At 40.0% G+C, this 115,719-nt stretch overlaps 1 protein-coding gene across 5 annotated transcripts; it reads right to left on the bottom strand.

The window, feature by feature from the left end:
- Nucleotides 1–816: 816 nt before the first annotated feature.
- On the bottom strand, nt 817–105,104 carry MYH10 (myosin heavy chain 10). Of its 5 annotated transcripts, none has more exons than XM_068913441.1 (42): nt 104,969–105,062; nt 101,908–102,285; nt 89,573–89,729; nt 67,413–67,440; nt 57,651–57,753; nt 51,628–51,657; nt 47,536–47,628; nt 43,386–43,449; nt 41,523–41,621; nt 40,446–40,589; nt 40,031–40,126; nt 36,420–36,538; nt 35,835–35,987; nt 35,219–35,392; nt 32,855–33,028; nt 30,931–31,045; nt 27,099–27,292; nt 26,699–26,820; nt 25,819–25,888; nt 25,565–25,725; nt 24,859–24,967; nt 24,646–24,777; nt 23,457–23,663; nt 21,984–22,121; nt 21,231–21,354; nt 18,882–19,053; nt 17,828–18,040; nt 17,584–17,728; nt 15,893–16,099; nt 14,714–14,818; nt 12,582–12,734; nt 12,003–12,251; nt 11,233–11,445; nt 10,887–11,099; nt 9,162–9,323; nt 7,618–7,746; nt 6,200–6,288; nt 5,831–5,954; nt 5,518–5,726; nt 4,534–4,642; nt 3,478–3,650; nt 817–2,601 (listed from the first exon to the last, which is right to left on the bottom strand). In XM_068913441.1, the coding sequence occupies exons 2-42, from the start codon at nt 102,250–102,252 to the stop codon at nt 2,457–2,459; spliced, it is 5,961 nt and encodes a 1,986-aa protein (XP_068769542.1). In that variant the 5' UTR covers nt 102,253–102,285; nt 104,969–105,062; the 3' UTR covers nt 817–2,456. The 5 variants fall into 5 exon arrangements, with proteins under 5 accessions (XP_068769542.1, XP_068769543.1, XP_068769544.1 ...); XM_068913442.1 differs by lacking the exon at nt 104,969–105,062 and adding an exon at nt 103,194–103,305; XM_068913443.1 differs by lacking the exon at nt 51,628–51,657 and having other exon boundaries at nt 104,969–105,104.
- Between the last annotated feature and the right edge of the window lie 10,615 nt (nt 105,105–115,719).

Raw genomic sequence — 115,719 nt, 5'->3', positions numbered from 1 at the left:
CTAATACAGGCAACAGTGCTTCAGCCCCCCCGAACCAACCTCACAGAGGGCCACCACACAGGGCTTGGTTACCCCAGAGGAGAGCTCTCAGCTCAGTGATGCCAAAGAGGTGTGAGGGGTGCTGGGGCTCCCACTGCACCCAATTTAGCCATCAGGGGAGCAACTGACCCTGCACAGCTGAACCCAGCTGCACTCACCCTGCCTCTCATCTGAGCCAGGCTGGAGCAGCAGGCTTAGGCTCTCACTCCCAGCTTGAACAGAGGCCCGGGTCCCACCCATCCCCCAAAAGGAGTCATGCACAGCACTTAGGGCCAGCTCCAAATTTTGGGGTAACCATACCCACCTACAGTCTTCTGGGGAAGGCAGGGTCACCCTGAGAGCTTCACTCAGCTGGGGAGCAGGAGCAGAGACCAGGCCACAACAGTGCTGGCTGTAAAAGGTAGCTCCAGCCGAGCCTCAGACTTAACCTGATGCTATCAGTAACCAGGGCTGTAGCTCTACTTCACAACTGATAGAAGTGAACAGATAAAGTTTCTATTCCAGGTGTCTGCTGTATCTGCTCAAAAAAAAAGACAACTGCTTGTTAAAGGCAGAAACGGAGGCCAAAGAAGGGGGCTGTGCATGTACAACAGTACAGAATTTCAGCATTTGGTTTCCGAGCTCCCTTCAATGGCAACATGTATGTGGAGCACAAAGTTGGGCAAAGGCTTAGCGCCGTGGTCAGGCCACTTACGCTGTATGTAGGTCAAAAGAAAAGCAAAAAAATCTCAAACAAAAATACAACCAAAACAAACCAGTAAGAAGGGAAAAGGCAGCTTCCAGTCATATTGTTTATTGAGTTCTATGCCAGCCTCAGGAGATAGCTCTTCCTGTAAGTAAACAGAGCAGGCGGCCACATCTATAATGAATAAATTTATTGTCTTACAAAAATCATTGTCTAGAAATATGGGTATACAAGAAAACAAGATATTTGCAGTCAGATGCCTGGTGGTCAACAGCCAGTTTGATTAAAAATATCCAAACACACACAACAAAACCTTTGCGACAGATGTTAAAGCTTTTAACCAAAAAAGGAAATCCGTGTTTTTTGAGCATGTGGCAGAGGAAGGAAGTTTCCTAGTTAACACTGATTCATTGTCACTAATATCAATAATACCACTTGGACTAGAGAGGTACATGATATGAAGCACAGTCAAAATTAATACATTAAATCATTGTTATATAGGCAAATTATATATGTAACATTGTCTTAGTACTGTAGTGTCTAAGGCACTTTCTGTAATGTCAGTTTTTCAGCTATTTAAACAAAAAGAATGCTAACTACTTGCTTTAATACTGTTCAAAATAAAAAAAAAAAACCAACAAAAAAACAAAAAAGGATTCACATCCACTGGCATGTTAACTCGTAGGCAGGCAACATCCATCTCTGAACCCCTGTAAACCACACAGACTCCAAACAAGCCACACACACTGTACAGTACAGATGGCCCTGCTGCTCTCGGCTCACTGCTGGCCAGTGGACCAGCTCTGTTAGTAACACTAGGCTGGCTAAGGTATCACGTAAGCCTTATGTCACGGTGCAGCTACTTGGCTCCATGTCCTGAAGACTACTCAGCCATAAATTAATAAATTAATTTTGCCTGTGTTGCATGTTTATTTTCCACTGGTGTTCACATTATACTAGCCTTAATATATATATACACAGATCTGTGGGGTGTGGTAATAGCAGGTCTCTACAAATGCAAAAGTACTGTACAGATTAAGAACGGTGATGCTATTTCAATTTGCCTGTACTGCATGAACACTAACAGATGAAGCAGGTGCTGAGAACACTTCAAAATGATATTTCAGGTTAAAAATGGACACTTACTCATTCATCCCTACATTTTCCTCCTAGCACTTCCCAAGGCCTTTTCACAGTTCACTCGCTGATTGTGTGCTGATCACAACAATTAGGAGAAAAGAAAGATACAGGTGCAGTTTGGTCTTCAATGATCCAATAGACTCAATACAGCCAAGGGCTGTCTGAGCACAGAAGAAATGGAAGGATGTTGTCTGTACAACAAAGCATGCATAGTCATGACAATGGGTCTGTACCAACCATCTACCCTCTGGGAATGAAGTTTCTGTATCGATAAAAAAAAGTTTTATCCTTCACATGATGCTTTATAAAATGGCTTTACAATGAGTGTCTGGAAAATAGATGCACTGAACAGAGACGATCCCATTTTGTTTACTATATATAAAAAAGCAGTTGTACCTATATCTGAAGCAGGGTACTGAATGTTGAGGCTGGAGAGCCTTAAGACATAGTTGACCTATGATAAGTAACCTTGTAGCATGCCAACTTTTCATAAGGCAGATTTAGGCCACAAGGCAGTTTGGTGGTCAGGTAAGTCCTTGTTCTGCTGACTGTTGCGTAAAAGGTCTCTGCATGCAAATGGTGCGATGGGGCTCTACTCTGCAGGGGCTGGCTGCGCTTCGTTCACATCGCTGCCTTTGCTCTCCGCGTCATCGTCGGAGAGCTCTAGGGAGGCCCCTTCGATATGCAGCTGGCGTCTCCCAGATCGACTCGAAGAGAAGGTGATGGGCCCTCCCCTCCTGCAAACAACAGGCAGACAGCAATTACTGAAGTGTTGCATCTCGGTCAGCCTGAATCATGGTGTTAGCAGTTGCCCCTGAAAAAGCTCCCTATTGAACAGCAAGGGGAATCCAGCAGCTCAGCTCCGGGCCATCCACAGGGCAAATTTCATCATCTCTTAACAACCAAAGGGTCACGCGGTGACCAAACATGTTCTAGTACTCCAGTATTTTTGCTTAATTCATACCATCACTCTACGTTCGGGAAGTCTCAGGTAACCCAATGTTACCTCTGTACGAGCACCAAGCACAGCCCAAGTACTTAGAGTGGGTTTTCTGAAAGATACTGACCGCTCATTTGTGAAGTGGTGCTGCAGCCTCCTGCCATTCCTACAAGTCAGTTAGCTCAGCTGCTCTCTGCCCCTCAGGATGGTTTGTTCTGCACCAGCCTCACTTCCTTCGACTCCCCTCTGTACTTGATACAAACCTTGATCTCCAAAAGAACTGGTCTCAAGAAGGTGCTGAACATACTCCCACCAGGGTGAGCTATGAAAAAAGGGATCAGTACTTGCCACTGAAAGAGCAAGAGTGAGCTGCTGTCTCCTCTCTGCCATCTTTACCTATGGTTGCCTTGGATGATCAGCCCCAGGGAACCTGTGAGTTTAGGCTCCAAGAGTTGCTAGGAATTTCCTTGTGCTCTGGCATCTTGCTTCTTATCATTGGGCTGATTCAACAGTTCTCAGCAGACTTCAGCTTGACGCACTCCCTAACATTAGGGGCTCTGCTTCTGCAGTCGCACAGGCAGATGCTCCCCAAAGATGCCGGCATTATGAAGGCAGTTTATGGAAACAGAAGGCCTAGATAAAACCCTCTCCAATTTCCGTTAGTCCCTCTTACCTTAGCCTGTTTTTGAGCGTGCTGACCTCCCGGCTCAGGCCTTCGTTGGCCTCTGTGGCATCATCCAGCTCACGCTGAAGTTTACGTCGGGAAGCATTTGCACGTGTCGCTTCCTCTTCAGCCTCCTCCAGTTGGCGTTTGAGCTGCTTCATTCTGGCGTTTGCCTTTTCCATCTAGAAGATAAAGTCAGACTGTCAGAATCAAACTCAGCAGCTGCAACCCTGTGGTCTGGGAGGTCAGAGAGGTTAGCTAACACTGCCCTCCCCAAACATCCCTGCTGGAGATAAAGGGGTGAAGTACACGCAGACAACAGTTGTGTGTTGCAACTGCCTATCCAGACTCAGTGGCTCCACCACAAGTGAAGTTCCTCATGAGCTACTTGTGGATCGCAGCTTTTAAGGGGTTATGTTACAGAGTGGTTCATGCTACACAAAGCCCAACTGAAGGCACTGTTTGCTCTGAAAGACCAGACTTACCCCGTCTTACCCCGTTAAGGCCTTGAATACAAAGCTCTCTGGGCTTGAGTAGGACAAAACAGCTGCTGCATTTGCCCTAGCTGACCAGGGCAAAACAATTCCTTCCTGTCACCACTGTCTGGTCCAAGCACTCACTGTAGACTCCAAGCTGGATTCCTGGAAATACTGCAGAACTTCTGAGTCCAGGCAAGACCAGGGTGCATAACAGACCACCACACCAAAGCAAACATGGGGAAATTTTGACTGCTGGGATCTAGCAAGAAACTGTTCTAACGGCTTAGCCCTTTAAAATGCTCAGCAACTCCTGTCTGGGAACACTAGTGAGTCTGCAAGTCATTTATAACTTCAGCTCTTTCCTTTCCATGGTGGCAATGGGAAAAAACGTAGCAGCAGCACGGCAGGAGGCTAGAAGCCTTGCAACCAAAATAGTGACTTGCAGCATCGAACCCTGGACATCAGGACAGGGATTCCCTTAGATCTTTTAATAAAAATCCTCTTAACAGTCCTTTCTACTGGAAGTTGGGCTTAATCTGCCTTTTTTCTGAGAAACAGGCCTCAAAAGCCAGGCCCTTCTACCTACCTGCTCTTTGTACTGGTCTGCATGTCGACGCTCATCTTCCACCTGCATGAAGACTTCTTTTAGTTTCTTCTCTGTACGACGCACCAATTTGTTAGCAGCTGCTCTTTCCCTAGAATAATCAAAAGCCATAAAGAAAAAAAAAAGCTCCCGTATTCAAAGGCTGGGAAAACAAGATCTGTTCTTTCGAGAAAGGCTCCTGCTCCACTGCTCAACTGATGTTTGAATTTTCCTGACATGCCTGCTAACCATCAACAGCACAGCCTTAGTTTCCAGTGTGCCGGAGGTTAGTTGAGATGCAATTTTGATAGCAGACAACATTGGCACTGGTGGAATATCAGGATGGTATTGAGGCTAAAAAGAAAGGGAGGGAAAGTGCTTCTTTACAAAGAGATTCCACTGGGCAGCTTTAACGATATTGCTAACCAATAATGTGGTCCTCTCCCAGAGCCAAAAGCACTAAAGGAATGGAGATGGTGACAAGACCGTGCACCCTAGAGCTTTCTGGGAGGAACTAGTTTAAAAACAGAGCTGAGGACTGAGGGGGAAGGACGGACACGAAGCAGCTGAGATGAAGCCTGTGCTCTGCAGACGTCTGCTTTCTCCACTAACTTGAGCCATCAGGCCTAAGCTGTTCACCTTGCTTCCTCTAACCAGAAAGACAAATGTCTTGAGGGGAAGTTTCAAGTTGTCTCAAGAACTTCTGCCACACCCTGTAGGTCCTGGAACCACTATACATAGCATTTACCTGATTAACTTCAGGAATTAATCCAGCACTTTCAGTTAACGGAACAAACCGATTCTGCAGCTTTTAACCTCAATCACTTTTCAACAATCCAGTCATACAATGTCCCTTCAACAGTAGGTTTCTAGATAATACAACCTAACGTCTGCTTTGTAAGCTCACATCTCTGCACTGCGAAAACGTAGGGTATTGAAGTTTCAGGCATTTAGTACTGACAGACAGAGCAAACAGATGGTCCTTACTTGGCTTCTTGCTCCAGCTGTTCTTCTAGCTGTACAATCTTGGCTTCTAGAGTAGAAATTGTTGCCTTGAACTTAGACTTCACAGATCCCTCCAATTCTTGCAGCTTGGCTTTCAGCTCTTTGTTCTGCCTTTCCAGCTGCTGCCGTGCATTTTCACTCTTCTGGGCAGCGCTCCGCTCACCAGCTAGCTCAGAATTAAGTGTATCAACCTTTCAGAGGAGAAGAATGGATTATTCGGGGTTGCTCAAAGTCTCCACTTAATCACACACTGAAATACAATCTGCCCTAAAAGCGTTGCCAAGAACCGGTTTACCTGCAGCGTGGTCTTTCGGAACCGCTCATTGAGGAGCTCCATATTGCTCTGTTCTTCCTCAAGCTCTTCTTCCAATTGTGCGATACGAGCTTCCAGTCGGCGCTTCTCATCCAGCAGTGCCGACCTAGAAAAGCAATATTTGGGCAAGATGTATTCTGACCTGGTACAAAATAGCTGGCTAGTTTGCTTTTGAAAACTTAAGCACTGCAAATTGTCAGAGGTTGCTATGTTGGCAGTTCTCTTCATGACAGCAAAGAATTACCACCATAAAGGTAGGTCAACAGGGAATTTGTAAGATGACTACTGAGAACTACAGCTATTGCAGCCTGAAGTACTTCAGATGCACAGTTAATACATTTGATGACTCACTTTCCTGAAGCACTGTTTGCAATCTCATCAGCCAGCTCATCCCTTTCTTGCTCAGCATGGCGACGGGCTCTTTCAGATGCAGCAAACTCCTGCAAAGGTTTAAGAATAGGTTTGTTGAGGTTTAAGAACAAGTTTGTTACAGCATTAGGGATCTCAAATTTTTCAAATAATTTAGCTTTCAAATATTTCTAGGAGATGCTATAAAATGTGATAACCCTGAAGTCTTCTAAAGGATAAGCAAAAGTAACAGCTGCAGAACCCAGCAGGTAATGACTGGTCACATCACCTTGAAACTTGCCTTTAACTCATATGTGGCTGCAATGGAACTCCTTTTCCCTGTCCCTGAATGGTAAACACTCAAAATATTTAAGACAATCCCTTACTCATCCTTTCTAGAATCATTTCAGTATTATTTACACTACAGCCCAAGTCTCCTTCTTACAGAAAATTAAGAAAAAAACTCTTTAAAATCAGTAACATACAAGCCCTAAACAGCAGGAAAAAAACATTCAGCATATTTATTCAACATAAAATGGGCAGTAAGTTAATCAAATTATTTAGGCTTTTACACCTCTGGAGTGCATAGTATAAATGTAGAAAAAGTACAAAAATAAAGCTATAGAGCAATAGTATAAATAGCATTGAATCCCACATTAAAAACTGTATTATGTGGTGTAGACACTCGGGCACTTGCTAAGAAAAACCTTTAAATACATTGCAAGTGCGATGCTGAGAAGTCTGAGGACCACAGAAGAGTGATACATGAAGAAACTCTAGTAACTTGTAGGTTATCTGTAAAGGCTCAAGTTTAGTAATTGTAGTGAAGTCTCAGTGACTGCTTCAAACGCTGATGTGCAGTTAATGCAGCACAAAGTGTCACCAAGTCTCTTGCCTACAGCAATTCTTCTTATGTTTGATTTTGTGGCACACCAAGGAGATAATGATGGATAAGTGATACACAGCAAAACTTGGAGCTCTTACATGAATTGTCAACAATGAGGGAAAACAGGCCTGTAAGAGAAAGGGATGAGGACCAAAGATGACAGAGTGAGAAATCTCTGCAGACTTAAATGATCCACTGAGGTACTGGCGAGATTCTTTTTTTTTTTTTTTTTTTTTTTAATATATATATTTCTAGTAATCTATTTTAGTGCTGACACTGTGCACCACATCTTTTAGAGATTCTCTAGCCATCTTGCAAGTTTTAATGAGGCTTTGTATCTGTTCAAGTAGTAGTAAAGCCTTCCTTCTACCCAAACAGAGAAACCAAGTACAGACTACTTGAATGATTCCTGAAAGCCATAAAAAAACTTGCAGAAGAGCTGGGGTGAGGGAACGCGTGTGTGTATGGGGGGGAAGTGTCTTCTGAATTTGCCCCTACTCGAGCAAGAAAAATATTTTCTTGGATTTAACATCACCTCTTGGAGCTGCAATATTTCTGCTTCAAGACCTTTGAGCTTCTTTTCGCTCTCTTTGGACTGCGCAAAAATCTCATCTCTGGATGCACGTGCTTCTTCCAGCTCCCGCTGGTAGTCTTTCATTTGAGCCTGTAGTTGAGGAGGAAGACAAAAAACATAGCCATGCTGCATTAGGGCAGCCACAAGTTTTTATCAGCAGCACTGAAGCCCTTTTTGGCTCTTACAGGGTCTTTGCCCAAAGAAGCTTCACTCCACTTAAATGTATTTTCAGTTCTTTCATTTTCTCCATAACTCAACTCCTGGTCAAAAACACACAGTTATAGGGCTTGATCTAATTTAACTTGTGCATTTTTGGTAGCAAAAAAAAACCTCTGAAGAGCTGCTCAATTACATTGGAGTAGCAAACTTGTGGAGAGATAATGCTCTTGGAATGACGTGGAAAAAAGGTATGCACTTGAACTGCCTAAAAAACTTCACAAGTACACAATGCAAGAAAACCATTTTCTGTGTAGAAGTAATTATCCACCATTTTTTAGAACACACATTATTTAGAAGCAGATACTTATCTTTTGTTTAAGATGCATTGTTTTCATAGACTGAGATCTTTGACTTAAGACACTAGAACACTAAGGTAAAGAGGACTGAAGAGAAACTGCATTTGAGTTGTACCTGTTTCTTTAGAATATCACCACTTATGACACCACTTACTTTAGGTGCTTGTATAAAGATATACATAGACCATGTTGACCTGTCCTCTTGAAATAGAGTATTAGGATACTGCGAGATAAGAGCATTTCTTGCTTCAGTCTATCTTCCTTCCTCACCCAGAGTCTGGATTAAGTTCCACAACTCTCTTCATTCAGTTGATGTAAGATCACCAAGCAATACAGAAGGCAGGGCAGAAAGATAATGTGCTTTCCCATATACTTTACATAGTTTTGTTATGGCCTATTCCTCCTGCAGCTTCAGGCCATAGCACTGAAAAACTCAGGCAAAACTGCAACTCTGCCAATGTTGACTATTTTTCTGGGAATAGGAAACAAATGCTTGATACGAGGACTGGGCTTGCTTGCCAAACTAAAAAGAACGGGCTTCCTGGAGCTTCTTAAAAGCAACTAAAGTTTACTCTTCCTTTTTCTCTGAAGTTTTTTTGGCTAGAAACACCTTAAAAAGTTTAACGGGAGTAAGAAAGAGTCAGGAAGAGCTGAAGCTAAATCAATAAATTCAAAGATAAAAACAACTGTAAATTTAAAATATGCAGCTCATAAAGCAATATTCAGTCAATCATTACAGAAAGGGCTGAAATAAAGAAAAAGATGCCAATTGAATAGAAATATTTTTGGGGAAAATCCTACCTCCTTGCTGATATAAGGATGAGAGATTTGAACAGGAATGGTTCAGGCCAGATACACTATGACATATATCAGCATAGTTGAGTCTGATTCCCTTCTCGCCTTCAAATTACAAGCATATTTAACACAAGCAACACACTTCGCAGACTGTCACCATGAGACAAAGCAGTTTGATTCATTAGTTGTGCTTACCTGAAGTTTACGTAGCTGTTTGATTGCTTCATCTCGAGCCTTGTTTGCAGCTTCTATCTGACCTTCCAGGTCTTTCAGATCCATTTCCATTTTCTTCTTGGCTGCCACAGCAAGAGCCCTCTGTTTGCGCTCATCTTCCAGTTCCGCCTCCAGCTCTCGCACCTGTGATATCAAGACATTTAACAGGCTCAGTCCCAGGAACAGAATAAAAAAGAGATCCTAACAAACAAGAGCTCCTAACAAATGGTTAGTGAATCTCAAAGGCCTTTGAAGAGCAGAATTGACATTAGTTGATTGGAAGCTACTACCGAACGCAAGCTACAGGGAAAGACACTGCAAATTGCAAAAAATTTTACAAATGGGAAGCAGAGATCTGTGTGAATTAACAAAAACAAAACAAAAAACAAAACAAAAAACCCAACCCTCACACAAAGACAAAAATTCAGTGTCTGAAGCATTTCTGAAAAAAATAACCATTTCACTTAGTCAGCTACTTAGTGATCAGCTTTTTGCCCGGTGCATCTATCTATACGTAGGTATCATTCTGGGACACACATTAGTAATTCTGACTGAACAGCTAAGAGGAAAATGAAAAGTAGAATCACCTCAATTTATAAAGAAAAAAAAAAAGATAGAAATTCTTCTTTTAGAAATACATATGCTACCAGCACTCTATGCCCAACAACACAAAATTAAAAAACAGTGGAAGTATACTACAGCATCTAATTAGCCAACCAACACGAACCTAAGCCAAACTTATGCAAAAATAAAATGGAGTCAGAAATACCATTGTCACACAGGCAAATGACACAAAAAGACAATTTATTCTGGTTTGAATCAAGCTTCCCTCTTCATGTTAAGTCAAGAGCTCTTGTCCAACGCAAGATAATAGCTTGCACTTTTGCCTAGTAATGAACTTGAAAAGCCGTCCAAATCCATTGTTTGTGTTTTTGTCCAGGAGGTTTTTATAAAGGTGATTCTCAATATTTGAAAATTTTACAGTTTTCTCATGATAAATCTTGAAATATTTGGTGTTTTTTCCCCTCGAAGTTTTAGAATCATTTCCAACAAAAAAAAAAAAAAAGAAATCACACTTGTTCAGAGTTTTTAGTCCACACACAAATGGAGTAAAAAAGACATAAAAAGGAACTCAAAAGTCAGACTCAAAGGTAAGTCAAAGGCTGAAGTCTTTTCTTAAAAGCATAAATTTTTAAAGGTATCGCTTGAGTCTTTTTGGATCTGCTTTTTATTTCTAGAGTTCTTGCATCTGGAAAATCTGAGGTCTTTTCCACAACTTTCTTTTAGGAAACAGTTCACTTAACTGACAGTCTTTCAATCTATCTCAACACCCATGGATTTGTTCCTGTAGAACAAACAGCATGGGCTTGGAGGTCCAAATAACATACCACTGTCCTTGAAATATACCCATGCAATGATAGCAGAATCTCAGCTTGCCTACTGAGTGTTTTTTGACAGGAAGCCGAAACACAGTTGAAGTGGAGGACTAGCAGTAGTAGATGCCCCGACACTAACAGTTCACAGTGCCCAGCACTCAACAAGACATATTCTACTGCTTGTAAATAACAGTGTTTACCATTTCTATAGGATGGGAAGCTTTAAGTAAATAGTTTTAATTTTGGGTACTAAGTTACTACCAAAGCTACAAAGTTTTGGCAAAAGAGCCGCATGCCCTTCCCACTGTGAAGTATCGTACATTAGACATACCTGTTTAACCAGCATCCTCTTTTTCTCTTCATTCTGCTCATCTCTGGCTTGCAGATCTCTCTCAAACTGGGCTTTCATGGCTTGCATGTTCACCTCCAGACGAAGCTTAGCATCTTCTGTGGCCTGCAGTTCATCTTCCAGTTCCTCAAGCTGAGTCCTCATCTCTTCAACTTGTTGCTCTAAAGTTCGTTTTGATTTCTCCAGCTCATGGACCTAAACCACAAACATTAGTCACGCCCTCTCTTTCAGCTGTCTCAACAACAATTACTAACAGCAAAATAAGGTATTATACAAAGACAGCATATAGCATTTTGTATAACAAAATAAGGTGTGGAAAAATACTTACATTTTTGCCCACGTCATCTTTAGAGCTCATTAAGTCCTCCATATCTGTACGCAACTGTTTGTTCTGTCTCTCAAATTCTTCTTTAGCTTCCAGTGCTTCTTCCAAAGCCCGAGCCAGAGAAAGTGCTTTGGTTTCCTTTTCCCTTGCTTCAGCCTCAGCACGATCTCTCTCCTCTGCATATCTGGCAGAAATGTTCTTCTCTTCGGCCAGCATCTGAACACAAAAATTAATTAATATATCTTGCAAGTTCCATGACCAAGTCTTTCCTGTCAAAGCTCTTTCAGTCAAAGAAGTAGTTAATACTCTAAGCCTAATTGGCTTTCAGAAGTTCTGTCTGGCCTCTCAAATCTTGATCAAAGTCCTGGTGAGAAAACAGCTATAGCTGTTTTGGGATGAGATGAGGAAAGAAATTCACTACTTTATTACAGAGGTATTGTGTTATTTTCATCTTTCAGTCTTCACATCCTCTCTCAGACTATCTTGAGGGATTAAGATAATGCTTTTTAAGACAAGTTCTTGTTCCAATATAATTTCTGTCTTACGTATGAAGAGTTTATTACTTTATCTAACAAGCTAAGTAGAGCTAGCATTTAGCTCACTGAAATCTTAAGCAGCTACTTGTAATGAAGGCCAAGCTGCTCACAACAGATTTATCAGCAACCACAGTACTCCAGTCAGGCCCTTCTTTTTATGAGACTCCAAAAGTAGTTACTACATAACCTAAACTTGTCATTTAAAAATCACAGAAAGATAGCAGGAAACTAGACTACCTGATCAAACTTCTTCTGCTTTTTCTCCAAGTTAGAAACAATCTGGCGCTGATGGTCTAGATCTACCATCAGGTCATCCAGCTCTTGCTGCAAGCGATTCTTCGTCTTTTCCAGTTTGTCATAAGCCATTGCCTTCTCCTCTAGACGTTGGCTCAAAGACTCCATATCCTTCAGTAGTTTCTTCTTATTTTCCTCCAAACCTTCAATGGTTCCCAAGTCATCATCTACCTTTTTCTTAGCATCAGCCAACTGAAATTTTACAAAAGAAAATAAAGTTGCTTAGTACATGACAATAAGTAAACAAAGGCATCACATCTAGAATGCAAAACCAGAAATGGACACTATTATGAGCTAAGGCAATGAGCTAGCAGCATACTAAACGGTAGAAAGTTCTGTCCATTTACAGTTACTTCGACCAATCACTACTGCTACAGAGAAAGAACACAGGAAATTTTATTCAGCAATTCAGACCAGTATTCATGCCAATCACATGAAATTCTTCAAGAGGTTCCTGGTACCAATTCATCTCACCCGGAATTTGTAGGCCTCATAGAAGTCCTGCCATTTACAACAACTTACCTGTGACTGCAAGGCTAGCATTTGTTTCTCCAAGTTCTTTCTAGCCTCTTCCTCTTCTTCCTGCTGCTCTTGCAGGTTGTTCTTCTCCTCTTCCAGCTGCCTAATCCTACTGCTAAGATTGAGTTTCTGGCGGGTTTCTTCTTGAAGCAGCTCCTGTTATACGAACATACAAATTCAAAGTTCATTTTGGTTGACAGCACGTTAAGTTTGGCCTTGGGTTACCACCCTCCATTATGGAGGGTTTACAGACATGAGAGGATTATAGATACCTCTTGGGTGCCTATAGCAGAAATGGGTTTGAAGGAAACAAAGCTGTCTAAAACTCTGACACCAGCAGCCAATGTAAAAGCAATGATCACTGCTTGTCTCTATTTGCAAAAGTATTCTCTCTGTTCAGACTTGACCAAGCCAAAGCATCCATTACAAGGGTATAGCTTATCAGCTTACTACTCTTCAGCATAGAGAAGCCATTTCTCTAACAGTGAGAGCCATATATAGGATTAGATAATTGTTTTCAAACTGCAGCATCTCTAAGGACCAGTGTGAAATCTGAAGAAGGGGCAGATATACTGGTAGTTGACATTAGCTATAAGAGATTGTCAGAGTCCACTTATTTTCCTCTCCTAGAAAAACATCTACGTCTCCAGAAATATAATTCGGAAATTACACTCAAGTCTGAAAACCAGAGAGACCATTCAGAACCAGAGATGATGATATTTAGGAATTAATATATTAAGTAATGAAAAATGCCCCGTAATGGTCCAAGCACAGACAGCTGTGTTTTACGGGACAGTTGCATTTTTCTTCTTAGCCTGAGGCAGGACTCCAGAGTTAGCCGTAAGAACACAAGAAATTCTAATCTTGATGGACATCACTAGCCTGAATCTATAAGCAGCAGCTGATCGGGTTTTAGAGCTGCTCTTGCATTATATCAGCTGCTTCAGAGGGAGACACAAGATCCTCCTCAATGAAGAGGAAGGAAGCAGTTTACCTACAAGGAACTTTTCTTATAAAGTCCACAAACGGAACCTATATTGGAGTGACAACAGTGCATGCTCTTTGCTATATAGGGGGGTGTGGGGGAGGGGTGTGTGTATTAAAAAACAAACAAATATTTCTCACTTAAGTCCTGGTGAAGACAATATACATCATCTGGTTTATCCTTCAGATCTTGAGGCTTTTGTGGCATTGGTTTATTTTCAACATCTGCAGGTTCTCTTTTCTCTCTTCAGAGCCATTCTCGACTTTTAATATTCTATACTGTTTTGTAATAAGGCACGACATCCCATTCAGTTTTGCCACAATGAAGACTGACCAGCTCTTTCCTTTCCAGATTTTATCTGAAGTGATTTTTGATCTGAGGCTACATCTCCTTAGCAAGTTGTACAGCCCACCAGGAGCTGACCTGTAGAGCACAGCAACTGATGCAGAGGACATAATGTCCACATTTTGTGCTTCACGGGGTCTCACTTTAAATTAGCTTTAGCTTGGGTCTGTCGGGTGAAAACCACTTAGCAATTTAAGCACATTAAGCATACACTCTGGAACACATCTTCAGTTAGGCTTCATTCAAAGGAAATCCAAGTTACATGCTTTAAGACTGCTCCCAACGTGAACCAAAGGACAACGCGGGGAGTTGCTTCAGATTCTCACTCCACATTTATACAGGCAAAAGAGCACATTTAAGTGCTGAATACATAAGTATAGTGGCATTATTGAACTCAAAAAACAAACACTGGCAGTTTCAGGAACTTAAGCTGTCACTAAAAGATGCAGTACTCTCCCTTGTGCCTTTCTTATATCCCAAGGATCTTTTTTACATTAATATTTTACTTGGAAAATCTTTTCTGACTTATTTCTTAGTCTCTGTGGGAGATAAGTATTAAAAGAGAAACGGGAGTGTATAGTCCATCAAGTAATGAAGCTTAGATAACCATAAACTGGCTCCATATGTAACGAAACCATCATTAGACAGCACATTTCATTAGACTTCAATAGGAAGTCAAGGAACCAGTGTCTACCCAAGGGACTTTCAAAATCATGAACCAAAAAAAAGTATTTTCGGTTTGCAGTTAGCATTTCAACGTGGAACAAAGCTACAGTGCAAAGTTCAAGCTCTGCTGCACACACACCTGTGTATCCTGAAGCTGAGATTCCAAACTAGCCGCATCCTTGGCAAACTTAATGCCTTTCTTCTCCGCTTCCTCCAGGAGACTTGAGACATTATCCAGCTCGTTCTGCAAAGCAAACGGCCTAAAGGTAACACCGTGCAGCTGACTCATGACAGCCCAGCCCCAGTGGGGGCTGGAGGCGCAGAGCACAAAACCTCAGCAAATTCCAGGCATGGCAACTAAGACAACAACAGCTCCCAGTACAGAGATGCCACAAGCTAAAAATATAAAAGTTTGGCTAGAAATTTGATGTTGAATGTCAATCTTCAATTTAAGCAGTGTAACATCACAAGAGTCAGGCAAGCTATTTAGCGAGCATGTCATTTCAGTGTCTGCATTCACACTTAAATGCTATTTTTAATTACAGGGCCATCTTATGGGACCCATTAACTCTGGGACTATCAGGGTGACAAGCTGGGTTTCGAGCATTAGTGCAATAGAAAAGGTTACTGCCAGGTGCAAACTCTTGCTATTTCAGGCTATGCTACTGGCAGATACTGTAAGAGACTGCCTGAAGGCTTCCTCTGAAAAGAACTGGGCCATTCTCTTTCTGAGGTATTTTAGGTTGATTTAAAGTACTTGGTGCTGTGGTTAGAAAGGCAGTCCTGGTTCCCATTTGCTCCATTTCCTGGAAGAACGTGGCCTTTGCTTGTTAGTCCCATCCATCAAGCTCCCAACTTTGAGGGGGAACAGAAACCAATGGCTATCGTGAGTACCTTTTGCTCACATATACAAATGAGCTCAGTTACCTCTACTCAATCCCATATCCAAGCCAAAACCCAGAATTCCAGTTGTCACAAGCTAAACTATGCAGAGCCTTCACAGAGTTTGGTCTCCAGGATAGGGAGTCATGCCCTTAGGAGCCACTATAATTCTTGCACAACTGGGCAGGCATGACATTAATCCTAGGTTTCTTGAACTACCTCCTTCCAAGGCACGCCACAAATTTGAGACCCCTCAAGTACTCATGCAGGCAAGACTGAGATCACCTCCCATGTCCACTACAGGAATCATTCCTGAAGAACTAATCTTTGAAAAGTATTTCTCCCAGTTGCTTCTGTATATGTTTAAAGCTTTATTTTCTTGCCTATTTTTCAGGAGTTCAGGACTTTGGAAGAGTTCAGGTCCATACAGCCTTACCTGCAGCTTGTTAGCTTTCTCTGCCAGCTCCACCCTCAGTCTTTCTCCTTCTGCGACCTTAGCAGTTAGCTCTTGTACCTGAGCATCAAGCTTCTTCCTCTTATGTTCAGACTCCGCTTTGACCTGCTGCAATACCTTCACCTCACAGGCTAATTCCTTGTTGTCAGACTCTAGACCTTGCTTGTTCTTTTCAAGGTTTGCTTTGAACTAGGAAAGACATAAAAGGATAGAAATTTAACACTTCACTACATATCAATAAAGTTTTCTGCTAAAAAACATTCACTCGAGCAAACCAGGCTTTAAAGTTCAAACATAAAACAAGTGCTTGGCAAGTTGTAAGCTGGGATTGTTTAAAACATTTCCATGTAACATTCTGCGTGCATTAGTCAAAGACTAATAAATTAACGCAAGATCCACTTTCAGACATCACAGGCAGCAGTGAGCACCAGAAGACATTCTATGACTTGAACAAGATCTGGGACATCAGTGCTGTAAAAATGACTGTTTGAGCAGCACTGTAAGCAGGAAGGAATGTGCCCATTAACAGATCAGCATGGCTCATCTCACAGAAATAAAAGGAAAGATATCAACTAAAGCTGCCCTGATTTTAGTAGGCATAGCAGCTTGGAAGTGCATAACAAAGCATTTTTCACCACTGCGCTCACATTTCCTCCACCTCCCCAAAATGTTTTCAAAAAGTAATAATCAGCATAAGTGACGTTTAAGTCCCATTCTCTCTTACTATATCACCTAAACCGACATCATCTTATTATGAACAGGAGCTTTAAGACTGCAGGGTACTTTTCCAGACTTTTTATATTTTTATTGATAGTATTTAATAACTAAGAAGCAGAAGACAGGTATAAGATATTTAGGTGAATAAACTATAATTTTCCACCAGCTTTAATTGCCACATTTCTCACTTAGTATTTTTATTTAAGGAAGTTTGTAAAATATTCTCTACAGGCAACATAAAAATGTTACTACAATATATTAACTGTCCACAAAATGCATTTGTGAATGATCAAGACTAGTTTCACAAACTAAGGACACTTAGGGGGGTGGAGGGGAGTGTTGGAATAATTCTGCTTTTGAGCAAGACACTCAAGCTATACTAGAAGGAATATTACTACCTAGATGTAATAACAAGGGTGTGCTTCCTCCTACCTGTTCTGGTGATGTTGATCACAGAACCCAATACAGCTGTCCAAACTGGCAACATGTTCCACAAATATCTAAGCACTGGAGTTCATAGTACAAGTGTGAAGTTAAGAGTGGCTGGAAGAACTTTTACACTACTTGCTCTTAACTTAGTTCTTTTCAAGTGCCTACATTATAATTACCTTATTTGGAAGCATTTTGCAGTTCACCCATGAGAACTGCTTTTCTCCAAACGAGTGTGTGGACTACTGAAGAACTCACATAAAAGCATTACATGATTTATCTCTAGGTGCATCGTTTCCAAGTCTAATGAAGACTTTTTGGATAGATGCCAAGAATGTCTAATAGTTACAACAGGTTCAACAAATCAGTATGATGTATTTGAGTCAATCTCAACTGTTATGCATGCATAAAGGAGGGCAATTTAGCTCTGCACGCAGATGTCAGTGGAAGGCACCACAACAGTTATTTTACTTCACATAAAACCCTGAAGCAGGAAAATATATTTCTGCAGCTCATTTTCTGCTTACCCTTTTGGCCTGTTCAAGTTGTTCAGAGAGCTCTTCCAGGGCAGTAGCATGCCTCTGCCTGATTTCCTGGATCTGTGCTTCATGGTTCTTGGTTTCTTCTTCAATTGCTTTCTTCAGTTCAGCCACCTCCTGTTCACGTTTCGTCCTAGAGAAAGCATCAAGGGTTATCAAAATCAACATTTTAGCCTTTTGTAAATTAAACAGGATTTTAATAGCGCCTTCTTATAAAGACGCGTGACCGTACCTCAGCTCTTGCTGTGCTGCAGTGGTATCCAAGGTATCTTCCAGTTCAGTTTTTAAAGCCTCCAACTCCTCACTTAAATCTCTTTTCTGTTTTTCTGCCTTGTTGCGTGATGCCTTCTCAGATTCAAGATCCTCCTGGAGTTCAGCAATTTGAGCTTGCAACTCTCTTATCACCTTCAGTGCATTGTTTTTCTGAACTGCTTCTTCATCACCTCTATTAAACAGGAACATAGCAGTTAATATAATTATATTTTATAGCTTCAAATGCTATTCTCATAATAGTCTAGTATTACTAAAATTAGGTATATAAGTGATATCTCGTAGAAAAAAGCTAATAGCTTTCCTACTACAATAAAACAGACTTCCCAAAACTTTATAGAATATAAAAACAAAACAAAATACTACTAAACCCTTATTCTTAATATCTTGACAGGCACAGTGCCTCAGGTACTACAGATATACTATTAGGATGATCGAGTTTTCAAGTTTACATTCAAGTATTCAGAATTTGCAGATCTCATTAGATATTGCCCCACAATTTTCTCCACCTACAAAATTACAAATTACTCAAAAAATACAAAAAGCGTTTAAAGTACTGCACAAAGCCTAAAAACGCATATGCTACCCAATAACTGAAAATACTCTGACTGGTAAGAAGGTTGATTGACAGTTGTATTTTCTTCCCTTTTGAAGCCGAACTTTGGAGAGTAAAAAAAGCTTCCAGAGCCTAAACAGTTTTATACACTGGTGAAACTTCTTTTTAGTGGCTTTATGGAGCAAGGACACTGATAAAACACTGAACTTTTTTGCCAAGTCTACTTCACAGCACACACATCTAGAGTATACGATTACCCTAAAGTAAGTATACGATTACCCTAAAAAGGAAGCAACTTCCCGAGACAGAAGGCACCAAAAGTTTCAGGGTAATGCAAGTAGCTGTTTTCTACTTTAACGTTACCAACTCTAATTAATATAATGTCTTCAGTCAACTGAAATTCAGTCTGGGAAAAGTTTCTACCACAGTTATGCAGTCATAACCTCCATCATGCTCTGACCTAGCAAGAGCAGCCTGTAGCTCTTCCTCTTTCTTGGCCAGCTGGATCTTCAGTTCTTCAATCTGGGCTTGCAGCTCAGCTATTTGGTCCTGTAGGTCTGTTGTTTCACCATCAAGTTTTCTCTTAGCTTTTTCTAACTCTTGACGGGTCTTTTCTTCCTTTTTCAATCGCTCTAGGCAAGTGACAAAACATTTTATTTATCAGTAATTTCTTGTCTAGTCATCCTCAGAAGATTTGGGGGTAGGGGAGTAGGGTGGGAAGAAGGGTAGGAAGTTTATACTGAATCTATTCTTTCTCCAGCCTGCAGCTGGAAGGTCAACTGCAAAAGATGAAACAGAACTACAGGATTTAGATGAAGTCAAGAAAAAGTAGCAGACCCTGGAGAAAAGCAGTCTGAAATGAGATATCAGAAAGATAACCTCATCTTGGTAGAAAACAAGGAAGGGGATCAAACAGAAGAGCAATTTTTGAGCTGCTGGGGCAGATGATCACACACCAGGATTTAGACATTAAGACCAGCTAAAGACTGGAAAAAGTGATCGTTTGCATAGTTTTTGAAGGACTAGGCTAGGCTCCAAGGGTCTACTGGAAATAATACCGCTTTAAAAAACCTTGGATGAAATGTTTTTGCAAGTATCTGTGCAACTTCAGAACTCACAACCCACTGAAATTTGGGAAAATTTCGCAACCTCAATAGCTTCTAGTAATTTAATTTTGTAGCTGAGATACTCCTGCCCTGAAGCATTTCTTTGTGTGAAAAGCATCCAGGTATCAGTGCCACAGCAGTAAAATACATTTACTTCATCAGACTGTTGTCTGATTCAGATAGCTACTAACTGCATTGTTTAGCAGTTAGCTAATGGCCAGGTGCATAGTCACAGAAAGGTTTTGCCAAACCACTAGCGCTTAGCATAGCATTACCACTATGCTAATTCTATGCATCAGCATAAATTTAAGATATCAGATTTGTCATTCAATATTTTGTGGGTGATCTATGCACAGATTTCTCTCACACCCTTTTTGAGCCTGCTATTCGATCAGGATCTCATCTTCTATATGGGGAAAGAGGGGCACACTCCAGAATCACCTCTTAGAGCCACTAAGGACAATTTGGAATTTTCCAGGCAGTCTACACTAACAATGGTTTTCTTCTCTGAACAGTTCCTCACTCAAAAAAAGTAATTTTTCTCTGTGCTTTTACATTACATTTCTGGGGAGTTTAAGTTAGAAGATTGTCATAAGAGCCTATCTTGCAACTGAGAAAGCTAAGAGTAAACTGAACTAGATTATTGTTCAAATTTCAGTAACTAACAGTGCCAAGACCCTAGGGGAGAGAGCTTAAAGGTGTCTTGAACCATCTCCAAGAGTAAATACCACTCTACCGTGCTTTACTAGCCAAAAAATGGCATGTCTTATATTTAAGCTTTAATTTCCATTTCTAAGGTCATCATATAGTCTCAGAACGGCAGCATAACCAAATACATCTGACAAATACCTTCAAAAACACTAATGCTGATTTAAGCACACAGCTGCTCAAGCATTATTTTCCAATGAGTGAAGCTTACTTATGCCCATCTTAAGGTCTCTGAATATGACTTTGAAAGGAAAGGTACAGAAGATTAAAACAAAGAAGATTAAACTTTGGTATTCTTCCATAAGCATGTCAGTTTTGAAATATGAAGCAAGACCGGCGATAATACAGTCCATGAAAAACTATTTCCAAATTAGGGTTCAGAGAGCAACTTAGTCTTACATTTGTGCAACTCTGACATGGCAATTTATTAGTGTTGTGCAATAGCTATTTTACAGCCATAAGTAATTTTTTAAATAAATCTAGAAGGGTTTTATATAGGGCTGATTTAGTCTGTCACTATACAGCAAAACAGCCTGAAATAAAGGCCCAAAGAAACTGAACTATTTTAGACAAACAAAGCATCAAGAAAAGCAAAATGATTCAGATTTGCTTATTCAAAAAATTTTAGAAGCTTAATGGCTAATAACATTCTTTCAGAATTATGCCATTCTAATGTGTTACATTAGCAAAGTGTAGCAACTTCCCTCAAGAGACAGATGTTTTGCCTTGTTACTAAGGGATTTATGCCACATCATGAATTTTTGAGCGCGTCTGTAAATGAAATGGATTCTCAAAACTGAAAAACTAACAAGTTAGAGAAGAGTAAGATGGAGCAACCAGATGCAACAAAGCCATGCAAGTGAAGTAAATTTCTTATAAAATCTAGATAAACAACAAACAATAACTATTAAGGTTTGCATTCATTGCAATGAGTGACCCATTTCTTTCTAGCATGATTTGCAAGCTGTTAATAGGCAGATTTAGTAAGATCAAACCTTCCAAATCGGTGATCATCATTTCTTGCTTGTTCTTGAGTTTGGCCAAGTTTTTGGCCTTTTCTTCTTCTTCAGCCAGCTGAGAGGTACATTCAGCAATTCGATCCTCCATCAGCTTCTTTTCCTAGTTAGGTGAAAATGGGGGGAAGAGTAACAGTTAAAATACAATTCAAAGATTTTCTAAGCACCATAAATAACTAAGCATACGAAATCCATATAGAGGCCTCATGCAGCATATTAATACAGATTTTATTTCAAGTGACCATCAGTATTAGGGATCTATTTGAATAGGACAGAAGAACGAACTTTTTTTTTTTTCCCCTATAACTGTGAGATTTGGAATTTAACACGTGAGTGTTTAATCCAAAACCACTTATGGAGATCTGATTTTCAGACAGTATTTGCTCCACACTTTTTGAAAATCAGGTCACATTTCATTACCATCTAAGACCAAAAACATCTTTATAGTTTGAAAAGAACAGGGATAGTTATGATAAACACCATCACCATCTCTTAGATTTGGAAGACTCATGAAATTGGTCAGAATATATGGGAAAACCCTCCCTTTTAAAGGCTGGTTCTAAGGAAGTTTTAAGTGCCTCAGCTTCAATACATTTACAAACTCCAAAAGTCAGAAATCTTCAGTTATAAACTCTGAAGATAAGATAGCTGTAGTCTTAAATGGTTTGAGAGCTGTCGCTGGATAATACTATTCCTTGCGAGCAGAATCTCCACCACACATACTGGTCTCACCTTCAAAAATTTGGAATTTTGGTCCTCCAACAGTAGGATCTCTTCTTCCATCTTCTTGATCTTTGCTTCAGCTGTCACTTTTTCAAGTTGCAACTTCTGCCGAGCTCCCTCCTCCTCATCAAGCTGTTCCTCTAGGTCCTAGGAAAAAAGATAGTTGCATATGTGCGTTCTCCATGTTACCCACTTGTTAAGTTTTTTCTTTCACTTACTAAAAGGAAAAAAAAAAGTATTATTTTGAAGAGTCAGTTTTCCTGAATGACACTAAAAATGCTTTTACTTTATTAGACTCATTTATAGTATCAATGATCTGGTAATGAAATTTACAGCCATGTGAGAGACAAGGATTTTTTTATACTGTATTTCAGCTTTGTCAAGCATATACAATATGCCATCTAGGAAACATACACTCACTCCACTACAATCTTTCACCTTCCTAATTTTGAACATGAAATAAAAATACACTACAGGGAGAAAAACGGCCCAACTGTACTTAACCACAGTGACATTAGATTGGGCTTCCTAGCATACTGCATCTGAGCAGGGCACCAGGTGTTAAAGCACTAGCATCGTGGACAAAGGAGGAAGCTGTTCCAAATAGATAATTCAATATGTGAATAAAGCATGTCATAGATGCTGGGAACTGGGAAGAGATGCCATTGGATGCAGGTCCCCTGATTTCAGTATGAATCTAGATCGCAATATTACTGCTGGAATGGTTTGGAGGTTGACGCAATTAGTCAGATACTAGTAGAAAAGTAATAACATATTGTGCTTCTATTCATTCGTAGTCTTAAATAAGATTCTCAGCCATGCATTATTAACAGACACTTATTAAAAGGCATCAGGAACTGTGGAATATGGGCTTTTTCCTCCTTCAAGTACTTCAAGTATTTTGAAAGACATTTCAAAAGTTATCTGGTATTCCCTCAAACAATAAGGATTTATGAATTTGTGAAGACGCCCATGTATTCAAAAGGAAACATCTAAATCCTAATTTTCACAAAAATAAGTAACTTGGAGCAGTTTCTGTTCCGTTTCATAAAACGGCAAAGAAGGGACATTCTTCAAGATGTTCTCACTGGATTTAAGTGAAAATGAAACATTTCTCTCTCAGAAATGAGATCATCTCATTAATCTGTTTCTTCAGGAAAGCAGGTAAGCCACGTGCAATAATTTCCATTTCCTGCCTCGTCAAAAGCACTTGCTGACATCAAGCCTCTGCCTACATATGCTATAGCTCACAACAGGCCATTTTGACTTCTCTGTTTTTTTCTTTCTTCATTCTCATATCCCTGAAGACCACAGAGCGCTAACCACACTGAACACGAGAAGCAAAGAGTTCAAGCTGATTTTATTCCATATATGACGCTATGGAACTAACTTCCTCCATGCTCTGGAGATGTCGAGTCAGCTTTCAATCCTTAACAGTTCTGTTTGCATACTTCTCCATTTCTAGTGTACCAAGAGATGTACCTGAATATGGCCCTGCATTTTCTTTTTCTCATTCTGCAGTATTTGGTTTCTTTCCTCTTCCTCCTCCACCCTGGACTCCAGATCATGAAGAATTTCTTCCAGCTCTTGTTTTTTGGCAGCCAGACGAGCTCTCATCTCCTCAGCTTCTGCAAAGAGCTCTGTCTCAGCCTGTAGTTGCTCTGCAAGAATGTTCTTTTCTTCTAAGAGCTGTAAACATTACATAAAAAGTAGAAAAACAGCAAAAACTTTACTTTTCAAAGCCTCTCAGAGATTGCACATATGTCAACTATAAAGGCACTTAGAGGCCAAGTTCTGCTTCAGTTTGAGACTCTGTGGTCAAGGTCCAAAAATGAAAACTTTTATCAGAGAGCTTTATCAGCAGTCCAAAAGATACCAACTCTAAGAGGAGGGTTACAGTGACATTTACTCACTTGTCCTTGCAATTAAAGAAAAGATCCCACTGTGCCTACCCTACCTCCTCAGCTCTCCCAGCAGCAAAAGGATGAGGGACCTGTCCGTTTCACAGACTGTCCCTCACGCGCTCATCCCTGCAGAGTGACTGAGCGCTGCCACCTGTAACTGGGTAGAAGCTGGCACTCAGAACCACTGGAACAGCAACCACGGAGATATTGCACTAAAACAGACTACTGCTTGCTTTGTAAATTTGACAATAGGAATTAATGTTTTCCCATTCTAGATCTGCATTCCCGTTCCATCGTATCTCATAATTACCATAGTGACAAATACACATCTATCTTTATTGACACTCCATCAGCTATTCTTGAAATTGACATCAATTCCTCTATCAGCATAAACGCATTTCCAGTTTTGTCCACTAACTGTCATAACTGTGTTTCCTCACATTTCTTAAACGCAGCACAGGCATGCCACAGAAGCATTCCAACCTGAAAACACACCTGAAAAGCAAAACAATGCTTTGACTGATATTTTCCTGAAAACAGGAAAGGACAACAGAATCAAACCTATTTTTTCAGTATAAGGCTTTGGTGATCCTGGAGGAAGGCTCACGTTGCAGCTTCCTATTTCAGCTTTCAGAGAAGTGCAAAAGGAGTTAATTCACTTGATTCATAGTGCTTTTGCTCACGGGGGCCTCCCCAGGATGATTTCCTCACACAGAATGATGTGCAATACATGTTCTACATATTAAAAGTTGATCTTAGGTACTAACCTGTTGATGTTTCCTTTCCATTTCCTCGAGTTCTGCCTCCACTTTTGTCTGTTTTTCCTTCACCTTCATTAGCTCCTCATCCTTGGCCTGAAGTTCCTCTTCCTGGCGAGTGACCTGAAGAAGAGGCTTCACCTGCAGAGTTGAGACAGACAAATAAGAAACCACGTTCCACCTACTTACAATAGTCACAGAAAGTAACAGAACATAACAAACCTTTGTGAAGACTCTCCACCACTGCCAGTGCCTAAGCTTTAAATATGCAGCACAGTTCCGCTGCAGGATTTTCAGTGCGCTCAGTTGCTGTTGTTTCTTTGCAAAGGCCCTGAAGACACAGCAAAAAACGTTTCTGCATATTAAACACAGCTGAACGTACACATATTTGTGTTTTTAATTTTTAGACTAGAACACTTGCAGAGCATAAACAGGTGCATTTTTAAGTTTTAGTGGCTAGAATGATTTATGAGTGCTCACTCCTTATATGGGGAAACAAGGCAAGAGCTGGATTCACCATTTTCATTGCAATAATTACAAATGCTATTTACTTTTACTATCGACAGTCTTTTTTCTCAAACAGATAAAACCAGGATGGATCACAGACACTGAACTCTCCTTTAATTTCAGGAAAGCAGTTTTCCAGAGTACCGTCAAGAACCTCTGGTGGAGCAGGAGAGATTTTTTGCTTCCAGAAGCTATACTCTAAATAGCTGCATGTGTCAAAGGCAAGATTAAGAAAAGGAAATACTGTTATGAAATAAAGGTGCAAATTTACCTCTTGATGATGGATGACACATTTACAGTTTATCATACAACATTCATTCTTAAGAAAAAATTCTTCCCAAATGGAAGTTTTGAAGCATAGCTCCCTATTAAAGACACTTAAGACAAGCATGAGAAGATCCAATCATAAAAGCACACATACTTTCTAGCCAGGTATCCTCTACAGACTGCCTGGAAGAATATAATAATGTCTGTAATCTTCAGATCTCGTTCTTCTTCCAAGTGTGCCAGGACACCAGCTCGGAAAAAGATCTTGCTCTGTCCAATTCTGTATAAGTTGGGGTCAAGCTCTAAGGCTCTGATCTAAATGGGAGGTAAGCATATTGTTTTCACACATAGAAAGGACAACATTGCTTCTGCTTCATGTTTCAAAAAAAATTAGAGGTAAACACTTACCATTCGCTCACAGGCTTGTTTACCATCCATAAAGCCTTTTGGAATGGCATTGGGAGTAAGGATCTCATACCTTTAAGTAAAAAAAAAAGATTTTAGATTGTTTCCCTTCTTCCTTCTTCAGGAAGAACAAAATAAAAAAAAAAAAAACACCCATTTTGTTAGAGCAACCAAGCTGTAATATTTTCATAAAAGGCTAGGATGTTTCCTAAACTAAGGAACCTGCAAGATTAGACTCCTTAAATAAAAATATGTGAATGGGGGGCTTCTGACTTAAACTTTTAAAGCAAAGCAGTAAAAAAAGATGTCTTGGTATTTACTTGGTAGTTACTATGTCTATGTAGTTACTATGTCCTGAGGTTAAGGAGAACTCTACACAATGCATTGATCACATAGCATGCAGATAAAGCGAAAGTTTCAGGACACAAAGTGAAAGGAAAAACAAAAAACAACAAATAAATAAAAAACAAAACTCAAGAGCAGTCATTCAAAAAAGACCGGAGTCAATTCACTTTTTTCTCCTGGACTCAAAAAGGAATAAGGGGAGGAAAAAGAAAAATTCACTTTGGTGGCTTTTACTGTCATGTCTTATTACAAACCTATGCACCTTTAAAGGGCTTTTGGCAAAACCTGTGCTTTCTGATTATCACTTTTGAAAGTCCGGATTCTGTAGGCCTAAATGAAGGATGCTCATTAGCACTAAGCAAGAAAGAGAAAGGGAAAATGACTTGTAGCGTTTTACTGCTTCAATTTCAAGCTACTTCAAGAAACTCGTATTATTTTGGATTTTGTTGTAGTGAGTTGTTGTTTTTTTTGGTCTTAAACCATTTAACAAAGAATTTCATCTCAGAATAAAAATTCAAAAGACTCTTCTTGCTGTTACCTCTGTCTAAATTCCTGGAACACTATCCTGTTTGGAAATCCTTGTCGACAAATCCTAATTCCTTCCAAAACACCATTGCAACGAAGCTGATCTAGAACCAGATGTGGATCCAGTTTTCCAGCCTGAACAAACGAAACAAGCGTTATTTTCGTATCCTCAATTTGTATGCATGGAAAATTGCAGTTTAATTTTTTATTATTTTTCAGGCTGCCCTCTCCAAAGTCAACTGTCTAAATAAGGGGATGCATGTGGAATGCTGAGAAGATATCTGGTCAGCGTGAAAGCTTTTCAAAAATTTGACTTCCAATTTCGAACGGACACAAAAAGCACGCCTGATTTAACATTCATGTAGAAATTCTTTTAAAGAAAAAGAATTAGAAAAGTGGTCTATAACACATACCCTCTTTTCATGATTTGGAATGATGCAGCGAACAAAATTGGGATTAGTGTTTCGGAGCGTTGCCATCAGCTTGGTGAGAGATTCCTTGTACAGCTGCCCAACAGTACGAAACATGCCCTTCTTAGTCTTGTAGGCAGAGCCAAAAGCGGTCTCTGTTATTCCAGTAACCTGATCCAGACCCACAATACGATCCACTGGGAAGGATGAGAAAAAAATAGTTAAGTGGACCTTAATATTTGTTAGGTATAAAGATATACAGAAAGAGGAGCAATAGTGCAGCAGCAAAAGCTTTGTGGAACAAATGACAGAAGATGCCATCAGTAGGCAAGGCAGTCAGCATGTACTAGGGACACTGTGCAGAAGCAGTGGAACCAAAAGCCACAAACTTATACAGCAGAACAGTGTAGCTTTAGTAGATACGTACTAAAATATCCAGCTCTTTACTTGCAGTTCTACATGACCAGTAAAGCCATTTTCTTTATTTTAAGTACAATTGAAAAGACAGAAAATTGCCTGGAAACCAGCAATTATTTGAATTCTTACAATGACAAATATTTCCAGGTTGAAAGTTGGGAATTAGATATCTGCACATATTTGCTTAAAATGAAGAGTCAATTGATGACTATAGAGATTAAATGTAAGTTTCGTTGAATGTTCAAAATTGTTTGAGAGCATGGCTATTTATAGAACAGTTAGAAATAGTGACAGTTGTTTCAGTGACAACTAAAAAAAAAAGTATTTGCCAGAGTTTTGCTAGTCTACTATTTTGAAAAACTCTTTCAAATTGTGCATATACCTGTAAAGCCTCTTTGGCAAAAAGAACAGTTTCAAAATAGGAAAACTGCAGACCAAAACTGTCATAGAGCATCAGAATAGAGACGAAGGTGGGGTTTTTTTTTTCTTTTTTTTTCCTTCATTTTTAGAACACAGCAAACATTTTGGGTAAGGATCTCTATGGTTTCCTCTTCACAAGCACAGAATAGAAAATCTGACTGCCATCAATATGACCGTTAGGGCAAAAAAGTGATTGTGACTCAATGTACATTTCAGCAATTAAACAGCTCTCAAAAGGCAGGAGAAAAAAACCCACTTAACAACCTAATCATAAGAGCTGCTATTTCTTAGTACTGAGCAGATACACAGCGTGTATTGGCTCTCTGTGAACTTCAAGCTTGCCAGCCAGAAACAAGCAACTATACGTAGGCTAAAATTGAAACTCGTAAAGTTTAATTTCAGTCTTCGAGTTCACTCAAACCAAAGCAAAGGGAATTACACTTTGCTGCCAGAATTAGTTTTGTGCTTAAGAGTTAAGTTTTTATTATTTTATTATTTTCATTTTATTTTATTTCATACTCGCACCCAACTGTCTTTCATAGGTCTATACAAAAAGGAAAATTAAAACCAGAAGAATACAGGGCAGCAACTTTGAATAACCATTTGGAACCGTCTTTCATGCAGTTCAGAACACAGCCCAGATCCTACACACACACAGCTTTAAGTGCCAGAGTCTAAGCTGCTTACTAAAATTAGAGCAACAGGGAGGTAGTAAAACTTCATAAGATCATATCCCACATATTTAGTTTGAAGCAGAAAATAGGATAAAAATGATTTGAAATTTTACAGAGGATGAGCAAAACATTTTATAAGTATTAGAAACATGCATCTATCAGATACCACCACTGACTGGACATCATTCAACTATCTCTAAGATCACATACTTTTAAAAATTTTGTGACAATATTGAAATTAATTGCACATCTTTTGTTTTTCTCCCATCTGTCCTCCAACTTACAATAACGTTACTAACATTTAAGCGAGGAATATGAAAGTGAAGCGTGACCTTTCCCTACAGGCTAAGGGCAGCCATTGAACAGTATGACTGGACTATAACCCACTGGCTAAAGTCTTTGAACTCAAGCCCTCTAGTAACTCTCTCAGGAAACACCACTAGTTTCCACAAATATGCAGTATATCAGGACTACTGCAGGATAAACCCAAGTAAAAATGGGAAAGTTTGAAGGCATAAGCTCCATGTGGTCAAAAAAAACATATTTTAAAACTTGAGGAGAGGAAAAAGGGAGGGAGGAGGAAGGGGTTGGATAAAATAGCTAAAGCGTCTTCAAAATAAATATTTCAAACAAGAAATGGTTTTGCTGATTTCTTAATTCCTTTAAAAAAAATAGTGCAACTTCTAAAAAGGGAAATATAAATGTTGAAAAGAGTTTTTTAAATAAAAACAATTCCAGGAAGTCTGGAAGAAATGTATTTCATTCAGTACTCCACCGCAACTGCAGCACTCATTCTAATTTTTAATACATTCCTCACCTCTTCTCCCCCAAAAGACATCCACATTCTAAAACATTTCAAAGTTTTGTCAATGTTGGACTGCAGAAAGAGGCTTGATAATACTAAAAATGCCTATACGCTGTCTCGAATACTTGGAGCTACAAGGGTTATTATTTAAGAAGCGATTCTGCATCTCAACATGGAACTAGGAAGCAACAGACCTTTTCATTTGCAATGCTTAAATGCAATGCATAAAATATAAATGCTATATGTATGCAGCAGCAACTGAATAGGTATGCGCTCAAAAACATTTGCCTTGTGGAGGTATACCTAAATTTAGCATGAAATGAAAAGTTCATGCAAGCCTACGAGCAAAAACGGTTTTCCTGTAGATACAACGGCCCTGCCTTTAGGAGACCTATGATTTTTATATCCATTCACCTGGTGGATCATGAAGACCAGTAATATTGTCATAGAAACAGGCTCTCTGAATATTCTGAATCTCTAAAGCAGAGAAACAGTGAAAACAGAAAGACAGAAGAGCAGATACACAAGACACTTCAGTTAGTATACAGAACAGATTTATCAATTGCAAGCAGACTTTATATTGTGCTACAAAAGCAATCAGGCCACAACATATTCCATGCACATTTCAATAATCACTGGAAGCAGGTTTTGAGTATTTGTACTGAAACTCTTTTGCTTCTATGCCTGTACCCAAAAGGAAAGGAGAAGATTCCCGACCAAAACATTGTGTATATTTATTGTGCATATTTAATAAAACTGCTCTCTGTAGCTGAACCAAGTAAGTGACTATTGCTTAGAATAGAAGGGAAACTCTTGTTAACTCAGTATTAACCTACAGCATCATCTAGATCATAAACTTGATTTCTTCCTGGAGTAAAAAACTACAGGATTAATATACTGTAGTTACGTCTGTAATTAATATACTTTAACGAAAAAAAAATCTATGGTTGAGAAGTCCCTATTAAGTATTTATTAGGTAATTTCTGCTTGGAGTATTTGGGTAAAAATGGTGAGAGAAACCTTAAGTTGATGTGCAGGGAAACTGGCAGTGTGATATTGAATAGAAGTAATATTGGATTTCGTTTTAACATGCAACATCTGTAAGCACTAGTATGGCTGTTTATGAGAAATAATTGTGCTACTGCTCACATAAGATGATGTTTTATTAACAGCAGCACCACTACAACTATTTACGCTCAGGACTTCACTGCAACAAGTCAAATTAAGAGTTTTGGATATGATTCTACAGATAAAATTTGACACAGCGTAACAAGTCGTAAGTGAACATTAGTTCAAATAATGAACACGAAAAGCAGCTAATCAGAAATGGTACATGTGCAGGGGACCATAGGAGCAACCCAGCTCCCCTGGTGGTACTTTCAATGCTAAACAATAGAGAAAATGCTGTAGATATTTACAACTCAGAGGTGGATGGTGGGGAACATGCACAAAAAAAACATAACTCATCCAAAAAGGTTAAATCCGTAACAGCCTGGGTACTCAGCGCATGATCTCTTACCATCCTTCCAAAGCTCTGCAACAAATTTGTCAGAAGACTGGTGCAAGAGCGTAGCCACATTGTCATTCAGAGGGTCCATGTTCTTCATCAACCACTCATCTGCTTTGTAGTCTACCTGCAGAGTAGCAAAGTTGCACATGATTAAAGAGACTACCATTTTTAGTTTTAGATTTACTAGCTAAAAAAGTTTCAAAATAGTATTTTAACTTTCCTCCTATTCTCTTTGCGATAATTCTTTGCTCTTAATTGTCTCCTCAGAACAGCTCAGAGTACCACTAAGGTAATTAATCTTTTGTAAACGTAAATGAAATGTTATTATTATTATCATCACTTTTTTAAAATTAGCAATCTGACTTTCTTCTTACTAATAGCTAGCATGCATTTACAATCTAGTGTTACTGCCAGAAACGAGGCATCACTGGGGAGATGTAAAAATAACTCCAAGTACCAAGACCCTAATTACATTATCTAAATTACAGGACAGTAAATTAAGAATGTGCTGCAACATGAATATTTTTAATTTGACTCTACCAGTTATATTTAAACAATTCATTTCATAGGGAAAACAAACAAAGCTCTTATCTTGACAGAACCAATACTGTGGTTTGCAAATAAAGTAGAGCTCAGCAGTTGAAAATACAAGTCAGAACACCAACATGGATTTCATCCCAGCCCAAATCCTAGAACCTCTCAAGTCCAACAAAACTTCTGCTATGTAGACTAATACGTTTTTGCTTCAACCAGAAAGTTAACTATTTCTTTTTAAATAATGTCTTGGGAAGGAAAGCCAAATTTAAACATTTCCAACACCCAAAAATAGTTCAGATCATCTTAGTATTTCCACAGGAAAAACTATTTTAAAAAGCATTTCAGTTTTGAAGAGAATATACTTTCTGATGGAAAACTGAAAAGTGTCTTCTGTCAGGAAGATACACAATACAGTGCCAGTATCAAAAAACACCCATCCAGTGTGTTTACATCCCAGCAGTAAGGCACCAAGTCATTTCACTCCATGTTGTTTACCTAAAAGTTTTAATAAGCCTTTGTTTCACAACTAACCTATTATTAATTGCAATAACAGTGATGAGTTTACCATTTCTAAGTTACCGTTTTAAAAATTGCTATAACAAAATATTTACTTCACTTTTTGCTACAATTCTCCTATCTAGTTGCCACCACCGACATTAATGAACAGACAATAATGGACCATTAATACTTTAAATCAAAATGAATGGATAGTTCTTAACCATTAGCAGAGTCACCTACTTCTAAATATCAGGGCAAAAAATTGGTTCTACGATTAAGTTTAAGCAACTATGAAACTCATTATAGCACGGCCTTATGGAATAGAATAGACTTAATGATCACAAAGGTCCCATCCATTCCTACATTTCCACAAAACGTGGACAAAAATTTCAGTTACTTCATGGGCTTGTCCAACGCTACATCTGAGCTCAACCCCTCAGCAAGAAAAAGATCAAATTAACAGTAAACACAAAAAGATACCATCTGTAGCTACGAAAGGGGGTATATAGAAAGTCATTAGTGAACTGGTGGGATGAAAGTAAAGATGGTGGTATTGACTCAGCACATCTTCAAGTAGCCAGTTATGCTATCAACTTGAAAACACACAAATTCACAACAGATTTCTTTCACTACAAGTCCTGAAAAAACTTACCTGCAAGGCACACAGAAGATCTGACAACAAAACTAAACGAAACTGAAAGGAAATATTTGCTTAGTGTCCAATTAAGATTTTTTCAGCTTTGCTTTTTATGTAGGAAAAAAAGTTCCATCATAGCACTCCTGAATATGCCCAAAGGCCCCCTTCCTGCCCAACTATTTCTAAATTTTGTAGCTAATACTTCATAACACTTTCCCAAAAGCAACATTTCTAACCAAGCATTCAACATTTAACCCTTACCTTCCCTGCATAGTGAATAATGCAGAAATCTGCTTTATCCTTTAGTTGCCTTGGCTTTTGGAATTTGGAGTGGGTTCCTTGCTCTTGGACCAGTTTTTCCACAAATGTCTTATCAGTAGCTTTAGGGAACCAGCACTCTTCATCCAGTAAAGCTAACACACCAGGAGGATTTGCCTGAAATGCAATTGGATTAAATCTGTGTTAATATTTAAAACACAGTATTTCAATATTTAATATTTAAAGAACACCACTGCACTCAAAACACCACTGAAGCCAATGTAAAAAGCATCTAGATTGATTTCAATCTGATCCAATTTAAAACAAGCTTTAGGTGAGTCCAGTTAAAAGACAGACATAATAACTGTTCAAACAAATTAATGCCAGTATATATGGACTCAGCCATGGCTGACCTGATCTACTGCTGGTAGTAGCCCTGCTTTGAGCAGAGATTGGAATAGGTGACCTCCGGAGTTCCCTATCAAACAACACTTCTATGACATATACGTATACAGCAACTCATCTACATTTCCACAGTAGCTAATGTTATGCTTTAATGAGGGCTAAATTGAAGGCAATTATCCCTCCCGGCCACTCATTACTGCTGTGGCAGCCACTAAGCCTCCCCTGGTCAACCCCTGGCGTTGATATCCAGAAGCAGCATCCAGAGAGACTGAGCAGGCTCAACTTGAGCAGTCAACAAAGTTTTTACATGCTACCTCTCTCTCTCCATATAATTTAAGCACTCCATTAGAAGGTTTGTTTATTCTTAAAAAGAAGCAGAGAATAAACGTCTGCATTTTACAGCTGCAGAACTGTATGACAGGATCATTTTTCTCGAGGGAGACAGACCGAAGTACACAGTAAAGCAATGGAAAAATCGTTTATAATGATTTATATTTCAGAAGTTTCTTGTGAATGTGAAGTTTACACATTTGAAGAGAGATGATTATATGTGCCTACTACATGGTATCACATACTCTTATGACTTTGTTTATAGAACAATTAAGAGAGTACTGCCATTTGCTTTTCAAAAAAGCTGAAGTAATTTGAATACTTTATACTTTAGGATATGCATCTGAATATCTGCATATTGAAAACATCCACACTTCTCCCCTCAGGCTTTTTGGCAGAGATTTTACCTTCAAAGGAGGCAGAACTTACTGAAGTTCCGCACAAAGTGCGGAACTTCGATAACTGAAACAAGATTTCCTTTTTCCTGCTCTAAAGAAGAAGAAAAAAGCCTCATTGGCTTTTCCTGCTCTTCAGGATGTATAGCACCATAGGCAGCAAAGACACTTTACGTACTTTACGTGTATTCTGGAGTAAACGCAAGCTGAACGTACAACTGCAGTAACCGTAACACCCTAGGTTTAATAAAACAGGTCACAAAATAATTTTGACTACGGCATACTTTTGATGCAAGAGTCACCTTTCAGGAATGACTGGGCACTGAAACAGATTGCCCAGAGAGGCTGTGGAGTCTTCTTCTCTGGAGATATTCAAAACCCGCCTGGACATGATCCTGTGCATTGTGCTCTAGATGACCCTGCTTGAGCAGGGGGGAGGTTGGACTAGATGATGTCCAGAGTTCCCTTCCAACCTTGGCCATTCTGTGATTCTGTGAGACCCCCCCCAACCCTCAAGAAACTGACTGCCCCTCCTGCTCCTTGAAACCATCTTCAGCTTCCACATATTGAGCAACCAGAAGAATGTATTAAGTAGTACAGTGATAACACAACTTTTAACACAAGGCAGATTTTATGGGAAAAATTCTACTCTAAATTAAGTTTCAAGAATTTTGCTATTTTTTTCAAATGAAAAATTTTACTCAAAGCCTTGAAAATCTTTCTAAGTGAGCCACCACGCTAAAGCTCCTATAAAGCAATGTCATGGTTTAATGTGACAGTGACAGGACTAAAGTCTTATTAATTCTAGGTTTTAAAATATATATATTATATATATATTAAAAACAATATATATCAGCTCTAAAATATATATATATAATATATATATACACACACATATATATGTGTACACGTGTGTGTGTGTGTGTGTGTGTGTGTGTGTGTGTGTGTGTGTGTGTGTGTGTGTGTGTATTTATTTATTTATTTATTTATTTATATAAATAAATAGCAACTTCACATCTTAGCTCAGCATTCTTACACCCTAACATCAGGACATAAAATCTGTTAAGGACAAATCCTTTTACTAATATATGGTATTTTAGACTTGGGACTTAGGCTGTCACTTCTTGTGACAGTTCCACAAGACATCTGAGCACGGTCCTAATATTTGCAAGCAGGAAAAGACAAACCCATATATCAAACCTCCTCTCCTCTGAGCATTATAGACTCACAAACTTACAGGTCTTTCTATTAAGTCAATGCAAGGCTGCAGATCCAGTCCAAAGTCAATGAAGTTCCACTCTATACCCTCTCGTTGATACTCCTCTTGCTCCAGGATAAACATTGTGTGGTTGAATAACTGCTGAAGCTTCTCATTGGTATAGTTAATGCAGAGTTGCTCAAAGGAGTTCAACTACAAAATAACATTAGTAAGCATGAATAATTCAATGACAGGATCTATCATGTATTCCAAAGTAAAAAAAAAAATATGAATTTACAAGAAATGAAACTGTGCAACCTATATTTTAAAGAAAATTGGTAAAAGTGTTAGGCAAAATCTCTTATATTCCCTGCTACATACGGTAAACTAAGGTGTAATAGAAAAAAAACAACAACAAATAACCCACAATGTTGCAGAATCAACACTTATAAAAAATGGTTTAGGTTAGAGCATGACTTTTTGGCCCTATAGTTTAGTGTTTTTGAAGCATTCATGTGCTACAGAACATGAAATCCTCCTGCAGCCTTGGAACACGGTCACATTCAGTGGTTCTAGACCAATAACTATGGCTGAATGCACAATAAGAGGGAGAAAAAAAGAAAAAAAAAGTCTAATTATCAATATTTTAAAATACCTCAAAGATTTCAAATCCAGCAATATCCAGAATTCCAATGAAAGATGCTCCCTGTCGTTTGGTCCTGTCCAAAGCTTTATTAATGCGGTGAACAAGCCAGCGGAAGAGGCGTTCATAAGTAGCCTTTGCCAAAGCTTCCACTGCAAAGTCTGCCTGAAAATCAAACCCGTAAAATTTACTTTTTCTGGAGAGGTCATCAGCAAAATGTGGACACAGATGTTATCAAAAATAACTAAGTAACAGAAGAAGTTTAAGGCAGTTAACACCACTGAAGAATGAAAGCAAGCAGTAGAAACAGTATGAAGTTTGGTTAATGTCATGAAAATGTGTTTTTTAACTGTTAAATAAAAATAAAAGCTCTCTGAACATTAGACATGTACAACAACTGCATTAAAAAATAAGACCAGCAGAAGGTCAAGGAAAGGGAACGATTCCTTCTACTCTGCTATCAATTTTTACCATATAATAACAATTATTCTAGACAGCAAGTTTAAAAAAAGTTGGTGGCAGTACCTATTTAATCCCAACTCTTTCTATTAAAAGCTAGATACAGTTTCACTTCATCTTTAAAGCACCAGAGCTTACTTGTTCTTTGGTCTGGGCTTTCTGAACGTAGTCTCTGCCAACTTTGATGCGTGGTGTCAGTATGGCTCGGGTGAACTCCATCACATTCATTCCCAGTAGATGGCAGAGTTTCTGTGCAACTGAAGATCAAAGTAATAAATGCAAGCACTTAAATCCTCAACTCTCCACAGCAACTAGCAACATCAGTGAAACAAGCTACAAACACAGACAGTCAAGTGCCAGCTTAAAAGTTTAATAGTCATTCAAAAATAAGGTCAGGGAGATGCACTTCTGTCTGGTGGACAACAGACCTACTCTATTCACGTCTGCATCTGAGAAAGACTTCCTTCTCAAAGGTTTGAGTAAACGTCTACAGAAATACACTACCGAATTTCCTTAACAAAGCGGGGAATACATTAGATTTCATAAAATTGCAGGGAGGTCACATAACAGATATTGGCCACGAGTGTTCGTTTTGTTATTTTGATACGGCACATTCATTTTTAACATCTCCAGAAAAATGCACAGTATGAACAAACATACCACGTGTCAACTTTATTACAACTAAAGTGGCCTAATAAGCTATGTTTTAATTTAGGTAGGTACACCAGTGTAATGCTATGGCCATTTCTGTTACAGAATATATCAAATCACTTTATCTAAACAATTTAAAGCACGTATTTGTAATATTTTGTTTAGAATAATAATACAAACAGCAGCTCACATTCTTTAGGCAGCACGAACTTTTCTGGTTTCGTATCAGTTATTTTAAATAACATATTACGCACTCTTTGCATATTCTTCCTGCGTTAATCCCTTTTTCTAAAGGAACTTTCCAATAGGTAAGGGGTTTATGACTTCAGATTTCTAAAAATGAAAGTGACGCTAAAGATATTTTTAGGTCTGGGTAAGTGTTGCCCTTTAGCAGGAAGCCCTCCATGCTGTATCTGGTAAGCATTTTAACTCCTTATCCTACTAATTTGTCAGCTCATTCATCTGTTGTCAAAAACAAAGCCATTTTTACAAATCAGCCTTGAAAAACAGATCCTAATACCAACATACAGAAGCATCTGCGCTAGTATTGAAGAGAGTACTACTTGGTGTCAACGGCCATATATGAATATATGGCCGCACTCTGGCCATATACTCATTAGAAGGGCTCAAGAATCAAAACACAACTTAATCAAGGAAATTAGGGTAGCATCACAAACTCAGCACTAATCTCATTTTAGCTACATACATGAGCATTTCTGTGCTTTGAGTATAAACATACACATGGGCATATCAGATAAAACGCACAAAATTAGGTGTCTAGTACTAGATGTCCTAAGCATGTTAAACACAAACATCTACCCACCCACACATGGAAGTCGAGAGCACTAAGTAGCCCTGTCTCATCAACTTCGTAGTGTGCCATAATGAATGTCATACGATGAATACTACAGTTTAAGAAATAAAGTTAATTTTTCCCCCCATACAGTACTCCAGACATCACATTCAGCACTGTGCATTCATGAAAGAGGAGCCGATTTTGTTGTCCCTGGCTTTCATGAAGCTTGTAATATAACATAACACAGCAACCGACTGACTTGGAGGTAACACTAAAATCACGTCTGATTCAGGTGCAAAAGGAAGTTGCAGTCAGCATTTCAGAGTCTTGATTATTGAAGAAAGGAAACCATTTAAAGCCCAAAATTCTGTTTGTAAACTGTACCACTTCTACAGAGAGGACTGTTTCACACTATTTTCAGCTTGATGATTCTTTTACTAAAGAAAATATAATTTGTTTGTTTATGAATTGTATTATTTGCTGGCTTTTTGCGGGTTTGGAGAAGGCAGGGAAAGCAAGGCAGCATAAGGGAGATGGTTGTAAACACTTGGAAGATTTATCCTGCCTGGGTTGTTTTGCTTCTCCAAGTTGACTAATGTTTCAGAAAGGCACTTTATTTAACTTCCTTTTTAATTCAGTGCCTTGAGACCTCTGCCCTTTCAGCAAAAAGGCTTCTTCCAAATCTAGTAAGTATTACTCAACTCTGAAAATAAGCATTAGCTATGGAATGGCTCTGTAAAGACAGCTTCTCCCTCCTCTTCCATCCTTGAAAGCTACGTGGATTCCTGCCATCACTTCTATCTACACTTCAAATAGGGATTTGTGTCAGATGCATTAGCCAATTACTTCTATGGGGTAGAATTTGTTTTCCATATACTTTTGAAATTCATGTCTTCACCACGGATACAAATTCCAGTCTATGGAGAGACTTATTTTAGGAGATACCTGCCTCCAAACAAGATGAACTGCTACCAAGACACATCTAGTTCTCTGGAGTAAAGCTAGGGAAACCCGTTACACCAAGTTGTGACAATACAGACAACAACCACAGAGAGATCAGTCACCCTCAGTGTCTTTGAAAGGATTTACTAGCAAAGAACGGGTAGCCAAATACAAGTAATTTTTAAATACAAGAGAACGGCAACGTGCTTCAACTATGATATGAGCTTTTCAGTACCCCTCTTCATAAAACCTCACAATTTTATATTCAAAAAACCCAACAGTAATAAAAGTCAGTAATAAAAGTCAACAGTAATAAAAGACAGTCTGGAAGCAGGAAGAACCTACAGGTTTCTATATCATACCTTTTGAAGGGGCAATAGTTACCTCAGCTGGCAAAAAAGCCCAAAAAACAATCCTCTCCCTCTCCCCCAGATCTTTCTTCCTCCCTGAAAACTCAAACTACCAATTGTCAGCCAAATGCCAAGTCATTGATTATCAAGCTTTAATCCATACCTACTAGCTGGAGCACTTTGGGCAGAAGGCCACCGCTGTAAGCAACGGAAAAAATGATGGGCACTACAAGCAGCAGTAGGGCACTACAAGCACTAAATGCAGAGCAATTTAGGAAAACATGAAACAAGCCACAGACAAAAGACCGAGTCGTGCACGTGCAGCAGGTCCTGTGAATGACGACATGTACTGGTCTTTGTACTGAAATCAACTCTACAACCTTATTTTCCATGACAGCATTTAAAGGCTGGAACTGAAGTACTAAATGAAAAATCTGAGAACTGCTTCAAGGACCATATTCTTTGTGAAGGAACAAACTCCTCAAAACGCTGATTGCACTTTAGAGTATTAACTGACAAATTAAGCTTTAGTCACACTGCCACACCACTTCAGAAACCAGATTTTTAAAATACGGCATTCTTATGTTCAGCCATTTCACTATGGAAGTTGTGCTTGGCTTCAGAATTCTTATTGTTGGCAAGAAAACTACTGTCAATAACCAAAGAAAACAAATGTATTTAAGAATGCACTTTTTCCTCGTGCTTAAGTCTTTGCAGATAAGCAATAAACAAAACTACAGCTGAAGTACTTGTTCAAAGTTTAGATGCAATGCAAACAGTATAAATTCTGTTGATAGCTGTTTAATTTCTGTTCGCGTTAAGAGAATGGAAGAGTTTTAATAACTGTTTGTTGGCTACCACCATCACAATCATGGCCTCTTTTTGGCACAAAACTTTACCAAGGAAGCTCAGAAGACTGTTTCATGCTTTCAAAGATATGCACTAACCAAACAATAGAAAGAAAACTACAACTCAAGTTATAGGAAGCCAGGCAAACGTGATCAACTTACCAGTATTCTCAGGCATAGAAGCTTGATCGGTATTTCTCTCCTTCTTAAAAGAAATATTTCCAAATTGTAGCACTGAAGACACCACTTTCAGCATGGCTGTGTTTAAAATAAATAAATAAATGTTATAAAGTATTTGAAAAGAGTTCAGCTTAATGAAGTTTTCTTCTGTTATAGGTGTTGCTTTCCTTCCAAATCTTAAGTATGAATTCACAAAGGAAATAAAATTTATACTGCACTTCATAGGCAAAATTCATTCACCTCTACCTTATGTTAAACAAACACTTGCTGCAGGCTGCCAAGACATCAACACATTAAATTTGGTGACATTAAATTAGCAAGCATGTGCGCATGTGCGTGCAGTTGCGCAAGAGACAAGTACGTACACTTCAGAAATCCAGAAAGTTGAATAACTTACACAAGATCTCCTCATGCGAAAATCCCATGATATGCATGGCTTCCATAGTCTCCTGAAAGTTGTCCTTGTCTTGTTGCCCAGGAATGGGGATGTAACCATTAGACAAAAATCTGTAATTGTTAAATCCTTCAAGCAGCAAGTCAGCTGTGTTGGGAGGGGGGGGGAGGAGAGGAAGGAAAAAAGCTAAAGAAATACTGTTCACACTCAACTGGATGCAGCTTTCACTAAATAAGCAAACTACAGCTTACTAAATCAGTTACTTAAACTGGCTACAAAGCATTATACCAGCTTAGTAATTCATTCTTCTGAAATGCTAAAGATATGAGTATACCTTAAAAGTTAAAGCCAGATTCACAGAATCTCTATCTGTAGCAACCAACATCAGCTCTTTAATGCATTAAGCCTGTAAACAGAACAACACCTGACTCCAACCCAACACAATCTCAGATCCCTATTTGGAGTATCTAGACAATTATCTATATTAAAAGGTAATAGGCAGAAGACAGTTAGGTGTTGATGATAACCACATCAAGGATGCTAAATACAAATTTATCTAATATTGGAGGAGAAAGACTCAATCGATTCTCAGAACTCTGTACTTTCAAATAGTTGCACTTATCACAGCTTAACAGGAGTTCCCCGTTAGCAAGGCAAAAAAGGAGAAGATAACCAATACAGTGCTGCAAGGCTGAAGAAAGCTTCAGGTTTTCATTATGTTTTGGCAAACCGGCTGTTGTTCTACCCAGTCTGAAGGCATGGTCCAGAACGGATCTGGCTGTCACTCCTTTGTTACTGATCAGCTGACAGTCCTGCCGCTTCAATCCACTGATTCCCAGCCAGAGACTGAATACACTACAGACTGACCAGGCTGGACTTGGACATTTAGAAACAGTTTGCTTGAAAGGCAACATTTGCTTGACAACATAGTTGATACAATACAGAAGACCTGTCTTTCTATTCTTCTTTTCAAACTCACTATTTCAAGAACAAAGAACAGTTCAAACTCAGGTATGTTAGCACCAAAACAAGCAAATCCTGAATGCAGAAGTAACAGGTTTACAAAATGAGATAACTTACACTTCAGGTGTTCTCCTGCTCCAGCTAGCAGTTGATAGAAGATATGAAACGTTCGTTCATCTTTAGCCTGACGAACAGCGCGAGACTTCTCCAACAAGTCTGATTATAACCAGTCAAGGACTTCAAGGACTTTACACTTTTTTTTTTTTTAAACAAGCAAACAACAACAAAAAAACACTGTGCTCCAATGCAAGCTATGTAACTATTTAAGGACCAAAGGCACTTTAATAATAAAAACCTGTTGTTTTGTCTTCCGTGAACTTTTGGTAACTTTAAATGAAAGGTTTCAAAATCAGACAGATAGAAGCCCACATTTAATTCCAGCACACTAAATTCTTGGATGCTGTTTGAGCGTCCCTAGATTATGCAGCGGACAGTTGTCTGCAATGGATCAAGTGAAGTCCAAGTGAGAGGGGAAGCTGGTCACTCTTTCCTCATCACTTCTACTAAGGTCATAGCAGAATCCTAAAGTATCAAAAATCCAGCAGCAGCTGAACTCCAAAGTACTTCATCTAAAGCGCATTTGTCATTTCTTTGAAGTTTTGTATTTTTACATACTATTCTTCATGCCTTTAAACAGTTTCCAAATTAAAATTTGTAGGACAGCTTCTAATAAGTCACCATAAGCTATAACATTGTTTATACTTTCATTTCTTGATATGCCCTACTGTAAGATAAACATGGAACAGCTATTTGAGATGACTCTGGTAAGAGTTAGGAAAAAATTCCCTTAGAGGAAATCCTATTTTCACAAAATCCTAGGTGAAACAGTTCATCTGAACTTTCATAAAAGCAAAAAATTATATTCATTCCTATGCTGAATGTTTAATGAAAAAAATCTTAACACTAAAATATGTTTTGAATAAATATAGGTCTTTCGCAGCCTTTTGGGAAATTTTCTTTTCTGACGGTACCAAATACGCACTGCATTTAAAATTAAATTAAGCAGTTTAAAATATAGCCTCAGAATGAAGCTTAATTGCAGCAGCAGCAGTTCATGATTAACACTCACAAGATATTTTGTTGAACAAGACTTCAGATTTCACAAAAACATTATGATCGCCCTACTGCTATTCAGAAAACAGGCTAAAAAGACTAGAAATTAAGTGTGTGTATAGGCATATATACATACACATGTGTGTACGTGTGTGTATATAGAAAGATATAGATATATATATACATACACACAGACACACATAGCATTTTTAGTATAATGTAAATAAAGTGGCTTTAGAGAAAGGTCTTCAGTATAAGTGTTTTTTTCCTGTTCTAAGCAACTCTAAATAAAAGCAAACTTTACAACTAAAACTCAATTAGGCTTCAGCAACACAAGATCTACAAGCAATTAATACTGAATACACACTGGTATCTAGAAGAACCAAGAAAACAGAAGCTGACCCAGCAGCACTGACAGCACCACCAATTTTATCACTTTATGGTGAGTACCACTTCCTCCTAGGACAAGCGTTGTTTATGCAGCACTGATGAGAGGAAATTCAAACTTTTGGCACAAGAGAACGACAGAAAAGCTCAATTCTGAATAGGAAAGTGCCTTTTCTAAAGACATTTTCAGAGAGCAAATTGACTTTAAATGTGTTTAATGCCTAGCCAACATGCCCTGTTTTCAAGGCTAGTCAGCAAATTCAGCTGGTTTCAGGAGTGCTAAGTTTTGTGATATCCAATTTCTAAGCATGAGGCAGCATGTTGACTTGGCGATATTTGATTGAAAGAAAGGGAGAGATGTTGTTAAAAGAATCTAAAAAATATGTTAACCTTTCAGTGCGTTCCAGTGAATTCAAGGGTTAAGAAGAAAATCAGGAAACTTATGTTATACACTGAGGTTGCATTGCTTAAGTAGGATACATGTCTCAATATTGGCCCCAACAATGTAACCGGTAACATCAAAGTTAATCCTAATAAACTTGCCCTGAAAAAAAAAAAAGAGAGATTTTTTTTTTTTTGCAATTAAGTATTTTTGATTAAGAAGATTAAACTGTCTACATGAAAACAGTGCTGCTTCTACATTAGATGACAAGCATTTCGTTCACATTCACATGCAACCTTTTCCATTCAAGGGATTCAATTATCATTTCAATGGAATATGCTATTCTGCAAACAGACATTTTCTAAAGTTTAAAGAATACTTATTCTAGGTCTATCTGTAATCCAGCCTCATGAAAGATTATTTTTTCCTAAAAGAGAAACTCAAATTCTCACACTGACAAAGTGTGCTGTCTAACGGTGCTAATAGGATAGCAACGTTGAGATTTTAAATGAACACATTTCTATAGAATATCAGCATCTTTAGGCATCAGTACACTTGCTCTATCTACAGTAATCCTGAATTTCAGCGTGCTGCCCAGTCTAGACCACCACGCTGCTTTTCCACTTCCAAAACCAGGATGTCTGCTGCCTGCACAGTCTCTTTTCTAGCAGTTGGTAAAAAGAGGTTTGGGAGGCAGTCAGTATACCTCTTTCTTCCAAACAGATCACCTTTTGCCCACAAGGGACCAAATAAAGAGCGGATTCTCCACACAGACAGTGGGTCTTGGGAAGAAAACGGTTGCTAGTGAATGTATTATATTGGATATCAGAGTTCAAGTCAATTAAACCCATTTTAAGCCACATCAGTTCCCCAACGTGTTTTGTCACTTGGTCAGAAGAGCACAATACGGTCTGGCTTGGAACTGGACCCCTTTTAACAGCATTACTACCATATTTCAAGTTTGTGCTCATGGAACTGTAGGTACTCCCAATAGTTGCAAATGTGTAAAGAAGCCAGTGGGAATACCCAGTGACTACTCTGAGATCTCTGCTTTCATTGCTTCCAGTTCCCTACACTTCTCTGTCTACATATGAGCAGGTTTGGGGGATTACGGAGTTTCATAGCAATTTGCCAACAATATCTAAGACCTTGTTTTGATGGAATCCGCACAAAGCTGCCTGCTAACACGTTTTGTGGAGATCATCTGAAAGCCGTTCTTGCAATCAGTATCCAAATCCTCACATATCTCACATCTGGCAGCTTAGAATTAATACTACATTACAGTGAATTCCTACTTGGCAAATTCATTCAGCTCAGGGACTCTACGCCTAATTTCCATATTAAATATTCTACTCTACAAACAGGTAGAGTATATGTGTTCTAGCGTGGCCCTGACCTACGAAAAGTTTCTGGCATGTACTGTCATGCTGCAGAATTACAACACCTAAAGAAGTTACTGCAGTCATTTCAGCCATTCTAACTTCTTACAATAAAACCCTGCTCTTCTCCCCAGCTTCCCTGATAAAGCATATTTACATCAAAACAAGGTATGTGTATAGAAGACTTACCAAGCAACTCTTCCCCAACCAGACTGGTGAATCTAGAGAAAGGTATTAATCTACCAGCATCACCTGGACTTAGTCTCAGAGCAAAAAAAAAAAAAAAAAAAAAAACCCAACAACAAAAAACCCCTCTGAGACCATAGTTTTATATCCTCAACCCAAAAAATGATTTGTTTGAGCTTTAAAAATATTGGTGGAATTCTTTACATTGGCTTCAATGGTTCGATACTGCTTAATCTGCAGCTTCTTTGGAAAGCCAACGGCACCAAACCGACTACAAGAAATAGGGCTTGCTTTCAAGTATTCACTGTCAGGGATCAGCACTTGAACTCAAATTTCCAAGTATGAAGACACAGAATGCTAAGCTCAATTTGTAACTAAAGCTTTATACATTTCTGTTCTGTAACAATTCCAGAAAACTAAACTTATAACTAACGCAAAGAACAAACTGACTTTTTTAAACGTTCAGTCAACAGACTAGATACATAATGCATGTGTCTGCACTAGCATGTCCAAAACGGCATCTGACAACTTTCTCTAGCTTTCTCAGACTGGATAACATAGAACCTCCTCTTAGAATGACATGGCTTGAATTTGCCACAGTTAACATATGAAAAGAAAAATGAAGCATTACATAAGGTCTAGCCAGTGGCTTTTTCTAATGTATATCAGAACCACTTTACTCAGTTTCATCCCTGAAAGTTATTTAATTTCTGCTATCAAGTTACAGATTCCGCAAATGAAATTATGGAGAGGAAATGCAGTCATTAAACCAGTTGATACATCAGGAGAGAGGGAAACTCATGCTTTCAGCCTAGAAGTTCTTTCATCACTGAAGTCTAAACTAGAAAGGTCACTTACCTAGTTCATCATCTTAAAAGCAAAGTGCTAATTCATCCTTTTAGCTAGCACTGGTTAATCTTGCTATGAATCTTGAAATTACCACAGTTAGATAACCACCACTACTATCTCTCTGTGTAACAACTGAGGTTTGCTTACAGTGTCGTCACAGTGCTAAACTATATGGCTTTTTAAAACCCACATAGGAAGGGAAGCAGCATTTAGCTTTGGACTATGAACCCAACAAGACCACTTCCCTGTCCGCTGCAAACTAGAGATTTTATTTCCCGAAATGCAAAAAAAGAACACTGCATTTTGTAGAAAAAAATTTGACACAACATTAGCCTTATTACATTACTATCTGGTACGATTAGCAAGCAGGGAACAGGCTGCTCTCTTCATGCTGTGTAGTAAAGACTACCAAGCCTGTATGTGCTGAATAACTGCACTTCTCACTTTGTGGGAGGATACATATTCTTTTAGTCAGAGATGCTTGTTACTAAAGTTTTGTGGGTTTTTGTTTTACCCTTTTTTTTTTTAATCTTTTAATAAAGACGACACCATCTGGAGTGCATTATACATACTCCTTTATAAAAATAGAGCTGGAGCCATCTGAGTGATTATATTCATGATGGCAATGCAGACTTCAACATAATACAGAACAGATGCTAACATCTTTCAGGAAAAAATAGTATCTTCATTAAATTAGTGCAATCTTTGATGGATTCAAGAAATGGAACAAAGCAGAATTGCTGGGCAGTGAAACCTGTTGACAGTATAAATCCTACATCCAGTGTATATAAGCATCAACCATTATTGTAAATAACATGGCTATAAAATTAAGCTTGCATTTCTATGGTGCTTTCCTTTCTTTATTGATAGGGACTATCTAAAGGATTTAGCTATACAGCTTTCCAGAGTCCTCACTGTCTGAGCTAAGTTCATCCATACAAATTCAAGCAATTGTTGAAATAGTAAGGTAGCCAAAAATCTTTCATTTGTTCTGTAAATTTTAGTTTAAGTTTTTGTTTGTTTGCTTGTGTTTTTTTTTTTTTTTAAAGAGGAAAGATTTACAAACTCCTATACAGTTTTAAAGTTTAACTGAAAACATCTTTCCCCAGAAATAGGGCATAGCTTTTTCTTAAAGGAAATTTTTAAAAGTGGTAAATGGCTATTCACCTCGAACTCCACTACTAGTTTTCAAACAATGGAACACTTCAAAATGTAGCTATTTACCACTATAACAATACATGAAACAGAAGGCACTGTCCCAAGAAAAACATCAATCAACTACATCTGTTTTCACCACCTTTAATAAGTCATACTGCCTTTCCTTCAGGAAAGCTGTCAGGTAGAAGAGCATACTAATTTACAGAAGTTTTTATCTACAAGTTTTGTGCTTTTAAAAAAAAAATTAAGGACGTTCTCTCCAAACCAATCAATTTGAAAAGCTATAACTCTATTGATAGGAAGGCTACATATTCAATGACCCCTTATTTAGGTGCCATATCTCTTCATCCTTTATCACGGTTTACTGGCAATTTGCGCATGCAAGCCATTTTAGCTCTGTGGCAAAGTTATATATGTTATACTACAAATGCTACTATTAATTCAAGGACGGATGAAGTCAGAGACCAGACAAAATTAAAGCAAGCTTTGCCCAAAGCCACTTGGGATATACCTTCAGCGACTCTAACACAATGCAGAAAGTTAAGAGAATCCAAATTCACGGAGGGAAACGAGCAAAGAAAGCTTCCAATATCAATTAGGTAAAATCATAAAAATGGCATTTTTCATAAACAGTAGTCCAGATCTACAGACTCTAAAGAGAAAAGGAGTAACTCACAAAACGGGAGGAGTTGTCATTTTTCACTGTCTTTGCATTCCCAAAGGATTCCAGAATGGGATTTGCCTGAAGAAGCTGACGCTCCAGCTCCCCCTAAAAACCACACAAACAAGAGAAGCAAATTGACATAAACACAGCACACACGTTATTAAGGGTTCCTATATTCTGCTTCTTCACGATAGTCATTTTACCCTGGTTGTGGTAGTGACATCTTCAAAAGAACATTATCATTCTTCCCCCTCACTGCTAAATCCTGACTGAGAGTCTCCTCCAATCCAGTGGAGGATATAAACGCTTATATATATATTTTTTTAATACACACACACACACACACACACGCAGAGCAGTGACAGAATATGACTGAACTGATGCTGAAAAAAATCATTGAACATGGAAAGGCAAATTCACATTTAGGGCTAATGAAATTAGGCACAGATTTTAAGTTCTTAATGGGAACAACTAATTCAACTGTATAGTTTTGAGGATTTCATGCAAAGTTATTCATAAATTGCCTCTTTAGTGATTTAACAATGTAGTACTTTGGAATGACTATTTTCATATTTACCTTCATATGAGCAAAATATTAATTTTCAAATAGCCATTCATATAATTTCAACACACCCGAATTGAAGTGAATGCATCTGAGAATCATGTCAGAATGGAAAAACGGGAACTGTGGAACACCAATTATACAGTTCATTTTCAAATTGACTAAGTCTGCCAACATAGTTCAGCCTGGTTATTGCATTGTTTTAAATGCTTCTTTAAGTTTAAGCCAATGGATGTAGAAATCAAATAAAACACTTATCTTAAGGAAATTGCACAACAGCTTGTACAATTGCGGTTCATAAGGAGGTCTGGCTAACACAAAAGTCTGTGCTGCTTCCATGAGCCCAGGAGGCAAATACGTACATGGAAAAATACAACATTGTTTTCCTGCTCTGAAAATGGTCAAAAAAAAAAAAAAAAGTGAAGCTGTATGTCTCCAGAATGTAGTCTCAAAAACCAAAACCAAAAACAAGCAAACAACAACAACAACAACAAAAATCAACAGTAGTTGTGTTCATAAATCTGCTTTTTCCAACCATTTACAGTATAGATGAATAAAGGAAGGAAGAATTAAGAACAGGAAACAAGTCTGTTAAGACTTCCATATGAACTCACTTACTACACAGGAATTCTAAAAAATCATAGCTTAACACCTGAAAGAGGCTTTTATTTGTATACTGGAATATATTTCAAGTTATTTCGGAAACTAATGGATGTTCATTCTCTAACGTAACCTCAAGTTATCTACTCAAAATATAGTTTACTTCCAAATATATTCTCTTTGGGACTACATATTCTCTGAATTCTAAAGCAAGTAAAAATAATAATATTTAAAAAAAAAAAATCTGTTAGTCTCAGTCCAGAGTGCACTAAACACTATTCAAGCCATAGTACCTAAACACCGTATGTTAGGTCTGCCAACATTACAGTTCTCAGGAGCATTTTTAAATCAATAAAGAAAATCCACAACTGTAGAAAAACTAGATCACTGTTATAGCCACTCTATGCATGTGTGCATTTTATACGCTAAAGGTTTTCTGTGAAACACCTCAGACAGCGAAAAAGCACTTGATCACACTATTCTTCCCCTTCTCCTCTCCCAGGCCACGCTATCCCAGTTCCTGTTAAGAAACTAGGTATAAAAAAAGAGATGCTTGCTTACCATGCTCTGCACAGCTTGAAATAAATCACATTACGTGCGCTAAGCACAGCAAGCATTTCACAGCTTACATTTCAAATTCTAGCTATTCTGGAAAAGAAAGCACACTGGCTTCAAAATTTGAATCAACTATAGCACATTACTGTGCAACTTGAAAGCATTTCACTGTAGGCACACTCTGTCCACGCTTTCAAGTGTTTCGGTGTACTGGAGCTACAGAATTAATTTGGTCTTGTGTACAGGAACTGCCGCAATGTATTTTAAAATAATTTTACTCAAATTCCCCGACTGAATGCAGAAAGCTTATTTTAATGAAGATCTCAGAGGAGCTAAAGAAAACATTCAGTTGGGTCCTCAGATGTGGGTGGAAACAGTGAGACAGAACAAAGCAATCACAGTCGAGCAAGCCTCTACGGTTTTCATTCACAAGTAGACTTTTTGTAATTATCACTAAGAGATAGCAAACCTCTCACAGAATATAAAATAGCCGGGGGGGGGGGGAGGGGGAGGGGAAGCTAGTGCAAGTATTAAAATGGATTTAGCAGTTCTGATTTTAGATAAATTACTTTATATTAAAAAAAACAATCGTCCTTTTCAGAAGTGTTCGATGTTTTGGAAAGAGAGTAAATTTATAGAGAGTAAATTTATAGGCCTATAGATGTATCTCCTACACAGGTATCTAAACAGAACTTGGAAAAAGCAGTATCTAAATACTGTGGAAAAAGTGATGTCATGCAGTATTTCATGCAGGGCAACATTAAGATAAGGACAGATTATTGTCTCAGTTTCAGAAAAAACAACATCCCAGTGATTTGGTTCGTTGTGAAGTCTGTGCGAGGCAGGGGAAAACTACATGCTACTCACATACAACAGGGATCCACTCTGTAGTTCAAAACGATATTGAAACAAACGTCAATGATTATGGTTTATGCAGTATCAACACTTCTGGATTGGCACATTTCCACTGATGCATTTAAAGTATTTGCTTTCACACAGTTTATTTCAACCTTGGCACATTAACTCTAAGCAAAAAGAGGGTTAAACCAGACACTGGTCAATCTATTTTTGGAACAGAAATACTTCAGTTAAAAAAAACCCCTTAGAATTGACTGAGGTTTGCAGGGCAGGAGGATTAGGCTAAACACTAAGAATGTCTGTAACTTCTGAAAATGAGACCATGGGCTCAGACGCATGACTGGGTTACAGAGGTTTAGTAAGTTACCACACATCAGCAGAGGCATCACAACTGTCCATATGACTTCTCTTTGCCTCCGACAAATCAGACGAAGTTTTTTTATTTCTCCCCCCATTGCAAGTTAATTTGCATTACATCCAAGCTCACAGAAAACGTAAGGGAAAGAATACAATTGGCTAAGCTAACTCGTGGTAGCTTCTTAAGTTACCAGACTTTGGCTACATCATCTGTAAGCTTGAAACATTTTTGCTTTATTTAAGAGCTCCTGCCCACGACAAAAGGCATCACTTACCATCTCAGGTTAGACAGCACAATGTGCCTCTTGCACAACATGTGGCAACAATTGTTTATTCCTTTCCAAAGTCTTACCCTCTACTTCCATCTAACCTTCCTCTTTAGGCTCCTTCACAAATGGAGTAGGCTTCCAGAGAGAGCCCCGCTGGCAGTACTGCAATGCCTACTACAGTACAAGGAGGTGGTCTAGAACAGATTAACTACTGCTTCCCACGAAAAGAGGAGGTTTAGGGGAGCAGGAAACGGACAGCGTTATCTGCATGTCAGCTCCAGCCAGCCTGAGAAATAAGAGCAGCTGAAGCTCAAACCAGAAAACATGAATTCAGGCAGCGAAACTGAATAGATATCATCTTGTTTATTCTATCTATCTTCAAAAGTCACAGGAAACAAATAGATTTCAGAAGACTGGTTATGCCAAGCCTTACACAGTTGAGAAGAAAAGTCTTTATCAGGTTATCTGTGCAGCTATAAAAACATCCAGGCAAAACCATACGTTATTCAGAAGAATGCGGCAGTTTCCCGTTAATCTATATCATTTATTTAGTACTTTGTTTAATATTAACAAGATGTTCTGTACCCTCTCAGCAGGGTACATTAACCAAGCGCACAGAGCAAGCTGGTGGACGTAGCTGGTGAGAAGGTGAAGCTTTCACTTCAGGACAGAGGAACGCCACTTTAACGTGGTAAAGCGCTTCGCAATGCTGAGGAACATGTAACCTGTTCATTAGTCCGCTCTCTTCAACAAAGCCAGTTAAACTTTTACGAAATTTGTTATTAGCTATATACCTGTACAAGCTTGCCCACATGTTACAAACATAGACAAACTGACAGAAATTAGGAAAAATTTATATAAGTTCACCTCTATAACTTTAGAAGCATAAAGAAAAACACTTGCCTGATGTTTCACGGGTTTAGGTGATTCGGGCTGCTCATTGCAAACAAACAAACACATATGTTAGCAAGCAAGCATTGCAGCTGCAAGTTACATCCCAAATTATTAATGTCAGTAGGTTTAGTTCAACTATATACTTACTTCAGAGAAACTGTTTAAATTAATTGCAGAAAGTTATTCATTTGTCATTGCATGGGCAAAATGCTAAAACTTGTATTTATGCACAGAACTAATTCCAAATGAAGTCAAAGACGATAAATGGACCTTGAGCAGCAAGGGAAAAGGGCAATAGTTTAATTAGTTTCTTTAGTTTCTTTTCACCTTCCATAGTTTTGCCAAACAATGAAAAACAAACAATAACAAAAAATCTCACATCGTTAAGCAGTTTTTTTGCCAGAGTCTTAGTCACTGTAAGGTGTTTTTTTTTATGGCTAAGACAACCAATATTCCTCAAAAATCTTGAGGGTTATGAAAGAACCTAAGAGGAAAGAAATCTTCAGGAGTCTGGGGTTTTCTTTTTGCAATGCACATTTCAGGTGTTTAGCAAATACAAAACCTACAATCTCAAGATTTTTTATTTCTTTCTTTAAGAGTGATCTTCCACATGAGAAGAAACAAAGTCTTAAGAAACTAGAAGACGTTTAAATTTTGCCAGGAAGAAGGGAAAAGCAAATATGAGTGTAATATTGAAAAAAAAAGGGGGAGAGAGAAAGAGAGAGAGAGAGAGCGCGCGTGCACGCGCCACTCAGCTTTGCACAGTGTCTACAGAAACACTTAAGTTTTCAACTTCATTTCATTCAGTCTGCAATTTTTCTTATTCTGAGCTTCATATCATAAAGCCTAAGGAGAACACATTGTAAAACACGTACATCAAGAGATTTTCATACCAAGCTAGATGCACGCTTGCTCTGTTTATGCCTACTATTTCTAAAGCACTAAAATATTTTTACAGCAAGGAATTATGGATTTTGATACAGATCCTTAAAGCAGCTGGTAAAGGTTTGCTCATTAAGCTAAGCAATCTGAATTTAGCACAGCTGAATCATACCTTCTTGGCAGACAGCTCAGGCATCTAAAAGAAGTTAGGTGTTCCAGTGTGAGCTATCAACTCCTCCTGTAATCGATGGATGAAAACAGGTACACCTAAAAGGCGTTTCATTTGCTTATCTTTAGGCAAGATGAACTGCCATTTAGGGGTGCCTACTTCTATTCTCATCAGAAACAGAATCTAGCATAATCAGATGGAAACATTTAATTTCTCTGCATTTAAGTTAGAGCAGTTGAAGTGAATCTGGGAAATCCCACCTAAGGGGAGTTTCAGTCTGGGCTAGCCTACCCGAGATCCTGTATTTCAAAACCCACAGCTCTTCAATGAAGTTTCTTCTGAAATTTACTACTAGAAAGAACTGAACATTTTAGCATTCCAGATACAAATACACATGAGGACACATGCTGAAAGCAGTCATCAACCTTAAAAGTCCCAGGAGTTATTTCTGAAGCTTAAACTGCCACCATCATGAGAGCTGGATTTTAGTGAGAACAGTGCTCAGGGATTTTTTTTTTACTTTTTTTTTTGGGGGGGAGGGAGAAGGTAGGGAGAAGCATTGAGGAGAGCAGAAAGATGAACAAAAAACAATCTAGTTCTTTTCATCTGAACCAGAGCTAGACAGTACCAGATGACGGCACGGAGCAAGCAGTTACTACAGATGAATGCAGGATGAATGCAGTTATTTACAGAATTTAACTATTTTATATACTACCATGGCAGTAAGTATCTTCTGATTTAATATATTTGACCATGAATAGGGTCCAGGTACATCCAATCTAGAAGTGCAGTTAAGATAATCCCCCAACTAATTTAGCCTGCAAAACATGCAAGTTCATAGCAGTCCTTGGGCAAGGAATGATAAGCGGCACTTTTTCTTTGGAAAAAATTATGCATGTGAAGCTTTTTTTTTAAATTATTACTTCCTTATTTCGCAGCAACTTTCCTCCCCATCCGAAAACACTGTTTGTAAAATAAAACAGAACAAGGGTCAGAACTAAGGCTCACTACTTAACTATATTAAAGCAGCTCTGTAACACATACATTATGATACATAATGATTTCATTCTTTTCTCTCATTCCCACATCACTCAGTACATAGGAGACTGATTACGCATAAAGCTACACAGTCTGGAAGAATTTTCCTTTTCTTCTGCACCCGCTTGCTTAATTCGCCCCAAACCCTCTCCAGCCACGTCAGCCTCCTCCCCACACTTACGAGCTACCTGCCCTTGTTCTCTTCCTCTCTTGATATACTAAATATCCGTTTTTGTTCTCCATATTTCCTGAGCCAACGCAAGGGTAACTGACAGTGAAGGTGGGGCTGTGTGCAGCCTAGGAGCATGAGAGAGCTAACACGAACAATAAAGAGCAGTGTGGGTCAGAGATCCCCAAAGCACTTTCATCCCCCCTCAGATCTTCAGATAAGCCTGGGCTTATAACTAAGTGCAGGTACATTTCCCTCCGCTGTCTTACATGGCTTTAGAAAGCCTAGCCTCTATTCCTAATTTAAGTGACTACGTTAGTCCCACCTAGCTCTGTCAAGTCCCATAATTGATAATACTTCTTTTCTTGTCTACATTTTTTGTTTTAAACCATCACCGCTTACTGACAGTTTCTAGTGCAGGTTCCGAGACAATACCTTTAACATTCGTTGCGATTATACTGAAAATAAGACAGTGTGGCTACAGATTTAAACACCCCAAAATTAAGAACCACTAACCTCAGTACTACCGTTTCAAATGTAATTCCACTCTCTGTGGCTACAGTGTGTTATAAACTCCATTTCCCGCAAGACCCCTGTGGAAGTGTCACGTGCCAAGAATTTCCCAGGACTCATCTGCAGGAATGCAGTTACTAACTAACATGAATAGAGAGAGGACTGTTGAGAAAGAAGAGTCTCACAGACAAAGCAGCTGAAGGTTGAATACAATGACGACGTTCTCCAAGGGCTGCATGGAGTTCCTTTCCTACGCGATGCTCCTCGCATAAGCCAAGTGTTTCACAGCACGCGAGGAACCTACTCGGTGAGCGTTCAGAAGAGCTCTGACTGGCTGCCTTACGTGGCAGAATATCACTGCTATGCCAGGGATGGCCTGAAGCGTCAAACTAGGTGCTAAGGTTTTCACAGTAATTTTACTGCAGTCTCTATCTGTCTGACACAACAGGCGTAGTTTACCCTAGACTTCAGAGTAGCACTGTGAACATTTTTTTTACTTATTCATCAGTGTAAAGCTGTTTCATAAAACAAAAATCTATGCAGCATTCAGAACAGTTTCAGTAATATGCATGTGACTGATTATCACTTATAACAGTGCGGATAAAAATAAAACCATGCCCAGCACTATGTAGTATCTTCCCTATGCACAGGATAAGGCAAAGGTCCTACAGAAGCCATTATGGCAACAGAGTTTTTTTAATGTATATGGACACAGGAACGAATTAGGCTTGCATGGATAACCCCAATTCTGACACTTCTTAGCTTTTAAGTGTTAGGTGGGTAGGCTGAACATTATTTGTTTACCATATGCAAGTAAAAATGAATTTTAAAGAAAAGGGGAGACTCATTTTATTTTCTAAATGACTTTAGTTACACAAATATCTCGCATTTTTGCATAAATATTCACTTAATTCAGTGCTTATTATGGCAGTGCAGTGAATGAAGAAAATGATCAAAGTATCTAACATTCATTCAGGACACTATGCCAATCTTCACTGAAGATGAGCCATGTTTTGCAAAGAATAAAAGCTTTTCCACAATCTGTCATGATAGTCATGAATGGATCTCAAAGCAGCTGGCTACTGCCATCTCCAAAACTCTTTTGTGATTATCACAACCATCCATTTGATCCATTTGATTTGATCTCACTGATGAGAAGAGGACAAAACTGTAGTTCCATCAGTGATTTAAATGGAGCAAGCCATTAAAAAGGACAACTCATCCTTTCTAATCATCCAACTCATCCTCATCAACTTTTTCCACCCCTGCTGTCCCCTTCTTCTTCTGTCCACTCCCCTCATGCCAGTCATGCGGCCACATGACAAATGAACAGAGGAAGTTTGTTCGAGGAAAAGCTAGACTGACTTTCTAAAGTGACTAGTTTTAAGCAGTTTTCAAGCCCAGTGAGTGGCCACAGGAATCGTTATGCTGACAAAGCTCAGAAAAAGAGGTGCTTCTTTGATCAACTGCGCTCGCATACAGCATGAGAAAAGGCCAAAGAAATATTTGATATTCTTAGAACTACCAAAAACAGGGCTTCAAGTGATTACACAGGGAACAGGTTCCAAGATGGAATCTCCATCCTTCAAAGTTTTCAAAACTCAGCTGCACAAGGTCTTAAACAACCTTATGTAAATATGAAGAGAGCCCTGTTCTGAAGAGAGGTTGGACTCGAGGCTTCCAGAAGTCTCTTTCAACCTAAAGTATTCTACGTATCAGTGGTATATTTAGGGGTATTCGGTACATACCCATACTGCATACTTCATCTCTTCTCCCCTCAAAAAACTGTGGGCAATTTAACTTATGTAGGAATCAAAAAAGATGCTGTTTGTTCAAGACTGCACAGTGGTACAGCCAAGAATATTCATAAATCAGAAACTACCGAAAACCACATTCAATGGCTTATGACACTCTAAATAGCACTCTCCAAAGCCACATATTTTCCTAACACGATACGATGCCATAAAGATACACCTAATACCTCCACGGGGGATTGCTACAGACTCTCCACCTCAAGACCTTCCTTTTAAGACCTGTAACCGATGCACACGCACAACCTGCAGCACACTCAGACTGCAGGATATATATCCAGAAAGACTAATTTTGATCTTTTGGGGGTAATGAATCAACACTTTGAACAAGTAACACTTCTCAAAGTCAGGGTATTTGCTCCTAACTAGAACAAAGATTTGAGTGTCCCCATGCACTTAAGATTCCTCCCAATCTACCTGTAGATCAGTCTTTCGTCCTCTCCCACTTCAAACCCTTGGCATTTTTTTCTTCACATATTTTCGTCAAAAGTCATCTGTTTTCTCAGCAGTTTAAGTCCTGACACATTCAAGCAGTCTATGGGACAGCTGCACGTCTTAACAATAGTAAGTGCCATGTAATATGAATTACAGAAGCTGCTACTGCAAAGTCGGATGATAAAGTCTGAAAGCTTGCAACCACAACAAATGCCTGTGGCAATACTGAAGAAAAGAGTGCATACATCAGTACTGAGTCTAGCAAGCCACTTGCTTGTCGTGAAATGGCATAAATACTCTAAAGTGTTCCAAGTGCTCACAGTAACAGATATTCAAACCCATTTCTAGTTTTTAATCACTAATTGCTAAAAATTAACTCACTGCAGTATATCAATTTTTTCTGAAGTCTAGGAGTAAGTCTGAAGAAAGTTATGTGTAACAGCTCAGAGTTAGTGACTAATTACCAATACATTAAGGTTTTTCCCAATACAATAATGTATGCATTTCAATTCATATCTTCTTTTTTGCAATGTGATAAAATCTGAGCTTTTTATTAGTTGCTGGCTTCTAGTTACAGCAAGTATATGACAGTTTTTAAATTTGATGCTTTTTTCCATCTACATTTTAATTTTTGAAAGAGTAGAAAGTATATTCACAAATATCAGTACTAAAAATTGCATCTAGTGGAGAAATAGGTCCACTAAGAATGGTCTAAATTAGTGAAATTTTGTTTGAAAACTGAAGTTTACAGCTTCAGAAAGTTTTGCTATTGTTTCTAGTTTGAGGTTTTGCATAAAATTTTTAATTTCAAAGTTAAACAGCTCATATTATCTGGAAAATTTGATGCAACTATTCATTTCAGCCGCTACAGAAGAGACAATAATAGCTGGGCCAAATTACAGGAATAACATTATAGCTGATCTTTAACACAAAAAGTTTAAGAGTAATAACTTTTTAGCAAATGTGATATTTTTCAAAAAAAGCAAACATAAAAGAGGAAAAAATCCCAACTTACAGGAATATTATGGTCCTTTCTTCCTTTATGGGAGGAAGCAACATGAGCAAGGTACTGGATAACCTTCTTAGTGTTTTCTGTCTTCCCAGCACCAGATTCACCTCTGCAAAACATGTCAGACATTTTCCTCAAAATTAATTTTCAACAACATATCAGTCATTTTTTTCTAACTACCTCATTTCATTCCATTTATAGCTTAGACTAAACAAATAGAACTGCACTAACTATCTGAAACCAAAAGTATTAGTGTTGCACAGAACTAAAAGGCATTTGCTTAAAATACGTTCCTCGTGCAGACATTCTCCTTAGCATTTAGCTATTGATACAATATGTAACATTAGTTGGATTAAAAGCTTTTGAATGTATGCCTGAATTCTTACACTTCTTTAAGGCATGAGAAACGGACACTGTCTCTTTGTCCTGATCAAGGCCAGGGATAGATTTTTCAGAGCGCAGATATATACGTAGTACTATTTTAACAGATTACATATTCCAGGACCCAACATTTGGAAACATTCAATATCTTTAGAAGCCAGTTCCAAAGCACAGTAAAACACATGGTAAATATGTAGATCCTTTATGCTGCTCATCTCATACTCTTAGCTAGTTTCAAGTACGTGTATGATCATAGAGCTACTTCTAATCACTTTAAGGAAATCATTTCTATTACTGCAAAGTGGTACAGTACACAGATCAATAAAGACAGCACAGGCATAACTTACATTCCGCTTTACATCTGTCTCTCTGTCTAAAAAATGATATTTATTGTAAGATTTACCTATGAGAGACTCTAAACACTTAGTAAGGGACTCACTCATCCTGAGTAAGGACGGTATACGCAAGAAGTCAGACCAAGTTCACATCACATCAGTCAGCAATGATGGCACAGTTTTAATCTAGGTCGAATGTTAGGATAGATCCACCTTTCAAAGAGATTACCAAGTTACGCTTATCCATGATTTAACGGCAGTAACTACTGCAAAAAGACGCCATTTCAAGTGAGATAGGGACTGCCACTAGCACTTATGATGTGTACGAAACTAGGAGGTATCTTATTACCTCGAGTTGCAGGGAAAGGGTGAAAGTATTTCCATCATTCAACAGTTGTTTAGAAGTTAAGGCCTGGAAACTATCAACTACTTTATGCTTAAATTCCCCTCAGTAAATCAACATTTCCATTATAAATATCTTAACTGGAAAAATCTGCAAGCACATAGAATATATACTTGTCAGTCTTAACACTTTTTTGGAGTCTTCATAAATACCTTCCTCTACTACATTGCATATCCCAGCTTTGTATCTAGCCTGCATTTGCTTAGGTATTTAGTACCTCCAGACCCACACTTCTTGGTCAGATAGGTAGCTTAGAAACATCCCTATCTTCACGTTACACTTAACATTTGCAAAAATGGGACAGTATAGCGGCTGAAGTGTTAGCTTTGCATATATAGAAATGATATTATCCTAGATTTTCAAGGAGAATGAAAAACTTTTTTCTTACCTTCTAACCCTCTAAAATTACGGAAATCATATAGGATAACTGCTCTAATAATGATGAGCTTTTGCTAAGAGATGGGAACACGTGCAAATGTGTCTCCGTACGTGAACAAGAAATGATGTGGACTGAAAAAGCTCATTCACAGTAACTTCACAAATTCATTACGGAAGAGTAACAGGAGCCTACAAGAGCTGATTACAAACTTCAGTTGAAAAGGCTGATCTGTTTGGCTGACAGAACGCTACTAGCCCCCAGGCTTCGCAGAAGACAAATTTTCATTGAGAACACTAAACAAAACGGTTCTGCAGACAAGCTGTGGGATATTTGCCACAGCCTCAATTACCAAACTGTGGTCTGCAATATTAGAGAATTAATCAAGCCCCCCCGGATTGTATTGATGAAGTGTGTTGCTCAGAAGAAACAACCGCATCTTCCTGTCCAGGACTATTATAATTCTGTTTTTCTCATAAAACAATCATCATTTGAAAATACATAGTATGAAAGAGATTAGAATTTGCTACACTACATCTCCTAAAAGTTTTTGAGCAATACAGCTAGGTGCCTTGAAACTTGTTGACTATGCTAGCTTGGCTTGTTGCACGAAAACCTTGGAAAGGTATTAGCTAAAGAGCTAGCTGCAAAGATTACTTTGAGAATTAGCAAATGGATAACTGGGTTTGCTTTTTGCAAAGATCAGTGGTATTATCAATACAGAACACAGAAACTGCGTGTTCTTTGGGACCGCTACAAGTGGAACGTGCATTTTTTAACTCTTAATGAAAAGTCACATTCCTCTACCTGACACAGAGTCGCCACTCACAAAACTAAAACAAACAAGTGTGAAGATTGTTAAGCAGAGAACGGACCTCAGGTGCCAGTTCCTGCTTCCCAGTTTGTCTTTTTTCTAGCAGGCTTGCCTGTTTCTAAATGTATTTTAAAACCTGCCTAATTCTAAAACCATTCCAGTAGGTTAGAGGGAAAAGAACAAAAAGTATACCAAAGCCATACATTTACAAAACAATGCAATTTGTTCTTATTGTTATCAGAGCTTGGGTAGACATTATTATTAGCTGTACCTTTAAAACAAAGTAAATACTCTTTTTTGCTCACATTACAGAAACAAAGTATAGTTAAATTTTAAGGATGAAAAGCTACTCTTCTGGTAAAAAGAAAATACTACAAATACAGTCCAGATGTTAACTTTCTAATGGAAAGCACGTAGTTTCAGAAGAGTCCGCTAATTAACAGGCTTTTCTGAAACACACACCAGTAAAGCTTCATAAAGCACAGGAAGGTCAAAAGCTTGTAATACATTCTTTTTGGTAGAAAAGCCTTTAAATCTAATAGTGATCTTTTGGAGAAGGTTTTTATGTAAGTTCTCACTCAAAAAGCAATACTAATGGATGTGATCATCCTAGTTCTCCTCTCCCTGGAGCTTACAAGTATGCCAAATATTTCCTGCAGGATACAGCGCTAGATAGCTCTGCTGCCGCATACGCTAAAAGAATTAGAAGATTTAGGATAAAGCCCTTTTCATTTATAGAAACAAGGACATCTGCATACTTTAGCTCTTTTCCAGGAGTGCAAACACATGAATTATAAAAATAAATTAATTTTCTACCCCTATCAAACTGCCCAAAAAAGGTAAACTTTTAGTAACACTATGTACAATATTTATGAAATGGAAATGGTATCACGAAGCTAAAGATTAACTTTTTAAAAAACCTTGTTTTAATACAACTCAATTAATGTGTTACCATAAATTAAACAAGTAAAACTCTTGGCTGGGATCCTAGCCTTACTTCAGTCAATGGCAGCTTTGCTAATGACTTCAGTAGGGTCACAATTTCACTGCTTCTATTTCAGTCTCAATTCCACTACCAGTAAAACTCTAGGAGACTGAATTCAAACCCTGTAGCAACTCCAGCTATGGGCTCTGCAAACAGCACATCAGGAGGAATCTTCCAAGCAGGCAATGTATCTTCAGGAATAGCCTTAAGTTGGAGGTAAGAAGGTTATTTCATCAATTAATTGAAGGATCTCTTTATACCAAACCATGTTACAAAGACAGGTCAAAGAAAGTCAGAGAATTACCTGTAGATTTATGCAATGTCTAGAATTAAAGCGCTTCTCCCCAGAGCTGTAAAGCTACTGCTTTGATTTAAAATTAAGTACATTCAGTAAGCACATTTAAAACAGGAAATCCTTAGCTAGCATAAGCAGCACTTTGAAGTTTTTGCTTGGTTTGAAACTCACTGCATGTAAAGCTATAGTGTCATCTTCAATAAAGGAAAGTACCCTTCAGGCAAATTTATCTCAGCAATAATTTGGTTAGCAAAAAGTTAGTGACTGACTTCTCAACCAGTTGCAATTTTTTTTCCCCAAGCTACTTAACCTAAATCCTACATAGAAGTAAAAGGTAATTTCCTCTGCTCAGCAGATTACAATCTAGAGAACAGGCAAAACCAACATAGTGGGAGATGACTTGCAGGTCACAGAGAAAACAAACAACAATGAGGAACAGAGACCAGGTCTTTTGACTTCCAGCAGAATGGCAAGCTCTTCCCATATTACGGCATACCAGGTCAAACTCCTGTCTGTGAAAGACACATTCTAAGGTGACACTGTTCTAATGGAAAACAGGAGCAAAAGAATTGATTGTTGTCGTATCGACAAGTAGTTTTGAGGCGTCTACACATCTTCTTTGTGACTTTTTTGGCACTGCCAGCACAGCAGAAAAAAGCAAGAACACAACATCTTGCTGAAGCGGCAAATGGATTTCTGCCATTCAGAAGAGTCACATTAGTTTCTAGTTGCTTACTGAAGTCCCACTCCAAGGATTTGTGCCCCGCTATCTACTCCAGCTAAACATTAATTTCACCAGCAGGTCAGGGATATATACAAGACCTACAAAATGTAGTGTTGCGACCTACATAAAGCAGAGACGCACAAAACCACAGGCATGCAAAGAAAACTTTTAAATTCAAAGAAAGTTTCTTTGTTTTTCTCATCTTGCTACCCATGCACAGAATCACTGCTACAAGCACAAAGCTATCTGTGAAGGTAAGCTTCTGAAATACACTACAGTGGTCATTCTAGTTCTTCAGGCAAGTTGGTCTTGTCCATCCCATTGCAGATCATCTTTCAGTGATTTCAAATACTGATAAACTAATCATATGAGCCAATATTTCCCACGGTGGAAGTCTAGATTAGACACTTGGACCTTCTCCCTGCCCCAGGAGTTTCGGTCAACTTATTTTTGCCATTCCTGATCAGCAACAACCCCCGGGATGAGAACGTTATCTGGAAGCAGAAAGTCCTTCCAGCAGCTAAACTCAACGCACCTTGGCACCTGCCTTTTGCCAATTCTTCTCACTGACTGATTTCACAAGACAGAGAATCCCGACTACCACTCAGAAGTCCTGTGGCCAGAAATGCCTTGTTTCATACAAAGGGATCCCTCTATCAGGGCCAAAACATGAAAGTATGTGCTAAAATTGTTTGTAGGAGAAAGTAACTGCATAAGTAACAATCCCAACAATAGCCTCTTGTCCTTCTCACAAGACTGGTTGCAAACAACAGAAGAGAGTTATTCTCAGACGCAACTGGGTAGATCTTCTGCCAATTATAAACAAATAGCAGATATTTAGACTCAAGCCCTGTAATTAAAAGGATGTCTTAATTACTTGCCTAATTTTCTGCAAACTAGTATAACTGATCGTTTGAACTAGCACAGAACATCATTAATTGGATTTACTATTTACAAGGCTGCTTTATTGAGCCTTCGTTTTACTTTAGATGCTTCACATCTTCTCACACCAGTTGTCTAGGGAATGTTAGAAGCTGGACTCTAGCCAGAGGTTGTATACAAAAATGCTTGGAATTTGCTGCTGTTGTCCTTTAATAAGCAGCCTCTATTCCCTCTACACCCCACCACTCCTACTGAAGCCAATTCAGATTAGATATCCTTGTATGGCTGTAAGCATCTGCTAAATGACTGTTTATCAAGCCTAGCCTCAGTTTTGAGAATAGCATAAGCTTGTTGTAAGATTCTCAAATTTAGAACATTACCTAAAAAAAAAAAAAAAAGTGCAGTACAGAACAGCATATTTTCATATTTGAATTTCCAAAGACGCCTTGCAGCTAAAGACAACAAATCTTGAAGAGGTTTGAATATTTCTCAGATTCCTCGTATATCGTAACAGAAGTTTCTTCATCTTGGTCATCTGCCTAGAGCAGCCTGGCATGCTCTCCTTTTTAACATTAATAGGCAGCAATAATCGAAGGAAAACGACAAAACTTACCATGCTAGCTCCAGCAGCTGCAGCTTCTCAAAAGAAAAAAAAAAAAAGCGCCTGCAGAACTTCTTATTAAGTTTTCATGTCTTACCTCACAATATATATATATATATATTTTGTATTTCAGTGTGTGTACGTTGTAAAATTAGCGCCCCTTTTCTGTAATTAATTTCTTATGGATGCTGAGTCAATACAGACTTGAAGTGTGATTTTAAAGTTAGTAAGAAAAATGCAGTTGCTGGAACTACATGCATTTTTCTTGCTGTTTAACAAACTAGGAGTTTACAGTCAGAAAATCCTAAATAAATTATTTTCTGCAATCCAACCAAGGGGGCATGATTAGATGAAAATTAGTTAAGTGCAGCTTGCCAAACAAGTTTGTTTAAATTTAAGAACTTAATGAACTAAACTACAAAGCAAACAGAGCTCCAGCACCTTTACTAACTCTTTGTTAGTGGTTACCATGACAAGAATAAACCATCCAACTGCAGAGCAAAGAAGTGACTACAACTATTGTTCATCCAGCTCAATCCACCTCATTGTTAATCAAGCAACAAATACTCCCTAAAACCCTCTAAAACTTTGCAGAGAGGAAGCAAAAATTAGTAACAAAATGATCTCCAAAAAGTTATTGTGCTGCAAAAGAAAAAAAGTAGCTGGAATAAAAAAGTCTAGCTTCCTAGTGCCTTATGTACTGCGATTTTTAATTGGCAGGCATGCTTTATGCCAGCTCTTCACCTATGCAGAGTTGCCTTCATCCAGTAAGGCATGAGCTTACACTGTACCCTATTCCCCTCAGCGGATCATTACCAAGGTGTCACTTTTCAGTATAGATGATTATTTTTATTAAACCTATTGTAGCACAATGTTTCAGACCTGTGGCCTTCACCAGTGTTTGATAAACTGGCCAAGCACAATTCCTGAACACGTTGGCAGCTATGTGTTTGTGCATGTATTTGAGTTCTTTACAATTAGTCAAAGTCCAAAGGGAGAAACAAGAAATCGCCACTTCCAGAGAAGGTCAAGAGTTAAATCACAGAGAAAATAATGGTCCTTTTGGACATGGGAAATCAACTTTTAGTCCACTCTGGGAAAAGCTATAACTAATTCTATCTAAACTTAAATTTGCTCCTACCCAACTTTGCTCCTAGGTGTCAAGTACTGGACAATTTACTAAGAGTAGAAGCGTCTGTGGCCAGGGGGACAATGAAATAAAGAAAAAACAGATTAGAACAGAAAGAAGGAAGTCAGAGCATAAATAATCATAAGATTATATGCTACTGACACAGAATAAAGCCCTGAACGCTAACCTCCTCTGGAATGCTGCTTTCCACAGATAAAATCATCTCTGTTCAGTTCCTTAAAAGAGTGGGCATGGGGGAAAGAGGACAGGGGAAGGAACAGGTTTAAAAAAGAGAAGAAAGCACATCATTCCTCGTTCTGAGAGGACTCTCATTTCTACACTAAGAGCTGGAAGTTATCAATGACATCAAGCCATCAAGCTGGATTGGAGAAATGAATGACAGCCATCATCAATTGGCCATTTGAGCAACACTCTCCTGAAGAACCAATTTACACATTAGGTGAAGGACATGATGCTCTGCTGAGATGGTAAGAAGCATCCAGAGAAAGCAGCAGAGCCTTTTTCCTTCCAGCTGTTAAGCCTGAGTTTGAGAAAAAAACTACTAATTCAGCTCACCAGTTTATGCAAGATGCCAAGTCTTTGGGGGATGTCAGACCCCAAACTCCTCACAGATTCTCAGCTGGTGATTAAGTGTAGACAGGAAACCTTCAAGTACTACGTTCTGAAATTTCTGGGGGAACGATAGATACTTTTTACATGTCCAGCAGAACAGATGTTTCTGAGGATCTTAACTTGTGACTGCATCCAGAGCGGTCTCCAGAAATTCCAGACTTCAGTACTGGACATGGTTGCATCCTCCTCAGGTCTGAGCTTAAGAAACTGCATCCACTCCCCCCCTCTCCCCCCCGCAATCTAGAAGCACGCTTGTCTCTGCAGAAGGATGCACATCGAGCAACTCACCAAGTATCTAGCCAAGACATGGAACTACACTACTGACAATATTATTTTCAAAAGAAAAGAAAACAAAACCAAACCAACACCACATATAAATCAGAGTTCAATTGTGTATTTGGTCTGGATGGATCAAAAGCTTATTACTTCACCTGTAAGATCACAACAACAGAGTTGAGGAGAAAAGAGCTTAAAGGTGAAAAGACCTTAAAGCTTAAGAATGAACAGATCAGACACTCAATTAAATGCTGTAGCACTGCCATTCCAACCTTTGTGGTCTCAGCTGACCACACGAAGGAGCGTAAGGTACGTATATGGGCACAAGACAAAGCTACTTAAAAAAAATCTGACGCTGGCACATACTATAGAAGCATCTACAAACACATGAAGAACAAAGCATTTCATTTTGCCCTCTCACCCTATCCTGCTTTGAGGTCTGTTTTGTCCATTGCATACTAAATAGTCATCACACGAAAACAGAAGTCCTGCTAAGAGCAGGGACCAGAACCCTGGATAAGCCTGTGTTATTTGAGGAAACCTTTTTCTTAGCTACAAAATCGTGTTTGCTTCCTCTTTGGCCTCATGAACCTTGTATTCATGGTTTCTATAGTTCAAAAAAGGATAGCTACAAAGGATCCTTCTTCAGTCTAGTCTCTAGTCTGAAAATTAAAGCGCTCTTGTAGGAAGTTGGAGATGAAGATTTGAATCTCTTCATGTCAAGGAGGAAATCAAACCCAGGTCTCTTCCCAGTAATTAATTTAACGATCAAGCTATTTCAGGAAGCAGGCATCCTCACAAACTATGGTCTCAATGCAGTTGGTATGCACTGGCATACAGTATGGTCAACTGATCGCAAACTATCAAGTCAGAAAAAACATTCAAGCTACCACTTCTTCCCTTCTCTCGCTCAGATAATTTAACACATCAAATTATATCCAAGACTGCTAACCGTAAGCAGTTTCAGAACTGAAGTAAGGTGTGGTTTCCCAACACAGATGAACCAATCTAATCATCAGTCTGCTACTAAAAGGGGTGTTTCCCCTCCCTCATAGTCACACCTCATCCTTTGCACTAGTATGCATTTCAGCCGACAAAGAGCCAATCCAGAGAACTAAACTGATGAAAAGCAATCTGTTTTTTTGATAAAGTAGGTTTCTTGCAAGCTTAACTCCCTGGACTTTGCTCATCATGACGGCAGACAAGCCACAGTGCTGGCACAAGAGAATCAGCAGAAATATATATCCTGTGTGGGAGACAGAAGGATCACCTCGTAATAGCATCCCAAGGATATACTAACTCATTGGGGTTAGAAGCATGAATGTGCATTTTTACTCCTCTGACTATACCACCACATGACTTCATTTCCAGATCCCAGTGAAATGTAAGCTGAAGTTAGAAGTCAGCCTGCTGCTGGGTGGGGCAAATTCAGGCGCACAAGAAAAGCAAAACCGTAGATGCAAAAGAAATCTTAGTGTCAACTTGTTCACAGTTTTCCAGTTTCAAGTAGAACCAAAGTTATGCTGTTGCTCAGCAGGGTGTAGTTTTTGATTTGTGCCCCCCTCAGGCACTACACATTAAGTAGTGACAATAGAGCATTTCAGATAAATTCACATATTTTAAAGATTTTTTTTCTAATTCAGATCTTTTAATTGACATTTTTTAAATTACATTTCTTAAATGGTACCCGCCCTCTAAAACTTCCAATACAGTGAATTACACTACTAAAAGGATCAACATCTCCTCACATGAAATAGCATTTCACACTCTGTCTTTTAATTTTGTCAGTCAGCTACCAAAGGTTAAATATTGCAAATTGACTACTATAGCTGTATTGAAGACCCCAGTAATCTGAGACCTTACCCTTTCACACAATAAACTTCCAAAAATGCCCAACTGGGGGGGGGGGGAAAAAAAAAGTTCTGTTTACTTACGTGCAGAGAATTGATTGGTCCTCACGGTCTGCAAAAAAAAAAAAAAGGAAAAAAAAGGATATGGTTACAGTTTTGTTCCTATTGTTCTCCAATTTAGAAGGCAGTTTCCTTTAAAAGAATATTTAGAAAATTTAGATTTCAGCTTAACGATTCTAAGGGCACTCTCAAGCTAGTTTTAATAAGATGCCTTAATTCTTTTTATTTTTTTCCTTTATGAAAACATTTATTTATGAAAACATTATTTAGACATTTATGAAAGTTCTACCATGTCATGTAATGAAACGAAAATTTTGATTAAATGTAATAATCACCTATGGCAATATTTTTACCCATCTTTTCAGACAAAGCTGCTCCAACATCTTATATTCTGAACACACCTTTCTCAGATACTTCAGATACAGAATTTTAACACTTGTTTCTTTTAACAGATACTTGTTTACAGATACTTGTTTAATTTTTAAGCAAGAAGGAAAAACAGTTTCTAAAACAAAAAGGCTAACGACCAGATATTTGGATACAGCAAGAACACCCCAGCAAACAAGAACTTTCCTCTGCAGCCTTCTTTACTTATTTATACGCAAACTTAAATGCTTCCATAACTTAGTTCATTTGTTAGAGACTTCCCAAAAGGATGCCCAGAGAAACACTGAAGCGAGCTGAACTCGGCAATATGGTGCAACTCAGCACTTTGCGACACCCACTACTGCGCTCATGACCTTTAAAGAAGACAATTACACCCTGTAAGAGGTATTTCGTAAATATCTTCACAAGATATTTATATATAAAAATATTTACAAGATATATCATAAATCTTTACAAGATATAATTCAACATCATACACTATATTTTCAGAATTATATAATCAAAGCATTCAAAAATGCCTGCAAAATAGATCTTTTCAAGCATTTCAGTTAAAGTTGTTCTCCAACCCCTACTGCATCCAGAGCTGTCAATAAATTCAACATTTTTTCCATAAATCTGCATCACAACAATCTTACTAATGGCATTTATACTTTATCTATTTGTCGTTTTTTCCAAAAGAACACAGTCAGCTTTCGCAAACTCAGAGCTTTTTTTTCCTGATAGGTAATTTGCAATGGATTGCATTATTAAAAACATATATATATATATGTGTATATATATGTGTGTATATATATATATATACACACACACACACATACACACCTCTATCTCTAGCTCAAACTTTTTTAAAAAAATTTCTTTTGAGTGTAAAGCTTGGGCATAAACATTAGACCACATTTCATTCGCCCTTCCCCCCAGGCACGCACTCCTCCTCCTTGAACATGAGTCTCTAAAGGACCAGAAAAAGGGAGACGTTGGCAAAGCGATGATCTTCTCTCTAGGACAGAGTTCAGTACCAGCAAGATGAACGGACAGTTTTAGGTTGCTACAAAACTGTTCCCCCAAGATGGTCTATAGGTTTGAAGCAGATACGTATCCATACATGCATCTATGCATCTCAATGCATCTATGACTATTTCTGAGAAGAGGAGTAAGGTAAACAATACTCTACATTGTTTCCACATGGGTCCAGTAAAGCTACTGTTAAATTGAATTGTAAACTACAGCAGAGATTTGAAGACTATATAAAACTGCTCGTCCTACCTATGTAATGAGCTAGGTTCATAAAACTGTGGCGTAACAGTTAATATCGAAGCAGAATTTCAAGCCTTAGATAGCTAACGTGTGAAAACCAGTCAGTGATCTACATTTTCCCCTGTTACATTGCCTGGATGAACAATCCAGATTCGAAAACAGTTCATGGTCACCCACATCAAATCCCTGAACAGGCCTGCTGCACAACAGCAGAAATACAAGTTTCAGCGCAGACAGGGCAGGACTGCCAAGGGGAAGAGAGAGACAGAAATGCAGTAGTCTGGATTTAGATCAGCGCATGCTGCCAGAGAGCCTAAGGACCTGGGTACACAGCCAAAACAAAGACAGGCTGCCTGCGAAGGGGCAGTGACACCCTGTCCCCTGTCCCCTTGCTGTGCCAGCACTAATGTCATCAGCGTCACACAGCCAAGAGGTGAGCAGAAGTGATCTGGCTCAAACTGTTTTTTGATCTGGTTCGCGTTCAGCTAAATCAGCTCCCCTCATACATTTCACAATACAACTGTAAAAAAATACATACATACTAGCAAAAGAGAGATCTGAGACCACTCTCCTACATGGCAACCCCAATTTACATCAGATCAAAAGGCTATGTTTGTACAGACACACAGCATCAAAAAGAGCTAAAAAGCTTTAAAGAATACCTGGTCTCAGCAAAATATTGCTGTTATAATTAGCTCATAAACAGAAAGTTTGAAGGACATGAATTCAAGTCTTTTAAAGCAGGCAGATGCCGCTGCATTTTACCACAGCTAGCTAAACCACAGGCTTGTGGACGTACTGTTGGCAATTTTTAAGACTGCGCTTTAATAATATACAGTAGGTATATAAAAAAGTATGAGGTGCTTTCATACTGAAAGGGTTAAAAGCACACTGACAGTTGTACTTTGAACCCCTTGTACTAACTTAATCAAAAATGGGAACAATACCAGTGAGCTTCTTGCCCACTGCACAGACACAGAGCAATGTTCAAACTGTACTGGGCTGTGCTTCACAAGGAGCATAAGTCAAATGCTACACATGTGAATACCCGCATTTTGCAAGATGTTGCTAGCTGTAAGAAGTCCCACTTACAGGGTAACAAACATCTATCTGCACAGGGTGGAATGATTGTAGCAGAATAGCAGAAGTTTCTTTAGTTGAACTATTAAAAGAGGGAACGAAAACAAGAATCAGAAAGTTGACGATATTCCTGATAAGAGATGTTTTCTTAGCATTCCTGCATTCTTATGTCCTGCATGGTGTACAAAAACTCCAAAAAAGGAAAGGGTGAAGCCTGCAACTGCAAAAATAAAAGCTGGCAGTAGGCAACAGCAGTGGGAGCATGACAACACAAATGTTAAGAGAACGTTCCAAAAAGTTCATATTCCACTGTTTTCCAGGTAGGAGCAAAAGGCAGATGGTCTTACAAGTCCCATTAGAAACAACTTTTGGTCCCAGCAGGAGGAAAAAAAAAAAAAAAAAAAAAAGAAATTCAGAAGTCAGACATACAGTCTTACACCTAGTTGGAAGCGTAAACTAGAAAAAAAAGTGCAACTTTCTGACCCTGACTTATTTCCAGGGGTGACTAATAGACATCTCATGCACTTCAACGGTCAATTCCGTATGCTCATAAAAATCAAGATTATACAGGACAGCACAAATCATTCATTCTTTTAGAAGAAATTGCCGAATGAATGTCAAGTTGGTTCCATGAGCTGAGTGCAAAGTTAATATTTTCTAACTTTAATATTAGCACATTTTCCAAAATGATAGCTCCCTTTTTCCTTTCTCACTTCCCAAGAATAACATCTCTTTCTGCAGTTTTAGCATTCCAGCTAGGCCACTTCAATTTATCAAAAAAGACAGTCTTTGAAAATTAAGTAGTTTACTTGAAGGCAATGTACATTTATGTTTTGTTTCACTACATATTTTACATCTCAACTGGCTGTCTAATGTCGGATGTCTTTTGTCCCAAAGGAAATACAGCTGATCTCTGTGGATTCATTTTGAAAAAGAGAAGCTGACAAAAGGATTACTATGAAAGAGTTATTTATGATTTGTTTGTTTTAATTGTCTCCTCCCCCAAATAAGACGATTTATCCAAATCTGTAGATTTCAAAGCATCTAGTCTCTTTCCTAAAACCTCCTTAGAGCACTACCTACACATCTTTTAGCCTGTATTTTTGAAAGAATTCAATTTTTTGTGGTGCTGCTTGGACATCTGTCATTTGGGGCAGAGAAGAAGTACAAAATTTCTCACCTATGGACATATATCCAAATGATCCTTTTGAAAAACCCTCAACTTCAAGGTGAAGGGCAGCATTCAGTTCACAAAACAGATTTCTATGACAGACAACACATTCAAGCCTATCCAAAAAAAAAAAAATCTGCCATCCTTCACATTAATTTTATATCAATTTTATTAAAGACACCTAATTCTCAGGTGGTTGTTCACAGAAAGCTAAACATGCTATTAAAAAACTGTATTTCCACATAAATCTCATGATTCTTAAAGAGACCAAAAACATTCTCTCTAGCAATGCCTTCATGAGATAACATGTCACTCTTCAATATGACACAAGAGATTCTCAGTAATATATACTAAATATTTAACAAAGAGACTAGATCAGTTTAATCCTTTGGATTTGTAAGCAAATTTCAACAGTAAATAGCAGAACAACAAGTTAGCAGATTATCCTCATCTCCAACCGGCAGAGCAACTGAAATAGGAAACACTATTCATGAAAATAACTTATTTGTATTAGTTTATTCGGCATTTGTTGCCTATATTACTCTATATCTGTGCATTAAAAAATTACATGGGTCTTGAATAGTTGACACTCTGGACAAAGTCACATGGGGTGAGTCACATTTTCAGCACATAAGCAGTCTTGGTTTGGGGGAAAATGAGAGAGTCAAGCTGTTTTGAGAGTCAAACTGCATCATAAAAATCACCCTTTAATATTAAGCCAGCAAAAAACGTTGCATTGGATTTGTATTATTTCACTTTAGAGGGATACAACTTGGATTAGAAGATATCCCAAGGTCTTCATACTACACTGAAGACCATAACGTTCAAGTTACACAAAGAAATTTTAACTGTGATGTTGCCAATATAAAAAATGAAAATCCCACAATTATGCAGTCTCTAAAGGAACAAAATTTGATTTTCTGCTTATGAAATAAGCTTTCTAGAGAGTAATATGTCCTTTTGAATGGAAGAATTAGGAAGAACAAAGGCAATACACAAAATCTGACATTCGCCTTAGGCTGAAGTTTTACCACCACAGTAAATCAACTTGAGCTGCAATTGATGTCTCTGCTTCCCCTACCCAATTTCCCCACCCCAGTCCTCCCCTTGTACCAGCAAATAACTGTGTGGATGCATGTTATGCTAGTTCAAGCAAGATGATCCAACTATCAAAATTAATTTTTTGGCCAAATCAGTACCCTGACCCAGTTTCTAACATAGCCACGTAAACACTGGAATTAGTGTACAGGAAGCAGAAAAAACATCTCTTGCATCAACAGCCTACGCTCTGGTCACCCTAGAGCTACAACGAAAGCATGCTCACCGGCTCAGGTGAGCTGGCAAACCATGCCCAAGCAGATGTCGCTGCCACCAGCAAGTGCCTCTTCCTCCACCCACAGTGTACAGTTCCACAGCTTTCCTTGCGCTGGCATCAGTACTCATCTGAGCCTACAGTGAACCTGATCAAAGAGTCATACTAGCAAAAAACTAATCCTACCAAAATTGATACGTTGCGGGGGGGGGGAGTAGCAGCCAGCACAAAAGGTATGGCACTACATAACCACAGTGGGCCTGACGCTTTTGGCAGTAGCTACGCATTACATTGCTTTAGGCTGTATCAAGGTATATACTTAGAATTTGGAAATAACAGACACTAAAGCATTTATTTCCATATCCGCTCTCCTCTTTGCTTTGCTTTCTTCCAAAGGATGACTCTCTCCTCTTAAGGCAAGAATCAACAGCTATGTGTAATGTCTTTCAGCTCTACAGCAGTAGATATTGATGCAAGCTGCATGCCCATTAGGAAACTCAGTGGCACAGTGCTACCTAGTACAAGCTCTTTGAGGAGAAAAAGGAGAATCACAAGGAAACAAGGACAAGGAGAATTACAGTTCTGATAGCTATTTTTCCCTACACCATCTTAAACCTACTTCACTGTCATCTCCCCAGAGGCCTCTCTTATGGGGACAACAATCAATAGCTCCTCAAGTAAACCTGCTGCTTTCCTTTCAAATAGTTACCATGTGGGTAAATAGTTACCATGTGCATAGATATATGCATAGGAAATTTTGATCAATTGCTAGAACACAAAAATTTTTGCTCCCCATCCTGGCTCTTCCCAAGCTTTAAGGGGTTTTGTTTGTTTGTTTGTTTGGGGTTTTTTAACTAGCAGATCTAACAAAGCCCCTGTTAATTCTGGAGAAAGTTCCAGAGGTACATTAAACATTTGTTGGGTAATTGGTTCAGGCAGGATGTTCTGAAAAGTTGTAGCTCAAAGCTATAGTCTGTCTACAAAGGAATGACTGTATTTTCACAGAGCAGCTTTTCCAAAAAGCAAGACTTCGTTCTGCCTCGGTCACACTATAGTCATTCATAACTCGATACAAGATAATCAAACAGAAAAGATGGAATCTATCTTCAAGTTTCCTACCAAAACTCAAAGGCAGTAGAATTGTAAGCAGAGAAATTTTTGTATCGTAGAACAGAGCATGCATGCATCTGGACGCTCACCCTCTTCAGCAACTATCTTTGTTCCAGTTGCCCTTTACTACCTTGATGTTTTAAATATAGTAGCTGCCCAGATCGGCATTTATCTCTAACGATGACTTGATAAATCAATTAACTTCAGAATGAATAGAAGCTGCCACTTGTGGCTATCCTGTGAACTGCCCTACTAGAACACCATTTTTTGAGCTACCACATTAAAACAAATAGTTGTATCATTTGTTTTCATATTTAAAGTATCTCCGATTACTTTGACAAGAATTTTACTTGCTGGTAAACACAGTAACATTCATGCAAACGTTTACTGTCCAGTTATCCAGCCATCTTCCCTTTTGCATCTGGCCATTATTTAGGTACAAATATGAAAGAAATGTGTTAAAATAAAAAGGCTAATTTAAAAAAAAAAAAGGGGGGGGGGAGCATATTTGAATATACACCTGCTTTCCAAAACCAGGTTAAAGGAAAAGCTATGGAGTACTAGCCACCCAACCCTCAACCAGGGGAGAACAGTTACTGAAAATGAAACAGTTCTTATTTCCACTTATATCAAGGGCTGCCCTTCCTGAAAGCTGAGTAGTGCAAGACTCTTCCAGACCATCCATTTTGACATAACCTTGCCTTTTATTTCTCTACAGCAGGAGATTCCTATTTGGTAGTAATAAACTGCCATCCTTGTTTCTGTAGAAGGCATGACCCAAAAAGTGGGGGGAGGGTTTATTTTGTTTCTGGGGGGGAGTGGGGAACTTATTTGATATTTTTCAAACAGGAGAAAACCTTGCTAAAAAAAATAGAGAGGGGAAAAAAAAAAGAGGGGAGGGGATTCAGGGGGAAAAGTTTTGTTTATTTTTAGACAGTACTTGATATTCAGGTGTCATAGCCCATAAAACAAAAAAGCTTCTCTGGTTGATTGCCTTGCTTGCTGTGGGTGTCAGGCTTGCATGATCTGTGGATATTTATCCTCTTCTCTAGGCCAAAGACTCGAATTTCAATCAAAGAGATTAAAATAAATGAATTCTTGATAAGGTTTGGGTAAATAGGTCATTAGAGGAGAGAGGGACCTTCCCAGAGAGTACAGATTTTCCTGCAGCCAGTGCATTCATAGGATTGAGTTAACTGCTGTATAAAATATTGTCAAATCACCTGTCTGCTTTATAATTTGCCATTACTGTGCTAAAATTCAAATAAATTACCAACAGAAAAAAAAGTCCTACTGGACTGATAAGCATGGAAAAAGATCTGGTTACACAGATGAAGCGTGCCTTTATTTTTTTTTTTGTTTGCCTTTAAAATGTTGCCTAGTTACTCCATAAATGTATGGTCAAACACTTAACACTATGAAGTGACTTGCAACAAACATCTCTAACAAGTGTAATGGGAAGACTGACAGGCACAAGTTTGTTTGCTGAGTACCTGCCTTACTGCAGACCAAATATACCCTGACACAATTACACACACACATATTCTTACCATAAGATTTCTACAATAGCATAGTTTATCCTACACTTCACCTCTACCTTTATTTGTGCAGTAGTCTTTGCAAAGTATGATGTAGTCATTCATTCTTCAATGTAAAAACTCTGCAACTTCACAAGGACACGGGCAATTTACAGGAATACATTCAACATTTGGAAAACAACAACTAATCAAACATGTAAGTGAACTTTTCAGAAAGCATCTAATTTGTTAAAACCATAAAGCTGACATTTCGCGTTATAACACCTTCTGAATTTAATCAGCCATTGCTGTCTACTCAGGAAAATTGAATATACGCAAGCCCACAGGATCAGATGAGATGCATCCAACAGTGCTAAGGGAGCTGGACAACGTTATTGAGAGGTTACTCCCTTCAGGAGGTTTCTGTGGATGAGGATGAGGAAGCCATCACATCTGTCCTCAAGAAGAGCAAGCAGGATAGTTGAAACTACCCTTTTAAAAACTGCAAAGGATCTCAGAGGTCAGAGATGATCAAGGACATCAGCACTCTTATCTTTAGGGAGAACTTCTCTCTTGATGTACCTTGAAACTGCATTTACCTTTTCCCCTCTTAGCTTTGACCTCATTGGTTCAGTCACCTTTTGGCCAGTTTTTACATCCAAGACTTATTCCTCTGGAATCATCAGCCAATAAAAATCACAGGAACTCTCACTTTGTCCTAAAGCACATAATGCTGTAATTGGTGCTAGAAGTGCGATCAAATTCAAGCATACTCCACTTCTCATGGTTAGCCAGTGGTTTTAAACTTTAGAATGATAATACTTACCAGTTTTCTTCCATCAGCACTCTCACTTTTTCCACACAAGATACCAAAAGGCACCAACACTGGTTCAAGCATCAGTCCCTGAAGAATTACATTAGAAGTCTCCCTCCAGCCCAATACCATCCACTTCAAAGACAAATCAGTGGCGTTTTCCCTTCAGTCAATTACTAATTCCCAACTTTATCCGTTTACCTGATTTCCCACGTAGCACGATATAAGACACAGACAGCAGTGTCTGCTACATTTCCTTTGACTAGAACCAAGTCTGAGAAAGCTGTTAGGTTAAACTGTCACAATCTACTTTTGACAGATCGGTATTTCATTCTTGGTTTTTTTGTGTAGCTTATCTAGTTACTCCAAGATACGCTTAAGATTCTTGCCAAATCTTTGAAGTCTCTTCACTATGGGGATGGGGGGCATTGATTAAGACACTATATAGATGTTGCTTCTATTTCTAAATTTAAAAAGAAAGCTTAAAAAAGTGGTTCTATCCTTTACTCTAAAAGTTGCAAGGTTTTTAGATAAATCACAATAGCCATACTTTGGTTTTACTTGCCGACTGACTGCCAAGTACGTTGAGTTAATTATTATTAAATGACGCATAGCAGAGGTCAGTCAAACCGCAGTCACAGTTTATCTTACAATTTGTTTATGGTGAACCATAGCACTGAATACAAGTATTTCTTGCATGTCTACAGCAAACTTCACGACCACATGCATTACTCACCACTGCTAGCTCACTAGCTCAAATTACTGCATAGTTGAGTGTGGACATCCTGCAACTGGCTAACCTAACACGGTATCATCAAAACCCGATAGAATAAGCTAAACTATGAATTTACGTTATTTTAGAAGTTAGGCTAGGTTTTTGCAACATTAGTTTGAAATTAACCAAATTAAAAAAAAGACATTTGTTTTCAGACTTGCTAGCCAGGCCTTAATAGCATAAAGAGAGACAACAAATAGCTGTCAGACTACATCCTGCCCTCTTAATGAAACTTCTCCCTTGTATATGACACAGTACTGGGATTTTTCTGGTCTAATACTCATGAAATTTAGCAAGTTTGAAGACGCACAAACATGGTTTATGCTTTCACTGGCAGTCTTTCAATAACTTTATTAACTATCCTTAGCAGAAGCTTCAGTAAGTCTAACTCAGAAATCAAAACAGATTTGCTACAGTTATGAGCTGAACACATTATCTTAATAGGGAACACATTATCTCCCTAACAAATTCATTCAAACGGGCATGGTTTTATACTACTACTTGCAAAAATCTCTAATCTGTGTTTTAATGCCAAATTGATTTAGCCTCTTGAAATGGGTAACTGCACTAGTTTAGAAGATGAGTGGAGAATATGAGTCAGCCTTCAGTTTGGGGGGCCAGGGGGGAGAGGGGAAGACCAGTGAAAGCTGCATAGGTCTGAGAACTGATCTATACTTTGTTCCAGGGCTACGATGTAGAAATGGCCGTGATAGTTCAGCCAAGGAGTGCAACCACTTAAACCGTGAAAGCACTCCTAATCTGCACAGTGTAAAGCCAGTCAGGGCAGCTAAAATAACTTATGAGACTGATTTACTGTTGAAGTCAACTACTAGTTCTCACACAATTGTTTAATGCAACTTAGCTGAAGGGCAGTAACAAACAATTCATAAGGCAGCAATTTCTTATACTGCTCAAGCTAGAGCTGCAAGCACTTGCTTGTTTATGCTTATTGTTTTTTAAATGATACGGACAGGTAGTTCTTGGCTTTTTTGATTTGTGGCTCTTTAAGAGTTTTCCCAGCAGAAATGAGCAACTCCTAAATCCATAGAGCATGTCCCTATGCTTACGTTTCAGTTATATTTGCATACTGCTTAGAAGTAATCCAAGATCAGTAGTAGCTGGCAAGCCACAGGCTGGAAAAGGTCTATTTAGACTATAGAGTATTCAACCTAAGAGTGGTTTCCAACCCCAGTCAGCCCTGCGTAAGTTGTTCTATTTCCCATGGAGTACAATTTTGTCTAGACAAAGGTTACATTGTTGACTGAAACAATGACTCAAGGAGATCTTCCAACAGCAATATCTGCCGTTTAGGCCCACAGATTTACTTTAGCTCCTCTCCTTTCTACACAAATAAGCAAGTACAAACCACTTAATGAAACTGGCTGTGCACCCATTTTCACTCTAGTGGGCTCTTCATAAGTTATTTCATTATGCCTAAGCTTTGTAAGTTTGGAGAAACAGCAAGCATGATAACGGAGTACACGGCTAGGCTTTCTGACTTCAACACAATACGGTCAGTGGCTTTAGCTTTTTGTTTATCACAAATAGAATTGGACAGGAACACAGATGCTCTGGCACATCACCCCAGTCCCATTAAGATCAGCTACACAAACATTTTAAGCCATCCCCTGTTGACAGTTAGGCCACTTTTGATGCTTATTTTCTAAAGAACCTTAAAAAAAAAAAGCCTTTTGATGAACATGTACATCTCAAACAAAATATTTTAGCCTCAGATTTCCTTTATATACATATTACATCACTGTTCTTCAGCAGTGAAGCTGAGCTGTTATTTCTTTCCACCACTGAACACTCGCACAACTCCTAAAACATTATCCCAGGGGAATATGCACAAGCCATTTTTAAAGTCTCATAAGAGATTTCAGGAGACAAAAAAAACGATGACATTCCACCACTTAAAAGTGGCAAACCGTGGGGGATACCATGCAAGTATGGAAATGTATGGAGCAACCCACTTTGTATGTTGTGCAATCATTAACATAAACATTTGTCTACAAATAAGATTTTACAGGAGGGAGAAAATAAAAAATGAAAGATTGTCAAGCAGACATTAAAACCCTTTCCTCAAGGGATCCAAGTCAATGTTGCCTTCTCATATTTTAAACATATTACTTTTGCATTTAATTGTGAATTGCTTTTAAAGAAATTTGAAATTTCAGAACAAAACCAAAACACTTTCCCTATAACTTCTTTCATGCAAGTCAGTCATAACTACTCAATAAAATCTATTTCAACACAGCAATCCGAAATGTCAACTTTTATAGCCTGACAGGTTATATGTCGATCTGCTGTCCTCCACATAAAAGGACAACCAAGATGTTGACCTTCATTTCTTTGTGGCCAAAAGAACTTGTCCTGACATCAACACACAACCACACTTCTCTCCTCTGTCATTCTTCTACACGTGGGCATCCTACATCCCTTGTGCTATTTACAGGGTGGGAGGGAGTAGGGGAAATCCTCTGCCACCCTCTCTCCCTTGAGGATATAGACCTGAAGCAAACAGTTGTTCCTGTAAGTATAAAGGATTAATGTTCATCGGAGAAAACTTTACTGTATCTGCTGATAGTTAAAGTAAGCCTTCTCCATCAGAAATGCTCATGAACAAGACCTGTTTACAAAATGGCTGCTACTGTCTATTGTTCTCAAATAGGGTTAGAGCTGCACAGGTTTTTCGGGGGCGGGGGGAGAAGGAAGGGACATTGTCTTGTCTTTAAACAAAAACATCTGTCCGTTCCTGTTGTTAAAGCAGGCATGCAAGTCAAGCTTCTTTACAAGCGGCTGGCAACTTACCACACTGTCAGGATCAGACAGCAGAGAATGAGAGGAGGCACAGAGGAAACACTAAGGAACTAGTTCTTCCTAAGCTGAAGGGCACCTGAGCTGAGCAATAACTTTTTACATCTTACCAAGTCTTCCAGAGGAGAGAGAAAGGGCTAGGGGATAGAAGCAGTAACTAAACGCCCTATTTCTCCAAAGTATGAAAAGATGTGTTTTGCCTAATGCATTTAACAAAAATATATTTACTCCAGCATCTGGAGCAAATACATTTAAAATGCTGAATGCATCTTAAATGAATGAATCATAAACAAGTACTGCTTAAAAAAAAATATATATATATATATAAATATACACACACACAATGATGTTTCAACAATTGCATCTTCTCAGACAGCTTTGAACTTTTTAGTATCGTAAGAAATAATACTTAAGGAAAAAGCCACAATAAAGACTAATTTGTGCTAAACTGACCAAACTGAGCTCCATACAGTCTGGTTAAACTAAGAACTATGCTATGGTTTCTAATAGTCTCATCACCATCTTAAAAAACAGCTTCAAGTAGATTCCTGCACTCCCAGTTAGGTCAGGCAACCACTAACCCATCACACACTATTGGAACTTAAGCCAGGTGCATGTTTATGTGCAGGTTATGAAGTAAGCTTACTGATATATCAAGTTAGCCCAAACACCATCTAAACCAGTATCACGTTCCAATACTAGATAGGTGGAACGCAGTATTGAAATTCTTTTTAGAAAGAACAAAGTCAGCATGTAAGGTTGATTCCCCAGAACATTTTCCTGGTAGCCAGCAAACTGTTGTGCAACTTCATGAGCTATTGTCCTCAGCCTTTCATTTCACGGACTCCTCAGACTGCTTGCTGGACAAGCATAAGCTTTCAGCTTCCACTATATCCTGAGAAATAGAGTGCAATGGATTTAAAATTGCTCTTCTGTTGTTGTTTTGAACAAGTCACTTCCTAATTTCAAATAATGAACCTTTGTTTTTATATAGGAAGAGATTGGGGAGAGGGGGAAAGGGAGAAGAGGGAGAAATCACTATTCACTTTCCCTGTGCCACTTCAGATTTAGTGAGTTTTTTTTTTTTTTTTTAAATCTGATCTGAATTATTTCCATGCTGAATATACTTTCAATAATTTTGGTTAGTCTTTGAAATTTTTCCCCATCGTGTCTCCTCTACTCCCAAGGCGAGGAAAGGCCAAGGTGGCAAAGAGTTTTCAAGATACAGCTGTATTATAAGTTTATGGGAGCCAAAGATTTTCTGGTTTGATCTCTCTTCCTTTCCGTATTCTCCATTTGACTTTTTTTAACCTCTGCTGAACTCTGAATTTATGTTTCCACAGATCCGTTTCATCCTCAAGAGCTCCCTCTCAAGTAGTAATAGCTCCACTACTAAAAGGATTATACCTCCAATACAACCCACGTTTGCCACTTTACAGTCCTGTTGTCTCTCTTCTGCCACTGTAACCTCCTATACTCTGAGGCGCAGTCCTTCACACTGTGGGCTCTCTTTTGCTGCCCTGAAGAACAATAAGCCAAGTGTCACCTCATAATTAATTCTCTTTTCTTGACAACAAATTTGTAATGAAAAGCATGAACATGAGTGCAGGTTCCACGACGTTTTCAACAGTGACTCCATTACACCATAAAAGCAGAAAAAAAAAGGATAAGATTGGTCAGTCTTTAACTAGTTATTTACCTATATGAAGACCTTTCCTTTTACTGCAGTTACTTAAGAGCCTCTGGTTAAGAGCATTATCAAGTTACTTTTGGAAAGCCATGCAGATCATATCAGTTAGCTCTCCCTTGTCCATGCACACTTATTCAAAGATCAATGTTTTTGTGAGGCATGACTTCTCCTTAGAAAAGTTATATCGAGTATGTATTAATATATACATATCTGTCCATGTAGATGCTGGTTTTATACTTCAGAACAGTTTCTACCACCACATTTAACACACATGACAAGCATACTGCTCTTATTCTTAGATTTCAGAAGGAATCTCAAAAAAAGATGGCTCCATAACAGCTAACTTTTGGGTCCTTCGGCATTGTGGCAGCCTTGTGTGAAATGACCTACTAATTGTAGGTGCATGCGAACATTACTCCATCTGAGTTTAAGAGTTCAGGCCTTGCAATTTGCTATCACTGTTTTTCAGCCCTTCAGCTTGAGATCGATCCTCTGATGCCTTTCTCAAAGGTGTGTTCCCAGCCTGAGAACCTCCCCAAGCTCCTTCATGGTAAACAGAGAAAGAAAAAGGCAGCCTCACTTTTCTTCTCTGCTTTCCCATCAGAGTTTTCCTTCGTCACATCACCATCAGTCACTCTGAAAAGGCTCTGGAAAAAAAATGACTTTTTTATGCCTCCGAATATTCTGAAAGTCATGAACTTCCATTCACATGCAAAACACCTGTTTTATGAAAAAGCAGACTCAAGAGGCGCACAAAACTCACAACTATGCGGAAGGCATACAAAGTCCATCAAGGCCACCTAAGTGGGCAAATACCTGAAAGCATCAAGGATACATAAATGAAAGGATACTAGATGATACCACCATTCCTGGACAGGAATCTAGGAAAACACTGACATATGCATTGATAATTGCATCAATGCTGTGAGCTTTGCCATATTAGGAGGAAGACAAGGAGCGGAGTAACACCAGTCCCTCCCCATTTCTCTCCATTTCTAAGGCTAGCACTCTCTACTTGTTCCTATTCCCCTGCAACAAGAAAATTCAGTAAAGAAAGAGAAGAAAAAAGGAGCTAATGCAATTGCTCCAGCTAGCAGTTACAGCATAGTTAATCTTAGTTTAATAGTCTGGAGGAACACAGACATAAATGTCCCCCCCTCCCCCCCCCCCAAAAAAAAAAAAGAACTGTTGTGCAGACCACAACACCTAACAGCATATTGCATTTTAACAGGACTGCTAAGATTAGAATACATTGAAGTTTTTGTTGCACATGCAGTAATACCTTAACTTATGGCATCTGGAGGCAAAAGCCAAATGATAAATAAAGGCAAGGAGAAATTAATAGCCTAGTTCATAACTACATAGAAGTAAATGGAGTTTAATTCAAACTAATATTTCAGAATGGGGATTCAAGAGAAGCAGCTGCTGGTTGAGTACAGTGCACAAAATGATTCAGCTCATGAACGATTTCATAAGTTGTATGCACTTAGCCTTGAATTCTTGTCTGCAGGATAGCACAGTCACAATTTAATTATGAGGCTAGTTTGTATAGTAAGTTTTAATTCTAAAAATATCGTTATTTGGTGAGAACATCAATCAAAAAGGCCACGGAACTGCCTAATCTGCTGCATCACTTACTTCAGAAGTGAGGAGAAAACAGCCAAGGTACTGAAGAAACTAAGAATATCTGTTTAAAATAGACAGGAATGAGAAATCTTAAAGTATGCATTCTTGAAGCTATGCAGAAAAATTTGAAGTCAATCACTTTGAGTAATACTTCTAAGCAACTCAAGCTTGAAAAAATAGTTTACTGTAAATATCATTATGCCTAATTAAGTTTGCAACCCTGAACATGGATACCAGTAAGAGCAGAGTTCCAAACATTCTGACATAGAGAAAGATAAAGAAAGCAAACTCAGGAATTGTTGTCAAAGGCAGTACTAAAACTTTTCACACAGTAAATTAAAAAGGCCAAGGATAAAAAAAAAAAGACATGGTCGTATGCAATAAGCTCTTTCTAGAAACTAAGTTCAATCGAGTTTTGTTGCAAGTTAAACAGATAATTGCTATTAATGTAATTCAAAGACAGTCTAGTAAAGCACAATAATCTAAGTCATCAAAATAACCTCATCCTAGCCACTGAAGCAGAGGAATTTGATACCAAGAGACAGTACTGAAGAGTAAAGGGAAGGAAATGAGGTATCGTACAATGGGTTCAGCTGGCAAGTATTTCACATTTTACTTCAAAATCAAAAAAAAAAAAAAAAGGTGGAAGACTGTTTCAGCATGATAGATTTCAGTTATTCTACTTCATTTCTTCCTTTAAAATTCTCCTTCCCTCCATTCATCCATTAGGACTGCTGTATATCACATTCCCATTGGTATACAAACTAAAAATTTTAATGTTACTGTCACTTAAGTATTCAAGTTCTATGCCAGCTTGATAGACAAAGTGAAAGCACAGACACCAGTGTAACAGACAAAGACCTACAAATCCTGCACATTAGGTTTAACATGTAGCTGGTTCTGCTTAGATTGCCATTCTGTACTTTGTAACCAAGCTAAAAAGCTTTGGGGAATCTTTTGATAAGTCAAAAGATTTATAATGAAACTATCAAGAATATTAATTGCACATATAATAGGTTTATGTATTTTTTTTACATAACACAATAAATGCTAGTTATCACTTCCAGACTTTTCAGTCTCGCAGCTTTCCCCCTTACCCTTTCCTTCTGAATATTTATTAGTCCCTTACAGAAAAGCATTCCCATATTTCAGTTTTAATTCTTTTCTTCCATAGCTTTGGGGGAAAACACACTTCCCCAAAGGAATGATTCAAATCAAGATTAACTAGAAATGTAGGCGTTTCTAAGATACAAGTATTACGTATGTAGGCAATACTGGCTTCTCCAACACCAAGCGTTCACTTTATGTATTACGCTGTTTCCGATAAACCTTCCCTGCAACAGGATTAAAGACAGTCCTAAAATATCAGTGCTAATTTAGTGCTTATCAAGATGTCCTCAGGGAAACAGGATAAAAAAGAAAGACTAAGAATCATTATACAAGAGGAATATTAGTAGGCAGGTGGCCTTTGGCAACCAAAAGCAAATAAATTTTCCTTCATATTTCCTCTAACACATTTTTAAGAGTCAATGAATAGAGACATAATAAAACAATACAATACTTTCTCTAAAAATAAATTGGGAGACTAGGAAGCGAAGGAGGGGCAGGAGAAATCAAAGCATGGTAAAATCACTAGAGAACATTCATGCTAGTGCTGCCTTTACCCCATCAGGACAAGACTCCATTGCAAGCAAAATAAAGATAATTCATCATACGTGAACTATTAGACTTTCAGATTTAGTTTTCTAAAGAAAATCCTAGTCCCTATCAAAACTTTTGTTTCTGATTAACTACGATTTTTAGCAGTACAAAAAACACCAGCAAGTTTTGCAAATTGTATTACCAAACAGAATTAAGGTCAGTGTTGTCACAGGGATTAGGATGCCAGTTTCTTGTGATCATGTCAACTGTCCAGCAGCTTTGAGAGGCTCAGTCTAGATTCTTGTGAAGCACGCTAACTCCAATCTTATGTATTTATGCGTTTGATTTCCGTCTAGGCTAAATAATTCCAACAAACCTAGAAACCCAAATTATATGTACTCTCAGTTTCAAAATTACATTAAGAAACGAAGAGAAAGCATAGGAGAAGTATATTAAACTGACTGTGAGGTAACACTTACCCTACTACACACTACTTTGAAAAATAATGAGCAGGAGAAAGAGAAGGGATATCCAGTATGTAAAGCTGAGTTGAGTGTTACTACATTCTGAGGTCAAGACCTCTAGGTAATGAGTCTATTCAGGAACAGAAATCTGGACTGTCAAAATCATAATGCCAAAGTCTTGCTTCTTTTTAATAATCTGTGTTTACACTAAATCTTTACTACAAGATTTGCAGAAAAAGCAATGCTTTTATGAGATCAAGCAACTGATGAGGTTTGCTTTTCCTTGCCAACCTTGTCTCTCATATCCTTAGTGCATCATAGCTACACCACCACTGAGTTGTTCATCAGCAACGTTCATGTTAGCTATTAAGAAAAAAAAAAATTCTCCACCTCCCTTCTTTGCTGTGACAGCTTGCATTAACTCAGTACATGTCTCTGCAGAATACTATTCCCTTTCAAAACTGGCAAACTAGACTGAATATGTTTTCTGCATTCTTTTGGCCTTTTTTTTTTCCCCTCCTTCCTCCTCCATGTTTAACGAGCACTGAAATAGATTTCAGTCCATTCTCCTCCGTATTAAAGAGCATGATGAGAGCTGATCTGTGAAGACTGTAGTGCTTAAAGTCACCCTAAACAGGAAATTCATCAAGAGGGTAAGAACAGAGGAGCAGTTTGATGGCTGGCAGTGAGCAATGCTTCTATGCAACCTCTTTATAACAAGAGATAGCATTGTGATAAGCCAGTAATATAAACTGAGAACTGCACAACAAAATAGAGTATTTCCAGTAACATTTAAGACAATAAATAATATTCATATGAGCATTTGTCAGTTGGGTTGCTGCTGGCCAAAAAACCTTTCTGCTTCTATACTCTAAACCAGAAATCTATATTTTGCTGTTTAAGCCTAAATAGTCTTTCAAATGCCTGAAACTTCAGATTAGCAGATGCCTGAAGTTGTTCTGTAGTGATCTCTGCTCCGATTCAAAGGCATGAAAGCATTAATATATTGAGTAAAAGTTTACTCGCTGTGATTGAGAATCAGCACAGAAAAATTGCCTTTTAAGAAACCACATTGTTCAGAGTCATGGCTCAGGTTCGGGTATCCTGTTTTAATCAGTAAACCTAAGTCTCAAACACCTAGAAAATTAGCAGTTCACGATCAGCTCAAAAAAAGCAAATATGACTAAACTGAATAAAGTACTACTGAACAAGTCAGAAAAATAAAGCCAATCACTTTCACTGGCCTAAATTAGTGGTCAAGATATTTCTATAAGGGTACAGTCACATTATTCAAAGCAATTGCGCTCCTGGGGCTTCAATTTCAGTTTTGAATCTTAAACTCTTGATGACAAATACTGGCAAGACACAAGCCATTCATATCAAAAGAAAACTATGAATATACTATAATAGTAAAACCATGTTTTGCAATACTAGAAAACAACCATCCCTCCATCCCTGCCCTACTCTTTCCCTACCATTACATCTTCACCTCCCAAAGTAACCATGTGCAAGAATTTGGACGTGTGCTGTAGAAGAACAACTTCGTAATTATAACTATACGTTAGTGCCTTATCAGTAAAAGCATCATAGTTGAGTATTGTGTTTCAAATAGAACACAAATACAGTGCTAACAGAAGCCTTTGATGACTTAATCCGAAATGTTTTGATTAAAACAGTTAGTTCATGGTCACAGAGACCTATTTCTACTAACCAAAGTTTTCTAACACAATTCTGTTAGTTTAAGGTGGAAATTCTAGTAAGTACGTAAAGAATACTTAGAACTTGCTCTCTGGCCAATGGGTTAGAGATGCTTTGTGCATCAGGTTAAATCTTTTAGAGCTACTTGCAGGACCAAAAAAAAAAAAAAAAAAAAAAACTCACCACACAAACACACACACGCTCTTCCTACCGAGCTCTAGGTGTACTCAATACTTGTCTTTGCGTTGCCAGTCATAACTAGAGAACAAGTTGAATATTGCAATAAGTCTCCTACTGTTAAGAGAATTGCTACTTTATGCCTTAGCCAGTGGAAAAAGATCTTGCAGTTACAACTAGGATACGTGAAGACTTAGACTCTGTTCCCTCAGATGCTTTGATTCTCTGCATCAGGTCCCATCTAGAAGCTCTGTAAGCAAAGAGGATCAGCACTTTTAGCACCATCTCTTCCTCTTACCCTGCCTTATACAAACACTCACTAGTCATTCTCATTGTGACAAATCACTGCTTCACAAGACTACGGAAAGTGAGGGAAATGCACCAATTTAACAGCAGTGACAGTCACATACTTCAGGCAAGCACGTCTCCAAAAAGTCTGTTACATCACCTTCTTCCTCAAGCCATGCCTGGAAACAGCTTTATAGAGTCCATTAGAAATTCAGTGGAAGTGTTGTTTTTCCTTCCTCTGCAGTTCTCTTACTCTAATCTAACCCAATCAGCCAAACAGTTTACTAAGTAAAATATTTGCCAAGTGCAAAACTGCTAATGCCTGTTCTTGAATTCTTACTTTTCCTTGGCAATGTAATTATGAAGGCAAAGCACCAATGAAAGGTTCACTAGCTGACACTGGTTGCAATCTCTTGCTTAAATAAACAAGGAAAAGCTCCATACAGGTGAAGGATCCTCAGAACATATCGATTTGGTCAACCCTGAAAAAATTATTTCACAATAAATTGATTCTGTTGCATGGTTTTCAGCTATTCTTATTAAAATCCAAGGCTTCATTCTTTCAAACAAAAAAAAAAATTTGGACTATCAAAACAAAAAGAAAGTACAGAAAGACATGAATATAGATTTGATAAAATACAAAATACTATATACCAGTACAGAAAGAAAACAAAAAAGTAACCAAACAGGTACCATCTTGAGAAAAATTTTCATCTAACCTTCAAAAATCCAATAAAATTTGTACATGTAGCAGGATCTCTGGAGGCATAAATCAGTACTAGCACGATTCATGAAGAAGTAAACACAGCATCTGAAGTTTGAGAACTATTGACATAGACTTACTTTATTAGATTACATTTCTCTCTCAAGAAGTTACAGTATCAAGAGATATTGCAATTTTGGTGTGGGAAGCCCTTATCCACAAGCCATTAGAGACTGCTAGGAACAATTCTTCAAGATAATCGTCATGTGTTCTATTCTTCCCAAGACGTGTTATTACAGGCACTTTGATCTGAGCTACTACAGGCCGTTGTTCTGGTCAAGAGGCCATAGTTTTTCTTTCACAAGGTAATGTAAAACAGAGTCCAAGATACCCGTAAGAAATGCGAGAACTCTGGCAGCAGCAATTTGCTGCACTTCTGTTGCTTGCCCCTGTACCCACATCAGCCCTCTCAGCGGTACGAGTACAGTTGCTTCTGGGGTAAAAAACCTCCAGAAAGCAATCCAATTAAAACCAACCTGCTAGCTTATTATTAAGCAACCCTACAAACACTAAAGAGACAAGGACTTACAATGATTTATTTCAAGACAAGAAATGTCTTTTAAAAAAAAAAAAAAAGATTTACATTTAAATGGTTTGTTAACCTGGTAGCAAGAACAATGTTTTCTTAGTTTGGGTTAAAAGTTATTTGACCTAGTTCCCACACTTTCAACACGTCCATGCCAGGTCTACAACAGAAAATACAGAAAGTTTTGCAGACCTGCCTTTTCACTACAAATGCTTTTCTAGATAAAGCATGATGGTATTTCTAGATCAATAACATACCCTCAGGGTGAACAGCTGCCTAAATATGAACCAATATTGGATAATACCAGTTGTGCTTCCAACATGCTATGTTGGAAATGCAGTTTTACGAGTCCAATAGCATGCGCTTCATACAACATGTAAGTTCATATTTTGTATTTGCCCAGCTCAGCCTTACAGCCAAAAACTCAACTGTGTGCCCACCATAAAGTACTCCCTCTCCTACAGACACGACCTACACAATCTGGGGAGGAGGGAAAAACAAAAACAAACAAAAAACCACTACAAGGTTAATAATTCATCCGACTTCCTTTTTAACTCAAATATACTACAGTGTAGTTGGCCACTGACAGAAATAACGTACAAGAAAATGTTGGTATTCTGTCACTACAGAAGTTTAGAAAATAGTTGTTAACACATAGGTCGATTAGCTTTCCCCTTTCAATCATTTTTTCATTCTTAGCTTATCCAAAACAAGTGTTTTGTAGTGCACAAACATCTTCTGACATCAAACTTCTTTCTTCTTTTTCTAGAGAACGTGTTTCTATTACAACTTCCAGTGCCACCAACTGGCACAGTACACTGCCTATTACCGAGGCACAAAAGCAAACTAACATTAAGTCGGAAAGAAACATGCCAACAAGGGTGAATGTCTAAGTTATTCCTATTCTGAAAGTTTAAGGTTCTAAACGAGAAAGTATTTTTCCCTTTTAAGTATTAGAAAGAGATTTTGATTATGTCAAAAACTATGTAGATGGATAACGATGTCCCTGTGTTTAGGAACATTAAACATATATAGCCATTTACTAACTGTAAGCAATATTTAATGAATTCTTACCTTGTAACATGCATCTATATGCAGATTCAGATATTGCATAAATGTGTGGTGGCATTTCATGGCGCTTCTTCCCTCTGTACATCTCGATAATGTTTTCTGAATAAATCGGGAGGTTCTTGTAGGGATTTATGACTACACAGAACAGCCCTGAATAGGTCTAAAAGAAACAAAGACACCATATTAACACTCTTGGCCCTTTGTCCTTATAGGTTTATGTCAGTATACACAGTATTGAACTAGAGCTACAAAAAGTAGAAAAGTTTCTTCACAAATTATACAACATTTATCTTGGACACAAATTAAGATCCTTTTTGTTGAGCATCTTAAAGTACACATTACATTCAAATGATTGGTTTCTAGCTCTTCTAAAAGGCTCCTTAATTACTTGCATAAGAAGTAATTTAAAGATAATAAATGTGAATAAATATGAAGTGCAGCATCTGATCTCTTTCCCATAGATATTTACATTTCCCTTCCATTTACAAAGTTACAGATTTATGGGCATATTTAACTCTTTCAGTAAAATGTCTATTCAAAGTTACTTTTTCACTTTTGGGTGAATAGATAAGTTATCCAATAATCTTTATAATCTTCTTTTCTTACACTGTTAAGCCAAACAAAAAGATTAATTGATCTACAATAGAGGCCAGCCATTTTCTACATCACACAGTATGGAAAACAACTGTTAAACAGCTCCAGAGTTCTCACACTGATAGAGAGATGTATTCCATACTGAATTATGATATGTGGCAATCCAGAATTTTAAAAGGAAACAAAATAATAATAAAAATAGAAATAGGACATTATATCCTTTTTAAGTTCTTCAGCTGGGACTAATGGTGATTGATAGACACAGAGAGCAGATGCTTTGTGCAAGCAATGAACCCTAACTATTTCCTGTCACTTTTTGGATAAGGAAAAAGCCAATTTCCAAGAATTATTTCTAGTATCCCCCTCCCATAGACCTTCTTGGAAATTTGATTTCTCTTCATATATTTGCATGTCTTTCCTGCTCATCAGCCTTTCTCAATCCCAAAGCAACTTCCCTCCTGTAGCAGTCACTCCCTACACTTTCCTATTCCAGGTGAAGGAATAGCCTGATAGTTGGCACTGCAGACAAAGTTGCATAGTTTGTCATTAGAGCTGATACTGAAGAGAAATTATTAGGTCTACTGCAATATCTAGAAATTCAAGTGTGAGCTTTACAGTGTTCATTTCATTGCCTTTCTTGCTGAGAAATTTCTTCTGTGTACTCACTCTGAAAAATCAAGATGCAAGTCTTATAAAACTGAATACACAATGCAAGCTATGCGTATGAATTAAGTATCAAAGACAACTTCACAACAGTTGAATCTATCCCCTGTAAAAATTATTTAGAAAGAAGTTATCACATATACGAGGAAGAAGAAAAAAAGACACGTATGGTCACTCACTCATACTTTGCTTACTGGGACGGATGGATTAGTATGGCTGCACGGCATTTACAATGGATCAAGTGTTAAACTCACAAAAAGACAATCTTGTATCATGCAAAAAACATTTAAGTTGATCCATGATGCTTCCCTGGATCCAGATATTTGGATGATTCCTACTTTTCCTCAACCAACCTTCACTGATGCATTTTCTGAAAACAAAATCTTGCCATTCTCCATTTCAAAGCAAGCTTTTACTGTGCATTGTTTTAGCCATTAATACTATTCCCATCTGTATTAGCACAAGATTATAAGCAAGAAAGACTAGTTTTCTCTAGACAAAATGTGGAACATCTTTCTGAATATGATAAAACAAGCTGTTTTTCCCCTTGCCTTTCCAAGCCAAAGGGAGAAAAGGAATGAAGATAGTGAGCAAACAGCATTCCTAACTGTTGAGAGGCTAAATAGTAATAATCAGGTTACTCATGATTCTTACACTATTTGTTGACTTAAAAAGCTTTCTGCTATCTCTGTATGAACAGAGCTTTTGGAATTCCTAATCTGCCTCCCCCTTTTTTTTTAAATATCAAATATTTTATTTAGAAGAAAAGAAGCCCTGTTCTTTTTGTATCTACAAGGAATCCTAAAAAGACAGATAGAATATGATCTCTATGATTTAAGTTAGGAGAGTATCAGTAAAGAGAGAGAACTTGGTCTGATGACAGATTTCCTTACGGGAAAATAATCTGAAGTCTGATTTGGTCAGGTCTCCTGAATGATAAGAACCACAGTGCCTCACTCGGCCAAACATCTTTGGTAATAAAGTATTTAGTTCTTAAGAGAAAGGAAACAGACGTTACCAGCCAATTGACCCAAGCATAAAAAGCAACACATGCTTATTTTGAGTGAATATCACTGCTGGCAAGAGGGGCAGTTCCTCCTCCTGCCTAACCACACATTCCTATCATCAGCAGGATTGATGTTCTTGCAGTAACTCACTGTGTTGGATCCTGTTGAAGATAGATTTTAGAAAGAATTGGTTTGCAGTAGAATCAGTTCCCTGATCAAATTTATTCATGGTCACTAATAATATCATGAGGGAGAGGGAAGACAGGACAGTTATTTTAATAGCATGGCACCATGGACCAAGGAGTCAATTAATTGAAAAACAACTGAATCTGTTTTCTTAGCCAGCTGTCTTAGCCTCTACTGAGGTCACCCACATCCATCTATAACTAGTACTAGTGACTTAAAGGTATCAAGAATTACCACAGATCTGATTTTCATTCTAGTCTTCAAATAAGGACAATAAGAAGAAAGGTGCATGCATTTACCAAATCTTCCTCTGATTACCAACTCCAAATAACTAAACAGCACCTATGCCTTATTTCTCTGCTATGACCACAGCTAATGGGGGGTGGGGGGAAGGGGAGACGATGACTAGCTTATCACTGGCTATGGATGAAAACCAGTTATCAGCAAGGGAATTCACACAGCCACAGTAAGCTTCCAGTTCTGGCCCAGCATTTCCTCTCACCAGTGTAGTGCTGCTCAGGAAGAGGCATGAGCCCAGCAACACTTCTGAGCCCTTCTCTGTTTTTTAAGCCACTCACTTCCAAAGACTTGCAGTTTAACTGCACGGACTCCCAGTCTACATCTTACTGAGAACAGAAACTCTCAGAACAACGGCTTGATATTTAAGCTGTAATGACCTTACTGTATATGCTAGCTATATAACAACCATTAAAAGGCTGTTCTTCCCTCCTCTCTCCAGTTCCTTTAATATCTTCTGTTTATTTCCCCAATATAGAAAGTAAATAAATTATCATTTAACTACATAAACAAAGAATTAGTTTAAAGAAGAAAGTTTAACAGTTCTTCGGATCTTTGATGATACCTAACCTGAGGCTGGAAGCCTTTCTAGACTATCTCCCAATGCAGTAACTAGGTAGATCTGTGAAACTGTCGTGATAACAATGAATAAAGTCCAGAGAGAGGCCAACAAACCCCAGCCAGCCTAGTGGAAGACCAGGAGACATCCGGGGCAAAGCAAAGGGTGAAGTTAAGAGGCTGTATAGTCAAGAAGGTGGAAAGAGAAGGCATGAAACACAAGCAAGTCTATAGTTTCACTAATGCTGCAGTTCATCTATTCGACATGAAAGAGGCCTACCTTCTAGATTCAGTTACTGATCATTAGATCCTTAACACGACAGAGCTCTTAACATGCAGTACACCCCAACATCTGTTTCCTGAAGATTTCTTACTCAGGTGCCCATCCTGCAGTTTCCCTGCAGAATTTAAAACTGTACTTTCTGCAAAATATCTCCACGCTATAAAGCCTTCATTTATTCAAGGGAATATGAAACAGTTCTTCTGTGAGGCTTCCAAGTTTCCTGACCCTCATGTATTGTGGAGAGCAACATACGAACAAAGGTAGTACCTGAAGTTTTTTTTTTTTTTTTCTTTTTGCTTTGGTCGGTATATAAACATTGGGAGGAAGAAGGGGGAAAGGAAGGCTGTTTATTCAGTCAAATTTAAGTGAGAGGGAAGCAAACAGTACAAAAAACTCTTATACAGTTATTTTAAAATTCCACTGCAAAATTTGTGACATTATTGAACACAAGAGAACAGATTGGAGGATGTCAGAGAAAGAGAGCGCTATAGGCTTTCTGCAGACAAATTAAAGACGTGAAGAGTACTTCTGGATTGTGTAACATGCCCCAAAAAGTACGTTCTATGGCTGGTCACTGAGAACCTAACAGGAATGCTTATATCGACATTACTACCCTGCAAAAGGGACACCTTACTGAAAGAATACACTGCTGTGCAACTGTTATATTCACTTGCAGTAATTAAAGTGACCAGTATTATTCCATATTTCTGTCGTCCATCTGAAAGAGCTCCTTTGAAATCTCAAGCCTACATGCTTCTCCAGTAAGACAGTGGTTTTGTTTCAGGACTATACAGGACACTGAAGTGCACGCTGCTAATGGAGACCAAAAGTGACCTAATTCAGTGTTTTCAATACAAGATATCTCACACTAGGTAGAGGATTAGTATCTAAATAACTCAGAAATCCAAGCTCAAAAAAACAGGCTTATTAAAGATGCCCAGAGCTTTCAGACACGCAGGGGGGAACACAGCGGTATCTCTATTCTTGATTAGATGAACTCTGCCCAAATTGTCAGAACTGCATTAGAGTGAAGATCAAGCATCTGACAAGCTACTGTAACTAGCCACTCTGGATGAGGAACCAGACTGCATGAAGCCAAAGAGCAGTTGCAATTTCGGCTGACACGGGTAAGTACATATACTGAGACGTTCAAGTAAAGATGTTCATTTGCCCTGAGATTATGTGCTCAGCTTCCAGACAAGCTAGCTGTGTGAACTGCACACGTTTCTGCTTTATTGAGGAGTAGGATGTAGACATTATCAATCAAAAGGAATATGGAATGTTGGAGCGTACGTTCTCTGGGCAAGGCTCCAGAAAAGCAGTACTCTGACAGAGGTTTGTTATACAAACTGTCCTTCAGGACACTAATTGTGGAATCTGAATGTTTCCAGACGTTTACAAGCCTTTATCCAATAGTAAATCATTTGGAAATGTGGACTTTGCTAAGCTATCCCAGAATGTTGAGTTCAGGTTCCCAGCACAGATCTATTTGTGAACTAGATTATATTTCTAGCAGTAAGCAGCCCCAGAAAGAAGTATACCCAAGGGATCTACAGACAAATAGAGACTTTATTATAGCCTTGTGTTATCACATGGGACTTCAGTTTCTAACAGTGCAGTTCACTAGTACCACAAAAGTGACTTGGTGTCTTTTCTTAAGTTTATCTTCAGATACCAAAAAATTGAAGTTTCAGTTTCTCAGCTCCAGCTAGGTAGACATTGCAGACTTTCAAGGGTATCCCTCCTTGTTGGCTGGAGCAGGCGCTCCAGCCAAAGAGGCTTCCATGGCTTAACTTCCCTTAAAAGCCATATCAGACCTTCATTGTGTACATGCACGTGGTGGTAATAGTGCCAAAAGCCTTGCATGATTCCTTAGGCTAATAGCTCAGTTTCACTGCATCAAAGATTATGCAGTTAGGACTGTTAGGTTGGTACCTCCTGCTGCAACAAAGGGCCTCTTCAAGAGTTGCTTTGGAGTGTATTAGCAAGATGCAGGTAAGTTATTAGAATTTGTAACAAACAGTTTACATCACCTGATTATCAAGGCTCAACATTATCTCCAGTTCTTTAAATACAGAATAGAAAGATACATCTATTCTATTGCTACATATATAATTGAGGTAGCATCTAGGCAGCTCTTATTGTTACCTGTAGCATAACTGGTAGTTTCCAGCCTAGAATAACTAAAAAAATATGTTTTAAACAGTATTCCATATACTAGTATAGGCTAGAGCACATGCTCCATACAATAAATTGCACATCATTTTCTCGTCTAGTTTAACCTTCCAAGGTTATGGACTTGCCTTCCATACTCCAAGCCCTACTACAGCATCTGAGCTTAGCATGTTTTTCTCAGGTACTACTTTAACCTCAGAATGGGGTAACTGCCTCATTTAAAGTTCAGGCCCTATAGAAATGTGGGCAGCTCTTTAAAGTACAAGTACAGCTCTTTACAGTTTTAGCAGAACTGCTAAAAGAGCGTCCTGATGGCAACCTGAGGGGTACTGGTCAAGAGTGTCAACAAGGGTATGGAGCTCCACTACAGGATAATGGAAGACCCTGCTCTGACAGAGGTTGGAGTTTGATGGTGGAGGACAACCACTGACTGGTACTCAGGGCAGGTGAGTAAGTTCTGTGCATGAGGTGGATGAGAAAGGAAAGCAGGACAGCATAGGACACAAGCTACTAAAGAAAAAAAGCACAGCCCAAATTTTAGAAAAGACTTGGCAATAGATGTTCTCTACAGCTAGCAATGAAGGCAGGAGGTTCCTCAGTACTGTACAGCCTCAGGTTATCTGTTTAAAGAGAGAAAAACCAGAGTTAAATCAGCAGTGGAGGTTACACTCCTGCTCAGTCAGCATATCATCTCTCACCAGAGACAGGTTCAGTGTCACAGCCACTAAGATAGCTTGGCTCCTTCAGCCACAGTCATTGCTAAGAAAAACCATGATCTTAATTCACACCGGAATCAGAAAAATAGTAATATCCCTTCACAATATTCTTGTCTAGCTGCATGTCGGAGGTTGACCACTCCACAGAAGGCTTAAAACAAGCTACCTGTGACTTCTGATGCAAGACGTCCAGTTAAGCTCCCACTTGAAGGAATGCACTGTATTGTAGGCATAAGGCTTGAAAGGGAATCCATAATTCAAATTCTTCCAACCGTTTAGGCTGCTAAGCTGCCACTTTTTACAGAATCAGAACATCTGACAAGAACATACACCAAACCTGGTTTTGTCTAAGGGCAAGGGGATATTGACTCACTTTCCTAAAACCCCTAAGACAGCTTTAGACAACATTTCTAGCACAATACACAGCATACTTTCAAGATGACTGCATGCATCCATGAGTTTTTCAATAGTAGGAGTTGATCTAGATGCAAATTCTCCAATGAAAGCAGCCATTACAGTTTGAACCCTGGTATTTCTTCAGCAGTACATAAGGTACTAAATCCAGCAAATGGTTCGTATTATATAGGGGCCAAAAATCAAATTACAAACCCTATTTGATTCTTATAGGTTCTGCTAGAAGCAGTCTTCTATATGTAGGAACTAGAAACATCCACAGACTATACCAGTGTGCAAATTACAAGGAGATCTCTCCCTTCCAAAACCAATAGTCCTCTAAGCAGTAACAACATGGAAGCTTATTTAATAACATCTACTGTTCTAGGTTATGCTCTGGCCCCACAGGACCTAGAGGAGACAGCTTACGAAACTGCAGTTGAGCTGGCTGTAAGACCTCCCCCGTTCTGGAGCCTCCTGTGGGTGGACTACATTCTTTCCCTCTTCTTCCCAAATAGGGTGGGAAGTACAGCAAAAACAAACTAACACAGGGCTGCAGACCAATTACAGAGGTAGTGTTTGTAATCAGACATCTGCAGAAATGTTTAATTGCATAACAAAGTACCTTATCTTTACTGGTAGGAAAAAACAAACAAAAAAGCAGTAGGCACGTACTCTGAGAGCAATAATTAGCAGCAAGGTTCTAATAGCCATAAATCATTTCCTACCCTTTTGAAGAAGTTTTGCTAATAAAAAATACCCCTCCACACACACACCAGGGTGACAGGGAGTATTCCATAGCACATGAGCACTTGAAGGACTCTGGAGTTGAAGCCAGCCCTTTCCTCAAAACTGCTTTACTGTTTTTCTGTTCTGTCTCAAGGAAGAGCAAATTCAGTCATCTCTTCACTATAGTACACACGCATCTTAGGCTATACATCCCCTGCTGCATCTTTTTAGTTGAGTATACATACCTAAGTCATGGGCTCCCTATCAGACAACACCAGTAGAATAACCTATGTAAAGGCAAGCCAGTGCAAAAGGCTATATGGAAGATAACATGGGTTGAATAGAAGTCAAGAGTTTGAGAGATATTAATTTTAATCATTTTGACTGAATGATATCAGGAAGCAGTCAAGTAGCTATTTAAGTTATCTATGCATGCATCAGTAAGCTACACATTTGCACCTGTGCTCCAATTGAAAGAGACAGCTACAGCTTGGACTGACAAAGGTCCTGCTTCAGCTGGGCTTCACACTCCCCACAAACAGCAAGCTGACACCACCAACGCCCGAGCCACTAGTAAAACAGCTCCTGAAGTTGCATAGCTTACAGCACAGCAGTTTAAGAAATTAAGTCAGTGAATTTCTATGTTAAGATGCTACATTGGACCGTAAATTTTGGAAGCTGGTTCACAAGGAACCTGGAGCCTCATGAAGCAATGACGAGGAGAATAACCAGAGCAGTCATCTCACCTATCACAGCTTGTCACAGAGTTAGAGCAACAGTAGTCTGGAGAACTCCTTGGAGCACTCAGGATTGATGGACCTTTAAAATCCACTCTTTCCAATGGACTTCTTTGCATATTCCAATTCATATATTCTTTACCATTTCATATTGCACCTCAAATGTTCTTTACTGTTTCATAAAGATCACCTCTAGCTGACTTAATAGACCCGGTAAGAAGTTTCAGGCTTACTAGATAGATACTAAGACCTGGAGCTTATATCTAGAAGGCTTCACAGTGGCATTTTACATGCATGTCTTAAAGAAGTTTCCTCACTCAAGCTACAGGCCTCAGCAATCCATAACCTGTAACAAGTAGATTCTTTTATAAAGCACCCCCCCCACAAAAATATGCAGAAATAACTCTTCATGGCTTAAGAGATGAAAGAACCACCATAAAACACCAGTCTAAGCAGAGTCATATTGAGTTCAGGCTTTCAGTATTCTTCTTGGGTACCCTGATATTGAACTACCTTCAACTAGTGATTTATCACTATGAAGATGATTACATGCTGGAGCTGGCATTAAGGTTTGCTCCAGAGAAAGCAGGAAAGTAGTGTTCTCTGAAGCTGGAGAACCAGTAACTCACAAGCATTTCCAGTAACCAAGACTCATCCCCTGCAGTAAAACTTAACACACCAATCTAGAGTATTAGTGGCCCAAATGATAAAACTCTACCATGAAAAGAAATGATGATATATCCCTACAGAAGCACAGAATTTGGAAAAATTCAACTTTGAAACAAGGAAAAGTGAATACTCCTATTAAGCGTAGAAGTACTGAGTAAAAGAAACTGCTGAAGGCTGCACCTTCACAGAACCAACAACTGCATTTGATGAAAAGCAAATGCCTTGAATTTCAGCAAGTGTAGAGACCCTGAGATTCTGGAGGATCACACTTAGTCATTGATAAGATAAGGAGGCAAATCCAAGCGCAAAGAAACTAATGATAAATTTGCCCCATCCTCAGGGCAGGATCTATGTATTCTAACTTTTCAAACTCTTCAGTAAACCTCTCTAGAAAATAAGTGTTTTATTATGTTCTTTAGCTACACTCAAACTGAACTTGATGGCAAAAAAATGAATAGCTGATATTAAAGGTGGAGCAAGAGATGAAGTTATTTAACCTATTTAACCTCCAAAGCAAAACTGGAACCATTACTATCTATACTCTTAAAAAAAGTTAACTCTAGCAGAACTTATGGAGCTCTGCTACCTCTCATCTTTTATTCCATAACAAACAGACAGGACCAAGGAAGGATATCATGCTTTTGCAAGTAACTGGTCTTCCAGATCCTCCATTTGTGTTCATCTCCCACAGCACATAAAAAAAACATAATTTGGAGGCAGAGATTGTGCCACTTGGCAGATATTAGAAATGCTAGAAGTTCCAGAAACACCTAACCATCCCTCTTTAGCCGTTTCATAAATTTCTTCTTGATGACATGAAGACCACTACCTGGGTCACACTGGCTGGCACTAGCTAGCTTTGATCAGTCTTCCCCGTTCCCCTAAGCAGTCTCATCTTGAAGAGGAAGATTATAAATGGATGACTGGACCTTCTGGCCAAATTCCTCAGCTTGTTTATGTCCATTTTAGGGATTTAAAGGAAACATGTATCTACTTTAGTTGACAGTCTTATCTCCTATTTCCTAGGCAGGCAACACTGTATAGTGTCCACAATAAATTAAAGAAACCAAATCCATCTGATTCACCACCTCTATCTTAGCCACACAAGACTAGCTCCAAAATAAAAGACTTCATGATGATTATGACAACAGTATTGTCTGGAACTGAAAATATACTTTTAGCTGACTCTTGTCACAGTCAAATCACCATAATCCATTTCATCAGCTCAGTTAATTTCCCCTCTCTTCTCCTTCCACCAAGGGGACATCAGCAGGTTAAGCAGGCAATGGCAATTGCTCTGGGCTCTGCTGTCAGTGGCAGCAGCAACAGCACAACATTCGGGAAGAAACTTAGGAAGCCCTAACACAGATCCCTATCCAGAGTTGCACTAAAAATTTTGTCAGCTCAAGTTTCTGATAAAGATTTCTGTGGTGTATTGATCTTTGCCAACGCTCCTTTGTCATCTCCTCTCTTCCACTAGCTACTCACAGCTGCATTCCCCCCACCACCACCCAAAGCAAAGTTTTAATTTCAGCTAAGAAGCCATTAATACAGCTGTGTAGACACACTATTCTTGGTAATAGTGGCATCCTCCAGTAATGCTCCTGTAACTCAGACCTCCACTTTAGGCCAACAAATCCATTAGCTTCTTGATCCCAAACTAACTTCTTCCAGCTGGGGGGGGGGGGGGGGGGGGGGAGGACCATTAATATACCAATGCAGTAATCCTCCTCTGTGACAGTTGTATCTCAAATGCCACAGAAACAGTTTCTAAAGAATGAAAAAAAGGAAGTACTTTCTTGGAAAGCTGGGTGGGGGAGGCAGGGAAGTAAATCAGATACATATTATCACTTGAACTACATATAGAAGATAAGCTAGCCCTTTACAAAGGAGGATTCCCCCCATCCCTTCATTTGTCAATTGTGCAAAGCTTCAGAGTGCTATATATACCTGCATATATAGAAAAGTGACAGGTTCTCAGCTTGACCCTCAGAAGCATTCATGGCTATGTTTGCTGTACGAGTCCTTAGATTAGAGCTTGCTTTGACATATATGGTCTTCAGCTTTTAACTAATATTATGAATGATACATATATTGAGAACTTTTGACCTATTAACTTGTTTACTTTTAAGTTTCAATCCAATCCTTACTAATTATCCAATTAGTTTCCTTATAAGCTTACAGAAAGCATTCCAGAGGTATTTTTGCTGAGTTCTACTTTAAGGGTCTTGGTGGAAGCCCTCAGAAGCTGGGAAAATTGACACAGAAGTACCAGCATGAAGAATATTTTGGAGTTGCATATAATTTTTACTAAGTTCAAATACTACCATTGGTCAAGCTACAAAAGAAACTAGCTCATCAGTACCTAGATGAAAGGAAATATGAGCCAACTAACTAGCAGGATTTTAAAAAAGGTGAATTTAAGCTTTACAAGTGTTTATCAAAATGAGTCAAGTATTTAGGCAGATGTTACAGTTTCTTTTAAGATAGAAAGTCTACTTGTAGCTCTTAATGATACTCTGACTCAACAACTGACTATGCAATCAGATTGCCAAGAAACAAGGAGCTACTCTTAACTGTATGCCACAGACATTCATTCAACATTGTTCAAGGAAGAAACAGGGTCAAAAGAAGCATCAACGGCTTTGATTTCTAACTCCATAGAAAGATGGTGATAAGCCAGATGTTTCTATTAGCACTTCCAAACCGCTGAAAGAGAGCTTTATCTTATTGGTTTATTTTAACCACTTGAATACATTCTTTCCTGGCCCACTAGGTTGATATTAGATTCCAAAAAGACATTTTGCATTCCTAGCACTTTCCAACTTCAGCTTTTAAATAACTGCATATCCTCTTATGACCATTTTTAAGGTGCAGCAAGTTAAAACAAGATACATGCTTATTCATATGAGCAATTAACAACAGTAATTCAGCAAAGTTAGATTTTGTAATATCTCATCAGCTCAAAAAAGCTATTTGATACTATTCACTGTATCAGTTAAGCATGTCTGAGGCAAGCGCTCTAACTAGCGGCATGAGCTAAGCACCTAGAGTTGTCATTTAGCAATCTATTTTTGAAAGATGCTTGCAGAATTATTTCCATAGGAGAATTTTTTTATTATTTGTATAATGACAACACAGAGTTCTTGACCTGGACACAGCACAGAAAAAGATCCTGGCCTAATATAAATACTTATCTGTCCCTAGCAGTTATGTTATCAAAAAACAGAGCTAAGAACCACTTCCTCTGTTTTAAATAAGTAAAAGAATGGGAGTTAGATAAGCTTCAGCTGAATTAGCACCAGTAAAGAATCCAAAAATTAGTACTTACATAGATGAGCCCAGAGTAATATCGATCCTTTAAATTATGCAATACAGAAGCTTCATTTAAACAGGTTAACTCTGCCATGTCTTCCACTTTAGAGAACTTGGGGGGATTCATCTTCTGAATATCATCTTTGTTGACTAGTGCTTTCTTTCCATTCTCTGCCAGTTCAACCAACACTTCATCCCCTTTTTCCTCCTTGATGCTGGCTGCCTCAAAACCATGGCGCTCTGAAGGAATCCACACCAACTTTTTAGCAGTCCAGTCAGCCTGGGTGGCAGGGTTGTAGATCACAGCCCTATCCACAAAGAGGTATCTCTCTGGATCTTCCTGTCCAGATCTCTGTGCCATTGTAGGAAGTGAAGGTGTCCACTAACAGTTACTCTGTTAAATTGAGAAGGAGAAAAATCAAGAAGTGTGTTAGATGCAAAAATTCTTATTGGTAATGTGTCATAGCTCTATTAATTTCAATTAAATGGCTTATCAATAATATCTATACCTTCTCTTGGACGAGGAGGTAACGTTAACTCCATTTATAGATTTAAAAAAAAAAGTTTGCTACACAACTGATAAGCTCAATTTGTAGAATGACCCTCTGAATAAAGGAACTGCTGTACAAAAGTCAAAATGTTTCATTTATAATCCTAGATCCAGTACAGGAAACTCGTTACCTTGAACTGATTCCAATTGTACACTAACTAGGAAGAGACATTGCAACAAATGCAAAAAAGATTTATCTATCTCTGTGTTTAAATAAGAAAGATGAGAAAGTCTAACAAAAGCTTGCCACTATAATGTAATTTTGACTGAAACACTTCGTTTGTTTTTTGTCCCCTCCCCCTCCCTTATGTTCAGGGCATAGCTAACACTAGATAACTGAGACCAAAACATTCACCAAAAGAAAAAAAAAAAAAAAAGAGAGAGATTATCAGCTACAGACAAAAACTTTATAGCCTGCAGAAACCCCAAACATATGAAGCTAAACTTCGCTTGTATTCCTCCTGAAAACATAGACTTAGCACTTTCACAGCCTCCTTATGTTCTCAGTTTTGAGCACTGACACTACCATATTCCAAAAAAGTGTTTCCAGATCTCAAGTTTGTCTTGAGGTTCAAGACGTAGCAAGCACTGAAGTCAGATTTTTCGACACCTTCACAGGTAATTTGAAGGAGGGTGGGAGGAGGGAAATCAGAGTGCAAGAACTCTTGTCAGCAGATTTTTACCTGTTTGCCCCTAAAGGGCCACTGCATCTTTAGCTAATGCTGTCATATCCAGAAGGTCAAGCCAAATACCTACTGCAGAGGTCTTTAAATATCTTGTTTATTCATTCATTAGATCTTCTCTGCTGAAGAATGTTACATTAGGAAATGGTAGCCTCTTCCATCAGGTAATCTAAAGGTTAGCCTCAAAGCAAGAAAGATTTCACAAACGGCATTTATCATCTTTCATACTATGGTATGTGCACTGATGGAAGTCTTGCAACACACATGTCCTCAGAAGAGCATATAATTAAGTACAATAGCTATGTCTCCATTTACAGCATGGAGGTTTGTTATGCTGTCCGACTTTACACTAAAAGTAAGTATGAAGTCACTAAAACCTTCAGAGGTTTGAGGAGCAAACCGTTTACTATAGACTGTTCAATTCAAATCAAGAGATGATGACTCAACACTTAAAGTATTTCAGAAGAGCTTCCATAAAAGAAAAATCCACTGAAGCAAAAGGAAAACGTTGAGGGGGCACTTTAAGTAATAGCTGGACTCCACAGCAGTGGAAGGGGAGGGGGTAAAACCAGGGAACACTAGCTATTTAACTCAAGAAACCCACAAATTTAATATCAGAGCTTTCAACCACAATCCAGCATGCTAGTTGTCTCTGCCATGCTAGATTGCAACCTAAGTTACAACAGAGACCTGAAAAAAGATTGCTTCCCTCACATGTAAATACATCCTAGGGTCAAGTCTGTGAAGGCTACCCGGCTAGCTACAACATATAAACCCACTCATTTACAGTAAGCTGGGTCTCAGTTTTCCACACTGTTATGGAGTGAAACCTAGAGGTCAGGAAAAACAACCTCATACAATGAAATTAATCAGCATTGTTCCTCAGAAGAATTAAAGGCTGAGGACTGAAATAAATACAAGTACTGACTCTGTTTTAGTTCCTGAAGAATATATCTAGCAGTGAGGGACCACAGACAGCTACAAGGTCGTTTTTCCACTTTGCCTTTTAATTCCACAGAGCCCATCACAAAAGACCCTCCACAAAAGCCAAGCAAGTTGCATTCTACTCCACCCAGGACTCTTCTGTTCACAACAGCATTTAAAAGAAATACATAAAGGAGCACATTTACCATATAAAAATCCAGCACTCCTGAATAAACTAGTATAAAAAATAAAAACAATAATCCTACACATATTCTGCTCTTCTAAACAAAAGGTTGGGGGGGGGGGGGAGGAGAGCGAGAGGCACCAGCAGAGATGGGGAGTGGCATCCCTCAATGCAGTCCTGCCGCTTTCAAGGACGGGAGCACCCGACGGAGCCCGCCGCGACCGCAGCGGGCCCCGCTCCTCACGCACGACGGGCTGATGCCCGCAGCCGCTGCCCTGCGGCAGCCGCCGCCGGGCTTTCCCGTCGAATTACAGAGGCGGGAGCAGGCCCCGCAGACCCCGCCGCCGCCCGAAGGACAAAAGAGGAGCCGGGACCGCTTCCCGCGGCCCGGCGGGGCCCGGCAGCGCCCGCGGGCGGCCGCCGCCCCCGCCGCGGCCCAGCCCCCGCCGCCCCGCGCACGGCGCCGCACCGCCGCCGCAACACCCCCGGCCGGGCGCCGGGATGCGCCGCGCCGCCGCCCCGCCCGCACGGAGGCTGCGGGAGAGGCAGAAAATGGCCACCTCTCCCTCAGCGGTGCGCCCGGGAGCGGCGCGATGCGGCGCAGGGGGAGGGGAGGGGGCGCGCGGCGGCCGCAACGGCCCGGCCGGCACAAGGGGTCTTTGTGTGGCGGGCCCGCCGCCCCCGCGGGGAGCCAAGCCTCCGCCGCGCCCGCCGCAGGGGCCGCCCGCCGCCTCACCTGTGTGGCGCCCGGTCGCCGCCGCCGCCGCCGCCGTGCCCCGGAGCTCGCGCCGCCCGCCCGGCTCCTCAGCACTCGCGCCGCTCCGCCCCCCTCCCGCCGCGCTCCTTTAGCGCCACACCGAGCCCTCCGCCCCCCGCTCGCCGCCGCCGCCAGCCCCACCCCCTCCGCCTCCACCGGCGCTTTCATTGGGCGACGGCCCCGTCCATCCGGAGCAGCGAGCCAGCCCATTGGCCCTCACCGCGGCCTCTCTCCCGCCACGGCCATAGCAACCTCCACACGCTACCCTCCAAACCCCGCCTCCCCTTCGCCCCGCCCCGGAGTTGCTCATTGGCGGTTTCTGCCCGCCCGTCAACCCCGAGCGCTCCTCTCACTGGGCGACCGCCGCGCCGCTCACGACAGGCCGCGCCCCGCGCTGCAGCACGCCTGGCGGGGGGCGCGGCGCGTGCCCGGCGCTGCAGCGCGGGGCGCGCGCGGTGCTGCAGCGCGGGGCGCGCGCGGCTCCGGCCCGCAGCACCCCGCGGCCTGCCTGCAGCGGGGGGTAGCACGGTGCGGGCCCCCCCTGCAGGGAGCTGCGGGCAGCCCCCGCCCCTTGCAGCACGGCTTTGTCCTTGCGGGCAATTGCACGCAGGCAGCCGCTGCCTGCAACGCCCTGGTGGGGCTCACCCGGGCCTTGCTAGGGTCTCTTGTGGCCCACGCCCTGCCCCGACCCCCCGTGTGTGTGGAAATGGGAGCCGCTTCTCGCCATTCGCACGCCAAGAAATACCCCCCGCCCCGCTCCGTAATGTCATGTCGAACAGGCAGTGCCCAGTCCTTTTTGGGCATGCATCTGCATGAAAAGCCCGCTGCTTCCTCCGTGACTGGCAACGCACAGCTTTGCCCTTGCAGGCTGCCGAAACCTGCCGGCCAGCCCGGAGCGCCCGCTGCTCCTCCCTCCGTCTGCCCGCACGGGGAAACTGTGCAGCGCTTTTGAGTTACCATGGAAGCAATCGTGCTCTCCCCTCCCGCGCCGGAGGAGACCCCCCCGGGTGGGCGGCGGACCCGTGCCCGCGGCGCGGCGGGCCTGAGGCGGCCCCGGGGCCTCGCTTCCAGCCCTCGCGCCGCCCCGGGCCTGCGGGCCAGAAAACGCCGCCTGGATGGACGTTGAGCATTTTAATGACAGAAAATAAACAGTAAGGGAAAAACGCTCTGTACAAAATAAAGCCAAGGCTGCCTTTTCCCGTTCCCTATGCTGTGGTTGATTAAGGGTTTTATGGGCCTCGGCTCGTGGGCCGGCCTCCGCCAGCGCCAAAGGAAACCGGGAAGCGCGACGGCTGCGTCGAACCCCTCGGGCCCGGCCCCGGGCGCAGCCAGCGGCCCAGGCCTCCTCCGTCGAGCGCCTCCCGCGTGCCGCCTTCAGGAGCCCGGCGTCCGCTCGAGCCGGCGACGGCACCGCGGTGCTGCCAGGCGGCTGCTCTGACTGCTTTTGCTCTCGCCGGTGGGTGCAGGAACGGCTGGCGAGCGGCGACGGCCCCCCGGGCAGGGCGTCCAGAGCTCGTCGCCGCGTTCGCCCGGCCCGGCCCGGCCCGGCGCGCTTCGTGCAGGCGTTGCACTTCATCACCGGAAAAACATCCCGTCCCGATTTCAAAATTTCCAGTTCTAGAACCTCTAGCGCAAACGTCAGTAATTGCTCCCAGGGTTAATTACCCTCACTATTTAAAAAAAAAAGAAAAAAAAAAGCCTCACTTGGAGTCTGAAGGCGTCTGGCCCGGACTTCCAGACCCTGGGTCGTGTTTTGTTTCTCCGTGCCAGGAGAAGAAGCCCCTGGGCAAAGCGCGGTCCTTCGAGGCGGTCGTTCGGCGGCGCCCAGGCAACCGCGGCCTTCTCGTTCCCAGGCTGAACGGGGAACAAATGCATGCTTTCCACTCCCTTGATCACAGCCCCGGTGTCTTTTTGGTGCCCTTTCTTTGCCTTCTCTGAATCAGGCAGGTCGGCGCGAAGCCCTGCCGCAGGGAAAAAAAACGTCCTCAGCGTCTCAAAAGGCCCCTCTCCGCGCTCGCGGCCTCACGTGGGCTTTCAAGAGCGCTGGGTGGGTTTAACATTTAACGCGTCGGGGTGGCTGCCGCCCGACGGACTCGTCCGCTGCTGCTGCTGCTGAAGTGGGCCTGAGACGTTGAGCTGGAGAGCTCCAAAACCACGAGGGCTTTCCTCATTTTTTGCAAAGTCCTCCTGTGTTTAGTCCCCTGGCTCAGAAGACTTCCCTGGAATTGGGCACAGTGCGCTAAAGCTGCTGGAAACGGGCATCACCTCTCCTCTCGCCGCAATCACAGCGCTCGCTGGAGCCCGGCGTGGAGCCAGGTAGCTAAAAGCGTTAGGGGTTTCCGTTGCCCAGACGGCCGCTTCGTTTCTCCACCCGAACCGAACGCAAATGCGAGTGGCTCAGGAATTAGAGCTGTTGGGGTGGAAGGAATTGCCGCGGATCGTTCTCACTAAGGCAGAGAGCAGCAGACAGCCAGGGTGAGAAGCGGAGAGAAGGGGCAGGAAGGAGAGCGGAGCCTGGCGCGGCACGAACCCGCAGCCAGGAGCCCGGCAGGGGCTGGGGGGTCCAGGCATGGCCCAAAACGCTTGCGAACATCAGTAAGGAGACTCTCCCTGACATCTCCCATTCCCTCCCTTGTTTAGGAAGCTGGACTTTCTACAGACTCAGTGCACAAGTGGAAGTGTTTCAAAGGTGCGCCTATGGTTCTGATCATTTTTGGACTCGATGCTCTGCTCATAAGAGGCGCAATAAGGATCCTCCCCCATGGAGAACCAGGCTCCAGGTAAGGAGCTAGAAATCGTTTGGTCAGCTCTGCTCATCTGTGCATACAAATCAGTTCGTGTGCAACTCCTGGCACTTGGATTTATGTGAAAGTCTCGCTCTTAATTACCACTTCAGTGGGAGGTCTCGTACATCCTGTTTCACAGAAAAATAAGGGTGTTGACTTGCAAGCGCAGGTAGATGAAAGCCGAAAGGCTGAGCTGGTTACTCCCCAGCTGCTTTTTGCCTTGCAAGGACGGCCGCTCCCGAGGCTGGGATGGCTGACCTGCATGGTGAGCTGCCCCGAGCAGCCGTAGGCAACAGTGCAAGGCTAACACAGTGTGGACTGTGGTTTGCTTAAACATGGGTACTCAGCATGCTGCGTCTCCAGGCATTTATGATTTTTCCTTGCTCAGCCAACAGGTCTTCACAAGATGCTCAAGAAGAGTTCACGGAGCGGTACACAGCCCCGTGGCGATGCCAGAGCTCTGCAACGGAGCAGCCTGAGGAGGATTTTGCTCCCTATGGAAAAGCCACATATTCAAATGGTAACAAATTTTCCTAAGTTTTGAAAGCCAGTTGCCCCTTAGGGCAGCGCAGGATCACCTGGCCCGCGAGGAATTGCAGGACATGCAGCATCAGGACCGCAACACCATCACACTCCGGGACTGAACTTCCACATCACACTACTTTGGGCTTCAAGCAAAATACTTCCATTTTTAGGCATACAGGGTTCTTTAAAAGAAAAACATAAGCATCAAATAGAAAACATTGTTTCAGTGACAAACAGGCTGGAGACTTTAGTTTCTTTTAGAAAATGATTTCCATGGAAAATCTTTGAGGATCCCGTAGATGCCACATGGAGCGTGTCAGGGTTATAGCATTAAGTTATTATTATTATCACACAATTATTTTTATCCAAGCCAGCATTAGGAAGGAATTCCCTAAATCCGCAGACTTTCTTTAACCCAAGGAGGGAGAGATGACTTTTTTTTAATCTTCCCCAGGAGTCTGGAAAGAGCAGAAAGAAACATCTTCCATTTAAGATTTTTATCTGAAATAAAAATTTGGCTAGTCCCTAATCCTAAAATTGTTTCTCTAACTTTAAACATAAGACTAATGATACTGCTCCTGCCAGGGCATTTATGGGCTTAAGGCAAAGCATGTCCCTATGGGTGTTTCCAGAACTGGAACACGAGCAGGTAAGTAAATACCGCTTAAGGTTAAAGCAGTGCTTGAGATTTTCAAAACAATGCGGGGGATTTAGGGAAAAAATGCTTCATTCATTTTTAATTTAGAGGTTTTACTACTGTTGGCATTTAATGAAAACTAATTTCCACTAATGGACGTTGTGTAGCTACATCCTCAGCGCTGCTTTGGATATTGTGGCAGAACAAACTTTTGCAAGGGGAAAACACACAACCAACATCCAGCAGATGTTTGTCCTTTCCCATGTCCCTACTGGCATCTACAAACAACCCCTGTTCCTTGATTATTTGACATCTTTGCTTTCTGCAGAGATTCCTGCCTTCCCTCCCTGCCCTGCTTTCCGAACACACCAGGTTTTGGGCACATTTCCAAGAGTTAAAGACCCAGGTCTGGCCTCCCTCAGGAGCCCCGCATCTCTACTAAGCAGGACATTTTAGCAAATTTCTGGGTCAAATTGTTCTTTGTAACCTCAAGTACTGAACAATGTTGAGAGTGAGGATCTAGATTTAAATATTTAAACACGGGAGTTTTATATGCAGGAACAGATGTGTTCAGGTCAACTGTGCCTAGTGGTGACAAGGGGACACGTGAATAAAATTCACTTGGTTTCAGTTTCCATTTCTTCCTTACTAGCTGCAACTTTGCGTGAGCCACTGTGCCTTCCCCTGCCCTAGCTTATCCCTCTAAGGGAAAAGGCAAGAGGCTTTGTTATGCCAGTTTGCCATTTCAGAGGTGACATCGAGTTTAATTTACAAAGTGATTCAGTGTCTTCAGAAGGAAGGTGTGAGGAAAAGGCAGAATGACTCGTGTAAAATTTTTTCTGTTGCATGGGACCAAAACACAGAGAAGTGCAAGAATAAAATAAAAATCATTCCACAATAAAATGACTTTATAGTAAGCATTTCTATGGAAGAGGCCTGAAAGGAATTGGAGGTTCAAGCCTCATGCCTAATGCTTGTGTTTCAAAGCTTTGTAAGATATAATGAATTACAGTAAGATGAGGTTGCACTTATTTCTTGAATCCTGCAGTCCTCTGGGACTGTGCCATTTATTTTATCTCATAAGTCAATAGGAAACGTTCTGAAATAGGAGGTGTTCTCCAGAGTGCCTTACAGGGATCAGCACCAAATATGAGCTTCATTGTCTCACCCATCATATATTTTAGTCCTGGATAGTTTAAAAAGTTAGCTAAATCAGGAATGGAAAGTCTGCTTCTTACTCACAAAAGGGGATTGCACAACAGTTCATTGGATAGGGTGCTGTGAAACTGATGTCAGATTAGCAAAAATAGCCACCTCTTCAGCAAATGAGTCAAGATCTGAGCAGCAGAGTGAAAGATCTGCATTCCCTCCAAGTAAGTCTCTGACAACCGTGTGGCCACTTGCTAACAGGTTGCACTGGAAGCAGATACACCTTGCAGAAAATCAGCTAGCCTCCTCTGAACACAAAGGACCGAAGTGGAGGACCTGGGATGAGATCATCCTAGGAGTAATAGCCGGCCACGCCATCCTCTGGAGCAAGCTGCAGCGTGGGCCACCTTTGCTGGCCTGCTCCTTGCTTTCTCTCTTCCTTCCCCTTTCCTCCATTCATCATGCTTGGAGGAAGTAGTGGCTGGGAAGGCAGAATAGGATTTTCGCAACCGTACCTTCAACCCTCAACACAAGGGTTTGGCATGTGTTTCTCGTCCCTCAAGGAAAAGGAGGGCTTATTCACAAGCCTCTGTTAAAAAGAGCCAGAAATCTGAACCTGCCTTTCCCCTCGAAGCAGGAACTTGTCTGTGAGATCTTTCCTCCCCCGCCTCATTCGCCACACCCTGAGATCGGAAATCATCCCCAGGAAGACCGTGTGCTGCAGGTTTAGGGAGCAGTCCTTTTATTTCTGGCTGGCCAAGAGCTTACTGTTCATCAGGCCAGATTCTTATCCCATTTACACCAGTTAACGTTGCAGGAATAGCACTGAGGTCTGTGGAGGTACTTCTCCCTTGCAGTACCATTTTCAAGAGGTCAGGATTAGGCAAGTAGGAAGGCCAGAAGAAAGATTTCTTCGGAATCATAGGATCAGAGGGTAATTCAGGCTGGAAGGAACCTCAGGAGATCATCTAGTCCAACCTCCTGCTCAAAGCAGGGTCAGCTATGTTTTTGCAAACTTCAAAAAATAAATTAAAAAGTTGGTGGTTTCCTGTGGTTCCATTTGTGAAGGGAACATTTCCCTGGGGATCTCGACCTCATCCAGAACAGGACTTTACTCAGCACAACTGCAAGATTAGGTGCTCAGATGCCAGCAGGATGAGCACGTCACACATACCTCGCTAGATGAGAAAGATTCCCCTCTGTGTATTTCAGATGTAGGATTTATTTGTAGCATGCTCTCTCATGCCCCATTTCCATTGCCTATAGGCATGGCTCATGCGTTAGTACCAGTATAGCACCCACCTTCGCTACCCTGGTTGGAAATTCTGTTTATCCCCAACTGTCCATTGTCAGTCCTACCTGTCCCTCTGCCCCACACTGTCAGGGCTCATAGAACATTTTCTGATTTGGACTAAATACCCCATTCACAGCTGAGCAAGTCCTGTAATGTTTTGACATTTGTCATATATAGAAGTGCAGCAAAGGAATGTGAGTCCCCTCCATGGCTCAAGGTCTGGAGTCCTCCACAGAGCTATAGGAGACTAGAAGCAGTGGTTTCTGCTGATTCAGAAACCATGTATTGGGGTTGCCAAGCTGGATGTGATCCATCTCTTACCAGTTTAGAGCTCTCATCTCTACAAAATGCTGCTCCAGGACAGAAATTGAGGGGCTGCCCCTGAAATAATTCACAGTATCAAAACTCACAGGGTGGGAGAACTGAGTTCACATCCTGGCTGGAAAGCAGGCAGAGCACAGCTGCCCAGGTCTGGTTTCTCACCTCCCTGGCAGGGGCCCTCAGCTAGTCTGAACGGGGCAAATCTTTCTCTCTTGGACCAGAACTTCCATCCAAGACCAAAGGCTCTGTTCTGGCAGGATTTTAATTAAAAGCATCCCTTTTCTACAAAAAAAGGTGTCAAATCAGCATTTTCCAACAGAGAAAAAAAAATAGTGTTCAAAAGTCACCATCTGGGCATAACCAGCCAGCACCGTCGATGAAAGCTCTCACCGTGCCTTTAGCCAAGGAGCGAAGATGTGGTGAAACTTGCCTGACTGTGTAAGGTTTGGGGTGACATTGGGGCTGTGCTGGGACAGGTGAGATGCTGAGACATGAGGTGACGCCTGGGCCAGGGCTCTTCCAGGCCACACGGGCATCGGGCAGGCGTGGGCAGGCAGGAGGGGACCCACTCGGTGGCCATGTGCAACCAGTCCACAGCAGGGGCACCAGAAACCGAGCTTGCACTCACACATCTCAGCTCCTGGCATCTGCCTCCCACTTGCCCTCTTACACTTTTCAAATGCCCTAACATGCCATGGAGGAGAAAAACTCTTCAGGTCCCATTCTGAAGAGCAAACAGCCAAAAAAAGAGCTGAGGAAGGCATCCCTGTAGGATCTGACAGACCATGGGGGAGAAGCCTTCTGCCAAGAACAGAGATTTTATGAGTGCTGTAGTGGCTTGGGAGCCTAAGGCCCATTTTTAAAGATTAATAAAGCATTTGGTAAGTCTTCTTGCCTTGCAAGGAGGTGTGGGTTTCCCAGGGGGCCAGCTGGGGAAGGCATGTGCGTGCTGAAGCATGCCGACAGGTATCACGAGAATGTCAGCAGTCTCCAGGGCTATCAGCAACCTCAGCACTTCTTCAGATCTTACCCCCAAGAGCTTGTGTCTCATAGGAGAACCATCCAAAAGCATTCCCAAATCCTGCCTCATGTTTGAAAATGGGACATGGGCACTTCCAAATCTCCTAATACCGCCTGTAAAACTCCATTGTACTTTAGAAACGAGCGTTAGTACTGCCAGGCTGCAGTGCCTGCATCCTCCAACCATCTCCAGTCACCTGCAAGTGGCAAGTAACAGCTTGCAGGGTTGCCCTGGCAATTTCAGCATACAGGGGAGTTTCCCGGCTTCAGCTGGAGCCTCCTGTTAGACTCAGTACAGTCTTTAATTGGAGCTGATTTATGGCATCTTTATTGCTGCAGACAGCCAGCAGTTGGCACAGCAGGCAGCTTTAATATTACTTTTGCATTTGTTATTGAATCACTAGTTTGGAAGTCAATTGCAAGGCTTTTTATAGTGAAGCTGCTGCCTGCTCGCGTGAGCAGCCCGACATGTACATTATGCCCTCTCCTGTCTTCAAATAAATAATTATCACCATCTAAGCCTGTGGGAGCTCATCCAGCCATCCGTAAGTGGACCCAAATGCTGGGGCTTGTGAGTCTCTGAGCCTGGCAGCTCAGGAAGGTGGAAGCTGCTGTTTGCGCTCAGCGGCTCTGGCAGAGTGGCCACACTCCAGTTCCTTGCCCGAGGCTACCCGGGGATAGGGGCAGACATTTGGGAGCTGCTGCCCACTCGAGCCTCTGTTCCACTAGCATGTGTGCGCCCTTGGCATCCCGCGTGCTAGTTGGCACCCCACCTTCTACTTGAACATCTTCAGAGACAGTACAGAGGGTATATGGAGGAGTTCAGTCACAGCTGTTTTACTCTGGCAAAGTACAAATGTTACAGACATCTTGTAAAAAAATAAAAGGCCTCAGGGCCCCTAATCACGTCTAACATTCTCTCCCTGTGAATCTGGTGTCTTCTTCGAGTTTCAAGGGAACTTGACAACCATTCCTTGCCTTCTCCTTATGGGACTATAAAGTCCCATAAGGCTGGGACTGTGTTTAGGGACAGCCCAGCCTGGAGTGTGGCTGCCGACGTCCCTGGGTGGCCTTGCAGCTGGAGGTCTCCACCTGGAGGCCACCCCACCTCGCAAACAAGGCAGTTATGACCCAGCACAGACATGCAAGTGCTTCTCCCAGGGTGCAAGTGCAGCTTCTGCTTCAAAACAGGAGTTGCAGTCCAAGGTGGAAGCAATGACTGGTTTGGACATGTCCTTGTCTCCCACTGGCTCAGGAAAGTGCAGAGACAAGGGCAGAACAACTATGTCCCAGCCACTGTCACCCTCCCATGTCCAGCAGAGACTAAGAGATGCAGTCACATCTCTCGTGCTGCAGCTAGCCCTTTCTGTTCATGATGACCATTAACTCCCATTTGCTTGTTGGTCTTGCAAGTACAAAGGATCCCTGTCCTTAGTCCAGTTCCTCTCTGTGCAAGGAGCACAGTAATATATCTGCAAGGGGAAGGGGTTCTCCTCCCTTTATCAATAATCAGGCACAGTATATGTTATCACATTACATTCAAAGGACTCAGTTGGTTTTTACAGTCCTTTTCCATGACTGTTTTATCTTTGACTTCAGAGCAGGAGGATCAAGTCTCATGGATACCAGGTTCGTGACCCTGGTTACAGGCCAGTCAGACCCCATCCCTAGAAAACCCAGCAGCTGAGCCCAGTGCATATGGGCTGGGAGATAAATTACTCCGGGGGGATGTTCCTGCAAGGGGGAGCAGTCAATAAACTCTCTGTTCCTGAGGTCATATCCATCCATATCCCCGCTTATTTCAGCGCTCCAGTGTATGAGGCTCCTGGTCTCCTGAGTCTGTCCAGATACACTGTGCAGGGAATTCCGATCACGGTTCTGGCACCCATGCTCACCCTGGGATGTTAGCCCACAGCCACAATTTAATTCAATTTAATTCAATCCAATTTAATGATTGACTGAACCCTACCAGTTTAATTAGCAAGCCAATATTCGGCTATCAGCTTGTCATTGACTTTGTAATGGTTCAGCTCATGCGCTAACCCCTTCCCTGGGTTGGAGAGAGGGAAACAGCAGAATTGATCTCTGCTTCCCAGCCTGGCGATTGAACTCCCTCAGGGAAATGAAGATCAGAAGGGTTATGGATCATTAACCCCTGGAACAGCCTGCATAGCATGATGGAGGCCAGGTCCACAGGCAGGTGGGCACCTAAACTCCCCTTGATATAAGAGGGAACCTGAGGTCACCCAGACTCATTAAGGGACAGGACAATTGCCCCTTTGCAGCGCTCATGCAGGCCTGAGGGCTGGGATTCTGCAAGCAGAGACTAGTCCCCTTCAGGTGCCGTAGTGGTGTAGTTCAGCCCCATGTTACGACCCCCAGGGGATGAGAGAGCAGGGTGACGATGTGGCTAAAGCCTGCCGAGGGGTGGCTGTCCTCAGCCGGCAGACAGAGACCTTTGTGCACCGCATTGCCTGAAGCGGCGCAGTTACCAAACTGGGTAACGAAAGCTTCAGCCTCCCCTACGCCCTGCTGACAATCTCTGGCTCTGCAAAGGGTGGCACCAGAGTGCTGAATGCATAGACCAATCTCACTAGGGACAACTCAGCTTGTGTTCAATCATAGGACAAGTTTTAAAATACGTCATTTGCTTCTCCACCTTCTGAAAGGCTCTGTTGTGAGTTGTGTGGGCTGAAAACACAGGCACTGTATGGGAAGAGTAGGAGGCAACCACAGCGAAGACTACAAAGCTTCTGGGAACCATAGAAATGGCTCCTAGAGGTACAAAAATACTGTTCCTCTCATACCACATGGCACTGGGGACTGAAATAGCAGAGCATCATGGTAAGGAGGGTATTTCCAACAACCAGCATCATTTGCACCTGGAGGTGATAGGAAGGGAACAGCGCGGTCTCTTGGCCGCAGCGTGGTGCCTTTGTGTGTTCTCTCTCCTGCAGTGGATTATGACCCCATTCTCAAGATCATTACCCCATTCCTA

Source organism: Struthio camelus, chromosome 19, assembly GCF_040807025.1.
Source record: "Struthio camelus isolate bStrCam1 chromosome 19, bStrCam1.hap1, whole genome shotgun sequence".
Taxonomy (NCBI): Eukaryota; Metazoa; Chordata; class Aves; order Struthioniformes; family Struthionidae; genus Struthio; species Struthio camelus.
Note: the sequence above shows the minus strand (reverse complement) of the source record. Positions and strands in the feature narration are given on the sequence as shown.

Bases quoted from the DNA above. Each gene is read 5' to 3' on its own strand.
- MYH10 (XM_068913441.1), bottom strand. From the start codon at position 102,252: ATGGCACAGAGATCTGGACAGGAAGATCCAGAGAGATACCTCTTTGTG. The intron at 31,046-32,854 runs GTAAGGGTTAAA...GCTACTCTGCAG, and splicing joins TTATTCACTATGCAGGGAAG to GTAGACTACAAAGCAGATGA. The intron at 21,355-21,983 runs GTGAGACCAGTA...TCACCTAACTAG, and splicing joins AAAATTCCAAATTTTTGAAG to GAAAAGAAGCTGATGGAGGA.